The sequence below is a fragment of the Bacillus rossius genome, chromosome 1, assembly GCF_032445375.1.
Source record: "Bacillus rossius redtenbacheri isolate Brsri chromosome 1, Brsri_v3, whole genome shotgun sequence".
Lineage (NCBI taxonomy): Eukaryota > Metazoa > Arthropoda > Insecta > Phasmatodea > Bacillidae > Bacillus > Bacillus rossius.
The window spans coordinates 344,496,983-344,641,161 of NC_086330.1; the positions used below are offsets into that span (position 1 = coordinate 344,496,983).

The 144,179-nt window shown below is 36.9% G+C and overlaps 1 protein-coding gene across 3 annotated transcripts; it reads right to left on the reverse strand.

Annotated features, from left to right (window-relative positions):
* Positions 1–20,421: 20,421 nt before the first annotated feature.
* Positions 20,422–114,188, reverse strand: LOC134528153 (receptor-type tyrosine-protein phosphatase T-like). 3 transcript variants are annotated; one of them, XM_063361496.1, is made up of 33 exons: positions 113,817–114,188; positions 110,194–110,252; positions 107,507–107,665; positions 107,133–107,255; positions 104,756–104,994; positions 101,156–101,324; positions 93,416–93,609; positions 85,339–85,510; positions 84,540–84,662; positions 82,639–82,794; positions 80,395–80,532; positions 78,876–79,000; positions 76,058–76,265; positions 72,028–72,083; positions 70,088–70,289; positions 62,393–62,595; positions 59,566–59,771; positions 55,211–55,355; positions 50,927–51,246; positions 49,739–49,797; positions 47,953–48,134; positions 42,714–42,801; positions 40,103–40,179; positions 39,376–39,510; positions 37,138–37,278; positions 35,547–35,674; positions 30,563–30,698; positions 28,770–29,022; positions 27,941–28,152; positions 27,325–27,450; positions 26,586–26,737; positions 25,592–25,727; positions 20,422–21,938 (listed from the first exon to the last, which is right to left on the reverse strand). In XM_063361496.1, exons 1-33 carry the CDS (start codon positions 113,840–113,842, stop codon positions 21,864–21,866), a joined length of 4,923 nt encoding a protein of 1,640 aa, XP_063217566.1. In that variant the 5' UTR covers positions 113,843–114,188; the 3' UTR covers positions 20,422–21,863. The 3 variants fall into 3 exon arrangements, with proteins under 3 accessions (XP_063217566.1, XP_063217565.1, XP_063217567.1); XM_063361495.1 differs by having other exon boundaries at positions 47,953–48,137; XM_063361497.1 differs by lacking the exon at positions 104,756–104,994 and having other exon boundaries at positions 47,953–48,137.
* Between the last annotated feature and the right edge of the window lie 29,991 nt (positions 114,189–144,179).

Here is a 144,179-nt window from a genome sequence, read left to right on the forward strand (position 1 = left end):
ACAATTTTATGAAATGTGTTTAGGTAAAAATAATTTTAACAATTATAACAAAAAGATAGACATAAGAGAGACTTAAAATATATATTTTTTTAATATTTGCTTTTATTTTTATTTTAAAAAATAAAACAATGTTTTATGTTTAACGTGTAGGTACAACATACAACGTATGAGCTTAGCGCCCCTGTTTTACTTACATACACCGTTTCACCGCATAGCTTTCTGATGCACTCAGCTCTGTATATAGCTTTATCACTAGGAAAATACTGATACCATCACTATAATCACCGTATAGTAATACGCAAAAATTAATTTTTTTTTCAGATTTGCTTAAAATTTTAAATAGAAAATCCTTTGTCGTATCCAGTTTTTTTTTTAATTTTAAAAATTGTAGTTCTGTAGCGTCTCTCCACCAAACCATTGAGTTCCCACTTCCCGTTCTCTACCAACGAACGCTCCGCTTATGAAAGTATGGAGGAGTATTTGATAGTGTGAAAAATTTACGTGTTCAAACGTTTAGAAAAAAATATGCAAAATAATGAAAACCTATGTTGGAGTATGTGAAAAAAAAGAGAGAGAAAAGTAGAAAGTTTGGAAACAAATGCAAAGTATGCGAAAGAATGTTAAATATATTTTATATTTATAGCAAATGTTCTATATTTTAAAGAATCCAGAGTTAAATCCGTAAATTTTCCTTTTTGAGAACTTAGATTTAAAATAAAAACAAGCAGATTTACGGACTTTCCTACGAAGAATGTCCATAAAATAAACCGAGAATTCTTAATAGTGCCAATTAAGTAGAGCTTTTTTTTTAAAAAATAAATAGAATTTAACTTCAAAGATGAGTGTTGAAAGTTAAGAGCTTTGAATTGTAATTTGAAAAATAAAATGTAAATGTATGCATATGTATGAAAAAGCGAACAAAAGGGTAAAAGTAAGCTAAAGGTTGAAAAAGTATGCAATATGAGGAACAGTAATGTGCAGCAAGATGTGCAACAGTGTGAAATTGCACATGTTTGCAATAAGTATGATAAAGTATGCAAAGGTTGTAAAATGTGCAGAAGGTAAGTAAATATATGTAAATATATGCTTAAGCATGCGAAATAAATTTTAAGTATAAGCAATTAGGAGAAAGTATGGTAAAATGCATAAGTAAGCGAAATTTAGCATTAGAATACTTATGAATGAGTTAATGTGTGTAAATAAAAGAAAACATATTAAAATGTGCAAAAATATGCAAAAATATGCCAAATACGTAAAGGTAAGTTAATATCTTAATGAAAAGTATCGAAAAGTTATTAAGAGTATGCAAAAGTAAGCATTAGTGTGTAAAAGTATGAAAAATGTGCGAAAGTAAGCCAAAGTATGACAAAGAAAACGAAAGTGCACGAATTATGAAAATTTATGCGAAAAAAATGTGTGTCAGAGAGTATGCAGAGATATAAAAAAATCATGCCAAAGTATTCCAAAACCAAGTGAAATTGTAAAAACAAAAGCGTGCAACGGTGTGCTAAAGTGCATAAATGAGCACGGAAGTGAGCTAAAGTAAGAATGTGTATGGGAAATTATCGGTAAGTAGGAAAAAAGTATTGTTACGAGTGGAGAAAACGGGTTCTTTAGGATTGCTCAATTAATTTCATACAGTTTTATTTGATTCTAATATTTACATTACTAATTAAATCACCACACTTAATGAATGGACACAAGTCACTAAGTAACTGTCTAGTCCACAAGTTCGCACGCCTCACTGGAGCTAGGCTCAACAGTGGTTCGCCCCTTACCTCGCGCCTGTCCACACACACAGTCTCGCGCCACTCAGTCACACACGCACGGTCCCGTCACTCTACGTCACGCCACTCGCCGAACTCGCACTTCACTCCCACTCCACTCGGAAGTATCAGTGGAAGCCGGCATCGCCACTTTTATACTATTTGGCCGTCTTTCTGGAACTTACTATGGAGTGGTTGTGACTTGTCGCGGCATCCCGGGCCGACCCGTCGATCGAAGCATCCAGAACAGCGGCGCTTATTCACGCCACTCCACGCGGCGGCCTCAGTAAGCCCGGGGGATTCTCATACCGCTAAGTGATAGGTGATAGCGACAAGGAAGGAGAGCGCGGGGTCATGGGGGGTGGCGAGGCCGGGTCTTTTTAATCCCCGAAGGTATGCGCGCGTGACGTCAGACCACCCGGGAGCCACTGGCTAGGCGGACTGACCAGCATGCACTTGGCTCACACCACGGCTTTGGAGCCAACATGCTTTGGAACAGTATGATAATGTAAGGAATGTATTAAATAGTACATAAATAATTTAAAACTTTTCAAAAGTATCAATTTATCCGTAAGTGCGTGAAAGTGTGCACGTTAGTGTACAAACGTAATTGTGCGGTGGTGTGTAGTGTGCCTTGGAACTAATGTGCTGCAGTGCTAAAGTGCTGCTGTAATTAATTTTAAAATTAAAGAAAACATGACAAATTAATTACTCAAAGTTAAGTCACAATTTTTACAAAAATGGGGACGGAAAACTGTCAAGAGCTTTTTCTTACACAATACTTTATTCGTCACAAGAGCGTAACTTCATAGCTTCGCGGTTATTGCTGGACGGACATAGAGAGATGATACACACTAACTATGTGCACGTCTATGAATAATAATTGGTTGAATTGGTATATTTGGTGTAATGTTCATGTTCTAGTGATTAAGGCCATATTGTGTGCCATTTAGTTTGACTCCAGCAATTTTTTTCCCCGCTTATTTTTACCTGACTACGGCGAAGCCAAAAGGAAGAGTTATTATTTTAGCAGTCTATGTACGTACGTATGTACGTATGTATGTATGTATGTATGTATGTATGTATGTATGTATGTATGTATGTATGTATGTATGTATGTATGTATGTATGTTCCTCCGTAGCGCCTAAACTATTCATCCGATTTTTATGAATAAGATGTCAATCGATTCGTTATTATGACCCGGGTAACATTAGCTACATTTTAACCGACTTCAACAATAGGAAGAAACGATTTTACCTTGTAAACTCCGATTTTAATCGATTTCATTCCTTTCTTTTTTTGACGTTGGAAAACGTATTTTTGCAAAGGGCCAAGTTTACTTTGCATTAAGTAGGGTAATAACATTGTAGGGTTTGTTTATTAGCGATCTGAACCCGCGGAAACTTTTATGCAACCCTCGTGATTTAGCGTCTTTGATGGAGTTGGAAAGGCTGAGAAGTATTGACTCTGCTCAATAATAAGTATAAATACCCAGTTATCTACTTGTATCTATTTTTGTAATGTATATTCATCTGTTAATATATAGTAGAGTAGGTAAAATAATTTTTTTAAATTATGTACAGCTAGATTACATACATCTTATCTACACTACACACTCACACACCTCCCTCTCATTCTCACATTTTCTTACAAACTTTCACCTTTACTACTAAGCTTACATTTCACACAGACTCATATTAACTACGCCTGTGCTGTATCTCGCAGCGTTGCCAGTACGCGCGGGTAAAGAAGGCGGTTTACTTTATCCTATTCCGTATACTGAGCAATTGTTTTATCATGAATGTCCTGGTCTATAATGTTTAATTATTATAAAGTATGTATTACTTACGCTATTATATCACTCGTATTTTTGTTGTCGCATCACAGATGAAAACGGAAATTTTTTTACAGAATTTTTTTTTAAACCCGACTACGGGAAAAACACCAAAATGTAAGACAGATGTTAGGTGTTGATTATTATATTCTTATTAAGTAAGATCAATCTTTTATAATTAAAATCGTCTATCAGTTTGATATAATAACATTATAATTTAATTTACTATTCTTGTATATCAAAATAAAATGCTTGCTTGTGTATCAAATTAAAATGCCTGCTTTTTGTAGTTGAAAACGCACGACTACGGCATTTGAATTGAATTATAATGTTATTAATGTGGAAGTGATAGAGGGTTTCAATATAACTAAATAAATAGGAATATCTAACATATCAAATGACTTGTTTTACTCAATAAGACGATGATATCAAACAGCAACTACCTTGTTTCTTACCTTTAAGTGTTTTTTTTTTTTTTGCGATAGGCGGGTTACAGGTTTTAAAACTTTCTTTTATTGCTGTTTGCGCAAGTGTGATCCCTTAGTAACCTTTTGAGAGCAAATTATTTGCAGTGTCATTTTCATTTTAAGATCTCTGCATTTTTACTGCCAAGGCTTAGCCCTCTGGGAGTTTGGGAGAGTCTTCGTCATGATAAAATTTCCGCCCGGCTACTAGGGCTGATATTTTGCAACCTTTCAGTATACTTGAATTTAGGTTTGCATTTTGCCCTTTCATTTTTTATTTTTTCGCCCTGAAAGCCCCAGAGCCACAATGATTCTCTTCATCTCGGTGAACGAATATAAGACGAATAACACTTATCTTGTATTTTTATTTATTTCTCGATCTTCAAAATTTATTGTTAGTTTATATTTTTTATCTTAATGTTAGTATATTAGGTAAAAAAACAGTGTCCCAGGATCGGCATATTTATACTACTCGTGACTTAAATCAAATCATGAACCCGATCTGCCACCGGGATATAGTATTGGTACAGTCTGCCTAAAACAGTCTCATTTAAGATTTGTATCCATATATGAAGCTTAAGGAAATTTTGAAACACCCAGCACGGTCATAATGACATGTTTCTCCTCATGTGCGTGCTAAGTGAACTTGTTTTTATATTTGAAATCAGAAAAATCATGCAGTGAGTAAATTATAAGACTTGAAAAAACTATGTAGGTGTACCTATGTTCTGAAAGCACAAAACAATCACAATCTAAAATTGAATAGTTTAGAGTAATGTAAACATAATGTTTACAGAAGTTTACTATGTTTTTAGAGGCAAATGTGGTGATGATTATGGGGGTGGTGGGGGTGGGGGGTTTATGGTGCTGGTGTAGGTGATAATTGTGGTGGTGAAGGTTATGATTGTGGCGTAGGTGAAGGGGTGATGGTGTGGGTGGTGGTGATAATAATTGTGGTGGTCTTGGTGTTGGTGTTGATTGTGGTGAAGATGTTGTTGATTGTGGTGAAGATGGTGTTGATTGCGGTGAAGATGGTGTTGGGGTGATTAAGATGGTATTGGTGGTGGTGATGATGATGTTGGTGGTGTTGACGATGTTGGTGGTGATGTAAATAGTAATGATGTTGATGTTGTTGATGTTGTTGATGTTATTGTTGGTGTTTGTGGTGGCGAAGATGATGGTTGTGAAGATGGTGGTAGTGATGTTGGTGGTTTTGGTGGTGGTGATGATGATAGGCGATCTACCTAGAGGCTGGTTTGGATCCCGATACATTGCCACGGGAAGATGGCCATGTAGGGCCTACTGGGGCGTACAAGGTGAGATGATACTACGACGGTTCACCATTGCCGTCTGCAAGCACGGAGGTTGAAGAGCCAACACAACACATTGTCTTGAACCACGGAAGGAAATGTTTGGAAATGTGTTACGAGAGCGGCGTATCCGTTCTTGATAAGGGGGGGGGGGGGGGGAGAGAGGGAGGAGGAAGGAATCCCGAAAATTTGACTAATTCAGCTATTGTGCGGTCGTATTTCTGCAAAACGGCGTTCAGTATTTTTGAATGCCTCCAACTTGACCTAACCAACCCATTAAAACTATAAACCAGCCTACTAGAAATATCGGTTACAGAATGATTGTAAACAAATTTTAAGGAGATTTTTTTTCCGATACGGTACTCTCGTAACAAATTACCTCAATTTTCCCCACATAAAAAATTCTCGACTCGGAACTGAATCGAAACTAGGATCTTTGGCTCAACAATCAGAAAAGCCATTTACTCAATTTGAATCGTTGTAAAAGGAGGGGGGGGGGGGGGTTCTGTTAAAAGAAGTTAAGTGAACTATTATGTACCCTATGTTATTTTGCGGGAGACGCTTTGAGTAAATGCGAGCATGCCTCCGTCCCACCCCTCCTCGGCTATTCTTCACTTTCCGACTCCTTCCGGCGATTCACCCGGCGTCCCGCTGCGCCCGCCGAAGGTAAGACCGCAAGGCTGTATGTTGCACGCCGCGGAGACTCGGGGCCCAGACCGCACGCACGCACGCAGACGCCAGATGTCGCGACGCCGGGCTCCGCGCATGCGCACGCAAGCCATCTGTCCGCCCGCGCCGTCTGGCGCGCGTTCCGGCTTGCGCCTCTCGCGGATTGAGTCGTAGCGGCCATAGAGGAGGGGATAACAAAAAAAAAAGAGGTGAGACTTGAAAGGAAAAAAAAATAAATTAATTGAGCTAATTGCTGTCTCTCCTTCGTCGGATGTTCTTCGGCCGCAACGAAACTCGCGCGCGGATGAAGTTATTAGCGTCGCCGACGTGGAAGTGCTTGTGATCGTTCTGCGGCCTTCCTGCCGGGGGGGGGGGGGGGGGGGGGGTGGGGGGGAAGATGCCACGAAACTACTTCATGAATGATTCATTATTTCCACAGTAAAAGAAACAAGTACAGGTGCAACTTTTACGTAAGAAAGCAATTAAAAAAAACAAAAAAAAACAAGAAATGTGAATAGCAGCAAAAATTGCGTAAAAAAGAAACTGGTTTTCGATGTAATGACATGCTTCACGTTTTCGATAAGTAAGAGCAGACGCGTACTTGCACATTTATTAGAATAATGATCATAAAATTTTACGGTATAATTACAAACGAAGCCCTTTTTGTTTGCAAAATCTTGGGACACGTCGTCGTTAATAATTTTGTATTTAACATCTTTTGCGAAAATTTCAATTCGATATTTGAATCAACAGAAACGAGAAAAAAATAATAATTATGCTTAAGGTCATAACTTTCAAAACATGTCTCAAATGACCCTCATTCACACAAGCGCAAATCGACCAAAGCAGGCCCATAATATTTACGTAACCGAAAGAAAAAAAGTGAGCGAGTCTTTCAGAGTCGCCAGAGAGGTGTAGTATCTAACCTCGGTAACGATGTTAAAATTCTTTAAAATAATGCCGAACGAGATAAATTTACAAATTGTATTTTCAACCAGATATCTGGATGTGAATCACACGTAGTGTCCTCACCCGCCGCTAGAATTCGCTGCCGGAGCAGCTACGTCGACTATCGGATCATTCTATTTGCAGACCGAAATCTTAAACTGAATTATTAAACGGATTCGATAAGGGCGAAAACTACTTGGGGGAAAAAAAACCAAACGCCTGGTTTGGACCTGATTTAAGACTGAACATCTTGTTAAAATTCACTAAACAGAGTTAATACTGAAGTTTCCCTTTGGCTTTGTGAACTTTGTTTCGCGCCATCCTCCACAGATGGCAGCACCGTGGTTGCACATTTCCCTATAATCCACGAAATTAGTCCCACGAAATACCGTATACCGAGACCTAAGTTGTTACACATAAAAAATGTTCACTGCCGTAATGCCAGTGACTGCACATATTCACTGAAGATATTTCCTCACGTAACAATAGTAGTACGCGATGCCACAAGGGGAATGGAGAGGTGAGGAGGAATTTAAATGCCAAAATATCTAGACATGTAGCCTGTTTACTCAAGTAGGGTGTGGGCGAATGATCTATAGCCTGAACGTATAGATATAATTTATTTTCTTCTGATCAGCGCCTCTAAATGTTCTGTCACATGACAGTAGCGTACGTGTCGAACTTGGATAATGCTGAGAACTGACAAAGCACTTGGGCCCGTTTTACAATGACGCGGTCGGAGCAACTACAGCGAACGGCACGCAAGCGGACAGGGGCCCGTTCGGATCAGCTCGGCAATGCCCAGCTCTTCCGTTTACGTTAATCCGTGCGAACAGTAGAAGCAGAGTATTTGGCCGCGGTAGTAGCCATATCTTACTTTTAAAAAAAATGTTTTCAAGTACAAAAATATTTAGTGTTCTATTGAGACGTTAAATGGTGCTCTTAATGTCGACCCGAGTCAGAAGTGGCAGTCGCAGTTGCCAAAGCCAAAATGTGCGCAGCATGAAATAAAAGTAGGCTAATCTATGAAGGGTATCAGAAAGGAAAGACTTGAAATATTGTTGCGTGTGCTCCCCATACGCACATCAAGATGTGTAGCGCGGCGCCTCACCGCGCGCCGATGCAACCAGCACAAGCAATGTGTTCGCGCGCTGCGCGCATGACGTTCGGAGCCGCTCGGGAGTCCTCGGGGAGGCTCGTTTTGGCGGGCTCCCAACCGGAAATCGCCGAAGGCGCCTGTTCCGGTTGCCCCGACCGAGAACAATCTGCCATGTTCGATACTAGCAGTTAACAGAGTATAAAAGGGGTCCCATTTTCCGCTGAGGGAGGGCGTTACACACATTTCTAAAGCTGCACATCGTCGGCAGGGGGGGAAGAGGAGTAGTGACCCTCGGAAACTCGCGCCATGCATGAAAGGTCCCGGCGCGTCGGCTGATGGAGAGAGAAACCTGAACGAGTGACTCGGTGAGGGACTGGAGCAACAGTCAGCTTCGGGGGCTGCGCAATCGCGCGGGGCACTGGCTGTCTGCGCGGTTTCCCACAGCGGAACTCTACACGATTCACGATTATATGCCTCCTCGGTGACTGGCCGGGCACATACCTGTTGGGGGGGTCACTGTGCTGCCGCGCGCGGCCTTGGAGCTTAACACTACACTCACACAACGAGATTAACTAGGCCACTTTGACCTTTGAATATATATACTGTATAGAAGTCGCCAGCCCAGGTTAAAATTTCTAATACGGTTTTGAGGTAGTTGGTTAATTCACCGCCGCAATCGCCACCATCTCTAGGGCATCGACTTGTGGTGGTCCCTAGCGGACAAGTCTCGAACTCTTCAAACACCCCTTCCCCCTCCCGTTGAACGACGTTGAGCTGCAGTGAATGATGGATGAGGGGAGCGGGGAATGACAGCGGGCGACAGCGCTGCGCTCTAACGTGTAAATAACAACTAAGACGATACAGGGCGTTACGGCAGCGCACTGCAGCGGTGAAGTTCCCAAGCTGCTCATCATAAGCTTCTGAAAAACGTAGAGTAAATCCTATCCACTCGCGACTTCTATACAGTATATATATATTCAAAGCTTTGGCACAATACTTTACAAGCCTCTAAATACAGACATCACGACACTTCCATACATCAGTTAGCCAACTAACTGAGGGGGAAAGGGTGACCTTCCCCCCGCCTGACATCTACACTAAATAAATTAGAGTCAAGCACCACAGCGACAGCTACTTAACTACCTTCAGGCCCGTGAGCCACTATTAATCTTAAAATCGCACACTTCGCGCCCCGCCGTCGTTTCCAATGATTCGAACAAAGTGACGGGGTCGCACTATTTATATTGGCAACCACATAGCGAGTTATGGGAACGTAAGAGTTCCTGGTATCGCTGTCACACGCTCCCGGCCGAGCATATGAGGAAACGGCGGCTGAGGGAGGAGACTCGTCGCGACCACCAGCGACACCAGCCGGAGGCCCTGCTGGCCTTCCCTGCCGAAGGAAGCTACACTGCCAACACGTTTCGCCGGTCTGCCGTCACGCTGCCCGCCGGAAGAAGCTACCACTTGGTAAAGTACTGTTTCGTCGTAGACACCTATAGACCGAGTGGGTAGAAAACTTAGAATGAGAAGAGGGGCAGTGGTGACGGAGGCAAGGCTTGGAGACGGCGGTGTGAGCTTGTGAGTCCCGATGAAAGACTTTACATCTGACTGGACACACAACACTTAGGTGCGAATCCCGGCAGCGACACGTGAAGAATAATGCCAGTCCCCACACCGACGAGCATTTCTCCCGCTACGATAGTTTGGGGAGATAGTCAATGGTAACCCCTGCATCGACGAATAAGAACTTGCCCGCAGAAATACGTGTCGGCAAGAGTAATCTAAGTTGACGACTAGTTATATTAATAATTAGAGGTCTGCGCACCCTCGTGAAAACATGTAAAGTGGTCCTTTTTGTATTAGTCATGTTGTGTATAAATAGCATGTTAGTTAAATGATATTAATGATTATGGTGATGTTTGTTAACTTGCGCATTGACAGAGGCGTGTCGCATAATATTCAATAAGTCGAGGGGTCTTGTTATATACTTTCATTTGCACTCTGGAAATTTATGTACGTTAATTTTTTGTAACTTAGCTTTTGTTTTGACGGTGTATGCAGCGCCAAGCGCGGTGCCAAGTATGAGAGCACGGGCAATTGTGAAGTGAATTTGTTAAGCTGCATTCACGTGTCTCACGTTGCAATAATTCCTAAACGTTTCTGTTCGCAGACTTTTGCGTCAGAGCCACGCCGCAAATATCAACTTTACATTTTTGTCATTAATGAAGTTATAATGAATAATTTAATGTATAAGCGATAATAAATGAGTTGTTACCATAGAGTTGTAATACTATTAGATGACACTTCGCCGCACTCTGTTCCATTCCTACTCCTTGTTCCCCTCGAGTGTTTAACACGAGAGGCTACAATATGATAGACCAACATTTAATTACTGAGAGGCAAATTGATTCACAAAATAACATCACCAGCATGCATGGAACTTGGGCCACTAAAAGGTCAAAATTACAAAGTGCTGCAGAACATATATAAACCATAAAAATTATTTTTAAAAAACCTGGCATGGTAGGTTGATTAAAGCCGTACATATTTTTATATAAGATAATATTTTAAATATACAATCAAGGCTCGAAGGCTCAAAAAAAAATACAAAAAATAATACGATAAAAGGCAGATAAAAACCAATGCAATATAAGTCATTGAAATCCACATAATACGCGCAACTGTCCTTGCGTGTATAAATTTAACCTACACATATTAGCAACAAAGCATAATATTACTGAAAATTAGAAACAATTTAAAAAGTTTTCTTCAAAGCTGAAAGACTCTTGAACAATGAATAAGTTCATCATGACGGGCGTCGATAATAATGACTCTATAATTATTCACTTTTAGCGTGCATCAAAAACACACATACATTAGCACGCCGATATGTCCATCTGGAACACGAGCGAAAGCTTCCAAACTCGAGTATAACTCCATCGCAGAACACAATTATCGCGCGACCCAAACTTCTTTGCCAGTCCCAAAGTCAATTTCATGTTCTTTGAGTGTTAGCTGAGGCTAGGGATTAGCTAACGTAGCTACCCTAAGGCAAACTATAACGATTGCTATAGCTTGCAAAACTTTACAAAGTTCCAGTCACAGCTAAGGCCAAAAAAAAAAACCTGCTGATGTGCAAATAGATTCGTGTCCAACCATACTATAGCCCAGTAAAATTTTTAGAAAAGCCAAAAAAAAAATTATGGTTCCCCAAACACTTAACATGGCCGTCAAAACGAAAACCAGTTTAAACGTAGCCTCAGTAACAGTCAAAATGGTTCAATCCACAAAGTGAAGCACCACCTACAGCATTACTTGCTCTGTAATTGCAGCAGCTTATAACGGCATGCTCGATCCACAGCTATCTGAAGCGGGCTGGGGAACAATAAGTTAACCACCACAGCCGATGCGTGTAACAACTTTAAGCTAGTTCCAACACAGCCCGATGCCTGGCTGCAAGCGCATGATGACGCAGCGACCCTGCAGTCCTCTAAGTCTAAGCTCGGCCACAGCAGGAGAAGTCCACAGCCCGAGGTCTCGCCTCCCAGTACCGCGCGCGGCAACAGTTCAGGCTCTACGCGCCGATGGCGCCGTGCAGTGGCGTGGAAACGAAACACACACCAAGACCAAAAGTTTCGGCACGCTGACAGCTGAGTGGCGAAATTTATCTTTGGACTCGGACACAAAAAAAAAGAGTTCCGTCCAAACCATGTAGGTACATTAATTTAACCAAAATAATTATAAATGAATAATAATAATGTGAAGGGTGACAAATAAATAAATTAAATACAACTTAAGAGGCCCGCCTCGTCAGGGGTGCATGTGTGTTAGTGAGGCGGGATGATAAGAGCAACGCTCGATGATATTCCTAGCGCGGTATCGCCTCTAAGCGCAAGGCTCTGAACTGACGCGCAGTCTTCTCGTCGTCACAGGATAACTGTGAAATTTGAGCGGTGACCGTAACATTATACGGCCGAGAAATGAAGGTAAAGGTGTAGTGCAAAGCCATTAAGTGCTTTCAAGAATCTGTACTGGTTGTTTTACGCCTAAATATTACTCTGAAAAAAAGCGTTTTAGTCAATTTAACTCTTCTAATAATACAGGTTAAAAACTTAGTCCGAAATAAAAAGTACTTTACGGCTCTCAGCGAACTCTTAAATGTTTTTCGTAAGCAGACCCCACTCGGATACCTTGAGTAGTTTTTAAATCGCGTTGTTTTTCCTGAAGCTCTGCGCACCGCGTTTGTGCCCGGGTAGGCGGAGCCCTTAACGAGAGACACTGAGGCGTGCAGCACGCCTCAATATCATTACTTTGTGGTTTATTTTTAGTACACATGTAAATCCTGGGCTGTATTTTGTTCTCTAGTTCAACTAACTTCAGTTAAATTAATTTTCCGTAACCGTGAAATTCAGTCTCATTGGTTGCCATAGGTATGTTACGTTTCCATGCACTATGGAAGCGGCAGACGAATAGTGAAACGTAAATATCGTTTTTGTGTTTCCGCATCATTCTTTAACGGGCCTAACAGTGCCGCTTGCGGAGTCACAGAGTTTAAATCTACGCAAAATCTTCGCAGGCTAATCGAATTGTCTTTCAGATTATAAAAACCATTATATTAGGACTTGTTTAGTACAAACACCCTTTCATAAATTACTCAATGTTGTTACATCATAATTTTTTTAAAGACATGTGCAAAAACATGAACTACTAGAAGCAAAATAATTTAGGATATTAAACCCCTTATCTCAAAAAACCGTATATTTACGAAGATATCTGAAAAAAAAATTATAACTACTATTTTGTAGTAAATTTATAGTAACAATAGAGCAACATAAACGGACGAGCTGAGCATTTTACGTGCCCCGTCTCCGCTTCCATGCCACTGTAGAACGGCGCTTTGTAATAAAATAGATTTTTTTTTTTTAATTTTATAGTGTCTTAAAATTTTGCGACACGGTTTCAATTCCAATTCAAAGGGACAAGTTCAGAGGCGAAAGGGTGGGTAAAAAAAAATGAAAAATACATTCCTTTGCCTCAAGTCACGAAAGCATACGCCGGCCTAAGGCGTTTGACATCTTAAAATACGCTACCTATGTATGTCATGCTCACTTCAGCATAAAAGCTTTAGATTTGCTGTAAAATTATCTTATTTTACAAGCGTATGAAACTTGGCACTTTAAATCGACATTGCAACCATGTTGCAATATAGCACACAAGCGGTAAATGTGACATGGGGGCGTTGGGATTTTCTCGAGGTACTCCCGTTCCCCCCCACCCGCTAATTTCGTCGATGCCTGAGCGTTATGTCATCCGTCTGTAGTCACCTCAACGTTAACGAGTCGATAAGCCCTAGATCGTTTGTTCGTTCGAGAAAAATTTGGTACAGCCAAAGTCTCAAGACATCACACACACACTACAACTTGAAATTGTTCGTCATGGAAACGTGTACAATTCACACTAATTTGATTCGAACGTATTTTTTTACTTCCACAGAGCGATAGTTTAGTAAGTGAAAACGCGATGCCTTTAATTAAAAGAAGGAAAAAAAGTCGAAGCCTTCTATACGCGTAACGTCTACTTATATCTTTCAAAGTTTTTGGAACACTTCATTTCGGATGTTAGATGGGTGGGAAAGCAAGCCGTCACGTGAGAAGTCGCAAGTTGACAAATCCTTGCCTCGTCAGGGCGAAGACCCTGTAATTTCACAACGGGATAATGAATACGAAAAGTTTCTTAATGCCCGTATACAATTGCAATGTCCTAAATTGTGCCCGACGGACACTAATCGCTGATTGGCCTCCGTAACTCTCTTAACGTCATGGGTAGTGTGGACGATGACGGTCCGAATACATTGATCAACCTTAACTTGTTGTCCCAGTATGTTTCCTTTGGTAGCACCGAAGAAGAACCCTCGTGATGTTTTCTGTTTTAGGTTTCTTTTTGAAAAAAAGGTAGAAGAGAAAATAACGGACGATGTGACAGGTACAGTATGCCAAGAATACCAAGACGAAATATTGATTAGGTATTGTTGTTCGTTTGGGACCGTTGCTTTTCAAAGGGGCTGAACACACAAATTTATTTTGGCGGTGTGATTATAATTCATTTATTAGCTTTTCTCTTACCTTACCGATTAACTTAATGTCATTTAACTCTTGGAAACTTTCACAAGTTAAATTAATATTCCAATCTAAGCCGCATACTCATTTACAATGCATGAAAACAGTGAACAAAAAGAATAGAAAAACATCTATTTTGCCGCTCCATATTTACTACGTTCCAGTGACTACTTTAGAGATCAGTGGATTCGGACATCGGACATCGCAATAATTGTAGACAGGACAGTGTTCTGTGCGACAATGAGACGTCCTTCTCACTCGGATAAGGACACGGACCGCCCACAGGAAGGGACTGTTTGTGGTGGACGGGCCTTCACACACGCACTACCTAACATTCAATACGATATTGAGATGCGTCCTATTGAGATGCCCAATGTTGCAGGAGAACTCAGAATTTCGATTCCTTTCTGCTGAAATAAAATTATGTATCTCCTACATGAAACACTCTGGGAAAAAAATAATAATTTCGTCGCAAGGTGTGTGTCGTCACATTTCGCCTCTCCGAGGCAATATCTCGTGGACCGCAATATTACTCACTTTATTGGATTTTTTTTCTCTATCTCTCCCGTCTGGATTTTTTTTTTTTTTTTTTTTGCCTCTCCTTCGCTCGTCCGCGAGTATTGCATGCGGGGTTGTTGAGACGAAAAAAGGGGTTGGGGAGGGGGGGCTATCCTCCCTTCACTTATTGGCTCGCAAACGCGGCTATTCCCGCCATCTGGCTCGCGCGGTTTCGGCACCACAGGCCATTTTCAGCGGCGGGACTTATGAAAACTGCGGCGGGCCAATACGAAAGGGTCTTTCACGGCTCGCAGAGATGACAAAAAAAAAAAAAAAAACCTCGACTGCGCAGTGGGTGGGGTTATGGGGAGTGTAAGGGATGCGCTATTAACGGGAAAACAGCTTGGTGGTTCCACCGAGCCGTGGACACGTGCGGCGATATGCGTTCCTCCCGCACTTACTGACACTCGGCACGGCGACAGCATTACACAGTGGCGCGTTCGGAACACATTCACGGGAAGGGGCCATGCACAGCGTGCGCGTATTTTGCTACGGATTTAATTCAGCAAAATTTAAAAAAAAAGGCCATTTTCTATGTGTAACATCTTTGCTCTCGATATACATTTGGTGGAAGAAATTTCGTGAATGGAACGGAAATGCAACCACGGTGCTGCAACCTGTGACAGATGGCGCAATTCATAGTGAAACTTTATAGTGGTAACTGTTTTATGAATTTTTAACCCGCCATTACAAAAGAATGCCGTCAGTTACGACCTCTGTTCTGTTTTACTTTAACCTCCCGCTAGGACAGAGTAAAAAAATCCCTACTAGACTGTGGTTCCGAGTTCAGACAAATGAAACACAAACTGAATTAAAAATGTCCGTTCAAAAAATTGTCTCCTAAGGTTCCATTTACGACTAATTAAAAATAATTATTGATTTTATATTTGGATTCTATCGTAAATCGCGGACCGGCTTGTGCTTTAATAAAGCACTATCACGTGTCCTCAGCCGACCGATGAAATGCCCCTGGGGTCGGCGTTTACGCTCCGGGCCCCAGAACTGGATCGAATACTCAACGGAATACTCTTTCGAAGGCCGAACACGTCAGCGCGACTTTGAGGCAGCATCGAGTCACTTCTCCACTGCGCACACTGTCCCTAGAGGAGATCCCGGTCCACCAACCAGCACTCGTAGAAAAGCTCAAGCTCCGCCCCCGTGGCCAAATTACTGGTTTGTGGGCAGAGCTTTATTGTAATTTACTTGGATTTTGATGTTTGTGACATTCATGTACTGGTACGTGGTTTTCTTGAATCTGAATTATCATTATGGTATTTTAGAAAATAACTTTTAAGTTTGATACACGAGTGGCCTCGAAATGCAGCTTCCCCAGTGGCCAGGACAGGAGGAGACGGGTCTTCACCCTGGCTGGGACCGCCAGCTCCAGCGAGACTGACCCTACAGCCCTAGAGCGCAGTCGGCCGGACGTCACTTCACAATGGGTGCTTCTTTCGAAGAGTTCCGTTGTTCACGGGTACCCGTGCACCCGCGCATGAACAAGTGCGAGTCCCTGCGAACTGGATACTTACTGTCCCGCCGCGCACGGAACGCTGAGTGCTGCGGCCGCTGACCACTTGAGGTTCGGGGAACTTCGGCAATCCTCGGAGCTCTAGCCCAGTTCTCGGAAGGGGAGTGCTGACTGGCGGCGGAGTGAGTGGTCTGTGTAACCACTCACCACCAGGGGCGCTTGCGTCCCTGGTCACTAAATCCAGTCCTGGATAAAAAGCAAAGCGGACCACGAGTCCAAGTGTCCAACCCCCGCATGGTAGATTCTTTTCTACTCTGTCCAACACTTCATCCAGACCATCCTCTGTCTCCTATAAATTCCTACACGTAATGCATGCCAATTTGCATCCCGCATGAATGTGCCCAGGGTTTTACCTGTGTCTATGCAGGTTTTACCTGGGCCCAACCTATCTCTAGTTATAGTCTAGATTTAAGAGTGAGGGGAGTTAGTCATGGCGCCAATTGTTACTATGGCTGGCCAATCCCCTCCTAGCACATGATGCATGCGACCCTCTTCCTGCATGGCTAATCCCAGCATGACTAGGCGTATAGGCTTCGGCCTGACACACACCTAGGTCCCTCCCTAACCCGGACCCCTCCAAAATACACTTAGTTTTAGTTAGGTTAGAAAAAAAAATCCTCCGGGCCCGTCTCGATGTTTCGATGAAGTCAACGAAGTCGTCTGAAAGGGCGTGTAACCCCGTCCTCAGCTCGTTCAGCAGGAGGAGGAGCCCAGCCGACGACGCCGAAGACCGCCACGCTGCCGGAACACCTCGCGAGCTACACCAGCAACCGCCGCCCCGCCGATGACGTCGGGAGAAGATGGACTTGAGACTCCGGTGAGCCTCGTCGCCTACACTTTGCTGCGAGTTAAAGAAATAAGACCGGTCGCGATTAGTTGGGGGGAAACGACACGGTTAATTTGGAGACTGTATGGGAAGTCGGGAGCAACGAGTTGTAATTTGTACTCGTTTACTTAAAGTCGAGCGCTCAAGCAACTACGTGGTTGAGGTCACGAAAGACAGGCGGCGGTCGTAAGGTTCGCGAGGTGCACGCAAGCAAACCGCCAAATAGACAATTACCGGATTCAACATCGTTCCCCGGTGGAGGCGTAGAAAAAAAAAAACCAAGAAACTGCGTCGTCGGTATCCGGTTCAGGTGTGGAGTCGCAGAGGGCGAATAGAAGTTGCGAGACGACCGAGAGAGACTTCTCGTAGTTTTCGAGACTTGATGTTATAGCGAGTCTCGCGAAACCAGAGGGAGGCGCTGCTTCAGAGGAAAGAGCGTGGCAACTCGCGTCGCTGGTCGCCAATTGGTTCCGCTACTCGCTGGCAGCGCCGGGAGTGGAGTCCTTGTCATCCTTGTCGCCGACTCGCTGCAGGAGTCGTCCCCTGCGACGTACAAGGCGTCCAGCTGTGTGTGGCACCCCGGGCAGAAGACGACAACCCGAAGGAGCAACTCGTTGGGACTTCACTGCGATATTCCTAGGCGAGTACATTCGGGATTGGAACCGCATTGGTAGGCGGTGCATCCCGTTGGCAACCCCGTACAGACTTTACCACGGAAGATTTCAGGGTCGCCCTCAGTCACAACACATATTTTAGTTTTTGTAAATAATCGTCCATAAATTTTTGAATAATAAATGTTGAATAATCTTGGGTACATACATAAAGTAATGTAAATACTCTTAATGTAAATACTCTAGTTTTCCAAGCTCGCAGGTTGAACAGTTTGAGTGTTTTCTCAAGTATACTGGCATAGGTATTTTCTCTTATGCCATAAAATAATATTTTTTGAGTAGACTTTTCAAAAATATTGTTTCACGTGAGGGCTTAAATGATCCATGTGTTAAGAATCGTTGACTGATTAAGTTTACAGCAGTCAGTACCTGTAGGACATAATAAAATGTTGAGTTTTGTTTTATATAATAACAGACCATGCAATTATACACCTTCATAGATTTTTTTTTTACTACGTGGTCGTTTACCTTGAGTTGAGGGCGAACGCCAGTATGGTGGTCAGACACCGTCACTATTGAGGCTCTTGCTTGCCTTGATGTTCAGGCACTTGCCAATTATTGATATTTCTAAAATGTTACTTTCTCGAAAAATAGTATTTGTTTGCAGACCTGGTGCCGTGGGAGAGGTAAGCATAAACCGAAGCCTGAAATTTTAGATGTAAATAGTTTTGATCAAGTTTTATTGTATTTGGAAATGTAAATTGTGTGCTATCGTACGTATGCATTCACTCTCGCCCTTAACCCAGTTCTCTTGGGAACCGCTTCTTTTTAAGGGAAAGGTAACACCGTTCAGCCAAGCAGTAGAACTTGATTTTGATTACTTAATATTTAATGACATCTTAAATTAAAACGTATGATGAATATATTGATATCTCATACATTTATAATAAATAAAGTACAATAAATTAAACGGGTGTATTAAAAATTTCAACAAGATGAGCAGTATTTTAATAAAATTCCTTGTCAAAAATCAGGTCCAAAGACAGGTTTCAGTATTTTTTTAAATATTTTTCACTTTTATCGGAGCCATTTCTTTATATAGTTTCAAACTTCGGTCTGCAAATGGAATGATACGATAGAATACGTAGCTGCTCCAGCAACGAATTCTAGCGGCGGGTGCGGAAACTACAAGTGATTCGCATCCATAAATGTAGTTTAAAACACTATTTGCAATATTTATAACGTTTGCATTATTTTAAAGAATTCTACATTTTGTGTCCTAGTTTCATATTATAAGTGTATATGTAACATGAGAACACATGAATTTGCTTTTTATAGTTTATATGGTAGAAATCTCTGGTGAGTACTGTAAGACTTGCTCCCATTTTTTTCCCTCAGGTGGCAATTACAGTTTCATGGACTTAATACAGCCGAGTTTCAATATTTAAGTCATGGCTTGTATTCCATCTTAAGACTCAATCTCTCGCACCATGTTGATTTTTTTTTTTTAATTTTTTCGATATGAATATTATTTAAGGGCTATTTATGAAATTCCAACACGATACCTCCCTTGCTTTTGTTGTATCCCCAATATTTTTGACAGGTATTTACTAAGTATAATATGTTTGAAAAAATTTGTGCTAGTGATAATAATTACAAGCACTTGTATGATTTTTTAAACCAAATATGTTAGACTTAATTAATACCTGTTGAAAATATTTATGGCAGAAAATCAAAAACACAGGAGGTATTGTATTAAAATTTTAAAAAAGAGCCCCTAAGCAATAAAAGAAGCTAATATAACTATTTATTTTATTATTTATGTAAAATTTCAAATATTTTATGAGAAATAATTATTGCTAAAACTCTTGTACTTTCTTATTTTTTAAAGTGGCTCTTTTTTGTAAAGTTTATTAAAAATATTTTGATTCCCTTCCCTTAATACATCCTTGGCAGAATCAAACCCATTTACACTACAGCTCCTGTGTCAGAGCTTGAACATAGGATGAGCGAATGAATTAGAGGTTTGATGTTTCGTCCTCACCAAGGTCATCTGAGGTAATAAATGTGAAGGTTGAAAACAGCGAGACACTGAGTACAGGAGGAATGTATGGTTGTGGAAAAATGGGAGTATGCTGAGAAAACCCACCCATGCAATGTACGCCACTGTAAATAACCAAAATGAGCAAAAATAAATAAATAAACAGAGTTTCAACTAAAAATGCTAGTCACTCATAATCAAAAATATATTTTCGGTTCAACAGCATATTTGATGTTCGAAATGGCCACATTCCCGCCACTCCCAGGTCGTTTTGTTTCTTTTTTTTTTGTCAAGTATGGATGTTGTAGGCTGGCCAAAGATGACTGAATCCACTGTGGAACAGATAAAATTGGCAGCGACAAGCGAAACATCAGTGGTCTGCAAGCATGCACATGGCACGCTGCATCTTCACTGCAAGCAGTACAGATTGAATCTTAACCTTAGCAACCATTTCATGAATCCTCGAACAAGAAGCAGCCACGATAAATACTGGTTTTTAATTTTCCACTTAAAAGCTAAGGAGTTCAGACTACTCAAAAATTAATACTTGTAAAGCCAAACTTTATCACCTTGCTCTTGTTCGTGGGCAGTTTCAATAGTTTCCAATCGTTCCGATATCCTGGGTGCATTGAAATAACACAGTTGAGTATTTTTTTAAGTAAAGTATATATTTAATTATTAATCAATGGATACATTACAACATACATTTTTCATGAAAAAATTTTTATCACAGATACATAACATCAAGTTTATCACAATACATAATAATCTTCAAGCATCATTAACATTTTTTAACTGAACTTGTGCTACACTCAATATAAAATAACTATTTACCATCAAACTTATTATAGTTATCCCTTCAACAAGCACAATTTTATATTGTTATCCATGTTACATGTAATTGCAAGTATTTTTCTGTTGGTTTATGTGGTAACAGTTTAATAGAGGTTATTTTTCTGGGTTATTCCTGCATCACCTTTATCTATAGGTATAGTAATCGACTTTTGTTAACACACAATTTCACTGTTACATAGCTTCAACATTTTTGTAATATTATTTTTCAGCTGTTTACCACCAATTATCACAACATCAGATTGTCCAAGAGTCCTGAATGGCTCTCTTATTACAATGGCTATGCATCATTTGTAAAAGTAGGCACTGCAGAATGGGTTGAAAAGGATCAGTGGCACCAGATTGGTTTGAATTTGGATAGAGTCACAATGAAGAATGTATTATAAATTCATTGTTTGATTATAATAAATTTAATATTTCTTGACTGAACAAAAGTTATATGAGAGACAGGATTCAAATTATGTGGAATATAGTTGCGATATTATATGGTATTAAGGTGGGGGCGATGGTATCCTATAAAATCAAATACCAATTCACTGTCGCATACATAATGACTTATGCAATCCCCAGTTTTATTTTATTTGAGTAGAACACATGTATGGGTTATGCACTATTTGTCCCAATTTACTACTATGGACTGTATGACAAAAGACACCCATAGGAATGATAAAAAAAAAAGAAGTTAACCTAGCATAAAGAATTAACAGCTGACTGAATTAAGTGGCAAAAAAAAATTGATGTAAAGGAAATATATATTGAGTCATGCTCATTTCCTATCCAACATAGATTATCACAAAAAAGCAATGTAAGTACGTATTAAAAATAATAACTTCTAAAAATAGAAGGAAAAAAAAACTGGTTTGCTACAAAATTAAATCAAATTAACACAGCCATTAAAGCAGAGAAGACACTTAAACTAATACAAGGTAAAAAAAATTTTAAAAAAATTAAGATTTTAGTACTCCAAGGCCTTAGTCAGAAGAAAACCATTTAATAAAAATTTGAGTGGTCATGACAATTTTTTTGGTATTTTGTGGTGTCTGATCTATTTTAAGGCGAATCTTAAAATCATTTATTCTAACTAAGAAGTATAATTAAGTACTTATTTAGTTCCCATCTTCCAGCGAAGTGTGAAGACAAGGTAACAAACCAAACAAACAAAAAGAAAAGAGATGCTACGTTCTCCAAGATCATGCAGTTTGGAGACATTTTCTCTGCAATGGCTTCTGTTGCTGTTTCAGTCAAAGTTATTATAAATTGAAAAAGCTTCAAGATAATTAACTGCGACATAATACAAAAATTCAAACTGCTCCTGCAACAAAATATTCAGAGAGAAATCAATATCTACATGCATCTTTCAGGAGAAAATTTACTACAGTGAGATACAGTACTATGAGGAACAAACATCAGACAGAGGACTGAGTGAAGAAACGCATATATCTTGTTTGTCTGCCTAATCAGCAAACCTTACAACTTCACTTTTTGTCAATTTTTTTTTTTACATTAAGCTCTTTAGAATTATTTTCTGTACATCCTCTCCAAGCATTATAATCGAGATATTTTTTATCAAACACAATTCCTACTTCAGCTAACCTTGGTATGGAGAAAATTAACAATCCTCCTGTCTCATCAACAATTGGGTTCTTAATGTAAAAGGTTAACCTAGGTATTATTTTACAGTAAGCAATAATAACTACATGTTTAAATCACCTTAGTTTTAATAATATTCTAGATAAAAATTAAAGCAATGGAGAGAGTATATAGTAAATATGCATAATGTTACAACCAGTAGTAAAGATGGTGTTACTTATCAGGTTTTTTTATCCCCTATAAAATTTTTCATGTAGTTAAGAGTTTTACTAATCAGACCTATGTTATAAAAATACATTTCCCACTCGCTGGTTTACATCTACAATACAAATGATGTAGCCCACATTAAATGTTCTGTAATTCATATGATATAGGGGGAGCAAGAGAGAGGGAGAGAGAGCAAGAGAGAGAAACAGACAGAGGGCAATAGTGAGAGAGAGAGTCCACACAGTGATAAAAAGATTGCCACACTACTAAATCTTAAAAACATTTTTCTCATTGTGTCGGAACATTGCAGGAGGAAGATATTTGATCTCACGAAATTGCAGAGATCACAGAATCCACCACGCTCCTTACATTCCTTCTCTCGACAGCTGCTAGGGTGATGTGGAACGCGTTAAGCAAACCAATGTCGTTAGAGATGACATTTTTTCCGACTAGCCAACTAAAATACTAGCTAGACAAGGCAGACAGCATAATGGGAACTAATCTTTACCACTTTACTTTCATTCTTAATGTCAAGTCAAAAATCACAGCAATTACTACATGGAGAAAAGTAGTTAGAGATTGGGTGTGAGCAATCATTGCTGTGTTATTATCTGAAGTGACCCCCACCTCACTTTCCCATTTAAATTGCAAAAAGTTCTTTGGAATAAATTTTAAAGCTAATTCCTTGTTTAACAATACTCGCTTCATAGTGACATTACTAATCTTACTTCCAATTCATTTCAACATTTTCAAGCTATTCAAACTTCTGACATTAACCTTCATACAACCACATTTTGTCATGCTAACCGGGGTGAATTAGACTAACAGACACCTACTCTACAGACTTATATCTCCATTAATTATTCTGTGTGTACCTACATTTAAAAATTATGTGAAATGTGTTCAAATTTACATAATTACTCAAATTTTTTTCACTGTGACAAAGGGGAATATAAAAAAAATCAATGTTTATTGTCAAAAACCTGTCTTAATGGTTAATACCAAAGAGAAATAACACCCAATCAGGGCCGGAACTAGGAGATTCGTTAGGGGGGGGGCAAAAATTAATTTGCCGCCCCCTCCTTACCAACATTATAAAATACCCTTTTTCGTTAGAAGCGGTGGTTGAAATGATACCATTCACTTATACATAATTGAGAACTTATATTTATCAAGTACACAAGAAAGCTAATACAATTACATTTTTTATTATAATGAAATAGACTGTTATCAAACTATTGTTTATTGTTTGCACAACAGTGAAAATTATTGTCTTACCAATAAGTTTATTAAGTACTAAAATTACATAAGGAACATGTTATTCTGAATTAAGTATAATATTGTATTGATAACCATACAAAGAAATTCAATACAAAATTTAATTTTTCGAGCATGATTAGCTGCAAAAGTGTTAATAATATCATCAAATTTGATCAAAGCAGCTCGTTTGTGTTCAATAGATATAATACTTAGATTTGTTAATCTCTGCTAGCCCATCGTGCTTCTCAAATAGCTTTTAATAAGTTTAAGTTTACTAAAACTTCTTTCACCTGACGCAATTGTAACTGGAAGGGTGAGAAACATTCTCAGAGCAGTAGTAATGTTAGGATGTGCCTCCTCCAGTTTATTTTTGTAAATAAGGCTCAACATTGTTGATGCTGTAGCATCTTTTAATTCATAGTCTACTGTTAATGCATGATGCTTAAAACTTTCAATTTCAAATACGAATTCTTCTTTGTTAAAATCGGCACTGTGTTTCCTAATTCTGCTGCTTTGACTTTTAAATCTTCTACTTCCATTTTATGAATTTGAACACCACTTAAAAATCCAAACTTTTTGTTAATGTTCTCAGTTCCATAATTAATCTGTCAATGACTTCCAACATTACTTAACGTAAGTTTTTTTGACATACGACATTGCTAAGCACTTTTCTGTAGAAGAAAACTAAAAACTAAAATAAATAAATAAATAAGTAAAAATAACCAAAAGACAAAAAGCACAAATTAAGCAAAAAATTGCTGTTGTCAACAGGATATAAACACCACAAAAAATTCCGTAACAGGAATATGGTCAACAAACAAAGAAAAACAAAGAAAAATGTACTAAGAGAACGATAAAACCCCACAAATGATGACGACACAAAAATATTGAACCCAAAAAAATTCAGCACAATGGTTGAAACGAGACAAAAACACGACAAAACGAAAAGACGAAACAAACACAATAGTTTTCCAAACAGAATAGAACGATAAAAAACCCACAAATGATGACAGCACAAAAATATTGAACCCAAAAAAATTCAGCACAACAGTTGAAACGAGATAATAACACGACAAAACGAAAAGACGAAACAAACACAATAGTTTCTCCAAAACAGAAACAAAAACAAGCGACGTTTCGGAAACTGCTATCTGCTCCCGTCCACAGGCAGAGACACACATGGTACAAAAACACAGGTGTGACTGAGTAGGGGCTGGAAAAATGAGGGTATTTATCAGAGAAAGGGCTACATATTGCTCAGCCAAGTGATCACCCGCGCAACGGGTCCTTGAGATGCCAGCTCTCATCGCAGTGGTTTTACTCACTCCAGACCACGAATTATGGTGATACTTGTTTCTTAGAGTGAAGTAACGCATTTGAAGTACGAATATATTTACAAATTATGCATAATCAATTTAAATAGAATTTCTTAATTTCTTGGCTAACTTATTGGTTGCGATATGTACACTTTCAAAACTTTTTTTAATGACTAGTTTTAACTTGTTTTAGCTAACTACTTTTAATATTTTGCCGCCCCCTGATATTTGCCGCCCGGGGCACATGCCCCCCATGCCCCCCCTTAGTTCCGGCCCTGCACCCAATGTTTAACAAAAAAGCCTTTCACTGAAGGAAAAAAAAAATGCTGCCCAATTCAGTGCAATATAAGTTTATTATGATTATTATTAAATATTTACTATATTTTATAAAGTTGGAGCCTCATTTTCTCATTATCTTTTCTGATCGATCAGAAAGGATCCATAGTTAACAATATCCATATAAAATATTTCAGCAGACTGCCACACAAAGTTAATTGGTGAGTGATGTAGCCTTTTAATGTGAGCATAAAATTTGGAGAATCCATTTGTCTAACTATTTGATGGGCTGTGTTACTTTTTGAAACATGCGTACCTGTGATGTTATGAACTGCTTCCTGTTCTGCCGGATGGTTCTCACGGCGTGGCACACATCACACTGTTGCTCGAGTTTGATTTTCTCGATGAGGAAAGAAGCGGCCAGAAACAGACCACAGGCTCTGGCGCCATCTCTGTGACCAACACACGCAGCACAGTTAGCACTAGAGCACGCCAACCCACGGAGGTGGGTACATCGTAAGCTCAATAAACACCTCAGGTACACCCAAATTCCTTAACCCAGCTCCCCCATTCTACAACTCATTTCTGTGGTCCCAAATAAGGTTCAAATTACATTAATTTCCTTAATTTTGCGTGCCCACAGTGGCAAAATAATAAGAATACTCTCCTCCCACCAAAGTGATTCCATGTCAAACCCAGATTTTTCGCGAGTGGAAATGAGGATGTTGTCTATGAGCCAGTGGGTTTACTCAGGGTTATTCCATTTTAATATTTCCTAACATACCCAATTTGTGGTTGTTTCAAGGTCTCTCAATAGCAACCTCACTGAAATGAAACTCAAAAACAATTGTAACACGTCCATGATACTGTTCACACGCAGGTCAATGAAAACCAAAGACGAATGCTTGTAGACAGAACCATGATTACTCTGTGGATTCATTGGGTAGCAAAGTCGGCTTGAAACACACAAACATTTACTTCACCTTGATGATAATACTACAGTGCCCTTTTGATGACCCTGTTATAAACAAGGAGGAGAAGTGATCACCCAATCACATGTAACCCACCACAGGATGCGACCTCATTATTGGCCAAGGAGCACTCTAAAAAGGATTTACTCATTTTTGTGTTCGATGTTGTTGATTTTTAAGTGCCAGCCAAACAGTCAGGGAAATAATTAACCTGGCTGACATTATAGACACACACAAACTACTATCACATTACAGCTGACAAACACATACATTTGCCTGAAGCAACATGAAAGCGTGACATAATGGTGGCTCTACTCCTAGGATGAAGGTCGCACTCACAAGCACATGACCAGCGTGGGTCCCTTGCCGCTGTAGTGTGTCTCCACCTCCTGCCACAGGTGGTTTAGGACACTAGGTTCCTGCGGTGTGTCCTGGTCGGCTCCCCAGCCTGTCAGATGGACCATGCGCACCACCTGGTGTTGTGATGCTCCCTGGAAACAAAAAAAAACTGATGTGAGTTTTACGAAATTCGGCTGGTGGCATAGTCAAGAGTTTGGTGTGACGTAAAAATTTGCATAGCTATTCTAATTGGTAAAACTCCTTGCAGTAATCTGATTAAACTCATTTTAAATAGGCAATAAAAAAACCCAAATACATTATAATACATGGACAATCTTCAGCAAAAGGGTCGGATCCAGTGGTATTGATTGTCAGCGGGCTACGGTTGTAGTGATCAGATTACTTGCCTTCCACCAGCGCACACAGGGTTCGATTCCCAGTGGGGTGAAACTTATTTTTTTCTTGGCATTCAGGGAACAAGGCAGATGTTTCCATGAAACTGTAGTTTTATTGGGACCCCTTTCCCTCTCCCCATGTGTCAAATTAATTAGAATTTAATCTGCCCTTTTCATCTCTAATGACCTTGATATTAATAAGATATTAACACCTCATTCATTTAATACTACAGCAAATCAGCTGCTTACATCATGATGCACAGTGTTTAACTCGGATACCACGCACGCATGCGCGCGCGCACACACACACATAGTTTTATTAGTTGCATCTTAATCTACCTCACCGTGTCTGTGATATGGAATCTCCAAATGGACCACAATTCAGTATGAGACTTCTGTTTCAATTGGATTTTCAGATGAGGCACCGGCGAGAGAGTTTCATCATTTGTAGGACGAAACTCGGGCACCGTCTGGAACCAAATTCAAGAACATAAAACAGAGGTACGTGCTTCCATTCTATTAAAATAAAAAAATAAAAATTAAATAACTAAAAGCTAAAATAAAAATTAGTGTAGCAATTTGTGGCTTAAAAAACCTTGATCATTGCTAAAGATATTTCTTGAACTTTTCAGCTTGAGTTACTAAATTCACTTTTAAAGTCTTGCTGGCTGTTACAAATTAGGAAAATTTTTTAGTACAGTAACAACAGCTCCAGAAAACTGTTAAAAATACTTTTCATCCCAAAATTTTGGATAAGTGATTCAACACGTAAATTAGAGCGAAAAATCATACAGAATGGCAAGTATGCATATGCTATAAAACCCTCATGGATATATTTCATTAAATGATCAAGCCAATGATTAAAATCAAGTTCTAAATCGCAAAATAAAGTGACACATGGAGAATAAATGTTAGTAAATGTACCTGCTACAAGAAGCAAATAACATTAGCACGACAAACCTCACTGGACTCCAGGTCATTAAGCATAATGATGAGGGAAATGTTTTTCTCAACGACCATTCTCCAGAAGTCACCTACTGTCACCGGCAGTGGATACTGAGTCACTATGAACTGGTCTCTGATGCGAAAGCCATCCACATAAACTGCATTGATGTAATCAGAAGTGTCACCTTGGACAGCGTTACGAGACAGGTACACCCTTCCACCATGACCTGAAACGAGTCACACTCCATTCAACAGAAGTGACGCTCGCAAAAGCATCGCGAACTAAATCAAATCAATAATTGGTGTGATTTATAAAAACTTACAGAAACTGAACCTTTTACAGCTAAATGCCAGTGTCTAATGAAGTGTTTTACTCCTAAAACTTCTCAGAGTGTTGGTGTGCATGTCACAATTTATAAATAAATAAATAAATAAAAATTAATCAGGGTGTTTACAAACATTTAATGAACCAATTTCAGGACTTTATGTCACAGGGTCATTGTCTATGCAATATAAAAAATAAACATAATACAAAATAAATCTTTCACTTACAGGCACGTGCCAATTTTTTTTTTAGAAAAATAAAACTTCTTCAGACATAAGTTTATGTGATTTAATTGAACAGTATCCAAATATTTGAATTTAGTGTGCAACTGTAAAACTTAAGAGAGGTATCATAACACAAAATGCAAGTTCACAGGTAAAGGCTGCTGGTAATTAAAGTTTTGTTACATCCAGCACAGTTATTCCTTTTCATGATTTTTGTGAACAGTCTTCCAGTTACGTTACACTTTAGTGAATTTTGTGACCTGTAGACACTCAGTTAATGAAAACCGCAAATCACCTGGGACAATATTTTGAAAGCGATTTTTATGTAACAATGGCGTCTCCTCGGACTGCTGATCTCCTCGTTGGAAGTCCGTCTGTTGCAGAATGTGCACTTTGTTTCGCAGTTCCTCAAGACGCTGGAACTGTTTCACCAGAACACCGGCCTCTTCCAATTTTTTCACGTGTTTTTCCAAACCGTTACACGTGTAACTAGTCTGCTCTTCTACCAGACATTCGAGAAGGACCACATGTACCAACTTGAACTGTTCCTATAAATAAAAACAAACATATCAGAATGATACCCTGGATTTATTTGCTGGATAGAACAAAGATAAACCGATATTAAATACTTAGTTATTATGAACTTACTAAGTATAAAATATTTAAGTTATTCTTTAGGAATGTATGCTTACTAGTACTGAATATGTGTATGTATATGGTATCATAATAACTCATTAAACCCAAGTGGCAAAATGTCAAATGCATAAGTAAAAATAAATAATATATATATTGCAAATCAATCAATTCCATTTTTAGACATTACAACAATATTTTAGAGTTAATAGAATTATAATTTAAAAAATTATATTTTTATGATAAAATAATAAAAGAATGATTTTTTAACGATATTTTGTCTGTAATTTTCTACCAGCCCAAAATACATTATGTATGAGTAGTATAAACAGAAATAATATTGTATTTTTGGGAAAAATATTTTTGTCTAACTATGTACAATGTTTGTTACCTTATAACTATAAATTTTAATCTATTAATACTTAATTTTTTTAAATTATATCTCAAGCTTATTTTTACGTATATAATGTAATGGTAAATTAATTACTGAACTGCAACTTAAAAAAAAAATTTTTGTCTTTCTACCATGAGATAATACAATTTTTTTTAAAAATAGTAAAATAATTTTGAATTATAGATAATGGACAGACCAAAACATTAAAAGTCACATAGAGCAGCCAATATTCACAAAATATTTTAACAATTCTGTCATTACATCATCTGGTCAAATAAAATTAAAAAATTTGTTAACATCTTTTGGTTAGTCAAGAAAAGTGAATTGAACTTCAAATTGTAAAATACCTTGTTGTAAAGTCAAATCTTCCTTACATCTTAAAAAGAAAATTTCATGGGAATTTTTTTTGTGTTTTAACTTTGCATGTATGAGGATTTAACTTCAAAACTTAAAAGTATTATCCAGTGAAATAATTTAAGTTACTACAAGTCATTTATGCAATATAAATTGGTAAAAAAAAAAAAAAAAAAAATTATAATAATGCAAGATGAAGCTCAGTGCATTTGAACACAATTTCCAGCGACGAGAATTAAACCACATCAAATATACACCTCTCAGCATTACAAGTGCACACTCTACCACTGTGTTACCGAGACTGTTGATATACTGCAAGGAGAATATGTATTACATATAATCATTGTAATGCCACTTTTCTGGGGTATTTTAAAACTTGGGATTACTTTTTACTATGACTATTTTAGTTTACCAAACATATTCCAGGGTATCACTATCAAAAAGTTTAATATGGCACTTCAATATATTATGTATGTCCCCTAATGTTTACGAAAGTGACTATATACGGGTTTATGTTGCTACACGTGGGCCCGCCATATTAGTGACACATTTCAGTTCAATGACTTCGAATCCATTTTCACAAATTTACTCCTACCAAAAGCTGTCTACAGAGAGCTAAGATTGTTACACATCAAAAAGTGTTTGGAAGCTGTTTTCTAGACTTTTAAAAAAATATTCAGAAACATTGTCATATAAAGTACACTAACCAGATTATCAACCATGTTAGGTCTCTGCTCCCTCAAACTTTGCAGATAGTGCAACATGTCGACTGCTCTTTCTGCTGCCGCCATACGGAGGCAGATATCCGTAAGGATTATAGTTCCAGTTCTGCCAACACCGGCACTGCAATGGAAAAATAAAGGTAACAATGAGAAACACAAATTAAATCACTTAAAACTTTGCAAAGGTTAAGCACTAAGGACATTTCCAAAGTGGCCTTTCTTGCAACCTTTTTTTTCTCCCCATCATTCATGTCGGTTCCAATTTTACAGCAAGCTAAAGGCTGGACCATGGTTCTCTCAGCTATGGCTGGCGGGTCACCAGCAGCACCAATCTGGCCGGACATGCCCGGTATCCGGCCTGCCATAGTTCTACAGTATGTTGGTGTGATGAGCCAGCCAGGTCTTGGCCCTTGGCACTTAGTGGAGGAGAATGTAGCCCTTAGGCTAAAAGATTTGGAGACGCCTGGCCTCGACCATAAGGCAAACTAGTTGGCCACGGACAAACCACAAAGTAATTTTTATGATGCTGATATATCTCGTTAAATGTAATAAATTCTCTGGCAATTAAATTGTACATAATGGATACTTATTGCTTCAATATCTTTGATGCGAGGCCCACTATAATATGGCAAAGCACTTTTTTTTTTAAATCCAAAATTTGACACTTTCCGGCTATTTACATCAATTACCTAAAGTCTCATGTTATGATGATATGGTATAAACTTTTCGCCTCCTTACACTTTACCATCTTTTGCATCAGTTTTTCCCTGCTACGTTAACATTCAGCCTGCCTAAAGACTTGGTTTTATGTGTTAAATACGGTCTCACACTATTCACAATCACAACAGCACTTTAAAAGGGGTGAAAAAAAAATCTGCATTTGAAGACGAGAAAACCACTGCTGCAAGAGCCAAAAAAGTAAACAAACGTTGTGGATTTGCATTTCTGTGTGGGTGGATGGGGGAGGGGAGGGTTTTTCCTCTAGTTTTTGAAGGTGTTAAGTTAAGAAAAACAAATTGAATAAATTTTTTTTATGAAATAATGTCCTCTACTCTATGCACGCTCAAGTTTTTGTCCGAAGGTAACATCGTAGCAGGTGGCTGATAACATGTGAAAGTATTCAAAATATTAAACCTTATAATTACTCTGCTCTTGGCCGGGTCTCCAGGTATGCAAGCCTCTTAAGAACATTAATTAAACTGGTTTAGGCATAAAAATTTTAAGGAATCACGAGGAGAGATCACACCCTGCCTCCAAAAACCTGTCACCAAACCTTTCCACATCAGTGGACACTGGCTGACTCTTGACACTATATGCCATCTTGGAAAACCAAAAGTGTTAGAGACCCTTTTCGTACCATCATAGAACAATTAAAAACCATAAAACCACGTGCTCGCAAGTTCCTCGCAGGATGTGGACTTAACTGATGCAGACACAGACTCTTGATGACTCGAGTGGTCGGAGCACTGTCAAAACCAGGCTTGCTGCAAGTGGGAAACGTAACACACGTTGCCGTGAGCAGGAAGGTTTTCTTGGGGTACTCCCATTTCCCACAACATTTCACTCTGATGTCACCGTTGCCGGTGTGACATGTAGACGAACCCCCAAGAAAGTGGACAGTGGGAAACTGACTGCAACAGCAGGATAGCAGACAGAGAGTACTCAGTAGGCGGCCCAATTGTATCTCAGATTTCTGCCAGCCATTCCTACCACATACCTCTATGTAACAAGGCATTTTAGTAATACCTACTTCTTAGCTTCTAGGTTGAGGCCTCATTCTTGGCTTCAACTCCTAAGCCAAGAAGAGTTAGTGGCAGTGTCTACAAAAGGTGAGGTGGGTGCGATGATGCTGAAACGGGTTGCCTCAGACTCTCACTGTAGCTCCTCCTCAAACATCTCCAAGTTGCGATGAAATGCCCCGTGACCCTAGTGAGCTCGTGTTGGTGGATTCAGACCTTAATCCAAGTACATGCCAGTAAATCCTGTTTTACTTGAGTTCTAAGGTATGATGTTGCAGAACACAAGTACATGTTGAAAGCACTTAATAACATTTATTTTCCATACATCATGCTACACCAGTAACCATAACCGGAACTGACGTTCACCTCTTGTCATCAGTCGTGCCAACCATCACCAGCAAGGCAGATGTACAACACCTTCCCCTTTATACTGCAAGACATGTGACCACTTGCTAGGGTTCTAGGATTTGCTTGTTGAGACCAACCTTACATACAGAGTTAGCACGTTAAACTATTGCAGCTCTTCCGCTGAAGAACTGTCTACAAAAGCCTACACTGTACATTTTAGTAATAGTAACAAACAAACACTGACTACTAAGATATTGCCTGAGCTGTATTTGGGCCGGCAATGCTTTTGACTTCCAGACATGGCGCGCTTGAAACGAGAGAGCCAGGATGGCTTTTTCTGTCATCTTAATTCACTGTTTTAATTCATTGTATCCTTCTGTTGTGAATTTAAAATGTGTGACTTTTTCCCTTTTCTTTCTTTTGGTTACATTTGTATGTCCAAGTTATTAACAGAAGATAAATATTTATTCAATTATTACTGGAATTTTTTCATAGCTTTTATACTGTCAAGAATTTATCAGTCCCAATTATGTTGACTGTAAATGTACCTTTTCCATTGTTAGTAAGGATCATAGACTTTGCGACCACTGTCTGAGGTTGCTTGGCCTGCAGGTTCCAGCAGTGTCAAACAAAGAATCCACCAATTTTTGGTCTACATTAGTAGCCATATTTAGGGTAGCAGTCTTCTACCGAGGATCTTGGAAGTTATCTTGGCTTTAGAATTTAAATATTCTCACCTAGGGTGTTTTTCCTGATAACTGCAACTGAAGCCAAACTGTTATCTTTCTTTCTGGTTGGCTGATTTTTATTTGCCAATCATATGTGTTCATTTCTGTCACACGTTCAATGTCTTCTTGACTTCTAGATATGATAATTTTTGTTCCATCCCGTGTTTATTTTTTAATTTGCATTGTCCTGTTTACGTTATTTTTGTGGACTCAAATTGGTGAAGGAAACTTTTGTTTAAATTCCTCTACTCTATTCCACAGTTCCCTTAATTACATTTTTTTTTTCCTATGCTCACAACCTATGTTTATTATACATTCAATCCTTATTATTAACACCACAAAAAAATTTGGATTCTCCTAACTTAAGCTACTTCTTCCGAAACCTTTTGCAAATTTTTTCTGGTGCTAACAAAATCAAACTTTGTTAGTGCTGAAAGAGAGACATTTATTTTGTCTTTTCACATTGCATAGCAATTTATTGCATGTTCATAATAATTTATTGAATGTATACCATGACATGCCATTAGTATATTTCTATGCACATTTCTTTTCAATATGCTGAAACTGCAGTTTTACTCTAGACCAAACTTAAATAATGTAATTTTTTTTTTTTTTTTTTTTAATTGAATATAGATTTACAGAAACCTTGTAAAATTTGTACATGTGCCATAACATTTTTGTATGGAAGATATAGTAAAATTTAATTGTATTTATTATAAGGTAATATGTATAAAAATCATAAATTGAACACACTAATAGTTTTATATATCATTTAGAATTCAATATAGTCATGTCCAAAAAAATTATCCACCAAGAAATTCTTATAAAATAACTGAAAAGATGATTCATAAAGATATTTACAGTGTTGGTAGGATGGTACATTAAAGTAAATGACTTGTTATTTTGTGTTTCCCAACATTTATGCCAAAATGTGCCAAACCTAAGACCAAATATGAGCAAAATTTAGCAGGAAATTTTTTATATCTGTTTTGGATTTTTTTAGCATTAACAACTCACTCTTACCACTTTCCCCCTAACATTTTTGGTTAGTTATATGCACACAAATACAAGCAGCAAATGATCATTGTATCTGTAAAATCACAGTTCTTGTTTACAGTGAATGAAAATTCTCAATTACCTTGTTTGATTTCAATTTACGTATCTAGCAGCGATGGGTCAAATCCACTTTCAAAATTTTAATCTCATATTTGATTCTTAAAAAAGTGCCTCGAATCTGAACTTAGATCTCAAAAGTCAGGAATAAAATAATATATTACCAAAACCCTGAATTTATATTTTGAAGAAACATTAAACCCAGTATATTGTTTTAAAATTAAGATTTACATGTTTAGAATTCAAATATTTTCCTTTTGTGAAAAAAGTATTTCCATAAGTGCTAAACACACACACTAAAAGAAATGTATCTGTTGGTGTTTCTTTGATAGCTTCTATAGAGGTAAATAATGTTGTCCTTAATATTATAATTTTTAAAAGCACTGATTGTCTGCATTTAGTTGTTTTTTTTTCGTGCAAGCATTGTGGCTCAATATAATGTAGTCCTTCCTTGTCTACTACAAGTGTTTTAATTTCTGACTCTTGCTTCTTGAAATATATTTCTTTAAATATTATCTTTTTTTAGAATATAAAATATTTCACATACTAATAATTCAATGGTATTTGAGGATCTGATCGGGCCATCCCTAGTACTTAACAGTCAAATGGCACTCTCCTGTTGGTGTGGCGAGCCTCTGCCCGAGACTCAGCGGACCAAGCATTGGCTGCCACCGATCCACAATTCACCTTCGTTCCAGACCTGCGTCTCATGGTCAGGGCGGTCGAGAGGGAGGGGTAGTGGGGGAGGAGGAGAGGGGGAAAAATCATCGAGGCCCGGTGATCCTTCACTATTTTTTCAATGTGTGAGTTTACCCTGATAGGACAAAAATTATAAGTCTATTGCTAACAGAACTCCAATGCATTAGGCACTTATGATTGCAGTCTTGAAAACTTTTTTTTTTATATTATGGGGGTTTGAAAAGTTGTACATTATATAATGGGAAGGGGGGCCCCCGGCAAATTTTTTTTGCTCCCCATGCCCTTAGTTTCTGTCGACGGCCCGGCCCGTTGTAAATGCACAACACAGGAGGTGTGCCGCACCTGCAGTGAACGAGTATCGGCCCCGGGCCCTTGGGCGTCGCCAGCAGCTTCTTGAGGTAGCTGGCCACCGACCGAGGGTAGAAAGGCACTCCGTGATCGGGCCAGGAGGTGAAGTGGAGGTGCCACACCTGTAGAAACAAAAAAAACCTAAAGTGAACGTACAGGTCAAACGGTCCCAAGTGCTGAAAGGTTGGCGGCACACAGGAGACTTTTAAATCTGATCTGATATGGTTTAACGTTGCACAAAAGTTCAAATACTCAATTCATAACTTTGTGGACTACCAGAAACATTGTTTTTACCATGAATTACTTAGCAGGGAATAAAAATAATACTGTCTACGATGTTGTAAATAAAGCTAGAAACTTTCCAGTAAACCTGTCAACAAATTTACTCAACTAAAATTTGTTAAAACATTACCCACAATTTAGTTTTATTTTAATTAGAACTTTGTAAATAACTAATGTATGCAGCTCATGAAAATAACTTACATTGTGTGAGTAGCAGTTGGACGTCAGACATGAATATCAACCAAAATTTTTAGTACATAAAATAGTCCATAGAATAATATCAAAGTTTTAATGCTAAACTCTACATGACATTTAGGGGCTATAAATATATTCATTACTAATTTATTTAAAATTCCATACATACATGAAGGCAGAAACAAAACCAATGTTTTGTATTGTATGTTAGAAGGTACCATTGTTTTATTTCATTCCACCCTTCTTTCTCCTCTTTGTAAGAGTGCAATGTTAAATGTCAGTGCCTGACTGGACAGCTTACACTATCTGTAGGGAATATAGGAAACTCAAGGCTTTTTGTGGAAAACTGAGGATCTATGCCTTAAGGCAGCAGGATCTCCAAGATTATAATGTACACAGGGGTTCTGACAGTGCTGATGAATGAGTCATACAAGGACATTGGTGCTGAGCCCATTACCCTTGCCACATAAGCATGAGACATTTGCAATCACGGACACCCAGTACCCTCACACAGGGGACGTTATTTAGTATCGCAATAACAAAGAAAGCTGAACTCAGGTGTGATATTTCAAGAATTAATATTTCAAGGATGAGCCACAAAATGTTACAAAAAATCATTAAATCCTAAGTGCTACAAGATTTCACCTTAAATCACAAAATATGATACTAATAGACACCAATATTGGGGGAAATATATAACAAATAGGATAACATTTTTTTTTCACATAGGAAAGTAAATATAATGTTATTCCGTTAGGTTTTTTTTCTTTGTTAATACACCAAGACAAAAACTAAATTCTATTTTCAGATCAAAAGTGATTACAGAACCCAACCAAGAATTTAAGTGTAGTTTAAATAATGAAATTTCGAATTAAATATGTAGTGAGAAATTTTCACACAAATTTTATATGAAACTTAAGTTTGACATAATCTAACAGCTACTCAGGTCATTAGTTATAAGAATCAAATGAAAAAAAATTTATTAAAAAGATAATTTTTTCATTACTATACTTTTCTTTAGTTTTTTGTTAATTTTAAAGATGTTAAACTGCTAAAATCAAAGCAAATTAATATTGGAAATTTTCGCAACACTTTTCAAAATTCCTACCTTTCTATCTTCGCCTTCACAGGAGACTTTCAGGGTCCGTATCGTATAATCTGCAAAAACTTGCTCACTTTCCGTCAGAATAGTTATATTTCTGTGAGTTACCTCTTTTCTATGCTCTGGCCAATAATGTTCACACTTTTTCTGCAAAAGAAAGCCACATCAACACATTATTTACATACAGTAAATAATTCTTAAAATTGATCAGAAGCTCCGTGTGTACAGATACACTCCATGAAATAAGACTGGCCAGAAGATAGCATAGATATTGGTACATACAAATCCTAACAAACTTAACTGAATTGCATTAAAATCAAATCAAAGTGTAAATAAATGCAAATACACAAGGTTTTAAAACCTTTTCTAATAAAGTGCTGAAATACACCACTATGAGAATGACTATAATATTTTCCTAGATATAATTCCTTTATTGCGGTAATATTCAAGTCAAGACCAAATCTATATAAATAAAAATGTAAATATTCATTTGTTCAAAATCTTAAAACTCCAAAAGTTCTTCACTGAGTGCTTTGAAATTTTTACACAACATTGCATACAAATACACATGTGTTTTTATATACTTATGTCACACCTGTGACAGGTAAAAAAATACATAAAATATAGATAGAAATATAGAGAGAAAGATAGGTGTATGGAGGATAGAGATATAGAGGGAATATTAGATATATAGACAAAGAGAGATAATGAAATAGATAAAGATAGATATTTATGTACATATAGATATAGAGAGAGAGATCTAGAGATATTCATAGAGATAGAGAGATATAGATTTAGAGAAAGGGATAGAGATATGCTTTGTAGATGTGTACCTAATTAAAAAAATTACTAAAGAAAATTGATTGAGAATTGCTACGCATGTCGAGCATTAGCTAGTTGAAAATAAGATTACTACAAACAATTTTTTTTTGAGTGCCAAAAAAACCATTGTATTTATTAGTCAGAAATAATAAAAAACATAGTAAACGTAAGCATTTAATACTCACATCAGTCTAGTCTTCCCCATAGGAAAATTTTCTTAAAATATTTTAAACACTTTTAGGATTGTATAAAGCATGCACAAGATGGTAAAAAAAAAAAAAAAAAAAACATAATTTTTTTTAATATACTAAAATAATTCCAACTGCATGTTGGAGACAGTGAGCCAGTCATCGATAGCAAAGCAGAGATGGCCACTGAGAGAGAACTGTGTGACATAGCCCTTAACTAGCAGGATACAAACTGCTCTAAGGCTTTTATCCAGTCAATGTTTCTGAAATGGAGGGACAATATACTGGAATAAATTAACAGGGAATTTTGGAAATTACATGTTGTCACATTTTTTCCTGCAGAAGAGTATTCACGATAATGAGCCGATAAAAATATTTTAGGTTCTCCAGAATACGGCTATGTCACAGCATGAGAAGCTAACAATGACTGCCGTAGATTCCAAAGAAATAAATCTACTGTAAACTACGATACAAGCAAGGTGTCTACTGGTTAGATGAACTGACCTTTCTGCGTATTTGTTTTATTGGCATGTGAGATAACAAATTAACAGTGAAAAATTTAGTCAATAACCATTACTAATTATTTATATCTTCATATATTTCCTTAGTAGGTACATAATATTTTTACAAGCTGTGATGTAAGGAAGTAATTTCTTAAACCTTACTTTAATTCAACTGGAATATCATTCCAAAACTTATTCCCAACATCTTAGGTGAGAAATATTTTTGTTATATATTGTATTATTTCGTACAAAATATAAAAAAACATTTACTTAAAAAAATTCAACATTTTTAGTTTGATCAATAACTTGCTTTAAATTAGGATACAATTTCTGACACTTTAGGAAACTTAAAGGTTATATCCTCATGTCTACACTAAGTCTGAAATCTTTTAGGTGATGGTGTATGAGGTGAATGAAACTAACAATATTGTGAAATGATTTTGCAGAACATTTAAGGGTGAACTAAACATACAAAATGATAACATTATGAAGCATAGAACCAGAGACAGATCCAAGGCAGGGGGCCTACAGATGTTTTAGCCCCTCATTGTCCATTCTGATTGTAACTTACTCTAGGTAAAATACATTTTATGAGATAAACAGCGATAAACATTAGTTTCTGAATATGAAAAAGAGCCAAGCCTTCCAACCCCCCTCCAACCATATCTCTGGCCCTTAATGATATTCCGCATCTGCCACTGAATACCACATTTGTATGAAATAAAACATACCTTGCCATTTTCCATAATGTTTGCCAGCATCGAAATTACATGAACCTGTTCCTGCCAAACCATTCGCCAGAAGTCGTCCACTGTGTTGGGCTTCGGGCCCTGAGTGGCGATGTACATCTTCCTGGTGTTGTAGCCCTGAAACCAACCACAAGGCACACACTCGCTTCTTCGCCGGCCTTCAAGGACATCAGTCCCAAAGTATAACCAAAAGCACTTGAAAACAATGGAGGACAACTTCATGGTTTTTGTGGCGACAAATCTGCCGCTGTTGTCACACCAGTCCAATAGACAGCAGAAGAAATGTCCAATATTACAGAGAATTTGTTTGAAGTTTACAATACTAACATTGGATAGTAAAAAAAAAAAAATCTTTTCTCTCTTACAAAATCTTTTTTAACATTATACAAATATAATGTAAAAATTAACCTTCAGTACTTTGATTTTTCCATATAGAAGTGAAAAATATTCTTGCCAGATAATAAATAAAGTATATTATTTAATTATAAATTAATAAAATATTATTTTAGCATCATTCCATGTTGCACACTCGCCTGTGTTGATAGAATTGCGTTGTCCAGTATTGGTACCTAAAGTATTTGGTAATACAGTATTTAGATGAAAATGCACAACACTGTGCAGGCTTTATTAATTGTTCATGGCACTACACTAAGTCCGGTCTTACGAACGTGACATCACGCACACCAGAAATGAATAACTGTCCACTCACATCTATGTAGTTGGCGTTGATGTAATCTGAGTATTCGTCGCCTTGTAGCTTTTCCAAAACCACCCGGCTGTGGTCATCTGAAAAAATAAATATTATCTAATGATGAACTATCTCCTAGATGCATGTAAAACTACATAAACAGCGGGTGTAACGACAAAATGGAATCGAACATGTGAACCAGTGTCTCAGTAGCGGCCGGTATTAAAGAGCACAAGTGCACGTTCACACCCAGTTTTCTAAAGAACATTTATTTATTTTGTAGAGTTAAAAGTTCCTTTTTATCTACTTTTACCAGTGGCAGCTACCAGAGTTACACTCGTCGCTTTGGTTGCATCTGTCACAGACATGGGTTTTTATTTTTTCGTTTGCGGCGATACGGCAACGCTGTAGTGTTCACAACGGATCTGTGCACGAAACGCGCTGCCTGCATGCCTGCCTCGGTCCTTTTGCGCATGCGCACGAAGGAATTACGTCACCTCCTACGGGACATTTTACACTGGACGAGTGCATGACTCTGGTGTGCTCGTGATTGTCCTGGCGTTTCGTTGCTCATTGATGAAGTTCCAAATTTCTGCATGCACAGCAGCACTGATCAGAGAAGTAAGTCACAACTTATGAATCAGCGCGGTAGATGTCAGTATTGTCCACTCCAATACTATCACCCCTAACCAAACAAACTTTTCGTTTTCAGTTTTTTTACGTCCAGTAGAAACAAGTATTTGCGTGTGGTTTAATGCGAGCGTAAATATCTTTAAATAATTAGTGTGAGTGTGCGTTTGTAAAATATTTTTCTGTGCCTTACGCAGGACAACATTTTTCTGAGGTATGTTATAAAGTTTCCCTTTGTTGTAAGACTTTAACCGTGAAAATGTGACTGCGTTATTTGGCGCGACAGAAAACTTACTACAAGGAAAAGTTAATTAAAAATTTAGGAACACTATGTCAGAAGAAAGACTTACTGCTTTAGCAATGTTGTCAATAGAAAAAAGACTAATAAACAGCATGCATGATTTTAATCATAGAGTCATCAACAAGTTTTCTCAGCTGAAAACCAGACAAATGGATTTATTTTTACAAATAAATAATGGTGCAATACCTTTGTAGCATTAAAGTTTGTAAAATCATATTTTTTAGCTTCACATTGCTTTGAGGTGCAACACTTTGATAAGCTTAAGCCCACCCACAAATTTGAAAAATCAAGAACATCAAACATAATTTTTTATTATTTATGTGAGGCTTGATCAGCGATCTACCATTTTGAATTACAATTTAAAATCTCTTAAAAAACAACTAGTCTGCTCAATAAGCTTCGTTGTGTTAATTCGGGCTACAATTACAGACATGAGTTTGTGTAATAAACGAAATATATCTTTCACGACTCCAAGATAAGCAGTAACTGCTACGGTGCCGCACCAACACAGATAATCTGACACCAAAACAGGCTTCAAGAACGCAGAAAGATAGGTGGTCTTTTTTTTTCTTTATGAGTGCATATGTGTTAGCATGTGTGTAGGTATGAGTGTGTGAACACCCATGATTTAACATCACCGGCCGCTACTGCAGTGTCTGCTTCCAGCCACGTGGCAGCACCTTTCAAGTACCAAGCGTGTCGGATGCCTTAAGAGCCCACAGAATAGGGTCAGAGAGTAAGCGTGTCAGGCACAAAGAGCGGACCAGGCCTCTGTGATTAGGGAGAGTTTCTTACTAAAGGGGGAATACTTCAAGCCTGGTTCCCACACGGGCCCCGCTATGCCAGGGTCCACATGCCCTCTTTCATGTTGGTGGCATCATCAACAACAACTGCGGGAGTTACGAACATCCTGAATGCCCCCGATCACAACAACTGACCCCTTGAACGTGAGGCTTATAGACAACCCGGGCACACAATAACTTTAACATTGGTAGGGTTTAAGAATACTGATGCGACCAATACAGAACTTGGTACAGATAGTTCTAATTGCAAATCTCTCCTACTTCTGTTTTTAAATTATTCGTAAAATGAGTTATAACTATTAAAATTTTATTTTAAAATTTTTTTTTAGTCATACTGTAAATATTACTTCCTGTACTATGAAACGAGATTTATGTTTAAAGTCTTATTGCAGTGCAACAGTTAGATTGGTAGGCGACCAAAATCGGTTTCCTTATGTTTAAGAACATTAGAGCAAGTCTGAGTAATGTTAATTTTGCTACATGGCAGAAGGATATTAAAATTAATTTCCAGCTAGACTTCAAAAAGTGTCTCGGAATATGCTATGAGACCACACTTGAGGGATTTTTCCATATTTTTGTAACAATTTTTTTGGAATTTCAAGCCATAAATCATATCTCGCAGACTTTCTATACTTTATTGCAACAACATATTTACTAACAGGCTCTAGTCTACTTATTATTTCACGCTGGTGACTACAACTGTCATGATAATCACACCAGTTCACAAGTGTCAACTTCAGCAAGTAACCAGAGCTAAGTCCTATTCCATGTCAAACCAAAATATTTAGATCTGAAACTTTGTTGCAAGCGGTATAAAAATACGTGAAATTGCAAGATGGCGAGGCCTAATCCCCCTTAATATGTTCACCTTAATGTCTCATCGCAAAATGGTACGTACAGGCAATAAGATTTCCATAGCGGTTTTTCGGCTTGTTCTGTGGGAGTTTGCCATACTCCCATGGTTGCGTCTGTCCACGTGGAAACCGCTGGAACAGTAAAACACACCAACATTCAACACAAAACTTTGTTTTTTGATAACACCTGTATGAATATTCAAAGTTTCAATTATCAAAATGAATAAATAATTATTTGTAATCAATATTATTTCAAAAACACTTTGAAACAGCAAATATTCAACTGTATGTATCTAAGTGTAATGAAGTTGTTGCCTATCACCACATTAAAGTTGAATCACTGTTGTAAAATATGTGTACTATGCCTGGCAGTTATCTTGGCGTCTGAGCTCCCTAGTCCTGTCTGATGGGGAGGGGAGGGCGAAGAGAAAGCGATACCCTATTGTCAAGGTCAGCGGCCAGGTTGTACTAGCAGAACAGAAAACATTTGGCGCCTGACTTCCTACACTACGTAAGTCTGTATCCAAGTCCGTGGGGGCCCCAGGGCGGTAAGGCCTTTTGGCTAAGAGCGCTAGGTTACCAAACCAAAAGTGAGAAATCCTATGAATTGTACTTGTATTACATAAGTGTAACATTGTGTAAATTGCAGTGGTTGTGCTCGAATATTTGTACTCATCTGTCAGAAAAAGTAACAAACTATTATCTAAACCTGTAACGTTTTACTTTGTCCCATTAAATATACTTACGGTGTCTGCTAATCATTATGCTAACCAAAATTAATTGAAATGTTAACTCAGTAACTAGCGAAAACCAGACACAATTTATTTTGGAAAACTAGGTCACTTAGTATTTAAAATAAATTTAAAACTATGCTTCTCAATTCATTGTGTTCTCAAAGTTAATTAAAACAAAAGTCTTACAAGAAAAAGGAAACGACCAAAACATTACGCAATTGTAGATCTCCGCGCGAAAGCTATCTCACAGTTGATGACGCAGGAGCCAGTCTAGCCCTTATCGTTCTCCGGTTTCCGTACCTAAAACGTTCCATTTAGCGCTGGATGTACATTTAAGTAAACATGGAGCTTGTTATGTTATATTTGCTGCTTTAACTTCATGTCAGTCGTTTAGGAAACACCTGACTACCAACGTTAATGGCATTTAAAACATGCATGTGTATGTGTGGCTTTATATTTTAATGCACCTATAATCGATTATTTATAATAAATTTAAATACAATTTGCATTGTACTTCCACTTTAGAATGCATATTATAACCTTCAAAACCTCATATATATTATATGATTTTTTTAATGTAAGTGTGAAGTTCTCTTTCCATGATAATTGATTGTACAGTAGAACCCTGTTATAACGAATCTGAAGGGAGTAGTTTATATGTTCACTATAGAGGGGAAACTTTATATCTGGGAAAACTTTTATACTGGCAATACATACTCAAAAGCAAAATCTTAACTACACATAGGCCTAAGCCATGAAAAGAACGAATTAAAATACTCAAAGCAACAGTTTTATGAGCAAATGCAGATAATATTTTTAATGAACTACACTTTCTATTACCTAATGGTTCTTGGAAATCGGCATATTATCCTTTTTTCGGGCATTTAATACTCTGTGACGTTATCGCAGCTTGAGAAAGAAGATTGTTCAGCTTGTTTAATATTGTACTTAATGTGGATGTTGCAATTCCCAGTTCCTTTGCTATCAACACGTGCGGGACAGTGGGGTTGGAGTCTCCCTTTTCAATAATGTCCAGTTTATCTCGCACAGATAATGCCTTACGTTTTTTTTTACCGCGTTTTTACCTTTTTTATGTACGTACTTATTGAAGCACATTTGCAGCTTAATAACACGTAATTCTTTTTACCGTCAAAAGTAAATAAACGAAAAATAACGAGTCTGGTGCATCAAAGATTACAACGTATCATTTAGTATCGCAGTTGCTAAAGCTGGAACGAAATTTTCTCACTTTCTATGGAAAAATTTTGTCCACAGAGTTCTATCTAGTGGTAGTCTTACGAACCTTACCCGATCAAAATGTCCGATACGTGAACGGTAAAAAAAAATTGAATTTGCTGCTATAATGTACATACGTATTTGTGTGGCGGTAATTTATTTATAATTTTGAAAAAACAATAAATGTACACGCGTTCGCTCATTCTTTAACTATGCAGGGAAAACTATTTTTTATTTTCACCAAACTGATCACCATTTTTGGCTACACGTAGCCTACCGAGGCCACTCGAATACGACTTGTTTATAATATGAACAGTGGACAATCGAGTAGCGTATTGCGGAGAAAAACTTCAATGTGATCCAGAAGAGACGTTTTGTGAAAAAACTTTTAATTATATGAAAATATTTGAGATAAATGTGCATTATGTCGGCAAAATTTGTTCGTGGTACACGGGAAAACGTATCAACATTGACAAAAGTTGTACGCTATATCCAATAAATTAATACATAACCTCAAATCATTTTGCCGGGACTGAGACGGAAATTCACAATAAACGGGAATTCATTATAGGCGGGTTCACTATAAACGGGTTCTACTGTATTATGTGATGAAAAACAAAATTAAGTTAAAATTAATTACTAATATTACTATTCTTATTACTTTCTCTAGGTACTCCCGTTTTCCCCGTTCTGTCATTTCGTCAACGCTTCATACTCATCATTTCTCCACAATAGGCTATCAAGACCCTTACTTGTTAATAGCCGCCCAACTCACACATACCCTAACTGCCCAAATATTTTACTCCACTATACACTACGTAACAGTAACGTAGTAAAGATATATTTCCATTGTTTATTAAATACTTAAAATATCTGTTTTTTTTCCTGGCGTAGTTTGTGGGTCATGTGGTTGTTCTTTGCTGACTTTACGAATCCTGACTATGGACCGTTCACTCACACCCGTGTACTTCGCTGCTCTTGCCGCCTGTCTCTGTAAACGCTCGAGCAGACATTTATTTTTCGCTTCTTCATCAATAAACTGCATCACGGTTTTTATTATTTCCCGCTCTCCGCTATGTATCACTTTACCGCGCCTCTGCGAGCTGCCACCTTCGCCTTCAATCTTTGGGTATACACTGAAGGGTGATATTTTCCTAACAGCCACTACACGGCTCTCGGCTACGTGTCGCCTGCTTACCCCCTCTTCTTTCTCCGGTCCCGCTGTCCCCGCACCCCCGCGCTGAGACACGCCAAGATAACTGCAGGCCACAGTATTTATGTATCAGTTAAAATGTATCAATAGACCTGATATTAGCCATATTTTATTTCAACCTGTGCACAGTTAACAGCAGAGCGGCTAAAGATTTGGAATTTTTTAACGAGGTAAAAACCAGCAAACAACCACTTCAAAAAGATCTGTAAAAATTTTGGTTGTCTGTAAAGTCGGTTTACGGACGATAGTTTAACGTGACAACGTCACAACAAAACATAGATGAAATGATTGATCCAGAAGAAAAGGAAATATTATATTCGGCCTGAGACTGAGCCGTAATAGGTTTTTGCAACCAAACCATTTAGGCATTAAAAATATTATATTCTTTGAGGAAGAAATTTTTTTTTAATTTTTTTATCTTTTGTATGATAAAATCTACCTCTGCATACTTTTATGAATAAAATTGAATCAATTTTATTGAATTATCAGTATTTTGTATGGATACAAAGAAGGAGTGAAATGAAATGTACAATTTAATTAATAAATTTACTTTTATTTGCATTTATTAATTCAAATATATTTATTGCTTTTGAAATGTTGCGTGCGCCGTATTTATTTTTACAAGTACAAAAAAAAAATTCGCAGCTGCCGAGATTCAAACCGGTAACCTTTGGATTGGAAGTCATCCATGCTAACCACATGGCCACGAGACCATATTGAGATAATTGTTTCAGATGTTTATTAATTAATAATATTCCACGCAGGATATTTGTTTGAATTTCTTTTAACTAGCATATTGTCTGTTGGACTCGAAATATTTACACGCTCGTGGGCTCATAACTATAATACGGTGTGTGATTTAGTTGATAAAATAATAACTCATGACAAATAATTACCAATGTCAAACTAAAGCGTGAAAACTGTCATTCCAGCAATAAATATTTAGTTACACAGCTAAAACAATACTCATACAACACGGTTTAAATATACTGATTTACACTAGTAATTAAAATAACACGTACTTGTAAGAATGCCATTTCCTTGCGAATATACTCCCGTGGCGCGGTGCACAACAATAACCTCGAACCAGTACGCCGCCACGTGCCAGCCGAATTCTCTGTACCGTCCGCAACATACCAGAGAGATGCCACGCATGCGTAAACACATCCGTAGTGGGACAATTTTTTTGTGCGTGCAGCCAGCGTTCATCGATTTATTAGACGTTGTCACGTCAAAATTTAAAAGAATAATTTGTTCTTAGTTTTTTAAATATATTTTTAAGTTGACACTGACCAGGGCTTTGCCCCTTTAAGCCTGGTCAGACGCTGCTCCCTTTGCGGTCCCATGGCATCCCTAACCACTCCTTCCTGGCATTTGCACCGTTGACACATACGCATGCGTGTGCTACGTGACCGGTGTTTGAATGTTCTCGTATCAACGTAAATCAAGCCCTCTAGCCCAGACCTCAATGTGAAATATCTATTGCCATGGTGTGAAATCATGAACAAGTATTTGCTAATATATGACTTTTTTGTTATCATAAAAATATTTACAACTAGTTCTGGTTTTCACGTCCAAAAAATTAGTAAAAAAAAACCTACATAGTTGTAAAATTATGGCCATGAAAGCCTACAACAAATTTTTTTCAATCATTCATTAAAAATGTTCACAATTTTCTTTACCAAAGCTTGCTATTTATGTTCAAGAATATTTTGATATTTGTATCTGAATTCTATTCAAACTTTGAAGTTAAGTACTACTGCAACACCTGAATATCATGTCAAACAAATATTAGAGAAGCTGTAATAAACATCTTAACTATAAAAATAAAATAAAAAAACCCACTAAAATGTATTGGCTTCACACAAAAACAATGATAGTTGACAAGAATATGTTTAAACCACCATGAAAGTGTTTATACCTGCCATTATTAACCTCCACAATGACTTTGTAACCACTCAACTACAGCAGTAGAAAAAAAACTGTAAGAATGGGTCTATAAAGTTATATCTCCTTAAAAAAAATCTTTAAGTGTGAATATAAAAAAAACCCTGACAAACACATGAATTAGCAAATTCATTAAAAAAATTTTTTACTCACCGTATACTGTTTTTGCAGCTCTCCTGACAATATTTCCTTCATTACATAGTTTTCAAGGTCTTTGATGGCCACTCGACAGGAAAGTCGTTCCGACAGCGGTAACTGTGGGTCATTGTCATTAAAGACTTCTTCGTCTTCAGATGGCGGATCTGGTGCCGGTGGCTTCAAAATGCAGGTATCATCTACTGGGAAAGAAATGTTTCAACAAGGAAGTGAGTCTATTTCGCTCGAGACTTAAATTCGACCACCTAAAATATCGACTGTCACGATAATAACTGAAAAACTGAAAGCTTTCCCCTTTATTTACAAAATACTTTGTAAGTATGGACTTAGGGCGGTATTCCAAGACGTTTGGGTAAGGTAGCGAAAAAGCACTGCCTTATTGGGATACAACCATAACTTAACTCGCGAGCCATATTCCAGAACAGAGTCCAAACCGAATCCCGGAGGTAACAGAAACGCAAACATTTTAATAAACAGTGCCCTGCGCAAGGCTAGAAACTGGTTTCAACGCATTCTAGCACAAGTTCGGCAACCATCGATACAATTGTTGTGGCAAAAATCCTAGAGATAGCAGCAGCATTGCACAAATTAAATGGTGTTATTCTAATTTTCTCCTCAAGGTTTTCTGACCAGCCTCATTACTAGGCACCATCGTAACACCAATTAGTCCCAAACAAGTAACACACATTTTCTGGGAAATTTCCTCAATCAGTCCAAATGTACCATTTTCATTTGTCCCCATTTCCCTCTCTGGATGTGGCAGACCACATTATTTAGTCATTTCAACACTCCATATGAGCCCCTTGAAGCTTTGCAGGTTGTAAAGCCACACAAAGTCACATTCTTGAAATCTGGTTGAGTTACTATTTAAGTTGCAATTACTTCTTTTTATGATCATTAACTTGTACAAAATGTAGTCAGGATAGTTTCACTACCATAAAGTTTCATTTGGCACACCGATACTTTCGGTACGTCTCCTGATATTCACAAAATTGAAAATATACGAGTGAGCTTTGTGCATGTGGGGAATTTGGGCAACAGTTAGGTCACGGATAGGACACCAAAATCCGTTCCCTGAAAATGAGGGACTGGCAGTGTCCTATCGTGCACTAGAGAATACAGTTAGGGAACAGGTGTAGCATGTTCAACACCTAAACCCTTATTTTCTTGTCTTGAAATACCGGCCTTAGTCTATGAGTCACTCACTGGTCTTTAGCTGTGAGTTATCTAGTGGCAATCAGATGTTGTTTTCACTATCGTAACATGACAACAAAATTTCTCCCTCATTGTAATAAGAATGGAAGAGAGGACATGATTTAAGATTTACAATCAACCACCATAATTAGAGACCGGAAAAATTTGCAGGTTCAATGACCTCCAGGATGGATTCCAATATCCTCTACACACTCGGGCAAATGCCAACTGTTCATTGGCTGCTGACTCGTGAGTCGTCTCGTCTGGGTGGCCTGTGATTCGACACTTCTGTGAGTGAGGGTCTCTGATTGGCCGTCATTGCTCCAGATTAACAGTGAACCAATGACCAATGAAGCAGCACTAAGGTATATTTATTTGAATTTTAGCATGACACGAAATGAACCCGCGAATTTTTCAGGTCTCTAACCATAATGCTCCCAAAAATTAATAACATTCCGAAATTGATCCCACAATGAGCATGAGTATACATATTGTATAGATATGGAATCAGTTTGTAAGCTAGCTGAAAAATAATTCACCCCCCCCCCCCCCCCCCCCCCAAGTAATATATTGATAGTGGAATGCCTACCTTTTTGCTGTTTCATTTGTATTACTAATTTTGAATTGGAAAGTGCTGGAAATGAGGTTCTGAAAAAAATATATACACATATATTTGTAACATTTACATATATTTTTTCTGGTCTGTCAAAAACTATAAACTACTTCATTTTACTTGTTGTCTTCAGCACAACATTCAATTACACAAAAGTTTAAATATCTCTACATGTACAATTAAGGAAAAATTAATTAACATAAAATTCAGATGAAAACTAGTAGTAGACAAGTTGAAAATTGATCAAGGAGCATTGGGTGATACATTGTATTTGCTTTTGGGTCACCAGTTAATGGTGAAGTTACAAGCATTAAGTTGACAGGGTGCATTACTCGAACAAGTTTTGTAGCGGTCTGTCCAATTGTCCACTTGTCCCCCACAGTGATCTGGGTTTGAGTCCTGCAAAGTCCTCGCTGGATGTCTGCACCACGGGAAATGTGGCAAGGTGGCAGGTGTTGCACTTTACCACCACATCCACACCCATGCAAGCTCGATACTGTGATAACATTCTGGGCCAGTTAGGCTTTCTTTCTGCAGCCAAACCAGTTGAGATTGATAAAAATAACTTGGCTTTGATCACTACACCCAGTGTTCGTAAAACTGCTTTCCGAAGCTTATTTAGTGCCTTGTGTTTGTTTCACACACACACAGAAACCTTTCTCGAAGTTTACGAGGACAACAAACAATTTGTCAACTTCAATAAAACATAACTGCCACAAATTTCACTCAAAATTCTGCATTTTTAACAACAATAAAAACTCTATGCACAATGTTACTTCCTTTGTATGTTGGTCAAATCACTACAACATGAATCAAATTTTGAAAGGTCCTTATAGAAATAAATACTAATGGTAACACAAATATATATAATATAAAAATATGCAATTTTGAGACTTTTTAAACACCTAAAACTGCAAACTTGCATTGTTACAAAGTAATAACTGGTCTCAACTTAAAATTCACATAGTATCAAAGTTTTTAAGAATAAATTTCTTGAGCTATATGAGCTTGGGCGGTATGTCTGATTTGAATAAACCAATAGTGCTAGGAAAAGCTATTAAAGTTTCTGATATATATTTTCCACATTTTGTTGCAGAAATATAACTTGACTGCCATTTTTTTTACAATACATCTAACATTTAAGGCTATCTGAAATAAACTTACCTCTTTTTGTAAATAAAGTACCCTATGGTTGGTACTATGATGAGAACAATGATAAGAATCACGATCAGGGCCATATTTGCTCCAGCGCCATCTTTCTCAGCCACTTGGGTCATGTTCAGGGCTTGGAAGAGGTTCAAGGGACCTTGCGCCAGCTCTAGTGTAGCAAAAGTCCTCTTGTCTCCTTGCTGGTTCACAACCACCGCAACTACTGTGTACGTGGCGTGGGTGTCCAAGGGGCGATTCACGTAGTTTTTCCCGAAAATGGAGTCGTCTGATACTGTGTTGTTACCAATAGTAAAGATCACTTGATATGTCTTTGGCTGAAATACATATATATTAACCATGTCAATATATTTTACTATCATTTTTCATACAATAAACAGTGAAAATGACTGAGGCATCAAAAATAAATAAAAATAAAAATAGCACGCAAGTATTTTAAGGGATTTTAAAAAAGAATACCAATGTCAAGCTCTGCAGAATAATGATTTAATAAATGGGCTTAACGTCTCGTCCAAATCACTGCCATTAAAAACGATGAGAGGTGATGCGATGAGAATGGAGCATTAACGAAATGAATGGGCGTAGAAGGCGGGAGTACCAGGGTGTTTATGAATACCTGGTGAACCAATTTCAAAACCTTTAAATAAAGTTTACTTATAACTTATTTATATCACAAGGTATTTTTTTATACCTATATAACCAGAAAAATAAACATAATAAGAAATACATACACTGCTCACGGGTAAGTGCCAATTTTTTTTAGAAAACTAAAATATTTTCTTAGAAAATTTGCACATGATTTTCAGTGCCAGGCTCACCACTATTTATATTGAATATGATACTAAAAATTAAGTGAAGTGTCCAAAAACAATTCATGTTGAAAAAAGGCTGCTGGAAAATAAAGTTAAGTGATGTCCAGCAACGTTATGTTAATTTCGGGACTTTATCGTGACTTTCGTTATTTCCATGATCAATAGTCACTCTGAATAGCACAAGAAAATCCACCAGCTCACTGCAACAACCGTCATGTTTCCCACTTACCAAAAATGGTGGTTCGATATGTCCAAAAACTCAAAAGCCATACAAATAATGGAGTATTTACTTATGTAACTAACAATGCTCAATAAATTAACGCTCCTCAATTACAATACCAGATTCTACACTTCCCTGGATTTTGCATTATTTTTAAACTCCTCTACAAGTGCAAAAAAAAAATCATCACTGTAACAAAAACATTTCTTCTTTAAAAATGCCCAAAGTTTTTTAAAAACACTGACGACATTCATAACAGCACTTGCATCATTGTCAAAAAATTATGGTATGTCACATTAACAATGAATAGGAACTTCATCTTCAACATGTTCACAAAAAAAGTGTACCTATCTATTGATTCTGTGTATATTGTAAATCATCTTAATTCATGTGAAAAGTTTAGCATCCAATGGGTGATTAAAAAAAAAAAATATGTGTGGGTGTGCACATACAAATACATGCATGTGCTTGCATGTACATATGAGTTTGAGTAGAGAGGATAGAAAAACTTGTTATCAGTTTCATTAAATTTTATTTGGTATGCAACATGCGCTTCGGCATTCAGACGCCCGCCGGCTCCTCCCCTTCCCTCGTTCCCCTTAAAGCCCCCTCCCGCACTCCCTCGTGACGTCCGCGTGACGTAGGCGCCTCCTTCCAGGCCTACTGAATGTGACACTAGCGCCATCTGGGTTTTTTATATATAGGGCTGTAATTATTTTGCTCGTTCTGTTCTGTTCCGGGAGCGATCGCCGTGAGGGGTGCTTCGGCATCGCGCCGTGTTACGCATGGCTTGGAGGTGTTCTCTGGTCGGTGTCTTACATTTTTATTTCTTGATAATTAAGTAGTTTGCCTTCTGCGTCATGTTTGGCTTGCCTCCTTGTGGCCTCATAAAGTAATGTTTACTGGACACCGAATTTGTTTCGTAATTTTCTGGTTTGCATTGCCAGTGTGTTTCACCTTGTGCATTTTTTTGATTTTGTTGTTTTTGCATTCGACCCATTTTCCGTTAGGGCGTTTGCAGTTTTTCTCCGCCGCACCTCTCACGTCCGGACAGACAGCATTCTATCTGCAATTGCTTGATTTAAATAACGTTAGCACATAACATTTGTATATTGGCTATTTGTATTGCTCACCAGTACCTGTTTACGTAATTCTTTCTTTCGTAATTCTTGTTATTGCCCCTCCACATTCATATGGGGCTTGATTTAAAGAATAATAAAGTTGTGTATTTTTGTATTTCTGATATTTACGCTTATTTCTTTAGGGGTTACACAACACGTCTGGCACTCTGCCTGTCCCTTTACAAGGGCCATTGTTTTTTTTATGTTTCTAATTGTTAACGTCATTGAGGTAAAGTGAGGTGGATTTCCCCTTCCCCTTCACGATACTTCAGGTATAACAAACTCTTAAGTAATGGTAGTAAATGACAAGAACATCCATTGCAACTAAATTAAATTTGACACACTACACACACTGTTCCTGAGCAGACAACTCTTACCCCATACTATATGCAGTCAAACTTTCTGCTGAAAATGTGACGGCTGGGTTGGTGTTTATGGTATTCTGTAAGTTGGTGCTTTCTTTGGTGGCAGATGCTGCCTGTGCTAGACTTCTCTACGGATCAGAAACCTAAAACTTAACCTGTGCAGTTGTCTACAGATTATAAAATAAGTACAATGTAATCCAATTAAATAATTTTGAAAAATATACATATAAATAATGTTAGAATTAAAAAAAATATATTTTACAACATTAGAAATGACTACAGCATTTAAAGGAGTATTAACATTACGTTTGACCGATATTCTGTAATGGTGTCAGTAGTTCTCCCCAGCTACCAACAAGTCGGGTAGTATACCTACCCTTGCGCACAGGCCTGGAGACAACAGGTCCGTGCATGTGAGAGCCAGCACTGGAAAGAGCGAGAGCATGTTCTGTCTATGCCCAGTCGAGCGAGCGAGAAAGAATGAGCAAGGGACAGTAATTAAAAAAATTAAAGAAAGAAAGGGTGAAAAATCTGAGAGAGCAAGTGTGAGAATGCATTAGGTCTGTATGGAACTTTGGCTAAGCGAATCAATCAAGCGGTTTTTAATATGCAATTTGATTTCATCAGAAAATTTGCTATTTATTTGAAACTTTAGTTGTGGTGCAAAGCTTCACATCTTACATGAAGCTTCGCATTTTTTGCAAACCTTCAAAACATTGGAAATATAAAATTTGTTCATGAAAATATATTTAATTTTTTTTTTGTGTTGTGTGTGTTTTGCTCGAAAATGTTGGTTTCTTAAAAAAAATCAAAAGATGGCGCTCCCTTTTCTTTTATAAGTGTTCAATATTAATAATCATGCATGTTTATATTACATTTTTTATTGATTTATGTTATAAATAAGGCCAAATTGTTTAAGCACATACTCAGTATCAAGCATTACAAACGTTAAATTATTTTTTTTTTACTTCAGTCCTATATTTTATAAAATTGTAAGTGTAATACAGCTTCATAGAGAACAATATTTGCAATTGATTCAATTTCGTGAATATTTCAAGCATTTGATTTGATATTCGCTTCGCATCAAAACAACTTGTATTCACACAGACCTAGTACACATGCACCTGTTTGTGTTGGTGAGAAAATCAGAGGATTTTATTATTACTTGGGCAAAATGTATTGGCAACAGCGAGGTCAGAGGACACGGATGAACTCAGCAACACAGTAATGGGTAACAGGGAAAGTAATCGGCCATGGCCCGCAGAAAGAAACCACCACAGCATTTGCCTGGAGTTGATTCAGGAAACCAGGCTGGCCAGCCGGGATTCAAACCCGGATACTCTGGGATGAGAGTCCACCTCGCTACTGCTCCAATGCAAAGAAATAAAGAAATATACATGGCATGAGTGAAAGAGGGTTGGAAAAGACATACTCGGAGAGAGATATTGCATATACAAATAGGAGCGTAAGCAAAATTTAATTACTGGGAAAGAGGGGGGGGGGGGGGGGGGGGGGTTGAAGGAGAAGGTACAACCACTCTGCCTGCTGTTTGCTTTCAAATTCTTTCTATTTGCTGGTGGCAATGATAGATTTTTTTTAGGATATCAGGGGGGGGGGGATGGGGGGAAGGGGAAAAAAAAAAAATATATATATATTCCTCTCATCCTCCCCTCCTGCGTACACCCCTGCATACAAACCTGAAGTTACCGTATTCCTTAGAATTTACAGCAACTACATATTAATTTTACAATAAATTAGAATACCTTTATTTCCCCAGCTATCCATATGTCACTACAATTCTGGAGGCGTGAATGATTCCAAATGTCATTCCAAAATGTTCCATTAACGAGAGGAACACTGTCCTTGTCTTCAGAACAACTCTCACAGCCAACCATGACAAAGTAGGCACTGCAAAAAAATGAACTCATTTCAGTAGGCTACCCGGTATTTACGGTTCCACGTGACAATGGCAGATAGCATAAGGGCCGTAGGCACAAAATTCCTCTCATGAATTCAATTACTATTGCTCTCACTGAATGGATTAAAATAATATGCATCTTAATATGGTACAGTTATGACATCTAGAGTAAGCTGAAATTATCAGTTTCACCTTCTATTAGTGTTAAGTCAAGTTTTCTAAAGCCAAATGCAGTGATTCAGACACAGAAATGTTATTTTACATAATATTAATAAGCTATCTGCAAGTGTTAAGACAGTGTATTCTTCAGGTCTCTTATAACTGTAGCACAAATGATACGCTAGTAAATAGTTGGTTAACAACAACTAAATACTATGATTCTAAGAAGTATTACAGAAAATAGGTGCTTCATCTAAATGACCATAATGCACACATTTTTATTACAATTACATTTTCCAATGATGCAAATTATCATGTATCAGGAGTTCAACATAACTGCCCATTTTCCATGCAGTGAAAATATTACAAATATTTTTAACTCATATATCCAGCATTGAATATATTAGAACAAATTTTATATTATATGCCAACTAAGGTAATTATAATAATTTTTTTGACCTTCAAACACTATTTTTTCATCCCTTGCACTAATAACATGGTCATATAAAAATTGTTTGCACCAAAGTTTAAGATTATATTAAGATGTTTTAAAATAAATTCAAACAAAATTTATACTACGAAAGAAGTGAATATTTTAAAACTTTTAACCATGTTTTTTTTTCTTTTCATTTCATCAAAAACTGTTTTAGCCAAGGTTTTAGATGAAGTTTAGGAATCATACAATAAATTATAATGGATATGATAGTAAATCTATTTTAAAAAATATTGATTATTTTTTTACTTTCAAACCTTGTTTTTTCAACCCCTTGCAATAATGGTAAGTATTATCAAAAATTATTTCAGACAAAAGTTTTAGATAAAAATTATAAGGTTTACAACCAATTGGTACTTATTTGATAGTGAGCCTACTAAGGGAGTTATGAATTTGTTGTTATTCAACCCCTTTTTATTTCACCCCTTAGAGTCATGGTAGGTCGTATAAAGTTGTAACTAATAATTTAAGGTTTTACAATAAATTTGAACAAAATCAATAGTGTACATGGTATGGAAATTATGAAATTTTTAAAATTCTACCCTTGTTTTTCTCAACTTCCTGCAGCAATGGTTCATCTAATCAAAAAAATTTTCAGACTAAAGTTTTGGATAAAAATTATAAGATTAATACAAAATTTACAAATATTCTATGTTGTTCCTATGAAGGGAGTTATGATTTTTTTGTCCTCCAACACTTGCAGTTATGGTTGGTTGTATCAAAAACTTAAATCAGAGGCTATGCTTCTCTCCTGTGATAACGAGTTGGTTAGGATGTTAGGGATGTTAGGCTATTTGAGGCAGAGCATAAGCCCCGGAACAGAGATACGTTCCTGTAAAGATAGTTGGGGTCACGGAAGTAATGTTTGAGTCGTTTTTGAAGAGGCCGGACCTGAGCAGATGTTGTTGACCTTATGCTAGACGTATAATTTTATGTTTTGACGGTAGATAATTTGAAATAACGTGTAAGTTAACTTTAAGGACTTAGAATGAGTTTTAACGTTGTAGAAGATTTTGATACCCTCTAGCTGGTCGTAGATCAAAGCGTTTGTAAATAAAGATCCCCTTTTAGTTCATTCAAGTTAAAGTACTTAATTGTAAAGCAACTAATAAGACTGATTTTCATAATGCCCTAGATTTTATTTATTTAGTTTAAATGTAAAAGTTAATACTTTTGTATGAGTTTAAGATCTCGTGTAATAAATGCACTTTCTTTAGAATTAATTGTTTACTCATTTTTTTTAAGGTAATTCCTTCTCTCTCCAGACCTCCTGTACAGGGGGAGGAACCTATTATTTTTAGATCCCGGGTTGTGAACAGTTTTGATTACAAAGTACCTTTTATGCCAAGCGAGTTACGTTTTATGAGTTTCCCCCCCCCCCCCCCCCCGCCCCTCAAAGTAATAGATTTGTTATTGTTTTGATTAATCATCACCACCAATATTTTGGTTTAGGTTCTCTCACTCCCCAGACATACCGCTACATTTGGTGGAGTCTGCCGGGTAGGACATACCGTTACCATTACGAGTTATAATACGTTCAAATGGATGTGATATTTTTCTTTTCATGGGAGTTACAGCAATTTTTCTGTTTTTCAAGAAACCTTCCTCATTCTACCCTTTAGGTCGGCTATTACCCATTAACGAACTCGACCAAGATCAGTTTGGAAGTGATTTGTGAAAAATTGCAACAGTTATTGTGTCCACAAAAAGTGATATACACACACACACACATAAACCTTTGAGTTTACAATGGTTTTGGGGTCTATGGACCGTGAAACAAAAACCTACATAAAAATTTTCTGAAATTTACATCATGGTAACAGCTACAATAGGCAGTATTTCTTTGAAATCTAGCTATATAAAAATAAAAGAGATTCCAAAATTTTATAACTTAGTTTAGTGAAATGTATAACCAATTTTACCTATTGGTCTCTTTTGTTCCTTAGAACCACCAGAAAAATACACTAAACATTATAATAGCGGACATGTCACTAACTCACATATTATTCTGCACCATGACAGTACTCTAAGAACAACAAATACATAACTTATAGGTAAAACAAAACCCACACATAAATTTCCTTGATCTTCAGTCTTAACATCCATTAACTTCTTAAGAAACATTATTTATCAGCTGTCAGTTATGTACCAGTGTTTAGAAAAAAAAATCATGTTTAGATATTGCTTAATGCTACCAACACTGTATATTATGTTATTTGTACCCTTTCAAAATAAGTAAGAATGTAAGTCATGCAGCTACAGTGTCAAAATAATACTTCAAGATAAGTCTTTCTACTAAACAAACTAAAAATTTTATAATATTGTCGTGAGGGGGAGTTTCGAATCAGCATACGTTTATACCTTGGGCGCCACCACGTGGATGGGCATGTGGACCCGGCTACCGACTGTGTCCCAGGACCGTGACGTGACCCACGTGGAGCTAGGCTTGACTTCCCCCTGCTAGCACTCACCGGCCCGCTCTCAGCGGCGGGCACGCTATGTTACTGCTCGTGGGGTCTTGAGGCGCCCCACACACCTCCGTCTCTGTGCTGGGAAACTCGTGGTCAAGAATTTAGTGCAACGAGTCGGGTGAATATTGAGCTTTATTGGCGCCGACATGTACACTGACGACGCACACAGTCCAGCTTTCATGCAGACCAGGACACTGCGTGGCCCGGCTCCGAAAGTATAAGTCCACCGATTATTCCAAAACGCTCCAGGGAGCTTTAATTAATTAATTTACACAGTCTGCTGCCGGGGTAGGCCTCGAAGGTTGATTAGAAAAAGGTTTAAAAAAATAGTTACGATGGTGGATGTTAACGGATCGGTTACGAGCAAAAGTTGAAGTCGAAGAGGTGCTGAGGTGCGTCCTACCCCGCACTGCAAACGGAAGAGACTGCCCCGGGTCCCGGGTGTCATGGCCGCAGGAAGTGCTGAACTTACCATTAGTACATTAATATTAAAGACAGTTAAACATAACTATTAAAACCTTTTAAAAATTACAAGTTAATTAAGATTTAAGGATTACATATTACAGATATTTAAGAATTACATTATTTAAAAAAAATTCAGTGTCCACTGCTCCAGTTAGGGTGGGCGCCGAAAGGGTTCACGCAGTGCGACCGGACACTTGTACACACACACACTTGTTGGCAGGAGGCTTGAAACAGAGGGTGTCGGTGGGAGAAGAGGGGGTCGGCAGTGGCGTGAGGCACATCGGGCTTAGGGAGGGCGTAGTCCTGGTCGACGTCAATATTAACTCTCATCAACAACCCATTTGCATCTGGGTAATTTTCCACTGCCTAATATGAATCAACAAAAAATATTAACTTATTTGTTTTGACCTGTCGTATGTAAAAATCTTTTTGTCAGTTTATGTTAGGCAATATAGAAGTTTGGTTAGATTTTTACAGTAACAACACATTGACAGTGTCATTAAAATATAATAAATAAAATAAAATGTTAATGCTGCATATGCTTCAAATTTTCTAACACTAAACTTTAACTAAACCAAAGTCAATGTTAAAAATGAATTTTAAAAAACTTACCTAGTGTTTGTAAGGTACTCTGAAGCTGGTGGCAAAGAAATGTCCACTGTGGAAGTAGTGAAACTTTTTGGCACTACGGACAACTGTTCCGTAAAAACAGGTTCAACAAGTGGTGTCTTGAAGCTGAGAGTAGAATTTCGCCCTTCAGAAACTGTGACCCCAGACACGCTCACTCGGTACAAAGTTGAAGGGTATAAGCCCTTAAGCTAGGAAAACAATAAGGCAGAATTTAGCAAAATAAGGTTTGTAAGCATGATAAATACAAAAAGGTTTCCACTAAGGAAGGTTTTATAAACTACACAAGGAACGCAATGGTACAATAATGCAATAAACAACCAACGCAAGAAAATCAAGATTGTTTATAAAGCACTAAAGTTGCAAGATGTCACCAACCCTACAACTTAAAATTGTAAAACAACAGAAAACCAATTTCTTTCCTGAGCTTCTTATGTTAATTCATGTTTATCATGAAAACATATGAAACTGTCAATAATTTAATATAAAAGTGTTATCGTGGCCTTCTATTCAAACAATATCTGCTGTTTTAAACGTTTCGGAACACTTCACTTCAAATACGGAAGGCAAAAACGCAAAACAGTTGAATATGGGCTGATGCTTGCATTGTTGTGTCCTTGCATCTTGCGTAGTTTATAAACGGGTACTTGAAAACATAGTTATTGAACTTCTTACACCTAGCACTTCTTATGTTCTCACACAGTATAATAAATCACAAAGGCACAAGTGAAAAGTGAAAACTGTTTTGTACAATAAACAGCCAAACTAATGTTTATATAATGAGTTAGTTCACCATTCATTTTCAGTAAACACTTTACTTTAATAAATAAGTAAAAACAATTTCAGAACAATAAAACAATACTGATCCATACCCAACAAACAAGGCAGTGCTATGCTGTCCTCATGAAGGAACCAGTAAAATATTGTCAAAAAACAGAGGTAAAAAAAACTTAAGGCTTTATTGCTTTATTAGGAGGGGATAAAATAAACACTGCAATATGTTGTAATTCCATCACATTTACTACACAGAACTCTTCATCTGGACGTCTGTGGGCCAATGAGAAACCCTCAACCAAACAAGTATCGAATCACATGCAAACTATTTGAGATGACTCACAAGTCAGCAGCCAATGAAAACTGGCTGAATATGCCCAAGTATACAGAGAACATATAGACTATCATGAAGGTCATGAAAACAGCGAATTTTTCCAGTCTCTAATCATCCTCTGTCTCCAGAAGAGTGACAAAGAACTAAGGCTTACTCAGGGGTAAATTCAGAAGACAAGGGGGGAGGGGGCAGGAGAGAGAGAGAGAGAATGAACAAACTGCTGCTAACCCCTTCCCTTCTGCTGTGACAGTAATAAATGTTTTTACTTACATGTCACCAATAAAAAAATTCCAATGAAAAAAGTGTTTCAGGTAATTTTTTTTTTAGGACATAATGTCTCTTTAACAGCATAGTAATAATAGACTGGGACGGTGAACAAAAAAGTATTAAGGATATCAGGGAAGGAATCAGGTATGGCTTGTTCGAAAACAACCTGCTGCCCAGGAACAAAACGTGCTAAACATAAAATAATGGCACAAAATGAATTGCCCTGTGTTTCAGTGCTTCCATTTATTTAAACTATAACAATATTCTTTAAAAGCAGAAATTAATTTGGTCAATTTTTTAATATTTTTTTTACTATGTTTATCTGTGCTCTACTTAGCCATCAAATATTATATCTATCTCCATTGATAACTGTTCCTGTTTCACTAATCAATGAATAAGTTTATAGTAGCATGTTCAAATAAACTTTACCAGTAAATGATTTAAAAAAAAAACTTTCAGTGAGTCTTTCAGTACCCACCAGAGATGTATAACATCTAGCCTAGGTGTTTTCTCATGATACAAGTACACTTATAATATAAAATTTGGACACAAAATTTAAAATAATAGCAAGCATGATAAATATACAAAAAATTAAGTCTTCAACTTCACTTCTTGACGCCAATCACACGTAGTTTCCGCACCCGCCCCTAGAATTCGTTGCCGGAGCAGCTACGTTGAATATTTAATCATTTGAATTGCAAAGCAAAATTTTAAACTCCAAAACAGCTCTGATAAAAGCAAAAATGACTTTTAAAAAATATTAAACCCTGACTTTGGACCTGATTTTCGACAAGGAATTTTATTTAAATACTGCCCACCTTGTTAAAAGTCATTAAACAGTTAATACTATATAGTTTCCCTTTCACTTTGTGAACTTTGATTCATGCCATCTGCCACAGATGGCAGCACCGTGGTTACACATTTTTTGTTCCATGCCACTTCCATTCCATTCACAAAATTAATCTTACTAAATGCTGTATATCAAGAGATAAGATGGGTAAGCTTCCAAATAAATTTGCATTAAACTTTAACCTTACTGACTACTGTTAAGTCTGGATTGGCCAGTGTATTGAAGCTTTAAGCAAACAGTTCTGTAATGTGGAGTGCAATCAAATATTCAGGGCCACCAACAGAATGACCCGTACACAGAACAACAAAAACCATAGTACCAACTATTCCAGCAGTTTCCTGGGGTGATTACTGGAAACCATGGAAAATTGAAAGGAGACATACCTCCTACAATACAGCTGTATACTTTTTTTTCTTTTAAATAACAAACAATAACAGTTGTACAAAAGGTCTCAGGTCAGAGCCAGAGCAAAGAATTGGTTTGTATTGGCCACCCAAACCTGATCTCAACACAGGACCACCACTGATTAACAACAGTGTGTGTGCGCGCGCGCACACACACACACACACACACACACACACACGTACCTGATGAGTGTAGTCGCCTTTTTCCACACCGTGTTCTTCTCTGATTTCTGGCACATTCCCTCTGAGGAGCCACGTTTCTTGCATCACCACCACCACGTTGAATTTCCTCAAGATGCCGTTAACTTTGTTTGGCTTCTGCCACGCTATAGTTGATTCATTGCCAGAAATGGAAACTATATTCAGATTGAGTGGCTCAGTAGGAGCTGGAAAACAAGTGATCAAAACAAGAAGAGATAAGCATTACCCCTGATAATACGTTAATACAAATTCAATATACCGTGAGTCTGAATTCAACCGAGCAACTTTGGCTGCACGTTCAAAACAAAACAAAGAGTTGAAAACATAATATGACATATTGCCTATAGTGTTTCCACTGCAAAGCATCAGCAGAATACATATAAATTTGCAATATGAAATTTTAGCTGAAATTTGAAAACTTTCTATTAGTAATTCAAGGAGAGTTTATGAAATAAATCGAGCATGAATACTGAATTTTAGGGTGGGGGGGAGTAATTGTCTACCTGTCTGAAATGTGTGTTTTATAATAAATAAATTAAGAATTACTGCCAGTGGCGAGGCGTGAGGTTTACATGATGGGAAGCAACAACTCCGTTCATCCCAAAACATGTTCGCATGGGGGGGGGTCCGGGGGCCCTCCCCCGGGAAAATATGGATTTCAAGGTACAAAAGACTGCTATTTAAGTAGTTTTCTTAACTGAACATTGACTATTCTACAGGTAGAAAAATTGATATTTTTTTTAAAATTATAAATTATTTTTGAAAAATAATAATGTTCGACTTACATTATTCTGATAATAAAATACCTGCTCTACATTATTTATATACTAAGTGGGAGTGTATTATCATCGATAACGGGTACAAAATATATAAACACACAACACATGGCAAAGTAAGTACTTAAAATAAAGAGAAGAACTTCATAAAAATGTACTAGAATAGTAAAAATTAAATATTGGTATTTTTCGTACCAACACAAAAGAAATTATCTTCATACGTGATCAGAAACTCTGTTAACTGGTACGTGTACCAAGAAACTGGCACGTCAATCATTCCTGAAACGCCACCTCGCCACCTGCCGTGCCGAACTGTAGCAGACATAGCCGAAGCAGTCGGCGGAAGAATTCCACCATCTGCTTCGGCCATGTTCGCTTCAGTTCGACAAGAAAGCGTTACCTTCGTAGCTTCTACCACATATTTTTACAGCCAATCCCCTCCTCGAACCTTTGTACCATGCCACCCCCCTTCCGAAAGGAAACTACTACGGCAGCCTTCCTGCTGAAAGCGGTCTTACCAGCGCTTCTAAACCTAGCAACGCTTCTAAAACAGCGTGTTTTGTGTGTCAACGAGTTATTTTCTTATAGCGCACAGCGCACAGTATTGGGTCCCAAGAAGATAGTGTGAAAAATACATACACCTAACTGCACGAGCCAAAGTAAAATACTATTCTGAATAAAATATTTATTTAAAAAATACAATTTTTGGAAACTGCCTGGGCAAGCACAGCTTGCCTTGCTTGCCCTGACGAGACGCCACTGATTACTGCAGTTTTTTTTATAACAATTACTTTCCACACACCATTTGAACATTACCATTAGTCCAGACTTCCTTTTGAAGAGTGTAGCATGTCAGAAATTTTTCATAACCAATTGCAAGAAACAAGAGAAATTCCAGCGGTAGAAATAGTGGCAGATGACATTCTTGTTTATGTATGATGAAAATTGACAGAAGTTGCTTCAACAAGCAAGAAAAAAAAACTGAAAGACAAAATTCATAAAATGATGCAGATAAGGCCCAAGCCATTCAAGACATGCCAGCTCCACAAAACCAAAATAAAATACATAAAACATTTGAGGGTTTTATTAACTACCGGAATAAATTTTTAACACACTTGGCTACTGTTTGCAAGCCCATAAGACAGCTAACCCATTAGGATGTTCTATGCTTTTGGAATCATCAGCAAGAAGAGGTATCAGCAGATGTAAAGAGACATATCCTCAGCACCAGTACTACAGCACTACAATACTATGATGTAGAAGTGTCCGTGTCATTCAGTGCGATGATAGCATGTACAGACTGGGAACAGTGTTGCTTTAACATGACAAAACTGCTGCATTTGCATCCAGAACTCTCACGAAAACCAAAAGGAACTATGAACATATTGCCAATGAAGCTTTGGCTACCTACTACGCTTGCAAAATGTTCCACTGGGGGAGAATGGTCACATTCATCAGACACACAGATCACAAACCAATTGAGACCATTTTTAAGAAATATATTCATGAGGCACCTACATCTACTAAAAAGCTAATGTTTAACTTTCCAAAATTATACACTGAACGTCACACATGTACGAAGCAAGGAGCAAGTCCCAGCAGACCATTAAGTATCACTCTGCAGGAATGCAAATAATGGAGACTCTAACTTACAGGTTCAACAGTAACTTCTTAGTCTGGAGAGCACAAAACCAGTTACGAACATCACATCACAGATGTGATGGTAATAAGATAGAAATGAACACTACAAAAGCTGAAGCACTTTGTTCAGCATGGATGGACATCTGAGAAAACCAACCTGCTTTCCAAGCATACAGCAGTTTTACCACTGCAAAGAGGAACTGAGTTACCACACACAGTGAGGTTTTATTTAGGGCTCTCATTGTCCCAACAGAGAAAACAAAAGTCATGTTAAGAAATATATATGCAAGCTATGTTGGCCTAGAAGCAATATCACGAAGGGTCAAATCTAAAATACTGCATTAAAACAGCACAACTTGCCTTGCTTTATCAGGCAAGCCAGCAGTACTTCTACTCCAGCTGCACCTGACACCAACTAAACCATGACTAAATGTTGAGATGGAATGGCAGGAAACAGTTCTCAATTATGTAGACTATCTGGATTAGGCCACTGACCATCGGGTCCAAATAATAGAGAATCCCAAAGTACATTTCAGCCGATATGTCATTCCTGAATGGGTTGCAACAGACAATACACCACAAAACTGCAAGTCAGAAATGTGCAAACTTTGAAGAATAGTGGCAGTTCTGGCCTTCATCCTAAAGGCAAAAGCGAGGCAGAAGCAATCGTTAAAAAACCAAAGGTTCTGCTGAAGAAGTGTTAAGTTGCCGATAATACAGACCCTGCACCAGCCGTACTTGAATGAATACATACCCACACAAGGCACGAAAACCAGTCCAGCACACAGATGCATGGCCAGGCGCTCGAGGACGCTTCTTCCACTGAGGACAAACAGCTTCAACAGAAAGGAACAAGCAAAACTGGATCGAAAAAGGCAACATAAGGGTATGACAGGAAAACACGCCAAACCAAGGGACAGGTAGTCCTGGTGCAACGTAACGGAAGGGCAGGCAGTCGTGGACCAGAAGTTTGGCAGAAGAAAAACAATCTACCACTTCATGCAACTTAAAAGTGGAAGATGGGCACGCAGATGCCATTGCACCATGATACGACTACTTGCGGAGTCCACAAAGATGAACCTGGTCCTGACGGAATAATGGTCTGGAGGAAAGCAACCTCTCATCCAGCTCAGCGTATAAACAACAAATCCCAGTCACTCTGATGGACGAACAGGGCAGAAAATCTTTGTCATCTAAAAGCACATGATCATCTGCTGCACAGGTGGTGAGGTTGGCCCCCACAACAGAGTTCAGTCAACACACCTTCAAGACTGAGGAATCAGCACCCTAAATAGTGCATAAGAGTTCTGTGAAACAAAGACACACACAAAAAAAAATCAAGGCAACTAGAAGACTTTTCCAGACTCCCGGAAGTCCCACTGCCTGTTGTGTTAGGGCTGACTCCCGATGTCTGAAGGGCGCGATCCGCCTGGCAGGCTTCACCTCCAGTGCCGGCTGCATTTCGGAAGGCATGGGATTTTTGAATTAACAAAGCTAGTTCCGTAAACCTATCATCACCAAATAAATATCTTCCCTGCCCCGAGGTAAATAAAATTTACAGCCACACCACTACAACACGCGCGACAAACCAAGGGCCACGCACACGTCGTAGCACCTTGCCAAGGCAGAATCATGAAGGTGAACTGGTAAACAACAATATATATGGAAGTGGTGAACAACAATATAGTCTGGGAACACGATGTAAAAAAAAAAGGCTCCCTGTGGCAAATTTAATGAAGGCACATTACCTGTTGTACCATTTAATTAATAAAAATATGTTAGTAGTTTGATCATTTCCATGGCACAGCTAATATTATGGTATTTATTCACTTTAAAAACTGCCTTATCTCGGTTGCTAATCACACCAATTTTTAATTTTGATACTTCTTTGGAAAGTTATTTTTAAAGGCTTAAAGATATGTCCTAAGGATGTATTGTGAAAAACCATTATTTTGGTTGACACCAGAATTTAAGGTAAAAAAAATTTTTAATGGTAGCAAAAATGTTTGAAATGTTGTTTTAGCCTGTAATTGATTCATTTTTAATTATTCATCATGAAAATTTATATATAAAACTATCAATAGTGTCTGTAATAAAAACCAAAATATTTAAAAGGACTAGCTGCATTTTCAGGATATATTACCACATTACATTATTTAACTATAATAAAATTTTAATAAATTCAAGAACTAAATGAGTACAAATATGTATGCAATATAAAGCTTACATATTAGCCTCATCAGCTTAATCACTATCTCTGTCTATGTAAGTAGGTAGATATCAATTACCACAATTAGATTTATTTATCCCCATCGCAACTACACATTTCTCTGCAGGGCAGGATGTGACCAACTGGATTGGGAATGAACGTATTTTGTTCACCAACTTGATACATTAAAAATTATCTCTTCAGTGCACCTGCACCTAGTAGGCGGTAACTTAACTCTGAGGGCTTTCTCGGCCTTGAACAGTGGCTACCATAATTCTAAAAGTAATGTTGGTAAGGTGTGCAGTCTGATACTCAGAAAATAAATGCCTCCAACTGATTCCCAATATCAGGTACTGAGTCACTGGTACCGATCTTCTGCAAGGTAATAAAGTTCTTCCCCTGCTAAAATAAATGATTTTTTCAAAATGATATTTTTTTTCTTTACAAAAAAACATTTGGTGAAGTCACAACATAGTAATGCATAAAATCCAATATATTTATGTTTCATGCTGATATTATCTCACCTGATTATGGCATGCAGATTGTGTTTTCCAGAAGTTCAAGAATAATGCCTCACTAGCAAAATTAAAATATATGTGTCTTGAGCAAACATTAGTAGTGTAACTGAACTTATGTCTTTGGCATTAAGGACTTTTTTGTGTCACCTTCTTCTTGACATCTTTCTAAACAATCAAAAGTGACCAATGCGTTGCAGAAACTTAATTACATCACAAGAGAACATTCTTTACCTTGCTGCTTTCCTAACATGAATTAGAGTTCTTTGTGCAAGTTAAGTAATTCAAATTTGTCATGCATGTATTAAATAGATTTTATATATATATATATTTGAAATTTCAGCATTGTCAAATATTTTGTAGTGTTGCTACACATCCATGGAGCCTCTTTCTTCTTGTAAGACTCTAGATTAATTTGTCTAAGGACATGTAAAAACAATATAAAGTTTATTATCCTGCCAATATTTTCTTTGGATCATTTGGCTTAATACATCAGCAAGATCTTCACAGGTTTTCACTGACTTTAAGATATTAATTAGTTTACACAATTTTTTTTCCATCTTGTGCAAACATGGATCTAGACACACAAACGTTATGCATCAAACTGTGTAACAAAGCCAGCAAGCATTCTTCACTTTTATTTGTTTGTAGGTAGTGGAGCATAGTTTTAGTTTCTTCTTTTTTACACATGTGCAGAGTCAGACTGATCCATCAAGTATTGAATGACTTGAAGGCCCCATACAAATGTGTTAATGATTAAATTTGGCTATCGTCTGATGTGATGTACTTGCTGAATATATTTTTTTGTTATGTTCATAAACTTGTGACCCTTTAATTGATAAGGATTTCCAATACACTACAGTTTAATTGCAGGATTTAAATGGCTTTATATTAGGCTTAAGCAGCAGTTTTATTATTAATATGGTGCTTTATAGTTTTCTGTTTGAATGAATCACCAGACATACTCAGTGTTTCTAGTGATACCCTTTGAACCCTAATGTTCAGTTACGAATTCTATGTCTTTGAACTAACATCATTTGGCAGGCAAGGGCTCTATTAGCATCCACCAATCTTATTTAATATTTAAAGTATTTAAACCTTTATCTTTTATCTTCGAGGCCTACTACGAGTGGTAAACTTTTTCGTTTCAAAATTTAGGTTTGATAAGGATATTTTACACCGATCGACGTGACTAATTTCTAGGCCAGGTCACGTGGTGTCCTGGTCAGCACCTGAGCTGCATGATTTGCCATTGGCATCTTTACAGTTAAATACATACCGAGTGTTTTGTTAATTGTACTCCCGAGTGATGATCTGCGGGAATAGAAACCCTCTCACCAGGAACAGTGAGTATTTTGTCTCCCAGCCACGTGTGCCGCTGTAAAGGGACCGAGGTGTGTGGGACGCTTGGAAAACCCATCGACGACCACTGTTCAATCGTGAGACAGCGTGCCTGTCGCTCAGAGCAGGCTAATAGGGTAGAGTTTAACATCTTAGAGCGGGACCGAGCCTAGCTCCCACACGGAGGCTGTCACGACCCAGGAACAGTCATAGTGAAGTCCATGTGCCCATCCATGTGGTGGCGCCTAACTAATTATGTAAAATTCCCCACGACAGCAGTATGTTGTACAATATATTTCATCTTGAAACATAAGAAATAAAATTAATAAAACTGCACATATTCAATTCACCAAAACTAATACTTAAGCGTTAATTACAATACCAAAATATTACAACACAACACCGCAGAGGGAAAAAAAAGTCAAAATTGGACTAACCAAAACACTTTTTTCTAACCTAAATCCAGTTATAATTCAAAATATTTGTAATTTGTTTGCAATGCATGCTTAACACATATCTTTTAGCTTTTACAAATAATTTTCCAACCAGGTATCAAAATTAAAAATTGGTCAAATCGCAACCAATTTAAAGCAGTTTCTTTATGATGCAATGCAACAGTGGATATCTTCAATGACATCACTACACCTGTGAGTGTGTCACTATGGAATTGATCAAACTACATGTTTTTACTAATTAAAAACAGTACCTTGTTGTTGGTACCTTTCCTTCATTAACTTTGCTTGAACTCTGAATGTTGCCAGTAAGAGTCAGAATAATCTAAACAAAAAACAATACTGGAACTAATCTGAAGGATAAAATATAGTTTAAATTTTAATACTGTTTAATTCAATCAAAAAATATTATTTTGATACGTAATACTTTATTTTCAAACTACTTAAAAATCATTGGAATCATTAAAATGATCTGTCAAAAAATGCTAGTTTTTGTATTATAATTTTTTAAATAATAATTTGCATAGTTATATTATAGTTCTTAACTATTTAACATGTTTAGGTATTTAATGTTATGAAAAGTAATTATGTGCAGATGAATATAATGGTTAATTACATTAGAGCAGAAGGCTATACAATGGAGTAAAATTAGATTCCCAGCACAACCTACAAACATTTTTTTCAATTACAAATAAAACAGCTAAATATGCTTAAAAAAAATAAGGAAAATCAATTATGCTCACCAGCCTCTAGTGTATACACCACTTGTTCCCATTTCACACCTATCTTCCAGCGCACAACTTTTACAGTATATTTTGTGTATGGTTCCAACAATTCGAAATCCGGGTTATAATAATGATGAGCATATAAATATTGGCTGTTGCCATCTTCATACAGTTCAAGAGTATAGTCAGCTGGGTCACATGACACACTGTTGTTTAACTCCTGTGAATAATAAACTGTGTCATTATTCAAGTATACAGAATACCTACATCACACAAAATATTACAACTCAAAAAATACCAATGTTATATATATATATATATATATATATATATATATATATATATATATATATATATATATATATATACATACATACACACACACACACACACACACACACACACACCTCAGATTCATAGAGCAAGCTCATTTAAAGCAGATTTTCTAAATGTGACAGAAATTTTAATGTGTCTGTCTCAAATAGCATGCAATAAAGACTTCTAAAGTGTCCGCCACTTTTTATTGGTAACAACAATTTGCCATAGCACCAAACAAACAAAAAAGTCACTAGTGCAGCTAACAACTGCTTCATTTAGAGTGCAAGTCATTTATTGAGAGGGGTTGATTTTGCAACAATAAGAGGCCAAATTATATAATGAATAATGATACACCGAAATACCTTAACACCAAAATGGAACCTTAACACCAAAATGGAAGTCAATATAATACATAACACCAAAAATCAAAGTAAAACATGACATGCAACAAATTGAACCTGAATTACATATTTTTTGTCTATTCTAACATAAAATATTATTCAAACTTTTTGGTTTAAACTTTTAAAAAAAATTTAAATAATAATGTACTATGTACAAAAATTTATTTATTTTATAGTGTATGATTTTTTTTTCTAAGCATATCGGAAAAATTGAGGATGTAACAGATTTTTGCTAGTTATTAGTTACGTAAATAAAAGTCATCAATATCTGATACCATATAGACATATCTAAAAGGCTAAACAGAAACACAGACTTTCACAATCGCATATTAATTTTTAGATTCATATTAACAGTACTATTATAATAATAATAAGAAAGTGACAAAAGGTAATGTTTAAATTTTAAACTATGTTAGGATCATAAAGAAAATGAAACCACAAAATATATAAAATATTTTTTTCTCACTACTAATAATATATTGGTTTAGCAGTTCCAATAACATTGTTTCTTATTTTGACACATAAAGAGTGATGTATGTCACAATAATTAGAGTATTTTTATTTATTTATGCACAATAATAGTGACATGTACCAAATTAATAAAAATAAAAATGAAATCTAAACTTTTTCACAATGAAATTGGTCAAAATATAAAAACCAAAATCTTGTGGGTCTGCCAAGTTTTCCACATGCGAGAAATCCGGGTTTTTCTGCCTCGCCATAAATTGAACCTGGATCGCATTGGTCAGAGATGGAGGATACGACCAATCAATCATGATAACACCTTGAGTGGCAAATTTTCACCACATAAGCCAAGCAGGACACAAGAAAATACAATCAGCCAAAATTAACGATCTAATTACTAAAAAATAAATAAACATTGCTTAAGAACTTTTATTTTACGTAATATTTATTTGTAAATAAATATAAATAAGTTTAGGTTATGTAAGGGCTTACAAGGTTTTTATCATTTACCAATAATACTGATTTTCATGCAATTCAATATAAGGATGAAGTTTTTTTATTTTTTTAACTGACATCAAAAAATTGACTGAAACTATACATCACAGGTGTAATTAAAAAATAAATTGATAACCAAAAGCAATGAAAATTTGTACAAATTATTTTACACTGTAGACATTTTGTTGCAATATTATATTCTGCACTAATATCTCCTTCATTTTAAATTTTTAACCTAAGCCACTACACTTGCAAAATAGGGCCAATTGTTGTACTTACATGCAAACTAACTTTTATAAATGTTTGACCAGGCACTAAATTTTCCACTTGAACATCTGAAAACAAATTTTTTCAAAGTAAAAATCAAATCAATAAAAAAAGTTTTGTTGCATTACTGGAAAAATAAAAAAATAAATTTATAATAGACACCGCTGTAAGAAAGCCACTTTAGAGACAAAATCACTCAAACATGACACACACATACACTAAAAATGAAACACATTTCCTTAACACATGGTCACTTAAAATTATTACCATAAACAGAACCAAGGGAAACGTAAATTTATGTAGATATTAATATTTAAACATACCGAAGTAATAGAGAAAGCTAAATCAAAAAAAAAAATTGTGATCCCCTTTTCGTGTAACGTCATTCACAAGGGAAAATTAAATTATGCAGCAAAAACCGTGAAATTTGCACCACACAAATATCACAACAATAATCATGGTAAAAAAATAGAGGAAAATAGGAAAATGTGGCACATGATCGACTGACTGACTGCTCATTTGTATGGTTTTGCCACATCCTAGGATATTTGGCCCTGAAAAGTATAAATTAAGTATCATAATACAGCATGGACATTACCTTAACATATCGACACTCAACATACCTTTTTTTCCTAAGCACACAGCATTTTCCCCAACTGAATGAATGGAATGAATGGAATTAATTAATTAATTAATTAATTAATGGACTAGGGCATAACATCTGATATATATATGGGTCATCAGAGACAAACTGACCAAATCTAAATCTAAATCTAAACTAAATCTAGAACACAGGCAATAACGGAAGCTAATGTCACAAATCTTCACAGGCTTCGGCAAACTCATAACACAAAGAGATGTATGTAGGCTCACTTGACCTACAAAGGAGCTGTATGGAGGTGAATCATATAGGGGTAAAGTGTGACTGGAGGAGTGGAAAAAAAAAACCTGAACTGTGTTCCCCAGAGAGGTGCCCTGTGAGCCACAAAATAACTTCCATTCATTCATTGCAGCCATTTCGCGGTGATGGCAACCAAGCAAAGAAGGGTGGGTCAATGCACTAAAGCGGTGATTGCCAATTTCACTCTTTCTGAGGGCCAGATATCAATTTCGAAACTAATCTGAGGACCAAGCACTTATTATTAATATTCCATTCTTTATGTATTATATGTTCCATACAGTGAATAATAAATACATAAAATTTCAGCAAGTGATAAAGTAATAATAAAAAGTCTTCAAAAATTGTCTTTACAGAAACATAATAAATTTAAAAAAAATCTTTACCTTGCAATTTATAAATTACAATAATAAAAATAATACTTTTGAGTATTTCTGTGAGAATACCATAGGCAAAAAAAGACTGCTAATAGACGACGGTGGGTACGCATGATAATATTTCTTTGTCGAAAGAATCTTTAGGCGCGTCGTGCAAATCGACTCCGCGGGTAGGAAATGGCCCGCGGGCCGCCTGGCCATCCCTGCACTAAAGCCCCAAGCCAGTAATTTGTTCCACACAATGAATGAGAGACATTTAAATTAGCTAAACAAAGTAAGAACATTTCAATACAAACTGAAATCTGAAAAATGAGTTATGAAAGCTCAGAGCGGGCTGATGGGGTAGAGTTTAACATCCTAGAGCGGGATCGAGCCTAGCTCCCACACGGGGGATGTCACGACCCGGGGACAGAGTCATAACCATCCACGTAGTGGCGCCCAAGTTCACGCCTGCATTACGCCTAACTAATTACGTAAAATTCCCCACGACAGCAGTATGTTATACAATATATTTCATCTTGAAACATAAGAAATAAAATTAATAAAACAGTACATATTCAATTCGCCAAAACTAATACTTAAGCATTAATTACAATACCAAAATATTACAACACAACAACGCAGTGTAGCACAGATGGAACCAAAAAAAGTCAAAATTGGACTAAAAAAATTTTTTTTTTGAACCTAAATCCAGTTATTACTTTAAATATTTGTTGTTTGCAATGCATGCTTAAGACATATCATTTAGCTATTTAGCTTTTACAAATACCTTTTCCAACCAGGTATCAAAATTAAAAATTGGTTAAATAGCAACCATCGGCTGAGCTACAATTCGAGCTGGCCAGCCGCAGCCCTGCTCATCCCCGGTGGCAGCGTGGCAGTGTTGCAGTATGTTTCTAGCTGCATGTCACGCCCCAGGGCATCCGGTCAAGCAATGTATCTATTTACGATGCATAGTGTTTTGGTTTATGTAGCTGGGTTGTTTTTCCGGTGTGGAGGCATAAGCCCCTAGCCCAACCACTCTGATGAGGAATATAATTTGGAGGTCCAAGAGGGGTCTTAAGGGACTGAGGACTTTAAACAGCCCTTTTTGCAAAAATATTTTGTTTAGGTGGCCGAGCTTCACGAGCGGGGTTACAGATTTTCTATTAATTTTGAGTCATTACTTTACCCAAGAGTAAAGTGAAAATAAAGATCTAATGAAAAGCGATGACATATGCTAAAAATTATGACAAAATCATAAGAAGTTGTAATACAAATACACAACAGTGCAATGCTAACAGCATGGAGACTAGATTACAGTTATTTTCATTACTTAATTACAAGACAATTAAGTATGGTGAATGCTCAAATTAAATCTTAAACTCTAGTTCTTCAATAACGTTACAAGGCAATAAAAAACTTTCAAATCGCTCAAAAACAAATTAATTTAATTGGAAATATAATTTAAAATACATTAAAAAAACTAATAGGATGTTAACCCATACACCTACATAAGTAATTTTTCTGGACCCAATATTAATAATGTTTATTATAATTATACATTACAGACCATATATAATTTTACCTCCCGTTAGCCCCGCTGCCCCGTCTTCTACTGAGTTTGTTTCCTATATCTCCATCTGAGAAATTGGTTTGCCGTTAGACGGTGTTAGGAGGGGGGGGGGGGGGGGGGTTGAACTGAGTACGAGAAGCTAGTGTCTCCTTTGGCCGGGACCCAGGGGACAGAAGGGATGAATATTTCCCGATTTGTCTGGCCGTCCGTCGAAAACAGAAGCAAGCATTTATAGTGCCCCGTTCACTCGCTGAACACGGAGCTCCAAGGAAATGTTGGATGTTAGTATTCCAAGAGCCACTGTGTTCGAGAGGTAAAATAACACCCCTCCCTCCCAAGGTGGTCCCGGCAGGGTCAAAGCCGGTTTTTTTTTTGCAAGTGGTAAACATGGCAGATGTTTCCGTGGCCTGCGGGTCTACTCCGGGTGCTCCTGTTTCTTGCACACATACATTCCATCGATGCTCTATTCTTATCTCGTAGTCTTGAAACGACCCCTATTTCGACGAGATGTTACACCCTAATTTATTCTCTAGTTAGTATTATCCATATTCTTTTTTTTTTCCTTTCTGGTTCAAGCAGGGCATGCACTGCACGCCTAGAGTAAACTGAATATAATCTCACCTATGAATAATGCCATGTTTAGCTTACATTACATGCAGCTATGTACAGATATGCTAAGAATTATTGAGTTGAAGGTACAAAATTGTATTCTCAGCACAAGTGGCTGTGCTCTGTTCCATAAATATATTGAGTCCACATACATTTTTTGCTATTCATATTTATTAAATAAACAAAGGACATTAAGGCTCTGTTTTATACACTATGTTGGTTTTTTTTATTATTAACTTATTTTTCAAAGGCTATTACTGTAAAATTACCATGACAGCCTGTATAATTTCCTGTTTGGTCAAAAATTTTATCAACAGATATTTACTGAAGACTATTTGTTAACTACAAAATGATAAGTGATGATGACTGAACACTTGCGTAGCTTTTTACCACTATTAGGTAACACTTAGTAAATACATCATAACAAAATTTCAATGAATCATAAAATACAAGACAGCTGTTTAGATCAATATACAGGAATAGTCATTAAATAATAGTAATGAAATTGTAATGACAAGAAAATAAAACAAACAACATTACTTGTGAGACCAAGCCTAAAGACAAATATTTGCTTACAAATATTAAACGTAAGTAACTTCTGACCTTCACAAGTTGTTTTTCCTAGAAACACTGGCACATCATCTCTGTCATTCATCTTCTCTTCCACAAACAAAATGACACGAACTGTATAATTGGTAAGTTTACTCAAGTTCCTTAAAGTGACATTTACTTTGTTCAAGTTTACAGGAACTTTGGCTTCACTGGTCCAAAAATCTTCATAATAATCACCATAATATGATTTGATTAACTTCTGAAACATAAAAAAAAAAAAAAAAAAAAACAGTTTTTGATCAATTACTTTGTGATTATGAAGTGTGAATAAAAAAAATAACATTTTTTTTTTTTACACAACCTGTACATTTGTCTTGAATATTAGTAAAACCATCAATCATTCGGTGTTGAAGACATAAATATGATATCCACATGCCGGTAGCAAAATTATATTTTATTTATTAGAATCCATGGCAGTATAAAGTCAACCCATTTGCAAGAGAAAAACTTGGTGGGTGTTGCCATAGCTGATTTTTTCTCTCTCAGAATTCTTTTTTACCCTGATGTAATTTACCTACAGCTTCACCCCTTGCTACTTCCACCCCATTCACTACTAATCAAGCTTGAGAAAATTACAGGTCTGTCAAACACCATGAGACGGCCAACATATTCCAAGTTATCATGAGCGTAGATCTTGGGGGTTAAGGGGGCCCCGGGCCCCTCTGGAATTAAGAAGCCCCTCATTGAGAGCAGCCTGCCTGCACTTGCAAAAGCGTGACAGTGAAACGAGTTTGAAGTCAAAACTATGTTTTTCCCGTGATGAGTTTTGAACAACGTCAAAAATTGCCCGTGGTCTTTACGAGCCGTCGTCCATCTGTCTGTCAACGCCACACATCTATCCAAGCAATTCACATGACTTGATCAGTCCATCAGAATATTTTCCCAAACAAGTGCTGCCAATAATCCATGTCTTTCTCTTTAGATGTTGTTTGCTATTTATGTCGTGTTTATGTACATATTATATTAGCATTTCCTCGGAAAAATTCAGAGTCGTGATTAAATTGTTTGGACATAAGCTTTAAGAACTGCAATGTTATTATACAGAACATCTGAACGACCTACACAAACCCCACCAAAGGCCTGCATTCTGGTAACAATTCACTGCCGCGGCCAAAACCATCGATACAATCCATCCGGCCGCCCGTCCCTCAAAAGTTAGAGCTCGCCAAGCTTTTTTAAGGACAGATCGAATAGAATTTTTCAGTTCATCCGATTGGCTGCAGGTCATGTGACGGATAGACGGACAGATGGAGGGGATGGGCTATTGTATTGTATTATTCGGGTTTTCTCTATGACGTACAGCGTAAACCTACAATGTAACATGTCCAAAATAATGATTTAAATCAATCTTCCTCATTGCGAAAATCACTCAAATAACGACTATTCTGTACTCGATCGTTACGTCCCGTGGACAGCGAGGTCCTTAGACACAGGCAAACACTATTTACACAATGCCGGAAAATTGAGGGAATGAATCTGCCATGACTAGAGACAACATTATATGGTTTTATTTTTTTATTTGCAGGCCAAATTCATTTTTAAAACAGGAGATTTTGGTGTTATTGTATTTTTAGGTTATCTGGTTATTAAAAAAATAGCATAATACTAGACAAATATAATACTTAAATGTTTCATGCTACTAATTTCTCCACAACAGTGTCATTTTGACTGTAACATAATGCACATTTACAATAAATTACTTTCTTTGAATTTAATATTTAACACATTAGGTATTTCTTATTAGAGTCAAGTTTTTATTGAAAAAAAATGCTCATTAGTTTCGTGATTTTAATTACATTTTGGTGCTTTGTGGTGCATTAACTTGAAGGTGTTATATGCTTTTTGATGTTATGTCAGTTTTATCGCAATTCACCGTATAATCTTATCACTAGCCATGATGTTAACGAGGGACCATCCTAGCATTCTTGTGGAGGGATTATCTGTACTGATTACACATTTCAATAAAAATGTGAACTTCTTAAAAACAACTTGTGACAAAATAAATGTTTAAAAATGATTTATCCTCTGCCCTAAAATAATATTAACTTAATTATTCTTTATCTTTTATTTCATTTTTTATCACTGATATACTATAATAGCTATTCTTAATCATAATATATATATCTTTTTGTTGTCAAAGCTAATTCAGTTCATTTTATTTTTGTTGTTAATGTAGTTACATAATACCTATGCTTGTGGTTGTATTTGTTGTGTTAATGTTTTATTTTATAACTCTTTGTTTTGTGGCATCATGTAGTCGCTGCTTGCTGGTTGGTTCGTAACTGCTTGCAGGTGGTGTACCTACTAACACGGATGCTTCTTGCAGGTGGTGCCCACCTTCGCATAGTGCAGACATGCAGTGACTATACCTCTTGTGTATTTGTACTGTTGTGTTTTTATAATTTTTGTCTTTTGTATTTAGTATTTTCATGCCCACCGTAATAGTGCTCGCTCTGTCATCAAGTTGTTGAAAACTAATTTTGAACTGTTGTGTTAAAAAAATATTGTTTTGCCAGTTGTGGAATCATTTTCTACACAACATGCACCGTTCTGTTGCCGAGTGAGTGGACTTCAAAGCACTGCAAAAAATAGTCTATACTTCTTTACAACTTCTAACCATTTAGGGTAGAACACAAACATATGGAAAAGTAGGTAATATCAATACACCAGTACTGAATCAAGTAGCATTTATTCAATTAAATCTATATGTACACGAAAAAATATTTTGTAGAAGCTAACTAAATTAATTTAATAAATAATTATTAAAAATAACATCTCCATATATGTATGATATAAGCTATCAACTTGCCTTGTATTGTATCTGGTACGTTGTAGGCACGCCATAACCAGTGATGTCTTTAAAGTCTACTGAGAACGAAAGGCTGGTCGGGAAAGAAGCAATCAGGATTGGTGCCTTATTTAACTTGGGATAAGCTGAAACAATTAGGTCAGTTCTCAGATCTCTTTACATAAAAACTGTGGCATCTATTAAACATTTAAATCACTTGGCACTTATCAGAGGCAACTGAGGAATAGCAAGCAGTATTAAAACTGAACCAGTTGAGTGTGAGTCATACTCACACACCAAGGGTTAAGGCTCAGTTACACATTATTTGTGCTTTATTCCAAATTCCTACAGATGTTTCAAATGTTTCTTCATTCTTCATGTGCGAGCACGATGGTAATGCTTATATGTAACCGTAAATGTGGACTAGAGAGTCTTACGTGCTATTTAATAACCTGATTGTCACTATAGTTTTCTACCTTTTGTTGTTTGTTAAATAAATTAAGTACCTTATCACATTTTTTTTAAATTTTTCTTTGCATCAGCGAGTTGCTCAACAAAACCACCAAGAATTTTCTCTCTCTCTCTCTCTTTCTATATGTGTGTATATGTGTGTATATGTATGTGTGTGTGTGTATGTATGTATGTGTGTGTATATATATATATATATATATATATATATATTACTAACCATAGCATCTAATATTTATACAGAAAACTACCTGCATACATTTTTGTGCTACTTTCTAGCATTGCTATTGTCACAGATTCTTTAATGTCCATCACATCTTTAGTATATTTTAAGATCTTAAATGCAAAGAAAAGATTGGAGAAAATGTAGTAAATTCAAAAATTCCACAGTGACAACTCTAAACTTTACTAAGCCTACTTGTTTTCTCTTTTAGTACCTATCCCGTTACCATTCTGCAAGATATCATACTTTAAATAAAATATGTAAGTACGTAAATGAGATTATGATATGTGTTACTTCTGGAAACTTAGTTCTTGGCACTAACATTTAAAGGTTTGAATGTCTAAACACAATATATTTATTGAAAGTACCTGTATTTTTATTTTTTACCCTTGAGACCTACTTTCGGATTCAAGAAGTGGATTAGAGGTACTATATTTTTTCAAATTCGAGTTTCAGATTGGTGTTTCACCCATCAAAAATTTTTACCTATTTTGGAAGTAAGACTTCATTAGTGTCTGCATAGGATTACATACTAGTAAATTTCATGGAGAGATTGATCAAGACCAAAACTATTCAGTAATATATCTAACATGCAGAAAAAAAAATTAAACTAATGTGAAACAGTATCTGCTAGGCTCGTAGGTTGTAGCCACAACTGTTTTAAGATTGGTTCTCAGACATTTCAGTGGACACTACAGTTACCATCTTCAACTTTCACGCAGCCACCGTTTACTACCTCCCCCTTTCCCCTTCCTCAACGCAAGCAAACAAAAGCAAGTTCTGACATTGGCAGCACTGATAGCCAGTGAACCTCAAATTAACAAGTGGAAGTCTGTAAACACATCTTACTTTTGTCGCACAATGGTGGGACGTAGCCTTGCTCGCATCCGTGAGGGCAATAACCAGTGTCTGAGTCGCAGGTTTGTTGCTGGATGCATTTCCCACATTCCTTGGAGCAAAAATCGCCGTACTTACGACTTGAACATTCTGGAAACAAAAATGTTTGCTGGCAACATTAGAAAACTTGTCAGCATGCTGTCACCATATCATTTTGATCAAAATCAGCATTTTTTTTTTCCAAAATACACCCTCACTAATGAACATTAGATATATAATTCTAGGCCACTAATGAACATTAGCTATATAATTCTAGGCCACTAATGAACATCAGCTATATACATACTGTAATTCTAGGCCACTAACGAAACAGAGTAAAGTCAAGTTTTGACTTGTACTTTTTTTCTCTATAGGAATTGGAAAATTATGACTTATTCTATTAAAACCATACGTGATGTAGCAAAAATTGTTTACTGCTGACTTAAACTATCAAGACCACATTAGCGGGCTCCTCCTGCTAGCAGACGGTTGATTTAAACAAGTTTTAGCAATTTTGTGACTTATACTCTTTTTTCCCTAGCAGCCAACAATTATAAATCCATTTCATAAAATTAAATTCACTGCACTTAATGCAAAACACAAAACACAACTCTCAGCCTTAAGACACCAGCAGATGACCAATCATCACATAACTTTCATGCAGCCACCAACTGTCAGGGCAAGCTGCCAGGTATGTCTGTTGTGACCATGAGCAACATCACCATCAAGCGGGAAAGTCCCATTATGGTTTCTAGAATACAGGGGACACCGGGGAGATCGAAGCTACAGTTGAGACCCGCAAATCTGAACTAGTTAGAACCAGAACCTGTCTGGACCACCGAAAGTCCGGATTAAACAGAATTCGCCTTAAAATGCAAGTAATACAAGTTTTAAATATGTAAAACTATAATAATCTGTGTTTTTTCCTTCATCGATACTTTCCTTACAGCTTGATTGTTTTTTAATACTACTGTATATGTAGACCTATGTTTTTTTACCTACTAACTGATATAGTGAAACCTCATTAAATAAAACCATGTTAATACAAAACTTTCATTAACACAGTGTTTTCACAGTCACTTGACATTACATAAGAGTTAAAGAGTTAAGTAATTTGTTTAATACATAAGTATGGTTAGTACAAAATCCTATAGAAATGTAAAGAAATTATGTGAAGTTTCAACTAAAATAATAAAAAATGCCATTTCTTTGGTTCAATGTAGGTTGGGAAAAAAAAAGCCACGAAATTGCATAGTCTTTCCAAATGACGGTATGTCCTTTTGTAGGTAGTTTCTAAACTTTTGCTCTTAATATTGTGTTTTACAATCCCTAAAAAAAAAGTACATTGGTGCTATATAAAACTGTGTGTAAGTTTCATTGAAGGATGATCTATTTTTAAGGTATGCTATGCATGTACTAAATGAGGAAAATATTTTTACTCTATTTGAATTGATTAAGAAGTTATATAAATATTGTGATGACATTTTGTAACAGTACGTGAAGAAACCAAAATAACTCATAAAAGCATGTCAATGCACCATAAAGCACCAAAATGCAACTAAAATCATTAAATCACAGTACTTTAGCAGTACTTTACTTACATACAAAAATTTTTTTTTTTTTTTTTTATGTATCGAATTTATTGTGTGTTATTTTGCTGGCATGAAGTTTGTACCAAAATGCACCATGTTAAAATAGAATGGAAAAAAATAATTTTACTTTGTTTAAACTTTAATCTCTCATATCATTATTAGTAACTCATTTACAATCCCGAATTCAGTATACCTGCGAAAATATATCTATATTCCAATAGTTCTTCCCTAGGCATACTTATTACATTATTTTATTGTAAAAATGCTTCCCATAATAGTCGAAATGGTGCTATTTAGGAGAAATTAGTATTTAAAAATATATAGTCAAATATTTGTTAAAAACACACTATTTTTAATAAACAAAATGGATTCATAAAAATAAAAACAATAACGAGATCTCCTGTTTTAAAAACAAAATTTTCTTAAAAATATACCCATATAATCTTGTCTTCATTTATAACATTATGCCATTCATTCTGTTCATAACTGTAAAACAAAACAAAAAATCTAAAAACTAACAAATTTGCACTAAAACAATATTTAAAAATAGACAATCTCTATCTCATTCTGGGAATTAATATAGCTTTGAATGCCCTTTATGAATATATAAAATGATTATACTTACTCTTGCAGTAAGATCCTTCATGGCCCCTGCTGCATGTGCAAACTGTGGTGCCAGTAGAGTCTGGCAAACAGATGTCGACATAGTCGCAGTCCTTGTTGAAAAATGTGCCGCACCTCACGGAGCAATTCGACAGAAGATGGCCGGCATCTGGGCAGTCTGTTGTGCACAAGACATAACTCAGAACCACCACTGGCCACAGCGGCAAGGATGAAAAAATGTATCAGAACGTGTACTAGCACCGCCAACTGTAGGTCAGCAACCACATATCTCATTTAAGAAGATAGAGGAAAAAAAATCTTTAAATTATGTATGGATACATATTAGACTCTACTTTTGCAAAACAATTTATCTCATCTGCTTTCCAGCCATCTGTTCACAAAATTTCATGATACACAGACCCATTGTAAACTCAAAACATGCAATCTGGTACCTAATTTTGATACAAAGTACCGAGTATTATACTTTTCCATTTGGTTAGCAAAATATGGCAAGAAAACAGAACCACCATCATACGCCTATGTGGTGTTTTAAACAAAAAGTGTCTTGCAGATAGTGATTGAAAACATAGTGTTAGGATAACTATTTCTCGGCACTACAAGCAAGACATTTAGTGTGTAAATAAAAGATAGATATGAAGATATTTTAAACCATTCATAACATATGATTTTAGTTTGTTTTAGTCGTGAAAATTAAAAATATGTTTGTGTTTTTGTCATAATTTTGGAAAAACTGTAAAAAATTAAACATAAAGATTTTTTAAAACTATTATAATACATGATTAGTGTATTCATGTTGTAAAAATTTAAGATATATTTGTATTCTCGTCATTATTTTGGGAAAATTGTAAAACATTTTTTAAATTGTTGTTATGTACTTTATTCACATTTATGTGTTTGTCCATGAGTTGTGTCATCACATTTATTGTCACTGTATGTATACTTTAAATTGTATGTTTGTTTTAGCACTGTTTTTTTGTGTGCAATTATGTGTTTTGTACAGTATCGTATGTTTTACACGTTTAATTTATATGTGTCATTCTGTTATTGGCCCTCAGATATTGGATGGTACATAAAATCAAATAAATAAATATAAATTTAAATTTTAGCTATGCAAATTTTTTTCTTATTTTGTAAAAAAAAAAGTCTATTTATATTTTCTTTATAAACACCAACTTTATAAAATTGTAGTGTAGTATTAAAGTACTGAAAAAAAAAATGAAATACATAGGTATTAAAAAATCATTCAACAATTTTTCATTTTACTGTCTACTACAGCAACAACCTAATTAAGACAAAAAGAAGGGAGATATATATTTCGCTTTAAAAATACTGAAATTATATTATAAAATGAAATCCCCCCCCCCCCCCCCCCCCCCGACCATAATTCCGAATCTGCCCTTGCCCAGAGTGTACGACAGATGCTAAATTGCACCAACATGTTTGGGGGAGTATGGGAGAGGAGGGAAGAACTTTATAAATAACCCTTCCACCACAGAAAATACAAAAGAATAGGACAAGTTTTCTGTAATGGAGAACTTCTTCAAGATCTTAAGGCTAGTTCTCGTAACACATCAAGCACACTTAAAGTATTTGCAATTATATGTAAACAGAAGTCCTAATAATTAATTTCCACAGTGATAAATCACCACTCACTGTGTGGCATCAGAAAAATTTGATGAATTTTCACTTCTCTGTCTGCTTACACAAGTCTGTCCATTTTAACAGCCACAGTTACTTAGTTCATTATGCTGTTACAACCTATGTCTGGGTCAAATACTACAACGCTAAGTATTCACAATGAACAGAAATAACAGGGGAAAAAAACATCAACTTGAATAGTTACTTCTTGCAAATGAAAAATTGCTAAAGCAAGGAAAATAACAAACTAAACTAGATACCAACCTAAGCTGTGATACTGGGGGGGTTGAGCAGTTAGCTCGAAGCGCGGGAACTGCAACAACTGACAGGTAGGTAAGTCTTTATAATCTGTAGACGTTACTTGTAATTGCAATACACGGAGACTGCCTGAAAAATAATAATTATACACTATGTATCATCAAAATTACACTAAACAGTAATCCCAGTAAACTATTTAACTGTTCAAAATTCCAACACCATCTTTAACTAATATAAATATATAACATAAACATATGAAAAAGTGTCAATAGAAACATTTTAATTGAACCGTTATATTTTTTTATTAAAAAAAAAGGGTATAGTGTGAAAAAATGACAGCAAGAAGATGTAATTTGACAAGCAAGAGTACAAATAAAAACTTTTTTTCCATATACAAAAGTATATAATCTGATTTGTACATATTAACTAAATATCTTGCACTTTGGTGTAAAAATATGTGTCAGTAAATATTAGTATTTAATTAATTTTTTATTATTCATAAGTTTTCTTTATTTGACTTTTGGCAGGCCTGTTGAAATCAAATAATATTGCATCTCTACTATCTCTATAAATATATATAAAACTAACATACATAATGTTATGACATTTTAAAATATTTTAATGATAAAATTGAGAAAAGTATAACACTAACTTTAAATTATGAATGAATAACAATAGTAAAATCTATTTTTTGTCAGCAAAAGTTAATGGGAACGCTGTCATGCAAAAAGACTTACATGACCATATCAAAGCTACTACCATTGAGTTACCACACTTCCCAAGATACCTGATCATTGTTACCAACCTTCAGGATTGCAAAATCTTACATCATCCACGGCAAAAACCTCAAGTGGATACTCAAGCCAGCTCAATTCATCAAATACTGCAGAAATTTTTAAATAAATATATCCTTGTATATTGTATTGAGCAATATCAATTGTTTTTTCAAACCAGTTCCAGCCATTTTTCTCGTTTCCCTAGTGCAAAATAAAATTAATAAGTATACATACAAAGTACAACATACAATCAATACATTAAGTTATAGTATCACAAGGAGTCTTAAAGTATTAAAAAAAAAAGTAATAATGGCTAATTTTGACCACCCGGTACCACTGGTCATAAGTCTGGGGGCTTCTGCCCGCAAACGTCACACTCGGGGGTGCAAATCTGTAGAATTTGCAAGGGGACCTGGGAAAATTTCCAGAGGGAGTCCATGTGGCCCGAGAGTTTCGCACGTGGGGTTACCCAACACATCCAAATTTTGGCCCACATGCATGCAATAAGCGAAAAACTTCAAAATATGCAGAAAGTTTTTGCATGAGACATACCGTGTTTTCTCATATAATCGTCGCACATTTTATTCTAAAATCAAGTTTGAAAAGTAGGGGTGCGACGAATATGCGGAAAAAAATTTTTTCCGTAGGTTAAGTTATTCATAAAAACAAAACCTGTTCATGGAAAGTACGTTTATTTAAAAAAAAGTGGAGTGTACAAGAGCACTCCAAACAATCTATATTAATAATTCCTCAAACAAAAACCTTTCTTCAACTTTAAATAGAAAAACCAAAACTCTAACGCGAACGAAAGCTACTTGAATCTGATGTGAACTAACGTGCCGTAGTACACACTTGCCACGAAAGAATGCGGGCTATCAAATGTAGTTAACTCGGCACCTGACAGAGAGCGCGCGCGTTGCATCCAATCGGCGAGATATAGATATTCGACTACGTGCGCGCGCTCTATACGGGAAGCAACATAACCAAACATGAATGATGCGCTGGCTACATTTTTATAAGCGGTACGCGGCGGCAACGCAATCAGATAAAGGAAATAAGTTTAAAAACATCTTTATAAGAAAATTTACATGTCAAACAACTTCGTATTTCCGTTAATTAAATAAATAAGTCGTAATGACGAAATTAAATTTTAGATTATACCTACACCGCGGCGAAGCAGGCGATCAGATAAAGGAAATAACGTTTAAAAAGTCTTTATAAGAAAATTTACACGTCAAACAACTTCATATTTTTCCGTTAATTGATTCAATAAGTGGTAATGACCGAATAAATATTAGATTTCTACTTTAAAATACATTGTTTTATACGGAAAAGATACCTACACAAAGCGCTCGGCATCTACAAGCGGGACCAAAAACATCATGCGACGTTTACGCGAGAAGTTTTTTTATCCCAATTTTGACAGCCTAAAATATGGTTGCGACGATTACGCGCGTGCGACCATTGTGCGATAAAACACGGTAGTTTTGACATCAACCCATTTCACAGCACGCTTTTGCAAGTGCAGGCAGCCCTCCCCCCCCCCCCCCTTTTCTCTCTCGTGAGGGACTCCTTATTCCAGGAGGTTTCCGGGCCCCCTTGGCACCCCTGCGATCTACGCCCATGGTCTCACTGTTCGTTTCGTTATGCCTGGCGCCGGCTCAGTCCTGAGCAGACCCAAAAGTGTGGGGAGTAGAGATGTTAGTTTTCCAGGAAAGCATTACTGAAAAAATTAAATTGTAAATTTACCAGACTTTTCTGCAAAATTGGAAATTTTTCCAAAGAGATGTGCTTTCACAAGAACTAAAATGAAATAAAAAAATCAATGTTATCAAATTATCAAATAAAACACATTCGATACTTCTTTACCACCTAAAAACTCATTTCTTTTGTTAACAACTTTTTCAATTTCCCATTACTAGATATACATAAGTCATACTCCGCAGTTCTATACCTACTTTTTAACTTCCAAGTTTTTTACCTTTACTGTAATATAATGGTTAAGTAAAATTTAAAAAACGAGTGGTATAAAAAGTTCATAGAAGAGACAAAATTCTAAACACTATACATAGGGTAGGCCTACAACATATAAACATTGCGGTGGAAATGAAAAAAGGAAAATATTTTGTAAAAATGAGTGGTTATAGTTGAAGTTTGCAGTACAATTGAAAGACTCTCGTTTTATTTTATTGCCATGCTATGCTGTGTGTGTAGTGATTGACTCGTGCAATGTGTTGAGTATAAAAATCCATCCATGCATTGACTCCGTAAATTTAACAGGTTATGGGCGCAGGAAGCAAAAACTATGTGTGTTTCACAACACACCATTACTTTTTTTTTTCGGTGAAACAATATTTATCTAGTGTCTGTGTCTTATGTTGACGACAGGGTTAAGCAAGAAAAATATACCTGCTACCAATTTTGTTTGACTGCCTCCTAACTGGCACGGATAATTTTTTTTTGTGCTGTGGCTTAAGCGATGGTTCCCACATTGATAAGTATTCGCAAGAACTTTGCTAAACACAAACGAAAACACCTTGCATATGAAATGGCAAGTTCATAACGTTACCACTGATCGAGAAGCTGGAAATTCACTATGGAACTTTTATTTGGTTTACGAAGACTTGTCGGATTGTGTTTTTCCAGGTGAAAGTGCAACACAGAACGGTGTCGGAACAATTCCGGACAGCGACAATTCCGGACACCGGCAATTCCGGACAGCGACAATCCCGGACAGCTAAATCATCATCTCACCGAACATCAGGAAATAAAGAAATTGGGGGAGGGGGGGTAAGTTCTCTTACTTTTAAGTCAAACCTACTTTGGCGTGTTTAAAATAATTTTTCTTATTTGTCTTTGGTTTTTGTTTTTTATCACTAATATTTAAAATCAACGTGAATACGCATTGTCAGTGTTGAAATTTTAATCTAAATTTTGTACATTGGCTATGGTTCTGAGATGTTTCTTCAAGTCTCCAGTTTTTTCGTACTTTACTTGAGCCATCTGAATTTTTTCGTCAATATTCTTGTACAACTTTCTTCTTTTTTTTCCCTTCTTAACTAAGCCCCATCCTCATGTACATAACGTTGGCGTTTTCCGCTTCACTTTTCAGGCAAGATATAACGTCTTGTATCTTCGGGTGGGGTTTACCAAGACACACATTTATTTTACTGTTCCAACCTTCTACTGCATTATTGGTTCGGTGCCTTCGCTTATAACAGGTCTATAGCTGCACAGGTATGATGTCATTTTCAAGCCACTGGTCAATGAAGTAATCGAAGAACTCTTCTTGTTTTGAAACAGACCAATGTAAGTTTCTTTCTTCTTGTTGGGAAGCAAAGCAAAAAGAACAGGCGTTACGTTTGTTTCTTTTTCATTGCTTCCTATATCTACATGAATAGTATAGATCTGTGCGAACTGCTTGCTGCAGCTCCGAAATGTACCATCCATGAAAAAGTGGCGTTCAGTTCTGAGGCACTCTCTCCCCTTGTCAACAGCTAAAGCAATGATTCTGTCTTCTCTCCCCTTATCTGTTAAAAGGAAGTTACTGCCATCGATAAGCATTGACATGCTTCTTTCGGTAGGCATGTCAACCATAAAGCACTGCAGGCTTCCCTTTCTCCATTTCAATAACTTCTATCACAACATTGTGGTGCGTCAACAAAGAAAGAGCAGTATAGACTGACTGATAAACAGTCTTCATGCTTGGTGTGTGGGAGGGGGAGGGGAGAGGCATGTAGTGCGTCAACAAACCAACAGGTGAACATGTCCGCAATTGTCACTGACGGTAAACAAATGGTAAAGCTTTGCTAGTCAGTGGCCGGAATTGTCGCGAATTTTCCTATTTCCGGAATTGTCTATGGACGGAATTGTCGCACAACCCACAGAACATTGATACAAAAAAAAAAGTCTAGTGATGCAAACTCATTGCTTGGGATAGTCTTAAAAATTTGCATAAGGATGAAGAACTAACAAGGAGGCTGAGTCTGCTGTAAAAAATGTTTGGAGCTAGACTGAAGTTATGTCACTTGCACAATAGTTAGCAGACATTAATGCACCTATTGATACAGACACGATTATGTAGTAACTTGCAATAAAATCGAAATAACACCGAAAAGCAAGTCAAAACACTGAATTAACACCAAAATACAAGTTAATTAACATATACACCCACATGCAAGTAATAACTGGAATTAAGTAGCATTTAACTAAAACTTAAATCAAATCATAAAAAAAGCAATATTATAATGTTTGAAATTCAGGGAAATTTGTGGACAAAAAAATTGTACCGAAGTGAATAGATCTGAAAAAATATTTAATATGTTTTATTGTGCATCTCTTATTAAATTACTTTAAAACCACAAATTCTAATTTATTTATTTTAATTGTTTTGAATGTATCCATTTTAGAGCAATTTAATACAAATATTTTATCTTAAAAATGTAGCATATACCTACATCTATGTTACCACTATTTTGACTTAGGTATTTATTATCCCACTTTTTTGTATTTACAACTCATTCCTGAAGCAACATCTGTTTAATGTCAGATTTAGTACTTTGGTGGGAAGGTGATGCCAAAGAAAGTGTTCTAACTGCAATTTGTTTTCCTTTTTCACATTTTTTGAATTCATAAAACTTGGTTTTAAACATTGACTTCATATGATTTCTTACAGCCGTTGTAGTTCTTCCTTTTCGCGAATATTAATTGTTACACAGCTTGCATATAGCTCATTCAGCATCCGAAAGAGTAAAATAATTCCATATTTCACTAGAATTTTATTTACTGATCTTAAAAAATCACTAATTACACTCTAACCTCAAAATTCACTTGTTCCTGTTTTCGATGTGAAGTTAAATGAACAAACGAACGATCTAATTATTTTGGATCAGTTTCGCTATTCCTGGAATAAGGTGCAAACTGTGATAAATGTGTGGTGGCTTCACCGGTAGTACCAGCAGGTGACATTAGGGTGAGCATCAGTCGCGTCAACAATTTGTACCAACCCAGGCTTTGAAAAATTAATATTTGTATTCGCAAATATCTGACAGATATTTGGACTAAAAATTGAAATTGTTACATCACTAGTTACTACAACTGAGACTGGCATAATTTACAGACTTGGCGTAATTATCATGGCGGAGAAACCTAACCAATCCCTATCGCATAGTACACTGGGACACTATAAGTGAGCAAAATTTGAAACTGTTGAAATATGGCATGGCTACAGGCATAAAATATGCTACTGGAGTGGAGGAACATTGCAGCCCTTGTCAGAAAGGTAAACAGTCAAGAAAACCTCTTGATACCAATGGAGCAAAAAAAACCTCACTAAAGCTAGGACTTGTGCACACAGTTTTGTGTGGACCAATGGAAGAGGCATTGCAAACCTTCAGCATGTTTACAGATAATTTTGATTATTATTTTTAAAACGTATGTCTATTGAAAGTTTAAATGTTGTAAACAGCAAATTAATGTTTTAATTTTGGAGCACTGATACGTTGAGCAAATTCATCCATATCATTTCATTTAATTGTTTCATTTTGATTAATTTGGTTTCGTCATGTAAATTCTTGAAGGTTTAATTATTCCCTTTTTAACTATGCTTTCACCAAAGACATATTATTAGATTAATTTCACCTTTCCATAGTTTATCAGGTGTCAGAAATATATTTTATATTTACTCCTAGCTTTATTTCTCTTTGATAGGCTGATTAAGTTGGAAAAGTATTTTCCAGTCAATAATCATAAGGTTTTGATGTCAGATATTACATCCAGTGTTTGGAGAAATCCAAATTCCATTTTTTATCCTATGCTGGGAAATAGATGATTCGCGAAAACCACAAAATTAGATATTTGCTTCTAAATACTATGGAATTCAGGATGTCTGATATATCATGCTATCATGCATCAGACTTAGGGAGTTGAAGCAAAATTATCATCCTACCACGACGGTCAAAATCAAATAACGTGCGGGAAGAATTCTTTCGAGTTGTGCTGCTACATGTAAACAAGCTTGGTGAAGTAGTTCTAGTGAATAGAACTTTACAGCTACCTGGAGGATCAACAGTATACCAGAACCTGAGTTGTAGTTGTAGTTTACCAGTCCTTCTAAAGATTTGTATCCTGATCATGTTAAGAATCAACCAGTGATCTTGATGATGAAGAATCCGAGCTCTACCTCATTCCAGAGTTACATAAACTCACCATATAAGTGTGTAAGAATACCTAAGGATAATGTCCCTGCACCAATAGAAACATGCATTAAATGTCACAGTATTTCTTACTGGGTCATTCGCTAGCTTAATAAAAATTCCATTAACTGCATCACTTGAGTGATAAATGATTTACATGAATGTAGTTAGAGTCGTAAATTCAACATTCAAATGAGATGTGTATTACAAATTGTATTCTACTAGCCAAATTGAATAATTATTATTGTTAATTTTCAGTAAGTAAAGAATACTATAAATTCAACAATTTTTTTTTATAATAGAATCATTTGGAATTACACAACAAATAATATTAACAATAAGTAACAATAGTTGGCATTACACAAAAAATATTAACAATAGTGTTCATTATGATCTAATACACTAACTAGCACACTATCTGGCATAATTATATGGATAAAAGTAATATAATTCTTAACCATATCAACTACTGCACACATGCTATTAGAAGGTAATGATAATCATTTTACTCTTTACTGAATATAGTATTATTTTCTCTGCCATGTGGTTGTCATATTGACAGGCAAAAGCAATTTTTATATTTCATTCAGATCTATGAATATTCATTTTCCTGATGACCACAGCATCTCTAAATGGTTCTCGTTTCCAATTCATTTGATCCATCTATTATTGATACAAAAATCATGATCAATTAATAACATATTTTTTGATTAAAGATTTGTTAAAATGCTGCTCAAGCAAGATCACTATTATGCTATGTGGTGATGAACTTGCATTTCAGTGTTATTTTGGTTTTATTGCAAATCACCATAAAACATTGTCTGGCCCTGGCCATGGTGTTGCCAGATTTTTAAAATCAATATCACTTTAATGCAAGTATGGGAGTAGCAGGTACGCAAGTATTCAAATATGCAAGTAAGCAAGAATACAAATGTACAAGTATGCAAACATTCCATGAAGCAACCCACTCCTGATTGTTACACTTATGTAATCTGTAATTTTCGTTATCTACATTTTTCATTACCTACATTTACCACAACCTACCTTTTTCAAAATCTACATTTTTCGTTACCTACATTTATTAAAACCTACATTTTTTGTTACCTACATTTATCATTTCCTATTTTTTTCATTGCCTACTTTTTATTTATTTACTTTTTTGTTACCTACACTATTCATTACCTACATTTTTGCTACCTATTTTTTTTTCCATCTACATTTTTTGTTACCTACTTTTTATTACCTTCAATTTATTACCTACTTTTTCATTACCTAATTTTTCGTTACCTACATTTTCATTACCTCAATTTTTCTTTACCTATGCTTTTTCTTACCTACATTTTTCATTACCTACTTCGTGTTACCTACTTTTTTCACTACCTACATTTTTCAAAACCTACCTTTTTATTACCTATATTTTTCATTACCTACATTTTTCATTACCTATGTTTTCATTACATACTTTTTGTTACCTACTGTTTCATTACCTATATATGTTTTGTTACCTACATTTTTCGTTTCCTTCTTTTCATAGCTCATTTTTCAATACACTTTGATCACATCATTATCTCAAATTACTCTACCAGCTATAAAGAAGATTTACCAAAAAATTAGAAAATGGCTAAGTAATGTTTGTGTGGCACAACTGAAGCATTACACCGTAACATAACTCAATGCACCTGTGCAACACGAAAACATTTTAAAGCAATAAATACAAAGGGACATTAGCTATTTCTGTAAAAATGTGAGGTAAAAAACACACTCAAATAAAACATGAAATGGATAACCACTATGCATGCCTCTTAAAACTACAAAATAATATGTCAGAAGCAATCAAAAGTACTGAAAATTCATGTCAAAGCCATTTAAAGTACAAAACAAAAATCTTGTTTTATTTTATTTTTAAAATCACCTTGGTATTTTCAATATATTCTGTGTGGAAATATGTATGCATACGGTCATTTTTGTGGAAGCGAATAGTCAATTTTGCATTTTCCACTTTCAGAGGAATATAATAGAAAAATGATAAGCACACTTTATTTTCTTCAGGTTTAAACCAGCTTGTTAACAAATAGTTGTCAGAAGATATTGTGGCATCAAAAGTCCCTGTAAAAGAAAAACTATTTTATTTCATTTTTAAACATCATAGTTACAACACATACTCACTGGTTCAGCCAAATGGTCCTTACAAAAAAAAAATTCAGTGTTGAAATTTATTACACCATCAGCTATTTAAAGGAAACATCACAAAAATAAGCATTTATGTATTTACACTTTTAAAGGGAAAATATAATTATTAATTTTAAATTACAGCAAACCTATCAAAGATAGCTATGTAACACAGTAAAACAAACTGTAAATGCACATATCATATTTTTATTTTGTTCATTGTAAGACTGGTAAAAAGTAATTATGGAATCTTAACACTTAAAATATGCTACGTTTAACAATAAAAAGTTTTTTTTCTTTCTTCTTTATCAGTAAATGATTAGCAACAATCTGCATCATTCTTTACTTACCCTCTCCATAGATATTCGTTCGGTCGATAGAGAGTTTAGCCTGGCCACGTGGAACTTGTACAGCGTAGCTAATGATAATTAATGTCTAATGTCCTGTCAACATCTAGGTCATTGAAGATACATGGGAGCGATAAAAGGGAATTGTTTAATGGTGGGTTGGAGCAGTGATGTTTTCGTTGGTGGCGGAAACAGGAGTACCCGATTAAAACCCAGCGGCTCACAGCATGTTTCCCAACTGCCAAAAACTTAGGAATAACACTCCTGGGAATCATACTGAGATAAAAAAAAAAGTACTCTGATCTCAACTGTGTCTCAAGAAGTGCACAGTTTTATTTACAACAAGTTTATGTACCCCCGCTTCACTTCAGAAGCCTACAGGCACTGCTCATTAGGCTCTATACATGCCCCATCTCGTGGATACGCTACTGCTGCACCTTGAAAGGAGAAAAAAAAGAACGTTATTTTGTAAATCAACTTATGGAGAAAAGAAAAATCATTAAAACCAAGATAGACAGGAAGAAATGTAAACCAAAGACTCGCGTTTCCTTTAAAGGTCCTTCAAATTCACATTTATTTAACTAACACCGTGTCAGTATGATGGCAAAGATAATATTATGGAAAGATTAAAATGCATTATTACCTATTTGGCTTGTTGGTTACGTTTTAAAGTTTAGTCATATATTTTTCTTTGCTTGTTTTGCTATTATCCTTTGTTTGAAAGAATGATGATGATGATGCAATGTGACGGTAAAATTACATCAGTGTTAGAGAGAGAAAGAGAGGCATGTGTGTCCTGGAGTGTAAGAGACAGAAACGGTGGTTCCCCGCCAAGCGTAGGAACTCGAGGACAAATGTAACATTAAAATTGGAAAGAGACAGAGAAGGAAAAGCCCCTAGTTATGTGTAGGCAGAGTTTTCAATTCTTGTAACTTGTGTCTTGATTGGTTGATTTTTGAAAGTGTGTCTTAAGCTGTTGCTGTATGATTGGATGGCGGAAACGTGACCACTAGGGTAGGCTGAAAAAAATAAACTTTTTTATTTTTAATTGATATAGTGCGGAAAAGTTGCCTTTAACGGTAAAAAGACAAACTATGCAAAGTAATTTCAAATTGGTTGATATCTTCCGGTCGCGCATAGTGCTGAAAGTTTATACAAATTGACAACAATGGAACATTTTTTATTTATTTTCTTAATCAACTTATACTTCTATCATGGACACCCTATAGTTTGCGATGTTTATTTTAGGGTTGAATAAAGAAATATAAAGTCAAACTTCAATAATATTACGGTATTTATCGGTCGTGCATTCTGTTCAAAAAGTGGGAATTTTCCTCATTTTTCAGACTTACAAGGTGCTTCTTATCTTACAGATTTACAATAATTTTTGTTCTATGAAAATATTGCCTATGCAAATAATTGTGTTAGTTGTTTATAATAACTGTTTCTTAAAAATGAGACGTCATTTACCCCCTCCATTGCACTACTCCGGCGCTCACACCTCCCTCTAGTCGTCATTTACCCCCTCCATTGCACTACTGCCGCGCTCACACCTCCCTCTATTTCCCTTGCCCCACTACATCTCTCACCTCCTTCCAGGGCCTGTCGTGACTCCTCAGTTGACAGTTGGCCACTGGTTTTGGTGCTGTATTGTTTGAGGTGCGTGCACATGTATACTGTTATTGTGTTAGATAATTTAAGATGTACAGTTAAGTTGGTTCCTGTTAGTTGATTTTGGTTAGTACAGTTCACTGTAATGTTTTGAAACACTAAATCACTACTTCGTGTAATGATGGCTGTGCCGAAGAAGAAACTTACAGGACAGGCATTTGAATGCCCCATATTTGGTCACCCGAGAGATTTTCTTCAGAGCAAACTACCAACACATGAATGTATTCTCCGATGCTGTTCTGAAGAGCAAATAAAGCTATCTATCCAGTCAAATAACGTGTGTGTAAGTTTTTCTAGTGTAGCCAAGACTGTTGCAAAAAAAAATTAAATGTTTGTACGAGAAAGCATCTATCCCAACAGTTTCTGATTACAGAATCGTTCAGCTGATTAATGCTTACCATGATTCTTATTACAACATCAGGAAGTCTTACAATCGTGATAAAGATAAAACTCAATTTAAGCAAAAGGTTGATGAATTCAGACTAAGAGCTTGTTCACTTTTTGACATCGCTGCTTGTAAATGTGCTATTGTTGTCTATTGTACATGCAAAAAACACCAGATGTCTGTGAATGTGCACTTTCAATTAACTGCATGTGCGAAAAAGTGAAAAAGATTCCTGCCCTTGAGTTACGATTTATATTTCTTCAAAGAAAGTATGGATTGGGAAGAATTGGAGCTCTCGACGTCAGTGAAACAAGAAAGTTGGTTGAACGTACCAAGAGGAAGGCTTGTGAGCTCCAGCGAATCAACACAGATTGACACCAACAATTCTAACAGTGAAGCTGAAGAATATACAGAAGATACAGAGCAACTTTCTTCTAGTGATTTGGATCATGAGGATAATGAATTTAAACCAAGTACTTCGTCAACAAAAACCCATTGTCAGATGAGAGTTAACATGAGCGCAACAGTGTTAAGCAGTGACCGATTTGGAGTATCAGATTGTGCGACAGCTGCCATAGCTTCAAGTGTTCTACAAGACATTGGAATGATAACTGACACAGACATTTCTCATGTCGTTTACAAGAATAAAATTAGAAGAGAAAAGAGTGGTGTCAGGACTGATTTGCAGAGACGTTATAACGAAGAAATTCGTGGCCTTTACTTTGATGGTAGAAAAGACGACACTATTTGTCAAAAAAATAAATGCCACATTTTCGTAGGAGCAGAAAAGAAGAACATTATTCTCTGATTCAGGAACCTGGGTCGACTTACATTGGACATGTTTCTCCTATATCGAGTTCTTCAGCCGACATTACTTGAAGCATCACTTCTCATCTGTCTGAACTTCAAATATCGCTTGAAAAGCTAGAAGTGATTGGGTGCGATGGCACCGTTACTAACACTGGCTGGAAGAATGGCGTCATTCGTCAGTTAGAACTGCACATGGGAAGACCACTACAGTGGTGTGTGTGTGTCTACTGCACTTCAATGAACTTCCTTTCCGTCATATTTTCCAGCATTTAGATGGTTCAACCACAGAGCCAAAATCTTTTTCTGGACCTATAGGACAACAGCTTACTGGATGTGAATTGCTTCATGTGGTGGAGTATAAATCTATAGATTGCTTGGTTCCAGAAGTGGATAGAAATATGCTCAGCATAGACCAGCAATACTTGTTAGAGATATCCAAAGCAATAAAGTCGGGAAAATGTTCAGAGGATTTGTCAGTTCGAGATCCTGGTCCTCTGTCGCATTCGAGATGGCTAACTGCTGCCAACAGAGTGCTTAGATTGTACATGAGTTTATCCAATCCTTCTGAGAACTTGAAACAAATATGTAGTTAACTTCATCTTGAAATCACACATGCCTGTATGGTTCAAAATTAAAAACAGTGAACATTACACTGATGGCCCAAAACATGTTTTTCTAGCTATTCAAACATCGCGGTATTTGTCTGACGATTTGCTTCAAGTTGTTGATCCAGTCATTCAACGCAATGCATTCTTTGCACACCCAGAAAATTTACTGTTGACTATGATTGTTGATAACAGACAACACATTTGGGAGCTCGGATATAGGAGGATTTTAAAAGCAAGACAAACCACCCCTAAAGGAAAGACTATTTATTAGAAACTTTGTGCCACCTAAAATTAACTTTGAAGCTACAGATTATGTTGAAAAATTGACTGGAGTACTTCCTTGTTGTATCCTCCCCCAATGCTTCGGGAAGTATGTGATGATATTAAAACACTCATCAATTTGGAAATTAAACCTATTAGAGACATCAAAAAGTTTCCCTGTCACACTCAAGCAGACGAGAGATGTGTGAAACTGGTCATGGAAGCCTGAACTAAAGTGTGTGGTTTTCAAGCAAGAGATGAATATATCAGATCTACACTGTTGTCACAGTCAGTTATGCCTGCTTTCTCCCAAAAGTCTGATTTTAAATGTGTACAAGTACATATTACAAAGTAAGAAAGGACCCGTAAAGGTAACAGTAAACCATTGAATCGTAGTAAACTTATGTTTGGATGGTTGGTTGGGTAGGGTGTGGGTGGAAATCGATGTGCAGCCACCTCCTTGTGGAGAGTTCTGGGTCGTTTTGTATAAACATAACGGGCGAAGAGCTGCACAATAAAACCTTCAAAAAAGAGGAAAATGTCCACTTTTTGAAAAGAAAGTGCGACCGATAAATACCGTAATAATATTGAAGTTTGACTATATATTTCTTTATACAACCCTAAAACAAACATCACAAACTAGAGGGTGTCCAACATAGAGGTATAATTTGATTTAAAAAATAAATAAAAAATGACCCACTGTTGTCAATTTGTATAAACTTTCGGCACTATGCGCGACTGGAAGTTATCAACCGATTTGAAATTACTTTGCATAGTTTTTCTTCTTACTGTTAAAGGCAACTTTTCCGCACTATAGCAATTAAAAATAAAAAAGTTTATTTTTTTCAGCCCACACTAGTGACCACCTCCCTCCTTTGTGTACGAAAATAGTCAGGTGGGCAGTTATGACTGTGTACCAAATGGTCGTGGTTGAGCTATGGCTCAAAAAATAATATAATGTAGTAAATTGAAGCAAATTTCGCAGCTGTGGTCTGGGCACCACTGATTGAAAAACATTTTTGTACTTTTTATCTAGAATTTGTCGACTGCAGTCGTCGGTGTTAAGCCCATAACGAGGCAAATATGAGTCATTTCATTGTCGTTGCCGTCCAAGTATGTAAACACTTGGCTTGTACCATGAGTTCGTGTGAAATCTGGGGAATTAATAACAGCAATAAATAACATTTTCATCAGACATTTTGGTACCAGTTTAAGGTAGATTGTTTTCCCAAATCAACAAACTTTTTTTTGTTATGCTTTATGAACAATCTTGAACAGTGCTGTGGTCGGAAGATGGCAGCCTTTGTGCTGATGTGAATTTACAGTAATGGGTAATTAAAAGCAGTAAAAATCAGTCATCGTTCTCAAGAGACTTTTTTCTCATTATTAATCATTTAAATCAACTTTTTTATGAAATTTGAACAGTATTTTCAAATGCAACAAATTCACGTGTTTTTTTGTATGTGCAATTCAGACCAATTTTGAGGTAACTGGGAGGTCTGGGTTATATCAAAAGGTATGGAAGGATTTGTATTTTTTTTTCAAGACAAGGGTGCTAACAGACATGTATCATCCAACATTATGTACTTTTTCCATACAATCCTATTTGTACAATCTACATCTATGGTGCAGCAGTGACTGTACACAAAAATGCACATCAAGTATAAAGTAAACCTTTTAAAATGAAAACTTCACAGTTGTGATAAGTGTTGGAATAGTTAGGTTTTTAAAACTTTTTTGCATTTATTGAAATTTATAATGAATTATAATTAAATATAATTAATAAGCAGGAAATGCACTATTCATGAAATGTTATATGCAAAATATACATTCATTGTACTCATGGGGAAAATGTTGGGACTTTAAAAATATGATGTTGTAAGCAGGAAAACATTATAAGCAGAAACATTATAACAGGGTTCAACTGTAACTCCCATAATATAACAAATGTTGCTTCCGTTTGAATGTATTATAACTCCTAAGTGTAATAACAAAAATTTTTGTCTAAATATTTTTTTGATACGACCAACCCTACCAGTAAGGGGTGGGAAAAATAATATATAACTACCTTAACAGCTTCACTATCCAATCCGTTAAAATTTTTTGTAAATCTTACATTTATTTCTAAATCTTTTGTCTGAAACAATTATTGATGAAATGAACAATTACTGTAAAAACAGTGATTGAAATAAAAAATTCAATACTTACTTACTATCAAATTCTCTGGATACATTGAGTTTAAAACATTCTAAACATTTTTGCATGTAATATGAGAAAATATTTTATCAATAATTTTGGAATATTGAACAACACATGGGATGTCATGTAGCTACATTAAGTTCTTATATTGCTTCAGAAGTTTATAGAAGTTTCCATAATTTTTACAGAAGAAATAGGTACTTTGAAATCTACCTATGCCTGTAGGCTGTGCCAAAAGGGATTTTTTTTTAAGCCACCAAATATTCAAAATCAAACCTTTTTGCCTCACTAACTGCATAATGGTCACGCACTACATGTTAATGTCCTGTGTTTTTACAGCTGGGTGAAGACCCATAAAGGGTTTCACCCTCTCAGTGCGTAGCACAGCAGCAATGTATCATAGCAAGTTATTGCATGCAATAGAACACACGCCCTAATCTCGACTCCTGAATCTAATTAGCAGACCTTTGGTTCTTTCTCAAGAAATTACTCTTCTAAATGGTCAAAAACATTAGGAACTCACCATTTTTTTTAGTGTTACTTAGTTTACAAAAACGAGCAATGAAAGAAGAATTTATTTATAGCAATATTTTTAATGGAATGTACCTTTATATATATCATTATATCAACAGCTCTTTAAAAAATCAATTTATAAGAAATGTGTTTAATAAACAACACAAAATTATAAGTAATTAAAATGTGTTGTATCTTTAAACTTTTTTTATGATTAGCCATTATTTACTAGAGAATTTAGCACAAAACGTAGTGAACTGCATCACACCACTGGGCAAAAAAAAAATTTAATTTTAATTTTGGTTTTTGGCATACATACCTATTTAATACAATGCAATTCACCAAAGATAAACTACTCATAAAAATTAATAACTATCGTAGAAGACTACTGAGTAAGTGGCTTTAAATGTATTTTATTAACTACAATGAACCATCATCATTTCAGTTAGTATTACAAAAATGCACATCTGGTAATAGATATTTTAGAAAAGCAAATTTTCAATAATGCTCATAAAATTTTTTTTTATATAGTTGCATGATTATAACAGGTGAGACTTTTTGCAATTTAAAGTATCGTGACATTTTTGACCATTTTTGAGGAAACAGCCCCACCAAAATGTTCTGTTATAATTTATTTTTTAATTCCATAAACAACTTGATACAAAATAGAGATGTCAAACAGCACTTACTCTTATGTATTCGCCACTCTAATGATTCACCTTTGTAGGTACTGAACACCAAGTATTTCACAGCAAAATCTATTTCAAAAGTGTTCGTCGTCTTTCCTAACTGGAATTCCAGTGTGTCATTAGACACTGTAATTTTTACATGATTCCACCACTTCGGGTACATGTGGACCTGTAATCACACTTAAGCATGAACTAAATACATCTCTTAACACAGTAAGTACACTATTCATTTACTAATGCTTAATGCAGTTGGAACAAATATTTGATGAGTAACATCTTAGCTCTCTGTGTACGGCATTTGGTAGGAGAAATTTTGTGAATGGAATGAAAATGTGTAATCTTGGTGCTGCAATCTGTGGCGGATGGCGCAAACCAAAGTTCATAAATTCAAAGAGAAACTTTATAGTATTACCTGTTAAGTGAATTTTAAAAAGATTGGCAGTATTTTCATAAAATTCCTTGTCGAAAATCAGGTCAAAAGCCAGGGTTTAGAACTCTTACAAGTCTTTTTTCGCTTTTATCAGAACCGTTTTCATTAAAGTTAAATTTTGATTGAAAATGCTCATTAGTTTCATGATTTTAATTGCATTTCAGTGCTTTGTGGTGTATTAACTTGGATTTTGGTATTATATACCTAGTGTATTTACATGCTTTTTGATGTTATTTTGATTTTATCATAATTCACCAAATAATCTTGTCCCTACTCCAAAGTCATGGCGAGATTTGAAACTGCTCATAAATTGAATTGCACCAGGGATTTACAATAAACTATAGAGCCTTGCCTTTTCATGTGAGTGTGAGACACACAATACAGTTAAATATCTTAAATCTGCCACATTCTAAGCATGGACCTGTCGGATTACCAATATTGCTTGATTATCAAACGTCAATATAGTTTTGATGGGAATAAAAAGTTAAAAAATGTGCAGTGTGAATCTGTGAAATGTACCCCGCTAGAAAACAGGAAACACTGTACTGAAATGAAAACAGACAGTGATAGTAAACTCTGAGCAAACTGAAACTGCCGGCAGCACAGTAATGCGACCTGGCAGCCTAAGTCCACAGACGGAAGCCACACAGAAATATCTGCATGCAGACGTCTTGGTGCCGGATTACAGACGTGTAGGTTCCAGGCCTGTGTTAACGCTAGTTTTTTGCTGTGATGCAAATATCAAATAAAATCAAATAAAATTATAAAATAAACATGCATAACACTAATATTGAGCATTCAACAAAGTAAATGGAGTCCCTTTGTTCTAGCAACACATACACAACACAAATAAAAATTATAAATATTTTCATGAGCGAATCTTAGGCTTCCAATGTTTTAAAGCTTTGAAACAAACTTGAAGCTTCACATCAGAATCGAAGCTCCAAATAAAAAGAATAGCAAATTTCCTGGCAACATCAAATTGAATATTAAAAACGGCTTCAATTGATTCGCTTGGTCAAAGCTTCACGGAGACCTAGACAATACCATAGAATGTCGGATTAAAGACCTTTCAATCTATTATGCACTTGAGAGGCTTTGATGTGCCAAGTTTTTTCAAAGCTGTGAGCCAATCAGAAGCAACATACATCCTAGATAGCTGGACTGTGCAACTGATTAGAAGCAGTCTATTTCATGGAGCAAGGCACATTCTGCCTGATTTTTATTCATGCTCCCTGTTCAAGTTAAATGGGTATGAACTGTTTTCATTGCTTTTCAGGATTATCATTTTAAAAATTGGGAAAGTTGACTCGGTACGGTTCTGAAATTGGTCAAATATGATGCTGTTAATGTTTCTGATGGAGTTTTCTGCTGTAGTTGAATATGGAATTTCACATTTGTAACTACTTACTTATTAATGGTTCTTCAAACTTGGTGTGTATAAATACTCTAGCTGCATATTATGCTGAAGTTCATCTTTTTAACGATGCCAGGAAACCTGCAACTCTGAGAAATCTAGAAGATTGGTTGGAGATTCTCATTTACGTAACGAACGTAGTATTTGTTTTTAAGGATTTTGTTTTGTTCTGTCACCTACAGCTCCAACCAAACACCAAAATTTGTCCCAGACTTGCCTAACTAATAAGCTGATCAGAAATAAATTGCTCATCTGAACGCGGCCAATTGCTCCAGCCTATCAGGAAGCAGAAGTTACACAGGGGTACAAATGTAAAATGCAGGGAAACTACACAAACCTCTTTGTAATATGCATTACACTAATGATGCTCAACTATTATATCAATTTCCTAGTAGCATGAATCATAATGAATCCACAGCAAGTCATCGCTACAGATGCAAAACCTCATTCATAAATTTTGGATGATTAAATTCTTAACATTAAAAAATCAGCTAAATTTCCTGCACCAGATGCACTATGTATATATGTATGTGTGTATTACAATAACTAATTAATGAGAAGACTACCAAACATAAACAAAAAAAAAATTGTAACAAAGATTCGGTTTAAGAGAGAGTTTAATACCACCTAAAAACCTACCAATTTTGACATAGATACAAAATTTTTCATCCCCAGACACAATATGGCAAAACATATTCTAAATGGCTTACAGCTAAGTTGGCTGCCACTGTGGGTAGCATTGCACATTAATATTACTAAGAAAAATATATTAAATTATTTATCATAGCTTAATCCACATTATAAAATGATTTATAGAATTTCAATGTTAAGTTAAATTTTTGCATTAAATTAATCAATTACTTCCATCATCTTTTCACTTCAGTTGCAGGAGCTGATTGGCAGCCAGACGGGCGACATCATAATTCACCCACCCCCAGGACCGCATACGCACATAGGTAGTTATCACACGCAGGACTGCCCAAAAATAACAAATGTGGACCACAAAGTACTATTTCCTGACCCCTCGCATTGTTAACATTCCCCCCTACACCCACTCCCTTCACCGAGGTAAACTCCACCTGTACTTCCTTTGTATTTATCCTACTTGCTTAATGCATGCGCATACCATATTTTTACCCTGCGCGGTTTTCCTTGTTTTCCAGGTTTTAACTTAGTGTACTTTAGCTAGCATCAATAGTTTTAGATAAGGGGAGTTAGTCATGGTGCCAATCGTTTTCATGGTTGGCCAAACCTTCAATAAGGTGCACAATCCAAGATTCCTTTCTTACTTTGTTAAAAACCTACATACCTATGCCTCAGATCCACTTAGACCTTCTCCCGGACAAACATTATAATTTTAAATTAGTTTGGGAAAAAAATTAGACCCATAATCAACAGCTACGTTGAAGATGACTACAATACCAAACCTAACTGGGGAACTTTGACATGGCAACAAGAAATAGGCCCCAAGAAACGCAGACAATGACCACTAAAGTCCGCTAGCCTTTTTACAAATATTTTAAGGACTGTGTATTGTAAACTTTATTTATTTGTGCAAGTATTCTGAGCTTGAATTTCCTAGTCAAAGTAAAACAGGCCATACTAATTGGACAGATGTATAATGGGCAAGGGTTACAGCTTAATATAAGGTACTTTTAAACTAATGTATAGTGCTGAAAACCAAAAATAACCTATTGAATTATAAGGTTAAAAAGTAGAACTTATATTTTTAAAAAATTTAGAATTTACTAACCGGTATTTTTGTGTCTTTGATTTTACCCCCCTTTTTGATTCTATATGAACTCTCTTTGTTGTTCCAACCACCAAAAATAATCTGACTACAAGATGGTGATTGTATATCCATTTCAGTGCACAAATGAATAAAAGCATTGCTGTTTCCTTTCACAGATACATTAATTGTCCAATTGTGTGTGCTTGAAGGTGTTTCAATTATTTCTTTCTCAGAGTCCCTTGTAAAGAAGGATTGCAAACCTGAAACAGAGAGAACATCACATTCCTAACTGAAAGAGGGAAACTAAGCCCCGCCATAATGGGTTTTTTGTTTTGATATATTTTTAATTGAGTTATTTGTCGAAATTCCTGGCATGTCAGGGCATATCTTTCCAAGCTTTTATACCTTGAGACAGCTGATATTTATTATGGTAATTACTCTTGTCTGTAACAGCCAAGAGAAAATGACCACTCATTTCACACAAGCAATTAAACCTACCACCATAATAATTATGCTAGTTTAAGAATGTTAACTTTAAAAAGTGCCCACAGCTGAGAAATATGCCCTGTTAAACCAAAAATAATAAAGAAACCTATAAATGTACTGAAAGCTATCTACAAAAAAACCTAAATGACAGGATCAAAATCCCCTTAATTTACAATATGCATAACATAGGGAGTGAGATGTAACTAATTTTGACAGTAAAACACACAAAAATTTTTAATTAATTTTTTGACAGAAGTTCAAACTTTCGTTAATAAGATTGTTTTAAATTCCCCGCCTACCTAGCCAAACATACGGTGTGCAGAGCTTCAGAAGAAAACATGTGATTTAAAAACTTCTCAAGATGTCAGAGTGGTGTCTGTTTATTAAAATCATTTAAGAATGCACTGAGGATGTATGCGAAGTTTTGTTTCCTTATTTTTGTTTCTAAACTGTACTTTTTGGAGGGTGAGACATATGTTTTCAGGATAATTTTAGACATCAAAAGCCCTATACAGACTCTTAAAAGCACTCAGGGGCCTTGCATTGCACCTTTATCTTAATTTCTTCTCCATCTAATGTTACTGCTCAAATTTCATAGTTGTCCTATGTATGACGAAAAGACTATGCACCAGTTCAGAGATAATACCATGCTAGAAGCACCAGCGTGCATCGCACTTATCATCCCACCTCACTAACACCCATACACCCCTGACTAGGCGGGTCCCTCAATGACATAAGGCTGATTTACAAATAGCAATATTGTCTAATGTCATTCTGTTGTTTGACTGGTGCTGTCTGAACACTCTGGGCATGACTTCCTACAGTGGCCCCTGGGTTATGCTTCTAGCCCTAATAAAGACACCTGGTACCCACGTTGAAATACAATAACGCGACCTGGTGGGCTGTCTGCCTCCTGTACGTCTCGTTACGACGCATGATGGTGGAACAACGGACTCACATACGGGAGAATCTGGGTTCTGATCTCAACCATCCTTTTGTCTGCTTTTAAAGTTTTCCTTAAATTGCTCAGGACAATGGCAAGACAATTCTGAGCCATATTCAATGGCTCATTTCTTTCCCAAATTTTCCTGCAATGTATTTGCCTGGCTCTTACGATCTCAATGACTACTTTGTTCACTCTCTCACACACACACTTACATGGTAATGTAAATAAACTCAGACAGACAAAATCGAGAACATAAGTTGTGCTCTAGAATTTACACTGGACAATAACTCATGCGAACCATTCCTAAACTGACCAAGACATTCTTGATCACCAAAAAAGACTGCTCTCTGAATCACCCTCACTGAATGGTCACAGATTAATGGTTGGTAGCTATTATTTGGTTTTTACATCTCGTCAACAAAATCATTAGAGATGGACATGTACATCTCAAGTCAGAGAAATTGTGGAATGAATCGTCCCTGGCTTATTGTACGAACACATCGTAGCATTGCTGCGAGTGATTTTGGGGATGGATGGAATAGGATTTGAAACCAGGTCCTCTGCATTGTGAGTCCGTTCCAGATCGATGACTTCACACACTCAGTGCACGAATATTAGTGAGACATGTAGAGCTATAATCAGTCTTCCCCAGAGAGGCTGTTGTATGGAATGTACACGAATTCCCCTTTATGGGTCTAATTATTACACTGAGGACTCAATTACCACTTCCCTGCCAAGGTGACCTTCCCCACACAGCAAAGCCATGCACTAAGAATGGCCAACTTTGATGTGGTGAGGAATACTGGGCTCACCATTTCCCCCTCAATTCCAAATGGCACATTATCTACTATGTGAGGTTGTAGTAGTGACTAATACCAAAATAACAGAAGACACACAAACCGGCAGCAGAAATCTTATGATAGTGATAAATATATATTCTAGTAAATAACCAAGATTCATACTTACCTTCCCAGCGATAGTCTAGCAAAGCGTTTTCACCAACAGTGGTATTGAACAGATTGTAACTACTCCACCCATGGCGTATTGAGAAGTTTACCGGATGAGTGTTATAATTTGTGCCCTCAGATACTGTAAAATAACATAATCAAAAACTACAAACAATTCTAGTTATTCAATCTACCTATCAACCAAACTCTACAAAAATGTTAGACAAAAATGTGTCTACTCTAATTTACTCTCAGAAATATCAGCAAAATTATAACAACAGAAAATCAGTTAACTGTATTACATTAACAAAAAATAATAAATTATATTACAGCTGAGTACTAACATAAAAGTTTGTTAAGCTTTTACGGCTGGAAAAGAGAAATATTGCCTACTTGTATAAGAGTTTATTCCACGTTTTTTCTGTGAATTATTTTTGAAGAACACCAATGCAGAGGTAGCGGCTTTGCCTTTTGCTACACAAACCAAGTCTCTCAATCGGTACGGTCCAAGATTAACTAGCAGAGCTGCATCCGGTTTTTCTGCATTCATTTCTGTAAATCACAGGCAAATCGAAATGTTGATCTTACACATTAACAACATGAACAATGATAGAACATAGTACATGCTATTATTAAGGTGAAGATAGGTATGTTTGAATGTTTGGCTTTCTGTTACAGCATTAGAATAAAAATCCCTCAACCAATGTAAATGACATAATATAAATAGTTCAGGTAGCTACTCCTAAACACGCAGAAATGTTACTTTAGAAACTTCAATAGATCTTTGAATATATGCTGAAAAAATACTACTGAAGTTGCAAAGTCTTTAACCCATGAACTCCAATTTATTGTCAGGCTTGCTATCTTTAAACTCCTGATCAAATTCTTTGTCAAGCTGGTTCTCAAATCCCATTAATTATGTGACGTTTCATGCAACATGATTCAAAGTATTGGAGAATCAGACTCAACAAAGGAGTGGGAAATGCAATCAAAGATGGCGAACCTGTATTGACATTGGAGTTCAAAGGATCAACCCGGTATTCTATGGTTAGGCATATTCTGTAAGCATTAACCGATCGAGCCGCTCATGTTCAGATGTTTACGGATGAATTCCAGATGTTGACCTTGATCGTAATGTCACATTACTGCGCTGCCGGCGTTTCTTAGTTCGTTCATGCACTAATCCGGCACTGCTGTGATCTCGAATGTGCCAGATCTAAGACCTCTAATGGGATGACAGTTTTGGGATACGAAATGTAGTGTATATCTAAGACCAAAGTGCACAACAGAAAGTAAACTAACGTCACGGCTGTGCTGCATGCTGCTTGTTCCGTAGCTCCTCCTTCCCCTCCGGCAAGGCCACACGTCAAGGGAGCATGTACAGCACTACCCCTTCTCCTGTGGCCCTATGACACCCCTTTCACCGATCTGTCCCAGAGGGGATTAGGCAACGTCACAAGGATTGTACAGAGAAGAGCTGTCTCAAAGGTGTTAAACCCTTCTCAGCCAAACACCGAATTTGTTAACAATACACCACATAACACCGAAATGCCAAACACAACATAAAATAAAGCAAAACTCGCCTCAATTAACTCTCTTTTTTCTATTAAAATAATATATAAATATTTTCATAAATCTTTAGTTTAGGCTTTTATTCAAAAACCTAAAATATTATGTCCAAAGTAAAAATATTAATTTAGTTTATATCTATGGTTTTTTCAAAGTAAATAAAAACAGTCTATTCCTGATACTGTAAAGATGTTGCAGTTAAAAAAAAAATGTTTAGTTGTACTGTTAATTTTCATATTTATAACTTTCTCATGAACTAAAGAACTTATTGATTATTTTGGTTGCAGTTTTTTTTATAACTTTCATCAGTAATTTTATAATTGTTTTATGTACACATTTTAAATATCTTACCATAAAAATTGAAGCAATTTATAAATGTATTTGGATTTGATATGTAACTATCATTAGCCTACATGTGTTTTAATTTTTAATGATGATAAAGACAAAATCCATTATTTTTAATGATGAAATTTGATTTTTTATAACCCATAAAATCTTGGCTCTAGCTATTGGTGAACATTCTTTGATTAATGCACTTCTCGATGGTTAGTTAGTACAGGTTCTCGTGAGATCGCGAGTTTTGTTTAGGCAAGAGAGCAACCTGCGATAAAGTGTTTGGTGCATATAAAACACAGAACAGTGAAATAGCAAAACAACAAATGGAAAGAATTAGTTCGGCAAATGTCTGTGTGGACACAAGACCTATTGAGTGAAAGTGGTGGCACAGGTACAGTGATGCGACTTTTAACATTTATGTCTGGTTTTTCAGTATTAACAGAAGATATTCTTCTTGTGTAAGATTGTAAGCAGTGATACCATTAGATGTCAATTTAGAGATTTAGAAATAAATTATTAATTTTTTTTTAATTAGCTTAATACAAAATAATCTACTATAGGTACCAACCTTTGTAACACAATAAAACCAAAAAGGTGACAAGGCTGATAAGCATGAAAATCTGCCAAGAAAATATTTATTTTTGATTGTATTCTAAATTACCATGAACAGTAAACATTAAAAATGTTTATAGCCCTGTTCAGTGCCATTTGACATACATAGCTGAAGAAACAAGGGTTTTAAATTATGAGTAGCAAGTCGCTACCGAAGTTGTCTGGAGCCTTACAAAACAAATGATTTCGTGGTAAAGCATAGTTGAATACAGACTTCTCAATGCCAAAAGAAAGTATTAAGATTGAGTCACCTCCAACTTATAGCAAGTATTATCGAGTCCATTTTCAGCTGCTTGTACAAAAAAAAACTTCATTAGTCAAATATTGTCTCACTTAAATATATCTCTTCTGAAGGAATTAATTTTAATTTTATGCTTCTTTGTTCTATTTTAAGAAACTCTTATCTATTTTCCAACTGAATATCTCTGGTTACAACCACTTTGTTATAGGCAGTAATTCTTAAGCCATAAAAATACATTAAGACCAATTATTTCATAGTGTTCCATTATAACTAAAAAAAAATCTCTCACAATTTTATCATGAAAAATTTACTATTTACTCACCATTACTTTTCACTGGCATGAAACAGATTTGCAGAGTGCAAAATGTACCAAGAAGGACTCTGAAACAAAAATAAAATTACAAGCTATATTTTTTACACGCTGTATTTTTATCTTTATTCCAATAAAATATCTGATAATCTGTTTGGATCAGGTGCAATCCTTTTCGCTTGGATGTGAACAGTACCTGAGAAAAACACATTTGAAGATAGTTTAGGTTGGCAAACATGAACACCCATGTGATTCGTAGCAGTGACATGTAAAAAATTTGTTTTAAAATATCTCATACTTCACTTAAAGTTGGCTCAACTTTCACTCAACACATCAAGTGAAAATAAAATTAAGGAAAGTGTAATATTTTTACTTAACATTTAATCAAGTAATAACAATGCAAATTGATGTGGAATACCTATGTCTAGTATAATACATTTTGTACTGAATTATCCTAGATGTTATCATTGGCAAAAATGGTTTAATCCCTCAGGTTCATAATTCTAAGAAATATATACGCAAAAATTATTTTCAATTAACACCTGTGTACATCTGTAGACATTAAGGATGTGAGAATATATTATTCAAGCTTTAATGACTAGTTTTAATTTTATCATCATCTTTTATTATAGGTCATATGAATCACATGTAATTTTAACCCCCTAAAGCCAAGATATAGAAAGTCTATTTGTCTTGAACTGCTCGGTGTATTTTTTTTATGTTAATACGTAACACTGTTAGGTACTTGTTTAGCATTACAGAAGGAGTGTCAAGGCATGCGATCAAACAGAAAGCAAAGGAGAAGTCAAAGTGTCTTCAGTACAGCTTTGAAAGGAAAGCCCCTTACTTTGAAACAATTAAAGTGGACATATCCTGCAAAGGATCATATTTACTCCTGAAAATAATGGCTGCTACAACTCCCACCTGACCCCAAAATTCAAAATATTTATGAATAAAAAATATACCCAAAGTCCTGAATGAAACTTCAAAAACATTTACGTAAAAAAAAAAGCTGTTAAAACTGTCATATCCTACCATTTACATCACTGATAGCCGCTGGCTACCCACGGGCCAAATCATTTAATATGGCCCACCTAAAGAATCTTACAACAGAGATATTTTCTGGTGAACTGTCGTGTATTACCCATCTAGGTTTGCACATGTAGAATAAGCTGTCAGCAGACACTGTTATAAAAATATCATTTTCTCACAGAAATATTGAAAAAAAAAAACAAATGGGAGCAAGACATTCAGTACTCGCCAGTGAAGTGTAACATCTAACCTCGGTAACAAGCAGATTTATGCATTCTCATATTGCAAATACACTTATAATACGAAACTCTGACACAAAATTTAAAATAATATACCAATGTGTTTTCAAATAAATTTCTGTACGCGAATCACACACAGTTTCCACACCTGGCGCTATAATTCGCCGCCGGAGCAGCTACATTGACTATCGACTTATTAGATTTGCAGTGTGAAAAGTTAAACTATACAATGAAACAGCTCTGATAGAAGTGAAAGAGACTTAAAAAAATAATAAACCTTGGTACTGACTTCCGACGCAGAATTTTATTGAAATACTTCCCATCTTGTTAAAATTCATTAAACACTTAACAATATAAAGTTTCCCTTTGGCTTTGTGAACTTTGGTTGGCAAAATCAGTTTTTTTTTTGTAAATACTACCTATTTTTAAGAGAATTATTTTTATTTATTCATCATATGCTACACTGATGTATTCACTGGGTACACTACAGAATAATACAACACCAAAAATTATTGTAAAAAATTGAAAATAATTATGCATGAGTATCTGGCCCTCGGATTAGTTTTAAAATGAAATTTGGCCCTTAAAAAGAGTGAAGTTGGTCATAACTTATTTACACCATTAAAATTCTTGCAAGTCGCTACAGAAAGAAGTTTTATCAGAGTGCTTAGATTTTATGTCTTATAAGTAGAGACCAGAATAATTTGCAGATTCATTTCGTGACAGGCAATAATTCAAACAACTTTACCTCTGCATTGTTTTCGCTATTGGTTCACAATGAGGAACCTTCAAACAAGGAAGTAACAAATCACAGACCACCAAGTAGAGACTTCTCACAAGTCAAGAACAGGTGACATTTCTCCGAGTGTGCAGAGGACAGTGGAGTCTATCCTGAAGGTCATTGAAACGCCAAATTTTTTCAGGTACCTAACTACTTATAAGAAGACTGGAAAAATTTGCTGATCCATTGACCTTTACGATAGACTCTACAGTTCTCAGTACACTCTGAAAATTTCCATTACTGATTGGCTGCTGACTTGTTAGGAGTTCTAACCAGTAGCCTGTGATTTGATATTTCTTTGGTTAAAGGTTTCTCATTGGCCAATTTTTAGCCAATAGCAGATGCAGCCCACAGGTAAAAATATTTACGTTTTATCATAGCGTAAAATGAATCTGTGAATTTTTCCGGTCTCTACTTATAAGGCAGACGCAGACCTCCAAGATAATGCTGTCCTACAAACCACTTGGCTACTGACTCCGAGCTCATAAATTTGAGACAGGCCTGGGTTTTGTGATCGACCCCACAACTCTTGCTGCACAAGCGTAAGCCGTAAGCCATATCTCCTACCAAGGACTAATCTGGATACTAGGAAAAGCTGCTACATTCAGTGGTGGAGCCGCCAAATTGGCAATTATGGCAAACATCCCCAATTTCAAATATCAAAATAAATAATTAAATAACCATTTTTTATTATATTTCAAATAATTTCACAATAAAACAACAAATATTGCATTATATTCAAAGAGTAGCAAAGTTTTTGCATATCTCCTGGCATAACTATCGACACTGAGTTTTAATCATTGTTGTATAGCATAAATATGTACATACCAGATGAAATATATTAATGGGTTTGATATAATTAGGCATACTTTATTTCAACATGTGCACAATTAGCAGCAGAATGGCTAATGTTCAGACAGCAGCGCAGTTGCAGACTACAACCTGAAATTTTTCTATCTAGGTGAAAATAAGCAAACAATAACTACTGCAAAATGCAACAGATCTTCAAAAATTGGAAAGAATGGTTTATTCATAATTTTTTTTTTAGTATTTACAATCATTAAATTGAAATATTAATTACCACTGCATGAAACCATATGACTTAAATTGTTATAACAATGTTAAACAATCTCCCCCCTTCCCCAAAATCAAATTTGACTTTCTTATTTGAGAATATTTTTATTTTTTTATCTGAATTTGATTATATTCAAAGAACTTATAATCGCACAGGCATAACTGACAGCTCAATATTTTATTTATGTCAACATCATTTCTTATTAAAAACTGCACCATTAACTATTCTTGTAATAATAGTTTCAGGTACCTGTAAAACATTTAGTTCATTGTAACCATTAGTGGGGATTTAACATGATCAATGGATGAGGGTTTATGAAGCACAACTTAATTTCTCTCATTTTCAGGTACCTAGGTATACAAAATAACAACTATTGATTATTATGAAATGGTTATCTTCTGCACACTAACTTAAATATTTTTGTTCATAGTGATATAGAAATTTAAAAAAGTACATAATCCTATTAACATATAATATAATAACAAGGAGTATTTATTATTATAATTACCTGATGAACAACATGTTAGTTAACATCCATCAACAGTACAGATTTAAGGCTCCTGGATCCAAGACGTTAACAAACGTCGCAGGCACATGCATATCTTCATAACGACTGCTGCAATTGCAAACCACCACTCTTGGGTGTGTATTTTGACAGGATTTCCCCATCCTCAGTAGAACATCCGCACCAAACTCAAAGCATGCATGACCTTAACCTAATGTAAGATTGACTCGATCACAACTTTAAGGCAAACTAGCATTGAATTTACAACAATAATTCCAGTGTCAAACAGTTGAGAAACTTACAAAATTCAAATACAAGCATGTAAATATAATAAAATGTTCAGAATGTCGGTGTACTTAGTCCCTTCCTATCCTGAACTGAAGTTTTCCTGCTTCCTGATAGTTAAAACCAGGGACAGGAAATTACATCAGCGCCACTTCTCGTCCTCTCCACAAGACTGGTGATAAGAAAAACAAAAAAATAGCAAGAATAAAAAAAATGGTTGCTTTTACTTACATACGTGCGTTAGAAGTTATGCTTGCTTGGTGTAATAAAGAACTAACTTTATTTATGCATGCAAATAATTAATAGAAATAAAATGATAAAAGGACTGAAGTGATATTATGAATATAATTAGTAAAGTATCAATTCAAATCAAAAAATAACTAAAAAAACAGTATTCTATAATAATAAAAACACACATATAAAATTAATAATTAAATTTAGTAAAGTAATTGAGATAAATGTTAAGTAGTAATGAAAATAAATAAATATGCTGAATGTTTATTCTAATTTAGCAATTTTATTTATTCATTAAATAATAATGTAATCATTTATAATTTATGAGAAAATAAATTATACATACGGGAACATAACGTCACTTATATAAATATACTTGAAAAAGTTTACAAACACAATTTCTGTCACCAGTATTCACAATAAATAAATGTTTTTAATGATATGGACTAGTATTCAATAATAATCACTAAAGTATAAGATTTAAAAGCATATCCATAATTTTTATTGTTGTGTACACATTTTTATAAGTGGCTTTTTTCTTTGTGTGAAAATATTTTTGCATAGAGCTCGCACATCATAAAAATTCTCTCTCATGATCTTTTATTAAGTGCCTAAAGAAGTATAACATCAAAAATTTAGGAAGCTAATGTTAACCATCTGGATATGATATCTGAATAAATAGATATCACCAATTTTTCCATGTGTTCCTTTAACTAAACATCATTAATTATTCTCACCTAAGTGCATTACAGCTGACCTAATTCATTTCTCAGTGTGTTTTTATAAAAATCAACAAATAGAATAAAAGAAAACAAATATCACCTGCTTACATAACTTTCTGATATCTACCTACCTATGAATAATTTTTTGACATGAACCTCTAATACGCATGAAATGTGTGTGGTGTAAATACAGTTGCATATAAATGCTTACTCAAAGATTTTAGCAGCTGCAATTTTAGGGGGAGGGGGGGGGGAGGGAGAGAGAGAGAGAGAGAGAGAGAGAGAGAAAGGAAGCTAAGTACACGTATTTCATTTTACCTGTAGGATCTACGTAAAGATTAAGCTTGAAAAAATTTTAGTAGAGCAAATAGCATGCTATAAAAACGCTAAAATTTTTAATTTACTACTTAGCACAGGTATTAATGATATCTGCATGCCTGACCACCTTTGGTTTTCAGATGCAATCAGGAAATCACGCTGAAACACCAACAGTGATCCAAGCCATCCTCCCGACAGACACCTTGTCAGAAGTGCGCCTACCTCGACAGCTGGACAGTCTCTCACGGTGGTGCCAGGTAGCGTGGTACTCGTGAAGTGTGGCTGCACCGCAGAAGGCATGACGGTCGACCGGCCGGCAGAGGGCCGGAGAGTCGACGACGGCAGGTCGATGCATCTTGGCTGCACTGCAAGATGATGTTCCCGCCACAAAACTGACTCACAAGCCACGTTCTTGACGTTATCATCACACGAGGGCTTTCCCTGTAAATTTATAACAACTCCTTGCAACTTGTGTTTCATCTCAATACATATTAATTATATACTATACAAACGCAATTAAAGTTTCAGTAAGTTTTCATAACTGCTATCATTTGCATGACCTTTTTTTTCAGCTCGAAAATTAATGAGAGCTAACGGAATGAACTTAAAGGTCAAATCCCTCAATTAAGAGTAATGACAAGAAAAACTAATAAACTATCTCTGCGTATGACGCCGAGCCTTTTCGAAGAAAACACTTTGCTCGCCTCAAACGAAAGCCCAGCTGCCCAGATGAATCAACAAGTGGGACAGATCACAACGATGGCCAGAGTGGCTGGCATCGTACAGGATACACTCGAGACCAACTGCCCGAGCTGGCCACATCCCGCAGTGTGGCCTCACCTCTAGGCTCTCGTCGGCCTGGGACCGCTCGGCAACCGACTGCTCATTGGCAAGGTCTGCGACTAGCCTCCCTGCTGTCAAAGCACTTGCAGGACGTCCCCTGACTTGCAGAAAGAAAATACTGTCACTCTTTCTTGAACCTCGCACGTCTTTAAAAATACTGCATTCCAGTTGATCTGAACATTTCCGAGGGTTCCTCAAGTTTTTAAAACTCCTTTATTTCCCATTGTGTAGTTTTAAGGCTTTGAATACTCCTCTAATTCTTTTAGCCTTAAAAAGTCAAGGATTTTTTTAGTTTAATAATTTTGATTATAATCCAAAAAATCAAACACTTATCAAGTTAAAATTGGTTCAAGATTTAGGTCTCACACTTGATTCAAAGTTACTTTTTAATTATCACATTGAATCTATTACTGCTAGTGCTAACAGAACACTTGCACTTATCAAATATATTTCTCATTCTGCCTCTAATTAATAGGGCCTATGTCTATGTGTGTCTCTAATGAGATACAAATTATAATTCAAGTCAATTATCTGGACACTTTAACTATAACAGTCTCAAAATTGACAAAATCGAAACAAAACTAATTCACATAATAAAACAAAAATCTCCTAATTGTAAAATATATGTACACTCTATAATAGGATGCTTAAGAACAAGCAAAAAATTTTAGATGCAAAATTTGTAAGCAACTGCTTGAAACACAAAATTAAAAAACTAATTATTTGATTGCAAATACTGTCATTAAATTTCCTACTTTTAATAAATGTTATCACATGCACTTGTGTTATATTAGTAAAATAAACTATACTTTATATAGATTATTAAATAATTGTAACAAAATTGATAGTAATTTTTCCTATAGGTATATTGGAAAAGGAAGTCAATGTTCGTTCATTACATGCCAACTATAATCTACATTGGATATTAATCAATTGATATTAATTTTAAATTTTTAACACAACTTCAAGCTATCTTTTGTATCTTGTGTAATGTCCTGTAATTATCTTAATAGTTATGTAGATGTGTACAAGAAAATGTATTATATTGTATTGTACTGCAATAAATCAGGTCTCATTATTTATTTGCTTGATTTAATTTTTGTTTTTATGTATTTATGTATTGGTGTCCACCAATTTGGCTTTATGCTGAGTGAAGACATGTCACAATTTATAAAAAAAAAATAAAAGTAAATATTAAACAGTGAAATAGCAATCACTTTAATAAGAGGGAACTAGTGAAGTTATTTTGTGTTAGAATTATGGAAGTGTTTTTATAGTAATCTATTTCGCCTTAAACATTGTACCCTAATGGTCCTTTGAACGCCCTTGAAATTCCAACCAAAATATCTGCATGAGCCATAATTTTCGTATTGTCTTTTAACTCTTATTTCCGCCAAAAAATTGTCACTACCATTGTTCTATTTTAAGCTTGATTGACGATTACATGTGTGTGCACCTGTGCTGCTGTTCGGACCCCATGGATGGTCCTGCTGCTCTCTCTGCATCGCTTCAGGTCGGTCGACCACACAGCATAGTCCAGTTCTCACATAAACCTGCCACGTGACTGCAAGCAGCTTTTACATTTAAAGATAAATTTCACTACTATGTGCCCATAGTTTTATGGCAACTGACCACACTTGTTTTTACAGCAGCAGAGCGGCAGGAAGGTTCGAGGTGTACTAAGGTGTGTTGGATGCATTAAGAGCCCAGGTGTGAGTGAGTACAACTTCCCCTAGGCCTGTGCGTAGCTTCAGCTAAACGAATCAATTGAAGCTCTTTTTAATACTGTATTTAACGTCGCCAGGAAATTTGCTGTTTATTTTATTAGAATATTCAGATGTGATGCAAAGCTTTACGTCCGACATGAAGCTTCGCATATTGTTGTAAAGCTTTAAAACATTGGGAAAAAATAATCAAAAGATGGCACACCATTTGCTTTTATGAATGCTCAATATTAATATTATGCGTGGTTATTTAGTGAGGCACAGTGGTTGAGTGGTAAAAACACTCCCCTCCCACAAAGACGACAGGGGTTCATTTCACGGGGGTAAAACCAGGATTTCCGCAAGTGGAAAACATGGCCAACATTGTCGTAGACTGTGGGTTTTCTCAGGGTACTCCCGTTTCCTCCACCATTTAATTTTGTCACTGCGCCATCCAATCTCACCTTACTCATTCTTCAGGCTGTCCCTCAGGTAGAGAAGCTGGCTCCTAGAATGCCAGCCCCATTCTATCCATGTAGAACCTGCCTCAGACAGGACACTACATGTCAATTTTCATTTTTTATAAGGCCTACCCCAGTATGTTGTGTTAGGTTAGCTTTGATCCCTTATGGTTATATTGGACTATTTTAAAAATGGTTCTTTGTGATAATCTATAAAGTCCACTTACTACAAGCTTAACAGCACAAAGAACAAAAATGTGTCGTGATTCTTTTTCCATCACAATTTTTACTGAATCAATGATAATATTGAGTATCTGCAGAGCGTGTGTTTTTTTAGTCAGGTCTACTTTCTCCACCTCCATGAGAGTGAAGAGGCAGAATATACTTTGCTGTGAAACATCACATAGTAAGGAAGCCCTAAATGTTTATCATAATTTATAAAATTAGTTAAATTAGACCATGTTTATAAACTACACAAGAAACGGAAGATGGAAAAAGTAAACTAACTTTATCGTTTTCAAATATCTGTTTATAAACGATGCAAGACACAAAAAAAAAACAATGCAAGCATCCCTTGTCTTTCAACTCTTGCATTTCATCTTGCATATATTTGAAGTGAAATTATCTTAAACTTTTGAAGACATAGACATCATGAAAATTTTTCTCAAGATACGAATTACATTTTCACACAATGAATTGAAATTTACCTCTAATTCAAATTATTGACAATTTCTCATGATTTCATGATAAAGATGAATTCTCAAAATAAGCCAGGGTTTTACAACTTCAAGTTCTAAGGTCGGGAAAGTCTTGCGACTTTAATGCTTTATAATGAAAGTGATTTTTTGGCGTTGGTTACAAGGTGTGTCATTGCATCATTGTGTCTCCTGCGTAATATTTAAACCTGCCTTACTCTATGTTAAGATCTCCGTAAATAACGGAAATAACCGTACCTTTATTTTTATGAGGTTATGTCATCAACCATAGAGTTAATAAAGGTTCATCAACAATGCGTGCAGTGATGTCAACTAACCGAAATGTTATCCTCAAACCTATTCTAAAATCCCCTAAATTAAGACTAAAATACCCTAACTCCAAATGCGATAAAATTAATATATTAAAATTTTAAGAGTAAGATGAAAAAATTCTGAGTAAAAAAATTATTCGTTTTTTTACTAAAAAAAAAAGTACTATCAAAAATATTTCCCCCTATATCCCCTTTTTAAAAATATTTTCTACTTTTGGGGGGAAATCTCCCAAGTTGGCATCACTGAGTGTTTGTACTTCATGTTCACACATTTTGACATACTGAGAAAGATAACTGATGCTGGTATCACCTAAATACAACACATGGCATGAAATTTAAAATATTTTGATGTTTTGCAGGCAGCTAACGGGGCTCAACTGAAGGTCTTAAAAATTAAAAAGAACTAAGTCATTAGTTTGTATTTTTTTAGTTAGATACCTTACTGCTGAAACCACAAAAATTTCATTGAGATATATTTTTTTTATGTTGGAAATATTTAGTACCATACAGTAATATTTAAATTTTTCCTTAGTCCCCTCTCGAGCAAGTAAACCCTTAACAAAAAGAAAGATTCAATCTTTTTAGAGGATTTGACACCGCCCGTCGGTGTTCCCTCTAGTCGCATAGGCCGTTGTGTGTCCTCAACACCCAACTAGGACGTGTGCAACGAATACGCCCACGCGGGTCGTGTAGAGTGAGTTAGGGCAGTGCGCAGGATGAGATTAAGCCTACAACTTCCTCTTCTTTGTCTACTAGTTCTCAATCTACTTTAAGTAAAACAGACCTGTTAGTAGTGAGGTGCCGGTGCCAGCAATTTCGTGGCTATATCGTGACTTTGGATATCTTTTGGACAGTGAAAGTGTTTCAATTTCACTATCAAATGAAGACATATACCAATGGATGAAGAACTCGTGGGTACCTCCAACTGACTACAACTTTCCTTTGATTCTTGAGGGAAAAAAGAATAGGTCGTTTCAGTATAACTGGTTGAAACACTATCCATGGCTCGCGTATAGCAAAAAGCTTAACGGAGGATTGTGTTTAAGTTGCGTACTCTTTGGACGATCTGAGGGTGGTACGAATGATGTTCATTTAGGTAAACTGGTTGTAGAGCCTTTAAGTACTTTCAAAAAGGCAACAGAAACTTTAAAACATCATTCGAACACCAAATACCATAAAGCAAATGTAGTAGCAAGCCAAAATTTTGTAATGGTGATGGAGGGAAAATCTCATGATGTGATTTGTCAAATCAGAAGTGCAGAAAGGGCTCTTGTCGAAGAAAACAAAAAGAAGTTGATATCTATCATAAAAATGGTAATTTTTTGTGGTGTCCAAAATATTCCACTTAAGGACACAGGGATGATGGAGACTTAAAAACAGAGCAATCGTCCTATGGAGAAGGGAATTTTAGGGCTTTATTGAAGTTTCGAGTAAATGCTGGAGACAAGGATCTATTGTCACATATAGAGTCATGTAGCAAAAACAGCACATATATAAGCAAGACCACTCAAAACGATATAATCCAGAGTTGTGGTGAGGTAATAACAGACAAAATTGCAGCTAACATCAAGAATACAGTATATTTTAGCTTGATTGTTGATGAAACAACAGATAATTCTATTAAGGAACACGTGTCTGTCTGTATTCGCTATTACGACCTTGCTACTTATTCCATTAAAGAAGACTTTATAAGGTTTGTTGACGTTGTAGACATCACTGGCGAAAACATTTGCCGTACAGTATTAGGAGAACTGGCCAAATTGAACCTGGACATTCGTAACTGTCATGGACAAGAATTTGACGGCGGGTCAAATATGAGTGGAAAGTTTAAAGGCGTTCAGGCTAGAATAATGCAGCTAGAGCCGCTGGCCCTCTACACTCACTGTGCTAATCACAGACTTAATTTGGCTGTAAGTAAAGCTTGTACGGTGTCCAGCATAAGGAATGCTGTAGGGGTGATTTCTTCAGTAGCAAACTTTTTTCGTGAATCCGCTGGGAGAATTCATGCATTAGACCAAGAAATGGGAGACAGGCTGAAGAAAGGGAAACATACTCTCAAGGAACTGTGTGAAACAAGATGGATTGAATGGCACGATGCTGTATTTACCTTTCTAGAGGATCTCCCTGTCCTACCGTCAGTACTACAAGCAATAGTTAAAAAATCATCTCAAGGGAGCAATGTATTTGCATTGTAACATTGCATGCTATCATCGGAGTTTATCATCTCTGTTGTTGTTCTAGGCGATATTTTAGGGAACACTTTACCCCTGTCTCGAAAGTTACAGGCTGAGTACATGGACGTATTCAGAGCAATGCAACTAGTCAATGACACAATATCAAGCATCCAAGAGCACCGACATCACAGCAACAAAAAGTTTAAAACTATCTCCGAAAAATGTGAAGATCTATTTCATGATCTAGGAACTAATATTAAAAAGCCAAGGGTAGTGAAATTGCAAAGAAACCGATCAAATGTTGAGGCAGAGTCTGATGAAGAGTATTTTTGAATCAGTATTTACGTACCATTCTTAGATTATCTCATCTGCGAACTCTCTTCCAGATTTCCAAAATCACAATTGACGCGAATTTCCGAACTAAACAAACTTATGTCACCAGACTTTGGAGAGGACTTCGAAGATTCTGTTCTGCATGGAGTTCAGCTTTACCTGGATGATTTACCTTGTTTTTCTGCTGTGAAGGGAGAGCTGAATATTTGGAAACAAATGTGGTTATCTAAGCCCGATTATATGCCAAAACATCCTGCTCAAGCATACAAACTGGCAACAGAATTGCCAAATCTAAGAGTACTTTTTCAGATCATCTGCACTCTCCCAGTCACATCCAGTACAGCAGAATGTTCATTCTCAACACTAAGGCGACTTAAAGCTTACCTAAGAGCCACAATGACTGAAGAGAGGTTAAACGGACTGGCACTACTACACATACACCAAGATCTTGTATCTTTGAAAACAGCTGAGGAAGTTCTTGAGGTGTTTGCCAGAAAGCATAAAAGAAAACTATCCCTAAGACTAGATTAAATTACTATGTAAGAATTAAACTACTCTTGTATAATTTATTGATGTCCTTATCATTTTATTAAACACATAAGTTTTATAAAACTGTAAATGGTGTTTATATGGCTACCCGTTAACATTAAAAGAAAATTATGTTGGAGTTTCACCGGTCGCCGGTATTTTTTTTTGGGGGGGGGGGGGGCAATCCAGACTCCCGGTGCCCCCCCCCCCCCCCCCCCCCAGAAGTCAATCCTGTATCCGCCCCTGGCTGCAGTTGAAGACAGCAGTGAAGAAGAGCAATTTGAAGATGTGAAAAGTAACCCAGATTCAGACGAGTCAGATTTAGATGAAGAATGTCAGGAGATGGAAGAAGAACAGAATTTCGTAGAGGTGTTGACCAAAGATAAATCGGAAGCAAAGACTGGTGATTGGATTATTTTTAAATTCATAAATGACAAGTCAATGAAAATGTATGTAGGCCAGCTGGCAGAAGTTGCAACATGTATAGAAGCAAAATTTGCGAGAAGAATTGCATCATCCTCAACCTTCCATTGGCCTAATGTAGAGAATAGAAGCATAATTCGAAGGGACGAAATTTTCCAGTATTTACCACCACCTTCATTCAACAAAAGTGGAAAATTTACGTTTGCAATTTCCTTTGATTCATACATAATTGGTTAAGTTTTACTTGTTAATGATGCAGTTTATTTTAGTTGGTTTTTCTGTTCATTGCCTATGTAAAACTGTTCTCATTTATCATGTTTTATTATGAGAAAAAGTCGAAATAAAAAGACCTGTTCTATTTGGTTATTCGACACAAGAATTTATTTTTGTGTACACTTACCCCATTTCATTATTCTAATGTCATTTTAATGCAAAATAAAGCCATGGGTTCCACTTTCCCCGATGCTTGGGGCAAGTGGAACCCAATGGTATATAAAAGAAAAAAAATCCTGAGAAAAAATCGTCAAAGTAACTTATTTGTAAATTGAACCCCTTCTTAAAAATATCATAAGGATGTTGTATAAAAATTTGAAAGTAATTCTGTTACTGATTATTAGCACAAAGGTAGATTGAATACACACTTAAGAAATTTTAGGTTCCACTTACTCCGGTGTACCTTACTTAATGGTACCGAGTTTAAAATAATGTTTGATTACATGAAACATTTAAGGTTAATGCCAAAAAATTTATATTTACTATGGCTGGTATTGTCCAATGTAAGCTGCTCCCGCACGCTGCGCATTCTTTGGCTACGTGTGTGTGACATACTTGGGAAGGTTGGGAGTGGCCCAGAGGAAGCGATTATTTACACTTAACATAGGCCTAACTCTAATTTATCTCGGCAAATAATTCTGATTTTGATAAATAGGTAACAAAAAAGTTGGCTTCATGGAGTTATACATACTACAGATACGTATGATACTAAGAACTATTATGGTTGCTGCCTGCTTGTAAAACTGCAGAGCATCAAAAGTACTTTTCAGCCCATTTATGAATACGTTCGTAAAAATCTTCTGACAAAACTCTGCAAAAGCCTGAGGGTAAACAGACCTCTCAATATAAACCTCATATTCCTGTAATATTTCTGACGATCGCTGTTGGTGTGGCTTCAAATCTTTTCTGTATACCTCACCTGTGTGTTGGTCGTCTTATATAAGCTCAAGAGCTTCTACTAATGCTGCATACATTGGCGTGATCATGGAGTGGTCTGGGTATGTTTAGCAGGATCACCTATCAGGACTGACGCTGAATTCACCTGTAGGTACCTGTTTATAAATAATGTACAGTGAATTTATAGAAGTAGAGCTAGGGTGAGACTGTACATGTGTTATTCCATTATCTAATTACCATTTATTACACACCATATTATCCCTTGTGGGACCATACAACTGAGCCTTGAAAAGGTAGAACTGGGTTCTGTGTGCCCTCCTAAGGCGTCAAAAAATGTATACGCCATTTCATTGTGACTCGAAAGTGTTTGGGAAAGAACTACGAGGAATTGAGGTTACCCATCCCAGCATCATTGTCACCTAACTACCTTAACCTTTTCAGCTTACCTGTAGTTGACTCAGAGAAGAAAACCATCCTGTGATTTACATAATGTGCTTTGATAAGTCTATCACATCTCTAGGACCCCTCCGGAAACCCATCAAACTTCTTCTAACGGTTCATGCTAGTTAGGAGTGGATAAAGAAAAAAAAATCGGGAGGGCGATTTAAAAAAAGAAAGAATTAAAATTTGAATAAATTTATTTTTAAAAACTTAAATTACTAATCAAACTTAAATTGCAGGTGTTGTAACAGTTCATCTTGTAAGACCCAAATAACACATTGCCTTCACTGATATTTTTCAAAATTTCAATCCTTCTATCCTTTCTATCCTTCATGCATCCGCCTCTGAGGCTAGTACCAAAGCTGTATCGTCGCCACTGAGACCGTACTTTAACGGAGTGGGGACTCCTCTGGAAGTGCTCTAAGCGATCAGAGCCACCAACTGACAGTGCGTTTCCTCACCATGCGACCTGGGCGCAGTAGAGAAAACCTCGGTGGGTAATCCCAGTATCAGCATGGGTCGTCCCTCTCTACTGCCTGATATTTTATGACACTAGTGGGCTTGTATGGACTGATATTCCTTGAGCTAGCACGGTAACTCCAAACCACAGGGTGACCATTGATATTGGAGACCTGCAGGACCAGCTCTTCAGACATCTCACCAGCTCCGGCTTCCTGGAGCTTACAGATTTTATGGCCTGATTGTGGCACTTTTCAGAGCAGAAACTATGCCCAGTCCAGCCATTACTATTCTGCATTAAGGTTATTCACAATGAACCAATGCTGACACTCCACCCCCCCCCCCCCCCAAGCAAGGTTTTCGGACCATATATTGTTGCCTGTAGGGACAGACTTTTCACCTAACGAGATACCTCTTTTTACGAGATCTGAGGATGTCGAGGAACAAGGACATACGAACAAAGCTCTAACACACCTGAACCTGGTAGCACGAGCAGGTAGTAAGCTGCCTGGTGTATTCGCATCATTGCACCCATTCCATGGTTATGTTGGATTCTACGCTGGGTACTAGAGATGGCAACAGCTACAACACATCAGGCGACAGGCACCTTCTCCAGAGGCCAGGCTGCATGGTACCAAATTTTCTTGCGTGGCCAACATCTACCATACCTGCTTACATGTGACACAGCCGTTGATTGATAAGTATCAAGGATTATTGACGAAAATGAAGGACAGTAAATTGCCATTTGGATCATTGTAAACACACCTCAACCTGAATGCTAAAAAAATATTTTTAACTCACTGTTTCGTCTTGCATTTACATTTTCATCTGAAGAAATGATATTTACCAACATAAATGAATAAACTTTTAAGCTTTAATTAAGTCTTAAATTATCAAAGCAATTTTAAAATGCAGTTCATACTATTGTAATAAGATGATTTGTTCATGTCTAACATTGACATTCTATAACATTTAGAATTTGTGTTAGTTGCACATTTTTCATTTTTTAATAAATGTGTTGATAATATTTTTTTGTTAGTAATATTGCTCTAAGAGGAAGATAAGCTTTGTGTTCTTGAAGGAATTATCTCTGATGTATCCATGTTCTGGCTTGGTCATGCTATTTAATAAATCAATTAATTGGTATCTGGGTCCCTATTATAAGACTGCCCTTTACCAGAAGTTTAGCCATCTCTATGGCTGCATAGTCATCATAGATCCTCCAGGTTCGAAAAATGTATGGTCTGAAGCAGATCGTTTTGCACTCCTCTCAGAGCTAAGACGAATGTTGTGGCCTTCTCTACGTTGCCTTGACATTTTTACTTCTGCGACTGCCTCGAATTGCACCTGTATACAGCCCAGGAAGACTGACCATTGAAGTTTTGTGGTTTGAATATCAGGTGGCTTTTCATCTTATCATTCCCATTGATCATCTTCCAGTTTTTAGCAGCAGTTAACTCTTAATCATTGGACGGCTTTCCTCGGCTGTAGCTGCTGCACACCGTTTGGTTTTCTGCAATGGTGAATCAAGCTCAAAATAGAAAAGAGGGAGGGTATTTTTGGGAATTCGACAGAAGAGGGAGGGTTATTTTTTTTTGGGGGGGGGGGATTCAACCTCTTTCATGGGGGAGGAGGGATCATGGTGCCATACAGTAATAAGCAATTACAAAAAAAATATTTAAAAAAAAGTATTTTTGGAACAATAGTTTGTGAGGAAGAGTCAGTGGCGTAGCAAGTGGGTGGCAGGGATGGCCCCCACAAGGGTAGCCGGAGCAGGGGGGGTGCCACCGTGACGGTTTCGCGTTACTCTTTTAGTCCAAGAGGGGGCGCCATTTTAAATCCTGGCCAGGGGCGCCAGTCACCTTAGCTACGCCACTGGGAAGAGTTACAATTATGTTTTAGGTACAGCTTTTTACCCCTTTTTAAAAAAATTCCCACTTCGGAAGGTGGGCAGCTGCCCCTCCTTGCCACCCCTTCCCTGTATACACCATTGGTTGTCTGTTGAAGCTGAACCAGCTGCTGCGAATTTATATCTTCGTATTCAGCTAGATATTACTCCTGTCGGTCCAGATGCAATTTTTTATATAGCAAAGATGCTGTTTCAAAAACTTCACTTTCCTTTTTTACTTCATGCTGGTTACATTTAACTGATTTTTTATTATTTTATTTTTTGATGAGCAGCCACTAGTGCATTCCACATATCTTCTCAGGCCCCTCTTCACATTTTCTTGGCACCTCTGAAATTTACCATTTTCAGCTCTCATTCTTTATTTCCTTCTGACTATTATTGTTTCATTTTTCGCTATATTCTTTATGTTCCCATAGTCATTCTTCACTTCAAACAGAAGAGCAATTAAATTCTTAATTTCTTCAACAGCCATATTCCTCGTTCACGTGCAGTTTGTGGGGAAGGGGGGATCTATGTAAACTGAATGGTTGACTAATTTCACTTGTAGCCCATACATAAACCTACACTCGAAGAACCTACGATCTTTAGTGCTAATTTTATATCTAAATAACTAGTATTTTTGATTTTATCCATACCTATATTAATTTGCAAGGCCTATCCCACTTATGACACCAAAACCTCATAGGTGGGGATATCGGGTTCGAAGAGAAATCACTCCAAAGTCTGTTCAATTAACAATAAAAATAACCTAATTATTGTAATTTTTTTTACATATGTCACTGGAGTTCGACGATAGCACCTCCTTCATTTGTTTGTCCTTATCCATGCACTGCTGTCCCCACCCATCTTATTGCGCGCCGCGTCGCAAACGCCGCCTCGGGTCTTTGTCTCTTCTACTACCAGGTGTCCTTGCCAGCTGAACAGTCGTTTCTGTCAACTCGAGGTCGTAGCCATCGCCAATACGTATCGCTTAACCACATTAATTCGATCGGTTGGCCTATGCGCTCGTACGGGCTGAGTCTGAATTCGACCGAACAACTTGGGCAGCAGGTCCATCTCGAAAAAAATAAGTTAAAAACCTTTACATGTCTTATAGTCTAAAATACTTCCCTGGGCTTTGAAGTTGGAGCTGAAAGAACAATTCGGTGCCAGACAACTGGGGCATGGATTTTCAGATGCTGAACATCACTTACAATGGAGTCTACCTCAGTGTTCTGACATATGGAACTGAAACGTGGTATAAGACTGCTAACCACTCGCATATGAAGATAACTTTACCCTCATCACAAAAAAAAAACAGTCTCAATTGTGACAACAAAATCATATCTAATGACATCGCGTGATGCACTAGAGGTCATTGCAGGTGCAATTCCTGCTGACCTATTACTGCAAGAAAATACCAACTCGCAACCAACGCTGGAAAGTCTCTAAAGAAAAGTATTACTATAGCAAGAAATATGGGAATTAACTGAAAAAGACAAAAGTGCACTCATGGGTAGCTACCATATGTAGTTTCTCGAGTTAGGAACAAATGGTATACCACAGACCATTACAGCACTAAACATCTATTTGGTTATAGCAATTTCAAATCATGTCTCCACGGCTTGGCATTAGTTACCTCACCGATATGCGCCATTTGAGATAAAAATACCCTGTCAAGCATGTACTGTATGAAATGGTAAGGTAGAATACATTCGAACACGATAAAGTATTGAACTGTCCCATTATAATCATGAAATACTGGACGTTGCTCATGTCCCACAAGATGAATGTATGGAGAAGATATGTTGTTGAACTTAGAGAATTAATGTGAAGTATTTACTGAAGGAACTGACGCTTTCCACATGTAAGAAGAATGAATAACAAGAGTCACTTCGTTCAAGATACAGTAAGAGAAACCAAGAAGAAGGAAGATTATATCCTGAAACTCTTACTCAGGTAAGAAGAAAGAAGAACAAGATAAGATTATCTTTATCATTACATAAATGAATAAGATATAGACCGATAAAAGATTACTAACAATGAAGAAAGATTAAGAGTTGGAAGAAGACACCACGGGAAATAAATATGAAAAAAAAAGCATTAGTATAAGTAAAAGAATTTGTCTAATGAGGAGTTTAAAGCCCAAGAAATAAGAAAATTTTTGATAATGAGGATTTCGGAGCTCAATAATTACTTAGAAAAAGTGAAAGGGCATCAAATCATTATGTTGTGGCTGTAATTTTGCCGCCTACAACGGCCTTCTATCCTTCTCGACTTTCTATTAAGTTAACCCCTGATTGCTTACCACCTGCCATTCATCGAAGAATTTCCAGTCGCCTATCTACCAGAGACTGAAATGCTGCGCCAGTCATGTGACCGGGTCATGTGACCAGTTCATGTGACCGGGTCATGTGACCGGGTCATGTGACCGGGTCATGTGACCGGGTCATGTGACCGGGTCATGTGACCAGCAAGCAGTTCCGGTGCGAGACTGTTCGCGAACCCTCCACCTAACTCTGGACGCGGAGTGATAATTCTTCTCTGTGCGCGCTTGTTCTGGTTCGTTCTGGGCGCCGAGCAGCTTGTTTTATAAATACTCCTCCGCGGGTCCACAGAATGTAGATGTGAAAGAGATGCGAACCACAGAGCAACATGAAAGCACAGAAGAACGTCACGATGCCACCTTGACCACCGTCGTCCTACGCGCCGCCATGTTCCGGAATCCACGACGATGCCCGATGTCGTGGACTCAGGCGCAGATTGGGGTAAGAGAGACATTACCATTAATGTGTTCGGACTTAGCACCAGTGGCCATGAGGAAGCAAGTGACTGCCATCTTAGGACGAGTGCTACAGTTTACCAAACTCACCCTGGAAAGTTGGTACTCGCTGAGCGAGTAAGTTGTGAAAACTCGCTCATCGGATTTAGGTACAGTTAGGTGGTCAGGATAGCGCCCGATACTCTAAAAGACTCGCCGACGATGTGACACTTTTTACTCGTCGAGCGAGTAGTGATAAAGCGAGTGATGGTGCAAAAAGGGACTTAGTAATTTAATAGCGTCGTCGAGCTGGCGACAAGGCAAGGCCAGGCAGGCTACAGTCATCAGTACGAAACTTTGACAATAACGAACGATCAACGAGTTGTGTGTTGGATTTTGTATTGGACTCGTATCCCATGCTGACGTGGTGGTAACAGTTACTATGTTACTATGTTCGCGAAGTAAGACGGTTGTAAACGAGTGTGCAGAGGTGGAGAATGCACGCGCGACAGAAGTGAACTTCTTGCTTATTAGGTATAGCGAGAGATAAATTATTAGTATTTTTTTTATCGAACAAGAGATAATAATTGAGAATAGTAAGGATGCAGGCATGATCTCAAATTAAAAAAAATAATAAAAAAACCTTTTCCTAGCTCGTACTCTCGCTTCCGTTCACCGGCACTTTTGGCGCCTATTTTCGCGGTTTATCCACACGTTTCCTTTGAAAATACCTCTTATTTGGTGCTGCCTTTTTATTATTTTTATGCATGATGTTAAATCATGATCTCTAGCTGAATAAAAATTAAATAATAAATAAACAGCCCCCTCGAACATAAATTACACTGATAAAGTCTGGCTTACAAGATTTCAATCACATTATTCTCATAAAAAATTAATGGTAATCATAAAGTTGGTTGCACAAATCAATAACTCCTAGCCACACGAATAAATAAATAGTAGATACTTTAAATAAAATAAATATGGCAGCGCCAATCGTTATAAGTTACGAAAACTGAGGAGTAGACAAACACAGGCAGCTTTACGATAATTCCGTTGGATCGGTGTTGAGACATTTCTACTTATACCCTGCCATCTCCCCTTCCAGCCGTTACAACTAGCATACAGCATGCTACGCACTTACCTAATACTCCCCCCTCCTCATCTTCCCATTCGACCGCTAGTTCTTGTGTTGTAGTGGCATCGCCGCTGACGCAACTCTCCTGCTCTACCGGTTCCCCCACCACGTACCTAACTATTCCCCTCGTTCGATCGGAATTTTCGTAACGCTATAAAATTGTATCCCCCCTCGTCAACAATAAATAATATTCACTTCATAGGCCCATGAGTCTACCTTTGACCAATTGAGGGATTCACAAATAACTTTAAAAAGTTCCAGCTCGGAAGAGTTGTTACTTAGAATGTTCAAAAAATATCCAAGTAACTGTCATATGTTAGAACGATCATAACTTAGAAACATGTGTCTTAGAACCATCATTGCTTATACCGGGCATGACTTTAAAAAAAATTCTATCTCTTGAGTTTCTAGGTTGTGTTTTTCTTCTTAACCAAAAAGCTCATGAGCTGGAGTGAAGTAGCGCAGTGGTGAGATACAAGGGTTTGAATCCCGGCCATCCTCATTTCGGTTTTACAGTAACTGCGACAAGGACAGTAATACAGACAAAAAAACCTTGGACAGCACGGCGAAAAAAAGATCCAAACAATGACAATAAACAGATATTCTGGACAATGACATTATCATAGATATAAATATAAATGTTAATGTTCGTTAGTTCAAAATCTTAAATCTCCGAAAGTTCTTCACCAATTAATTACTTCAAATTTTTGATACAACGTTTCATTCGAATACGCGCGTGTTTTATATACGTAGGTACCTATGTCACTCCTGTGACAGGTTACAACATACATAAAATAGTAGTATACAATAGTATTTCCGGAAACAGGCTTCAGGCTGTGGAGCCGAGAGCCGGCTCCGCCATATTGGATTGTGACGTCACGGCGGCCATCTTGGATGGTTGTGACCTTGACCTTTGACCTTGACCTTGAATTTGATCCTCAAAAATCGCCAAAATCCGCCAAAATTGGGCAAAATTTGCCCAAAATTCCTCAAAAATCGCCAAAATTTCCATTTCTGTGGAAAAAAGTTCCGCCAAAAAATCTCAAAAAATTCCACAAATTAAAAATTTCTCATTTCGAGGGAAAAATTTCCCGTTTCGAGGGAAAAATTCCCGTTTTTAGTCCTTAAAAATCCCAGCGGCTGAAAATTCCTAAAACTGGCTTAAGCATCCTTAACTCAAGCCTCAGTTAAGCCATTTCTAGGAATAAGGATACCATGACCGCCATCTTGGATTATGTCGTCACCGTTGCAATTTTCGTTACGGTCGCCATCTTTAACATTTTTATTATCCGATTTTAATAAAAAAAATTAAAATTTATTAAAAAAATTAAAATAATAAAAATTTAATAAAAATTTTTAAAAAGCATACTTTTTCGACACGGAGCTCGGAGTCCTCGGTTCGAACCCGACGAATGCAAAAAAATAAAAATGACGACCGATCCTTCCCTCGTGGTGGGTGCTGGCAGACTGACTCCCAACCACTTTTTATCATCATCTAGTATGACGTCATGGCCGCCATCTTGTCTTCGATGCTGGAAGCCATCATCATTGTATCGTCGGCTAGAGTGCGCCGATGACATGTTAGTTTAATTCGTATCCGCTAGAGTGCAGTTATAATTTATTACTGTGACACCCGCCATCTTGTCATTTGGCCGCCATCTTGAAAATCCGTAATTATTTAGCTAGAAATTCGGGAAAACATTCAAAATTCATTAAATAAATCACTCATTAATTTACATATTGATTCGATCGATTCCCGTCCTCGGTTCGATACCCGATCGTTGCAATAATGTTTAATCTTATGTAAAAATAATAATTTAAATAAACCATGTTCAACATTCGTAAAGAGACTCTAAATCCTCTACGACCACCATCCTATCAGACATCAAGACCACCATATTGGAAATGTGTAATTTTAATGCTAGAGATCCGGGAAATAGTTCAGAAATCATTAAATAAATTTTTAATCCATATACTGATTGATTAGATCGACTTAGGTCCTTGGTTCGATCCCTGGCCGATACAAAACAACTTTAATTTAAAAAATACTAAAAAAGTGTTAGGTTTGAGAAAATAAAAACACCACAAGTTCTTTTTAAAAAAATTTATTACATACTACACTACTACAAGTACAAAAAAATACACAGACAAATTACTAAAGTTTTGTGGATTTCTCGACATCTGCATCTGCCACCCACGAATTAAAGCGAGGTGGAAAGCCCCACCACTTGACGTAGGACCGTCCATTTCTTCGTTTTATAATCTTCTCCACCAAGTACGTATCGGGATACAACGTAGGCTGAATCTCTTCGGCATAGAAGCCTCCATGGATAGGTTTGTGGTCCAAATCTTCGAGGTAGTAGGTCCTAGGCTCTGATTCACGAACATGTGTCACACGGAAAAGTTCGGGACTCCAGTTTGCAGTGAAACCTTTCTCGAAGATACCTTTCTGCTTGGAGATTCGCACAATGTCACCGACGTTAGCTTTACGCTTTCGTGGATCTTTCTTCTTCGTGTTGGAAAACACTGTTTGAAGCAGGCGATTGTCCGTTACGTCCTTTGGCTTCATTTTCGTGGTAGAATGCACCGTGGAATTATACTCACACTTAACTTTCTCGATAGCATTTTTTATAATGTAGATGTAAGCTGTCGAGACGTGAAATTAGTTTTTTGCACTTATTGCACTGAAACAGTATTCTTTGAGCATTATTCTGACAGCTGCTTCTTTCATGTCTGCGCGCATTCGTAGGTTTAGTAAAGATGCGCCACAATATTTGCATTGATGCGATGTATGCTCTTCATTAGTTGAAGAATCCATTGCTGATGATGAAACTTCAGCTGATGGTGGAACAGCACGTATCGTTGTCTCCTCTGCAGCAGGTATCGGGATCTCCGACGCCATCATCGTTGCTGCCATCGAGGTCCCCGCTGCTGACGGTAAACTTTCTATTCCGGTCGACATAACTAAATCTCACGAAACTTAATGGAGAGAGCACGTCCGTACAGCACCGCGGCCAGAGGTGAACTGCGGGTCCAGTCGTCCGAACCTCGCTTATATACCCACGGTCTACTGGTATACTACATGAGTCAAAATAATGTCTGTATTTAAAATTATTTTTTTATTAGGTACCTAAAAATTATAGAAATAAAAAACACACGAGTTCAAGTTTTACACATTTATTTATAAAACATACACAAATACACATTAGGTTAAGGAATCAAGCATTTTCACAAGCAAAGTCTTTAATGCCGCACGAACTGACTCGTCGACTCCGGTTCCAACTGGTTCGCAGGCCACAGGATCAGGAACACAGGTTTCCAGCTGGTCATCTTCTGCGACGTTGACAACTCCGACAAGACATGGTCGGTGACGTCTGTGACCACGTCTACGCCTGGGCTTTGGCTCAGTGCTAGTTGGGACAGATTCACTGCCTGAACTGCAATGACGAGACGCACACCGTTTGGACGTCTGCGTAGAAGCATCGCAGGCCGCAACAGGTTGCAACACGTCCATGTTTGGTGTTGCACATGCAGACGAGGCGACTACCTCTGCGATGCTAGCAGGAAGGATTGTGTGTGGTCTCATGTGATAGACGGCACAGTTTCCAGGTTCGCAACAATCTACCAGCTGCTGGGTCGGTTCGTAGGACACAGGAAAGTGAGCAAACCGCCAATGCTGAGCACCTCCATCACAGGTTTCTGTATATGTACTACTGGCTCGCTGTAGGAAAGGTTTTGACGGAGATTTAAAACTGACGAAAACTAGCTTCTACTGCGCAGCTTAGGTTCCCCCCTCCCTTCTTTGCGACAGAGAATTTCCGTCACTCCCCTCTCTGTCGCAAAGAAGGGAGGGGGGGAACCTAAGCTGCGCAGTAGAAGCTAGTTGTCGTCAGTTTTTAATCTCCGTCAAATCCTTTCCTACAGCGAGCCAGTAGTACGTAGATATCCGGAATCCCAGTAGCTGTACTCGACACTGCTGAAGCTAGGTCTTGCGCTCACGTACACGTTAGCAGGATGAAACGTAAACATCTTCTTTCAGGTCGAACGTCAACTGAAGGCACGTACGTAGGTACGCCATTTATATATGCAGGCTCCTACTAACATTGTGTGTGCCATTTCTGCATTAACTGTGAGTTTGTGCAGGCACAGACACGTTCAAACTTGTCACGTGGCTGCATGTCATATATTGCACTAAGCTTGCGCAGGGAAGGACAGCCGTAGTCGGTCTGTATATCCACAATTTCAGCTGCTCCGACGTCACACAGTTCTCGTAGCCATTTCTTCTGTTCGGGTCCGGCAACGTAGATTATTTCGTTTTGTAGTAGTAAATCTTGAAGTGTGTTTTTGACTTGGTGGTACGGAATCTTTCCTTCGTCCCACTCTAGTCCGTGATAATATTTACATAGCCATTCATTCGACCGTTTGCTTTTTTCGTCTAGTAGTTTCCACGGATACGGAGGTCGGAAGCTGCGGGTTCGAGTCCGGCCGTCGTGAGTGACGCTAATTTCCTTGAGCACGAACCCATTTTGGCTCTGGAAACCTTGCAGGTTGCAGTACATCTTGTGGCTAGCAATGCTCGGTCGTAACTAAATTACTATCGGAAACGAAACAGTATTTATGTCAGAATTTTCACAAGTTTGTCTCGACAATTGTACGAAGCAAGCCGATCGTGAAGTATCAGACAAAAAGCGTAGGTGTTTGGGGGAATATTTCCGCTAGTCGTTATCTCGATCCTACAGTCGATGATGTTTGAATTTATACGATCATCCTGTTTGGAAACGTCAAACACCATTAACGGTGCCTTGTTCTTGAAACTGTCGGGACTCAGTATCGGTGACTGTATCCGCCCGTAGTAAGCTTGCTGAAACTTGGCATACATTTGATATGCGAGAAGAAATCTTCCACTTTCAAAATCCATGTTCATGTCAACGTACGGATAACTTTCGCTGTTTAAAAATATTTTTACATTACGTATTTGACAGTTATCGAATACGGAGCGACTTACTCCTGCATTAAGCTGTCATCCGGTCTGAAGTCCGACGATGATGTATCTTGGTTTTTCCGTAGCGAAGCTGGACTTTACTATCCAATTGATACGCTGACTATGAGGCAAGCCAGGATAAGTTTCCAGGCTCCAGGATCGGAATGGCACATCGAAGTTCTTGCCATTTTCTATGTTCTTCAACATCTTGACCCGCTCAACGGTGCTCACTTGGATGTGGGGCAGCATCCACTCGATAGACTGAAGTGTTAGCGAAACATCTTGAGGGTTTTCAGCAGCGGCGACAATTGCATTAATGTGCGTGTTGGCTAGAAGCAGTACGAGCTCTTGTTTCGAATTAATGATTATATGCTTGTAGTCCTCAGCGAATCCGAGAAGCATGGACAGAGGAACACAAACTTCGAACTTCCCTTCGGCATAAACCGGAAGCTTATATTCATCCTCGAGAGCCCAACCGGCCATCTTTGCAGCAGACAGTTCATTTGGCGTGAGCGAAAGGTAATTTTTCATAGCAGATGTTATGCCTACATCTCTCGTCTGGTCTACCTCGACACCATTGAGTACATAAGTAATGCGCTCGATTAGGTGAAGAATACCATTGCAGGATATTGATGTCGTTGTCGGGTGCGTACCATCCGCTTTTGTAAGCGTGCCTCTTATACGTAGAAATGACTGCGAAGGTAAAGTACAAATATCTTGGTGCTGTACAGCAATGCGTACTTCCGATGGTAGTGCGTACGGTCCGAGCAGGAAAGGCTGGTACTCGTGCAATTCCATTTTCGTAATGCTGTCATCAAAAATGACCGGATCTTCCACGTTGAGGATTTCGTCTTCCATATTTATTCGGCACTTGTCCAATACTGAGAAGATACTTTATGTTGTCAGGTGTTAATGCACCGATGTCTGGTAGAGAACTGTTCTTATTCACGACAATACGATTTCTTTTATAACTGTTCGGTGTTACGAACTTTATGCCCATCGCTTCAAGTGCAGACGTAATGTAATTTCTTCGTCTTGAAAATTCACCAATCGTCCTCGCTGGTCAACGATTCGGACGACGACTTCGTGTGCGCACTTCACGACGACTGGAACGTAAATGATACTTTGCGGTACTTCTACCAGTTTATATCCTGGCGGGACCATCGGCGAAAACTCGTGCAGCATGTTGCTTAGTCTTCCGTTGAGATACGTTCCACTTGCCAAATTACAGTTTATTCTTATGACATTCACAGGCAAAATGTTTACTGCGCGCGTAGATTCGTACGTTCTTCCTGTACCATACACCTTTGATTCGAATCCGAGCATCGTACCTATGGTCCCAGGTTTCGTAAAGTCGACATTTTCACTGCATGTTAGAATGCTTTTTTGAGTGTTTGGATTTCCACGCAGTTGAAAGTCTACATCCTGTGGTAACATATCCCTGATGTAATTTGCAATGCCATCTATTTCGTAAGAGCCAACAGGTAACCGTATTTCATGAGCGGTCCCATCGCTTTTCAGGAAGCATATCTTGCAGTTTTCCTCGTCGATGTTCGGTATGGCATTATACGTTTGAAAATCTACGAGTCCGATACACCATTCTCCGTCTAAATCCAGAGGCGGGAAATGAACCGCCCGCAGCTCAGATGCGTGACCTGTCAGGGTAAGTGTTATCGACATGACTAATAAATTATCGTCACTGCACAACCTTTAAGTAGCAATTTTTATTGGTCAGCTAATTTTTGTTTGTTAAAAAGCGAAGACACAAGTGTCCGCAGTTTCTTTGATTTGGCCTCTGTTCCGTTTCGTAATTGTAAAACAACGTAGTGGTCCGACCCAGGTACTGTCGCAGTTCGGGCGGAGGCCGTAAATTTCCAAAACTATCGTAGTACTCGACCATGTTTCCAGTCTTTACATAGGCCACCCAGTGCGTGCCGCGACCCGCCGACGTGTCTAAATTAATTATGGCGCGCTCACGTGTCTTTGGCTTGCTGGGCAAAGTGTCTCGCATAAACACGCCGCGGAAGTTTGGTATTTTAAGTTTGCGTGCGTACTTTATTAAATCTACGTTGGTGAGCGGTCGTTTCGGTAGGGAACTTAGGATTTTTTCATTCGTTTTTTTTTCATGCCTCGGCCTGATTTGTGCGGCCGTAAGTACAGTCCTGCGCCGTTTTTTTTACCGATGGCAATGGCTTCCATGCTGGCATTGTGTCGCTGTGCTTCTTTTAACTGCTTGCGTTCATTCTTCGAAGTGTTGACTGCCCGCACTATACCGCTCGTTGCACCGATGAGGCCACCGAGAACACCCAATGCAGGCAAAAGCAAAGGAAGAAATCCTCCTATAATCTTCTTGTCGAGAGTCTGTAGTTTTTGCTTGGCTTTTTGCACGCCTGCACCAGTCTTGCGTTTGGTCTTGCGCGAGTTAGTCTTTGACTTGATGGAGCCGGCTCGACGAGCGCCCAGTCCTAATTTCGTCTTTGCCTTCATGATTTTGGAAACGCCCCACGCTGCGATTTTCTCTCCAAGTCCCGCGTTCGACGATTTACTTATATCTTCGGCTTCCTGTGCCAATGTCTCGTCGGCCCCGGTGCCTGGATTCCAGATCCTTGCTTAATGAATATGCGATATCGTGCTGCTTGCACTTTTCGTCCAGAGAATTAATGCCCACGTCACCGCGAGCTAACCTTTTCGCTAGTTTAGTCCCGGGGCCGCAGAATATGTAGCCGGGAATGTGTAGCTCGAATGGTAGATTGTTTATCAGCGAGTTTACGAGTCCTGCGCCGATGTGTTTTTTGTTCTTACCTCTTCGAGTCATTACGCACAACTGACCAGAAAGTATAAATACGCTTATTTTATACAATTACTTTAGTACAATGCAGGTCGTCAAGCAAGACGTGTGTTTGCCCGTGCGCATTACGCAAGACGATGTATTTAGTGCGCGTGAATCACGACATGGCTTACTGTTGCCTTCCGCCGTACGATGCATAATGGCGGGTCCGTCCAACTGTGGCAAGACGTGTGTTTTACTGAGTTTACTGGAGGAGCCAAACGGTCTTCGGTTCGAGAACGTTTACTTGTATCCAAGTCGTTGCAACAGCCAAAGTACCAGCGCCTAGCAACTGTTCTACAATCTGTGGATGGTCTGGAGTATTTTCCATTTAGCGATAATACCGATGTTGTACCTCCAAACGAAGCAAAGCCTAATTCCGTGTTTGTGTTCGACGATGTAATGTGCGAGAAACAAGGCATAATACAAGAGTACTTTTCCATGGGCAGACACGCCAAGGTAGACTGCGTTTACTTGTGTCAGACGTACGGTCGTATTCCAAAACATCTCCTACGAGACAACGCAAATGTCATAGTTTTGTTTCGCATGGACGAACTTAATTTACGCCACGCTTACGATGATCACGTAAACACCGACATGACATTCCAGGAATTCAAAGACATGTGCTCCTTGTGTTGGAAAGAAGAACATGGATTCCTAGTCATCGTAAAGGACTGGCCTCTATATAAGGGCAGGTACAGACGAGGTTTCGATCAGTTTATCGCCAAACATGAGTCATAGCATTTCGAAATTCGGCCGTAGCAGTCGAGACTTAGGTACTGCTCTCAAGTCTCATGACGACGTTATCCGCAAATACATTTCGCTACTGGCTCAAAAAGTAGACGGGGTGAAAAAGGAATTTCTTGAATACCTCGTAGCCATAGACCAGCGTGTGGAAGCTTCGGATTATCGCATTCGCGACATGATCGAAGTATCGAATGCACAAAGACGTGACGATCTGAGGACTTTTCAAAGTAGTCTGAAAGCATCACTATCTCATTCGTCAACAAATTCAGATTTGGCCAAACACAAGAAAGAAGTTTCTGCGAACGAATAAAAAAATTATATAAGGAGGTCTTGCAATAAGTTTTCAGCCAGTACAATGTCGGACCTGGCCAGTGACCTTCATCAAGCTATACAGTCTGTTCGCGAAAAATATTTACTTGCTAGACGAACCAGACTTGCACGTGAGATGGAAAATGAGGAGATATTTAAACCAATCACTAGTCGCCTCGACGAACTTAAAAACAAGGAAGAACCAGCCTTCATTGTGAAGACAGAAGTTGAAGATGAAATGCCGACTGTAAAGAAGAGAAAGTATGAACCAGATCGAGAAGAAGAGGACTTAACAAGTACAGAGTCCATGCACAAGAAAAAAATACCGAAAAAGGGACATCAAGTTAATGCAATGGTCCGACCATACCTGACATCGTTTACGAGCCGGAATAATGACACGACCTACGGAGTGTACAGAAAACATAATAAGTGGTTCCTCGGTGCTAAAGAAATAGACTTTCTACCAGGAAACATCGTGCGCGTAGCAGAGTTCAAAACGCGCGGGACTCCGGGTCTGTACGAATTGCTGTATCGCAGGGAACCTAAAGGATATTCTCACAACGACTTACAAGAGTACAAAAAACTGCTAGAGCTAACCAATGCACATTTTCGCGATAACGATCCAGATAGTGGTGTATATAAAGATGTAGATCATGAAAAAATGGACATTCTCGCTAATCTCTTCAGTGAACTAACAATACATGGAGAAGGTTTAAAAAGGCTAGAAAGTGGTCAGACATTTGACTATGTATATTGGGACGACCCTAATGAATTAGTTGATCGCCTTAGAATTCTACATGCTTCGCTTAGTGTAGGAAACTATTCGCACATCAACGAAATAGTCTCCATACTTGAAGAACTGAAAGAAGCCGGCTACATACAATGAGTCGAACCGGAATCGCTCGCGAACTTCATGCTCCTGCTAGACGAAAATACCTTCGTCGCAAAGTCATAGTTCGTGGAATTGATGATTTATTCCAGGCGGACCTTGTTGAGATGATACCGTATTCCCGATTGAATAAAGGTTTCAAGTACATGTTGACAGTCATCGATGTTTATAGCAAGTTCGCATGGGCTAGACCTGTAAAATCAAAGACTGCAACTGACGTAACCAAGGCCATGAACAATATTTTGCGTGATGGACGTGTACCGTCGCACCTGCAAACGGACCTCGGGAAAGAATTCTACAATGCAACCTTCAAGGCTTTGATGAAGAAGTATACCATGAAACACTACTCTACATTTAGTAACGTAAAGGCCTCCGTTATCGAAAGGTTTAACAGAACTTTGCGTTCCAAGATGTGGCGACAGTTCACGGCTAACGGAAATTACAAGTGGCTTGACATCTTGTCGAAACTTATAAGCGAGTATAATTCCACGGTGCATTCTACCACGAAAATGAAGCCAAAGGACGTAACGGACAATCGCCTGCTTCAAACAGTGTTTTCCAACACGAAGAAGAAAGATCCACGAAAGCGTAAAGCTAACGTCGGTGACATTGTGCGAATCTCCAAGCAGAAAGGTATCTTCGAGAAAGGTTTCACTGCAAACTGGAGTCCCGAACTTTTCCGTGTGACACATGTTCGTGAATCAGAGCCTAGGACCTACTACCTCGAAGATTTGGACCACAAACCTATCCATGGAGGCTTCTATGCCGAAGAGATTCAGCCTACGTTGTATCCCGATACGTACTTGGTGGAGAAGATTATAAAACGAAGAAATGGACTGTCCTACGTCAAGTGGTGGGGCTTTCCACCTCGCTTTAATTCGTGGGTGGCATATGCAGATGTCGAGAAATCCAAAAAACTTTAGTAATTTGTCTGTGTATTTTTTTGTACTTGTAGTAGTGTAGTATGTAATAAATTTTTTTAAAAAGAACTTGTGGTGTTTTTATTTTCTCAAACCTAACACTTTTTTAGTATTTTTTAAATTAAAGTTGTTTTGTATCGGCCAGGGATCGAACCAAGGACCTAAGTCGATCTAATCAATCAGTATATGGATTACAAATTTATTTAATGATTTCTGAACTATTTCCCGGATCTCTAGCATTAAAATTACACATTTCCAATATGGTGGTCTTGATGTCTGATAGGATGGTGGTCGTAGAGGATTTAGAGTCTCTTTACGAATGTTGAACATGGTTTATTTAAATTATTATTTTTACATAAGATTAAACATTATTGCAACGATCGGGTATCGAACCGAGGACGGGAATCGATCGAATCAATATGTAAATTAATGAGTGATTTATTTAATGAATTTTGAATGTTTTCCCGAATTTCTAGCTAAATAATTACGGATTTTCAAGATGGCGGCCAAATGACAAGATGGCGGGTGTCACAGTAATAAATTATAACTGCACTCTAGCGGATACGAATTAAACTAACATGTCATCGGCGCACTCTAGCCGACGATACAATGATGATGGCTTCCAGCATCGAAGACAAGATGGCGGCGATGACGTCATACTAGATGATGATAAAAAGTGGTGGGAGTCAGTCTGCCAGCACCCACCACGAGGGAAGGATCGGTCGTCATTTTTATTTTTTTGCATTCGTCGGGTTCGAACCGAGGACTCCGAGCTCCGTGTCGAAAAAGTATGCTTTTTAAAAATTTTTATTAAATTTTTATTATTTTAATTTTTTTAATAAATTTTAATTTTTTTTATTAAAATCGGATAATAAAAATGTTAAAGATGGCGACCGTAACGAAAATTGCAACGGTGACGACATAATCCAAGATGGCGGTCATGGTATCCTTATTCCTAGAAATGGCTTAACTGAGGCTTGAGTTAAGGATGCTTAAGCCAGTTTTAGGAATTTTCAGCCGCTGGGATTTTTAAGGACTAAAAACGGGAATTTTTCCCTCGAAACGGGAAATTTTTCCCTCGAAATGAGAAATTTTTAATTTGTGGAATTTTTTGAGATTTTTTGGCGGAACGTTTTTCCACAGAAATGGAAATTTTGGCGATTTTTGAGGAATTTTGGGCAAATTTTGCCCAATTTTGGCGGATTTTGGCGATTTTTGAGGATCAAATTCAAGGTCAAGGTCAAAGGTCAAGGTCACAACCATCCAAGATGGCCGCCGTGACGTCACAATCCAATATGGCGGAGCCGGCTCTCGGCTCCACAGCCTGAAGCCTGTTTCCGGAAATACTATTGTATACTACTTAAAATATATATTAATTATTTCATTGCTATAAAGTTATATATAGGTATATAGAGTATAGAGGAGAGAGATAGAGGGATAAGGAGGGATGTATAGAGAGATAGAAAGCTATAGAGGGATATATAGAGATAGAGGGATAAAAATAGCTAGGTATGTATGTATATATATAATATATAATATATATATAATATATAATATATAATATAATATATATATATTTAGAGAGAGAGAGAGAGAAAGGCAGGGATATATAGAGAGATGCTTTGTATGTGTGTACATACTTCAAACAAATTACCAAAAAAATAAAAATAAAATGATTGAGGGTTTACAGCGCATGCCGGGAATTACCTAGTGTATCAATTTAAAATGTGTTTAACTTTGTAAGATACTGAGCTGTCAAAAAAGTGATACCTTACCTTCAGCGGGATTTATTAATATGGCAAGAAGTAATTAACCTAGCGAGGTTTTGTCTAACTACTACTTCGCCTATTGGCATTTCGCTCAATGACTTTTTGCTTAAAATTATTTTACCTAGCGGCATTTTTTCCTTCCTGAAAAATGGGTTTTCAAAGATTTATACGTTTTTTTTCTGCAGTTTTTTCCCCCCTTATTTCACTAGGCGCTTGGCTATTGCGTCAGGAATATTAGACGTTAAAATTACTATAATGGGGCGAAATCTCTAAATTAATTGTTTACCGGAAGTTAATAATGGTACATTTTCCATAACAACGCAATTTTGTACTTAATTTATGTTTTCTCCTAAATAATTGTCAGAAAGATATAATACCACTGGTATCAGATTTAGGTAAATTGAGTAAAAAAAAAAAAAAAAATAGTATCTCAACATTCACGTCATCAAGAGCGATAAAAAGTGCGGTATTTAAAAAAAACGTTATTTCTATGAGCACAGACATTATTTACACGCAGATAATATTAATTTTTGTGCATTTGCGTACACCGCGTCAGTTCCGCCGTAGCAGGTGGTAAAAAAAGACTCAAATATGTCGGTACGCCGACATACCTGATCTTAACAGCCGGTAGGGTAATTCGAGGTGATGACTCGTCGGAGCGTAACGGAAACGAAAAAATTTACCATCAGAGAGAGAGAGAGAGGGAGGGGGGGTTCTCTATGTTAGAGAGGGAATGAAGTAGTGAGTCAGACAGCTGTAAGACTCTTCGCATGTTTTTTTTCCTTCGCCAGCTTTGTTAAATTGTGTACTTTATAATTTTTTTTTTAGTGAAGATTCACGTGGCGGTCACGCAACGGTTTATTTTATACCTAAATTCGATTTTAGTTTGTAGCGGTTACCTTCCCTGAAAATCCACGTTGCCAAACGCTAGGCGGGACGCCGTTACAGGCGGAACACGACGCCCCTCCCGATTCCACAGTTTGGGCCCGGGGAGTGGGTTTGGGAAGGCGGTCCGCTGG

What these genes read in the sequence shown, in the direction of transcription:
- LOC134528153 (XM_063361495.1), bottom strand. Translation starts at nt 113,842, where the DNA reads ATGTTAACTAACATGTTGTTCATCAG. An exon ending in GCTAGACTATCGCTGGGAAG is followed by an intron (nt 104,995 to 107,132) that starts GTAAGTATGAAT and finishes TCTCTGTTTCAG; the next exon opens with GTTTGCAATCCTTCTTTACA. An exon ending in CCGATACTCGTTCACTGCAG is followed by an intron (nt 30,699 to 35,546) that starts GTGCGGCACACC and finishes TTTCCATTGCAG; the next exon opens with TGCCGGTGTTGGCAGAACTG.